Here is a 119,957-nt window from a genome sequence, read left to right as displayed (position 1 = left end):
GAGATAGTCTTGGTACTTTAATTGATGGAAGGAGATTTAGAATCTCAGCTACTTCGGCTCTTCTTGCAGAGGCCTCTGTTATCAGAGAAGCATGCCTCTTCGCCAAGGCCTTGAATCTGCCCTCTGTTTGCATTGAGAATGATAATTCGCAACTTATTTCTTTGAGTGTTTCGGAGCTCGTTCCGCCATGGGAAGTTTTGGCAATTATCTCGGATATTCGCTTGCTGGCAAAGAATGAAGGATTCTCTTTGAGTTGGACTCCTCGGGAGGGAAATGAAGCTGCTCATTGGGTAGCCTCCTCTCAAGCTTCTAATTTAGGTCCAAATTGGATGGTTTATCCACCAGAAATTTTGTACTCAATCCTTTGTAAAGATCTTTCTTAGTCTTCAATGAAAGTCTGTTCAAAAAAAAAAAAAAAAAAGAAACATAATTTTTAAAAGACTAAAATCTAATTATGACAGATTTTTAGAAATACAAAAGGAATTTTTGGAATAAAATTCAAATTTTTAACGAAATTTTTACTTACTAAAAATCAGGGTTGTTACAACGGGGTGGACATATTCAGAGTCAAATGACCAAGGAAGGGTTTTTGCCATCACTTCTGCTATTCCGCCTCCACCACCTCCTATCACTTCTCAAACCTTGGAGACTTCAGTTGTGAGGGATACATTTCTATTGTTTAACTTCTTTGCTAGAGTACTATTTGATTATGGAGCATCACATTCATTCATTGCTGCATCTTTTGCCTGTGCTTTGGAATTGGAAATTGAAAGTATCAATCCTCCGTTGTTCGTTGAGACACCCATAGGGGGTAGATCACCATTAGATCGTATTTGCCAGGATTGTGAGCTTATCATTCGAGATCGTCGCTTTACCTTTGACTTCATCGTGTTGAATATGTCAGGGTTCGATCTTATATTGGGAATGGATTGGTTGTCTACATTTCACGCTACTATTGATTGCTTCAAGTGTCGGGTCCGTATTTGTCCACTTGGGGGTGCTTGTTTTGAGTTCTTTGGGAGCGTTAGGAACCGTTAGAACCGTATCTGTGTGGGTCTCTGGAGCAGGAGTCGGTGTATGCCTTATTGGCGAGTTTGGCCTTAGACGAGGATGTATCTGCGCGTGGGGAGTTACCTCTTATTGTTTGCGACTTTTCGAATGTGTTTCCGAAGGAGTTACCCGGTTTGCCACTCGAGAGAGAAATTGAATTTTCTATTGATTTGCTTCCTAGTTCCGCTCCTATTTCTGTACCTCCATATCGTTTCGCGCCCACTGAATTGAGAAAGTTGAAAATTTAGTTACAAGAATTAGAGAGTTTGGGGTTTATTTGTCTGAGCACATCACCGTGGAGAGCACCGGCCTTGTTTGCTCAAAAGAAAGATGGGTCGCTTCGTCTATGTATCGATTATCGTAAGTTGAATTATGTTACCATTAAGAATAAGTACCCTATGCCTAGAATCGACGACTTGTTTGACCAACTTTGGGGCGCAACTTGTTTCTCCAAAATTGATTTGAGGTCCGGTTATCATCAGTTGAGAGTTCGAAGGGAAGACATTCCTAAAACCGCTTTTCGTACTCGTTATGGCCACTACGAATTTGTTGTTATGCACTTTGGATTGACGAACACACCGACAACTTTCATGGACTTAATGAATTGTATCTTCCGTGCCTATCTTGATCGTTTTTGTAACGCCCCGATTTTCTAAAGAATTTCGGGAGCATTAAAATATTATACTTAGCATAAATAATATTCTTTTTATTACAAAATACGAAACAATATCTCCTTATTACAGCTTAAGGTCGACATTAATATGCTCTACCCCACATGTACGGATGGATGCCTTTGGGTGACATGACGTCACAGAGCAATAACTCAGAGCAACTCTAGTTCTGATATGGATTCCAAGTATAATCTTGCTCAGTCTCTGCCCCTGGTATCTCTTCTGAATAGTACGGGTCTGCTTCGCAAGGCTGACCTTCTATGCCGTCGCTACCTGCAGCTTCTGACAAATTGATCGCCGAAGCAACCAATTTACCAAGATACAAACGTATCCGTGAGTGATAAATCACCCAGTAGATACCTCTAAACCCATTAACCCATAACATACAAGCAATAATATAATAATGAGCATGAATAATAAAGTTACAGCAATTAGGAGCATATTATGAATTATCTTGTCTTTAGGTGATTTCTAGATTTCTCTACCATGAGAAATAATCCTCCTAAACAACCTCTGAACTATGGCGACTCTGCCGATTTACCCTCCCCTTGCTTGCCCAACCTGGGGTCCCAAACGAATAAGACCAAACTACATGTCGGGTCGAACTCGGCTGTACCATCACAAGGAGCAAATGATAACCAACTAACCGCGAGAAATGATACCCATACTTCGGTTTCATCCAATAAATCCACCCCCGGAATATCCGGAAGATAAATCCAACAGTGCCATATTCAGGGTTCGCAAGATAATAATCCACCGGTCTTAAACCATAAGTGCCGATACCGACGACCATTCTTTCAGGAAACCCACGGTCCTCGGCCACTCTGGTTATCTCCTGACCGTAACGTCACAACTGTGACTATAAACAATAATTTCACTTTCCCTAGGGATTTAACGTCTAATCAATTTATTTCAACGTACGAATACCACCCGGGGTACCTATTGTCCAATTTCTACGTTCACGTAGTAACAATAAGGCAATAACAACTTTATTGAAATCCATGAAATTTGTTTCCAAAATTTTATGATCTATAATCACAAATTAATAATTATTACTATTTTAATCTTTAATAACAAATTAATAATTATTACCATTTTAATCTTTAATGATAAATTAATAATTATTACGATTTTAATCTTTAATGACAAATTAATAATTATTACGATTTTATAACATAATCCACATATTACTAAATAGTTTAAAATAAATATCTTTTTACAATAATTATCACAAGGATAGTTATTACTTCTAATAATATTAAGCTAATATTATAAATACTTTTTATCCACTAATTTCCTTTCTAAAATTACTAAATAAAAGTATTATTAATTTAAATACTTTTTTTTTAATCTCAACATATTATTTGTAGTTATCAATTAGTAAGAGGAATTTGAGCATATATATAATCTAAACCCCTTTTTTTTAAGAAAACATTAACAATTATCCACTTAATCTACCAAATAAATTAAACTGATATAATTATCATGTTTTATACTAAACTGATATTATGCCGTCGGAAAATAATATCAAGTCAGTAGTTTTTTATAATAATAATATCATAAAGATTGTAAAATAAATACCAAAAGGGTCCTCTTCTATGTAAATAATATCAAATAGATAGTCGGGACCAGAAATAATATCCAAATGGTGAATCTGACAGAAAACGAACAGTAAGCTTTTTTTTTTTCGTTCGGGCTCATTTCAAGCCCTTTTAACTCATCAAAACCACTCTATTATACTTAGGGAGAGTGGGAGAAGAGGTACATACGTTCGGTTTTGATCAAAACAAGCTTTAAACGAGTTTTTGAATTTTTCGGTTCGCTGGAGAAGATGATCGGAGTATGGCTGTCCGGGATTTGTTTAGGGCCGATGATGGCTGTTTTGGGAAGCTTGAAGTGTTTATGGAAGTTTGAGAAGGTTAATTCGGATTAAGAGGTGGTATAAGTCACAAACCCGCTTTTCTCTCTCTATGGTTTCTCTTCCTATTTCTCCATGGGAGGAGCTTAAGCCCTTTTTTTTTTTTCTACCTATCTACTGGTTTCTTAACTGGACAGAGGTTTGAAAGAGGTGAGGAGTTGTGGCTTTGAATGTGAGGGAGGGATTGTATTTATAGAGAAATTGGAGGGGAAAGGAAAGAGGAGAGGGAGGTTACGGGAGAGGAGGAGGAGTTATCTGGTGGAGGTAATGGGAGGAAAAATATTCTAGTGTGGATGAGTGTAGGAATTGGTACGGGTATACGCCGAAACAAGTTTCGCGGTGATCGATCGTCTGGTTTTCGATTTTGAAAAATTCTAAGAATTTAATCGTAACGTCACAAAATCATTTTGACGCTAACCATGGTCCTTCTTAGTGAAAAAGTAATCTCGATTATCAAAGAAAATATTTTTGTGAATTTCGAAAACTCGATTTGATTTTAAGCGGTCTTAACTAATTAATCGGGATTTAATAAATTAAGACAAGAATTTAAAGAAAAGCTAATATTACGGAATTTTTATTTTATTAAAAATTTTGGAATATTACAGTTTTGATATTTACTCGCCTTCGGAGGAGGAGCACCAAACTCACATTTCTATCATTCTAGAACTCTTGAGAGAACACCGTTTGTATGCCAAGCTTAGCAAGTGTGAATTTTGGTTGTCTGAAATCAAGTTTTTGGGTCACGTTGTATCGAAGGATGGGGTGTCCGTTGATTTGGGAAAGATAGAGTTCGTAATGAATTGGCAACGACTGAAGAGTGTATTCGAGATTCGTAGTTTCTTGGGTTTGGCCGGGTACTATCGTCGTTTTGTCCTTGATTTCTCTCGTCTAGCGGCTCCAATGACTAGATTGACTCGTATGGGGACTTGTTTTGTTTGGAGTGACGCGTGTGAGATGGCCTTTGAGGAATTGAAGAAAAGGTTGACTACCGCGCAGGTTTTAATCGTGCTTGAACGGGGAATTGGTTACTCCGTATATTGTGATGCTTTGAAAGAGGGGTTAGGGTGCGTTTTGATGCAATTGGGGCGAGTGTGGCGTATGGATTGCGGCAATTGAAAACTCACGAGTGGAATTACCCTACTCATAACTTAGAACCTGTGGCCGTCGTTTTTGCTTTGAAAAGTTGGCATCATTATCTTTAGGGTGAGAGGTTCGAAATCTTTTCCGATCACAAGAGTATAAAATACTTGTTTTCTCAAAAGGAGCTTAATTTGGGACAACGCCGTTGGATGAAACACTTAGAAGACTACGATTTTGAGTTGCAATATCACCCAGGAAAGGCAAATGTGGTAGCGGACACGTTAAGTAGAAAATCGATACACCTTGTGAGTTTAGCCATCCATGAGTCAAAAATGATGAACGACTTAGGCTCTTACGCGTTGCATTTTGAAAAGGTTCGAGATCGGGTTACCTTGTGCAACTTGACCGTTCAATCAACCTTGCCAATTCGAGTAATTAAGGCTCAACAACAAGATGAAGAAATGGGGGAGTTTTGCACTTAAGTTTCTTAGTGGAAATGCTCGAGAGGGGTGGATGATATACTCCGATCAAAGTTTGTGATACTAAGGAAAATTGTTCGTACTCATTTCGTGTCGGGAAGAAATTTTGAGGAAATTTCACCATTCACCGTTAGTGTGCATCCTGGGGGAATGAAAATGTATCATGACTTGTGTAGACAATTTTGGTGGCCAGAAATGAAGAGAGATATTGTCATTTTTGTATCCAAATGCCTTACGTGCCAACAAGTGAAATCCGAACATCAACTACCCACGTGGGAGTTACAACCATTACCAATGGCCGAGTGGAAGTGGGAGAACATGACTATGGATTTCGTTACCGGTTTACCGACATCGCCGAGGGGGCATGATGCCATTTAGGCGATAGTCGATCGATTGACCAAGTCAGCACATTTCTTACCGATTCAGGTTACGGATTCAATTGAAACGCTTAGTCATTTGTATATCTGCGAGAATATCTATCTTCATGAAATTTCCGTTTCTATCGTGTCGGATCGAGATCCAAGGTTTACCGTGTGCTTTTGGCAAAGTTTACAGGCCGCTCTTGGCACCAATCTCTTGTTTAGCATAGCGTATCATCCTCAAACGGATGGGCAATCTGAGAGAATGATTCAAATTTTAAAAGATATATGCTTCGGGCTTGTGTTATGGATTTTCGGGGTAATTGGGAAGATCACCTACCGTTAGTCGAATTCGCGTACAACAATAGTTATCAATCTAGCATCGAGATGGCACCATATGAAGCTTTGTATGGGAGACTGTGTCGATCACCCGTTTGTTGGACTGAGTTAGGCGAGGTTACGTTGGTTGGGCTGAATTTGATCAAAGAAACCTCCGAGAGTATGAGAGCGATTCGTCAACGCCTTCTTGAAGCATAAAAGAGAACCATTGAGCAAGTGAAAGTGATTCGCCAACGATTGTTAACCGCACAAAGTAGGCAAAAGAGTTATGCCTATCGTTGTCGCCGACCATTGTCATTTAAGGTGGGGGATCACATGTTCCTTAAAGTGTCACCGCTTCAAGGATTATCTTGTTTTGGGCAAAAGGGCAAGCTTTCATTGCATTTTATTGGACCGTTTCACATTATCGAGAAGATTGGGGAAGTCGCGTATCGATTGGCCTTACCATCGAAGCTATCGGACGTTCATGATGTGTTCCACGTGTCGATGTTGCGAAAGTACGAACCGGATCTGTCACACGTTCTAGAGTGGTTTGAACTAGAGTTAGAGGCCGATGCATCTTTTGGGCAGGAGCCGATACGTATCCTAGATTTGCGCAAGCAAGTTTTGAAGGGGAAGACCATTTCATTAGTGCGAGTTCTATGGGGTAATCTTGGGAAGGAAGAGTCGATGTGGGAAAGGGAAGACAAAGTTAAAGAGAAGTATCTGTAGGGAGGTATTTCCGAACACATACATTTAGTTGCCGAACACGTGATATTCGGGAGCATGTGGTAAGTATGACAGGACTTACCGCCGGGCAATATAGTGAACAACAATATGGACCAATGATATGAGAAGTCATTGATCCATGCTGTTTGTTCGGCAAACTAAGGGCCAAGTTACATGTGAAGTAGATGGTCCAAAGCAGACTATTCGGTTATAAACAGCCAAACAGATGAAGCAAAAGAACCACGCACGTGATACGAGGGATCACGGGTTAAAAAGCAATGCAAATGGTATGTGGGACCATAGTTTGAATATAGGCAGGACAGTCATCATGCTAAACAAATGTTCGACAAGATGGACCAGTGACATGAGAAGTCAATGGTCCAAGCCGTCTGTTCGGCAACGAGATGGCCGAACAAAAGAAAGAACTTCAGTCGAGTATTGGAGCATACAGAACATTCTGGAAGAGTCCAGAAACAATAGTATTCCGTTTAGGAATAAGATCCCAAGAATATAGGATCTGATAAAGATACCCAACGAGTATGGGATGTTCGGCTTGTTATGGAAAAGAGTCCTACAAGGATTAAAGTAATGAACTGATAAAGGAAACGAGAATCCTTGATATCTTGGGATTCCTATACGAGTTAGGAATCCTAGGGCAACACGGATGCTTGGCTAGCAAGCATGTGCAAATCTATAAATAAGAGGTAAACGGTACGCAATACACTGTATTCTTATTGCTTTCCTACTGATAATTAGGGTTCGATTTCTAGTACGTGATACTAACAAAAGCATTGGAGGGCCTTTGCCACGAGAGGCAAAGGTGCACTCACCCCCTGTCTATATTGCAGATTAGGGTTCAGACGACGAGTTAGGGTTTCGGTGAAGAGGCACGAATAAGCCGTTGCGATCCAGTTGATCCGAAGTACCAATTGTTTTCATCCCCCTACAATTGGCGCCGTCTGTGGGAATGAACAAACTTTTCTGAAAAAGTAATCATGACGGAAGAAAATCCAGTCACTCCGTTTAGTCCAAATGACCAGTTGGGTGGGGGAAGGGATAAATCCCCACCAGGCGCTCCGAGAAAGCCCACTGGAAGACATGATAAAGATAACTCCAAAGAAAAAGGAGACAAAACAGCTACTAGCTCCACGAGAAGGAGTAGGTCTCATCGAAGAGAAGAGTCAATTACTCGTTCGAAGAGTATACACAATGATGATGATGTCCTTGATAAAAAGAGAAGAGAAATCGAGGAGTATGCTCATTTAATTAGAAAACGAGAGTACGAGATACGAGAGCTGCAGCAGGTACGAGAGCACCCAGAAGATTCTGGACTCTTACGAAGGAATTCCCAGAGAGACGGACGGGCTCTGGTGGTTCATAAGCAGACTCATTCACGGAGAGGAAGGAGCAGAAGTCCTGTTATAGGGCGTCACGAGGCTTCTCCACGAAAAAGGGGAAGAAGAAGTAGAAGCCGAACGCCTGAGAGAAGGGCTTCTTCACGGAAAAGGAGGAGCAGAGACCGAAGTTCTACTCCCGAGGAAGAGGAAACAAGAAAACATCATCGAGATAGGTACGAGAGACCTGATGCTGATTGGATCAAGGCTTCGGCCCACAAGTCAAAAGAGCAAGAGGATGGGACAGTGACTGCACGAGAAGCAGCACGCAAGGCCCTGAGTAATATTGCAGCCTCCCCCTTTACAAAGAGGCTACAAGAGGCTAGGTTGCCGAGCAGAGTGAAGCACGGTGCGTTCGTACTTTACGAGACAAATACGGATCCCGTGGCTCACATTCAGCATTATCAACAGGCTATGTTTATGCATGAAGGGGATGATTCCATCTTGTGCAAGATGTTTCCCTCCAGTCTTGGCAAGGTGGCTTTATCCTGGTTTCATAAACTGGCCCCACGATCCATACGAGGATGGAGGCAGTTGGCCGAGGAGTTCACTGCTCGGTTCTTGACAAGCAGAAAAGCCCGAAAGACTTTTGAGAGTCTTTCCACCATAAAACAGGAGGAGAACGAGCAGATCAGGGATTATGCAAAGAAGTACTAGGAGACTTTCAACGAGATTGAAAGTTGCAGTGAGGAGTACGCAATTGCTACTTTCAAGACTGGTCTGCCTGTTCGGGGAGAGTTGCGTCGTTCATTGAATAAACATCCGATAGCCACACTGGCTAAATTGATGGAACGGATAGAGCAACACGCCAGAATGGAGGATGACATACTCCGTGAAGATGGCAGGACGGTTGCTGAACAGCCAAAGGCACCTGCCAAAAAAGTAGATAAGCCAGAGCCCAAGACTTATAAAGAGAGAAGGGAATATGGGCAGGCTAAGAAAGAGCCGTACAAAGATAAGCAAGCTCCTGATCCAAAAGCTTTCTTTTCTATCACTACGGTTTGGAAGGAACCAATATACAGGATTCTTTATCGAATAAAGAATCAGCCATATTTCAAGTGGCCCCCGAGTCTAGGCGGAGACAAGGATGCAAAACGTGCTACGAATCAGCACTACAGTTACCACAAAGATTGGGGCCACATGACCGAGGACTGTGAGATATACAAGAGGCACCTTGATGATTTGGTCTCTCGGAGCTATCTCAAGGAGTTTATCCAGGAGGACCCTAAAGAGAAAGGGAAGGCTATGGAGCTGGGTTACGAGCAAAACCCTAAAGGCGTGATCCATATGATACATGGGTTGGCTGCACCTTATACGAGGAGTGAGGTGAGGCTGTTGCAAAGACAGGTCAAACACGATCAGCATGTGATGCGATTGGGAAACAAGAGAGGGCGAGAGACTGATGTATGCAATGAGAGCTTGGCATTCAGTGATGATGACTTGGGGGAGGTCCAAATACCCCACAACGATGCATTGGTCGTAACCCTACGAGTTGGGGAATATGACATCGAAAGAATTCTAGTGGACTCGGGGAGTTGTACAGAGGTATTGTACTATGATGCATTCAAGAAGCTGGGCCTCGCCCAATCAGACTTAGAACAGTCAACAACACCTCTTATTGGGTTCGGTGCAGGAGCAGTCTGGCCCCTTGGAAAGGTAACGTTACCTGTTCGGGCTGGATCAGTGGTGTTGAGAACAGACTTTCTGGTGGTCGATGTCCCATCTTCCTATAACGCGATTATAGGGAGGACGTGGTTGCACAAGATGAGAGCAGTCTCCTCGACTTATCACCAGATGGTGAAATTCCCAGGTTCAAATGGGATTGAAGTCCTTAAAGGCAACCAGAAGGTGGCACAACAATGTTTGATTTCCATCATCAAAACAGCTCCAAAGGCCCTCCATGTTCATACATTAGAAGTACCAGATCAACCAACCATCGAGGATGTTGGAAGAAGCCCGGCTGAAAAAGTGGTTGAAGGATTGGAGAAGATTCAGATCAACGAGACTGATCCTGAAAGATATTTTTTAATTGGGGAATCACTACCAGCAAACGAAAAGGATGAGTCGATAAGATTTCTAAAGGAGTATATTGATGTTTTTGCATGGGTGCTAGAGGAAATGCCCGGAGTGGATGCAAATGTGATCTGTCACCATTTAAACATTGACCCTCAGCACAAGCCGATCATTCAGAAAAAACGAAGGGCAGCCGTGCAGCATGTAGATGCAGTGATTGAGGAGGTCGATCGTTTACTGAAGGCCAAGGCAATACGTGAAGTCTATTACCCAGAGTGGTTATCCAACACTGTTGTGGTAAAGAAGAAGAATGGGAAGTGGCGTGTCTGTGTGGACTTCACAGACCTAAACAAAGCGTGTCCTAAGGACAGTTTTCCTTTGCCCAGGATTGACCAATTGGTTGATGCAACCTCTGGTTACGAGCGAATGAGTTTTCTCGATGCATATCGAGGATATCACCAGATTGCTATGTTTGAACCTGATCAAGAGAAGACTTCGTTCATCACACCACGAGGGTTATACTGCTACAGTGTCATGCCGTTTGGGCTGAAGAATGCTGGGGCTACATACCAAAGACTTGCAACCATTATGTTCAAGAAGCTCATTGGTAAGACTTTGGAAGTTTACATAGATGATATGGTGGTAAAGAGTCGAGAAAAAAGAGGGCATATTACTGATTTAAAAGAAGTGTTCGAAATCCTGAGGAAATACAAGTTAAAACTCAACGCCTCGAAATGTGCGTTTGGAGTTGGTTTGGGAAAGTTCCTGGGCCATTTGGTAACCATGAGAGGGATAGAGGCAAATCCCGATCAAATTGATGCCTTGCAGAGACTACAGAGTCCCAAAACTACCAAGGAAGTCCAGAGGCTGACTGGAATGGTAGCAGCACTTAACAGATTCATCAGCAGGTCAAGTGACAAGTGCAGACCCTTCTTTCAGCTATTAAAAAAGAGAGAGGGATTTGAATGGGGAGCAGAATGTGAGCAAGCTTTCCAGGACCTGAAGAAGTACCTGGCCGAACCCCCACTGTTGTCAACTCCACAACTAGGTGAGTCTTTAATTCTGTACTTAGCTGTTTCCGAGCATGCAGTAAGTGCAGTTCTGTTGAGGGATTTGGGGATCGAGCAAATCCCTATTTATTATGTTAGCAAGACATTGTTGGATGCAGAGACGAGATATCTGCCTTTAGAAAAACTTATCCTGGCACTTAGGACAGCCACAAGGAAATTGCCACACTACTTCCAAAGCCATAAGGTTGTGGTTTATACTGAGTTTCCATTAAAATCGTTGCTACGAAAGGCAGACTTTTCGGGAAGGATCTCGACATGGTCCGTGGAGTTAAGCCAGTACGATCTCGAATATCAGCCACGCACAACAATCAAAGGCCAAGTGTTGGCTGATTTTGTGGCAGAATTTTCACCCACTGTGGCTCCCCTACCTCCTACGAGAAAGGAACAGGTGACTGAGACATCATCCATGAAGGATCAACCTTCAGCCGAACAGGATCCCACGGAGTGGAAGCTATTCGTTGACGGATCAGCATGTAATACTGGTTCAGGAATTGGGGTAGTCCTGTTTCCTCCTCAAGGAGTTCTGATTGAACTATCTGTTCGGCTTGGATTCAGTGCAACGAATAATGTAGCTGAATATGAGGCACTCCTGGCTGGATTGAGGAGTGCAAAAACCCTTAAAGCAAAACGGGTTAGGGTATATTGTGATTCCCAGCTTGTGGTGAATCAGCTGTCCGGCGAGTATGAAACTCGAAATGAAAAGATGGTGGCCTATGTGCAGGCAGCCAAGGACTTGCTTGATACCTTCGAGAGGGTATATATTGAACAAATAAGTTCTGGACAGAATGCTCATGCAGATTCATTACCTTGGTTGGCTGCGGCTGTTCCTACTGAGTTCAAAAGGAAGGTAGCAGTCGAATATCTGAATGAGCCGAGCATTGGGAGGAATGTAGACTTGGTCTTGGACGTGAACCAAGGACCAAGTTGGATGGACCCAATCATGGAGTTCTTACGAGATGAGATACTACCATCTGACAAAAAAAAGGCCCACAAAATAAGGGTCAAATCTGCTAGGTTTTGGCTGTCCCCAGAGGGTAAGTTGTACAGAAAATCCTTTACAGGCCCATATTTACTATGTGTACATCCTGAGATGGTACAAAAGTTCCTTCATGAAATCCACGAGGGAACATGTGGGAGCCATGCTGGAGGCAGATCCATTGCCCACCGAGCAATTACTCAAGGCTCACTACAAGAAAAATGAAAATTGGTGACGAAAAAGTGGTGACGAAATTTAATTTTGTCACTAAATGAGTATATTTGGCGACGAAAAAATAAATTCGTCACCGTTTTGACAAGTTCCGTGACGAAATAATTTTGTTACCAATTATACCTGTTTAGCGACGAAAAAAATATTTTCGTCACAAAAAGTACTCATTTGGAGACGAAATACATTTTTCATCACCAAAAGCTTAAAAAAAGGTGACGAAATTATTTTTTCTCGCTAAAGATAATCATTTGGTGACAAAAAAAAATATTTCGTTGCTAAATAAGACCAATTTAGTAACGAAATATTTTTTTTGTCACCAAATGCTTAACTTTGGTGACGAAAAATAATTTCGTCACTATTTTAACGCTTTCAGCGACGAAAAATATATTTCGTCATCAAATGGGTACCTTTCGTGACGAAATTTATGAATTGCGCTTTGTCACTAAATGTATTTCGAACATAACTCTTTACTAAAAACTCCGATTGAAATAATTCAAATTGGGTTTGAACAATAACTCAATTGCCTACAACTTTCATGTTTATCAAAATTACTAATTTTAATGTTTAAAGGTTCAAAATTACATTTGAAATATATTTTTATGTTAAACATATATGTTATATATTAGAAATTTCAAATATTTACAGAAAAGTGTGTGTGGTGCAGTTGGTTAGAGCTAACGCGAAAAACTCAAGAGACTCGGGTTCGAAACCCAGCAAGAGTAAGAAAGATGGAATTTTTTCCCATATGAAAATGTCTTTTGCAACGAAAATTTTCGTCACCGATGAGACTCATCAGTGACGAATTTTTTCGTTGCCAAAAGGAATAATTTATGACAAAAAATTTCATTGTCAAAAAGCACAATAAGTGAGGAAAAAAATTTCGTCACCAATTATTCAGTTTTTTATGACGAAATATTTCGTCATCAAAAGACACTATAGGTGACGAAAAATAGATTTCGTCACCAGGTAGGAATCCTCGACAACCTTTAGTCGACAAATTTTTTTTCGTCACCTATATTATTTATGACGAAAAACAAGCAATTTGTGACGATATTCATTTGTCACCCAATGTAATTTTTCTTGTAGTGGCTACTGGTAGCTACACATGCAAGAAGATACAAAGGTGTATGTGAAGATTTGTGAGAAGTGTCAAAAATTCTCACCAATGATTCGAACACCCGTCGAGGATCTCGTGCCTTTGACAAGTCCCTGGCCTTTTGCTTAATGGGGGATGGATATTGTGGGACCATTGCACAAAGCAACTGGGAATCGAAAGTTCCTGCTTGTAGCAACTGACTATTTTACAAAGTGGATTGAGGCAGAACCACTGGCCAAAATCACTGAACCTATGATAGAAAGGTTCGTGTGGAAAAGCATCATCACTCGCTTTGGGGTCCCTTACTTATTGATCACAGACAATGGATCCTAATTTCAGAAGAAATTCAAGGCTTTTTGTGCTCAATTTGGAATACGAAATTATTATTCCACCCCAGCCTACCCTCAGAGTAATGGGCAAGCGGAGGCGTCTAATAAAACTATCCTTGATGGAATCAAGAAAAGATTGGACAAAGCTAAGGGAAAGTGGCCTGACGAGTTACCATTAGTTCTGTGGGCTCACCGAACAACGCCTAGGAGGTCTACGGGAGAGACCCCCTATTCATTGGCCTATGGAACAGAGGCTGTCATACCTCTGGAAGTGGGTCTGCCGACCAACAGGACCGTTTTGGTTGAAAGTGGAGGCAATGACAGGGCCCTTCAAATCGAGCTTGACCTTGCCGAGGAGAGGCAAGAAAAAGCCTTGGTACATCTTGCTTCTTACCAAGAACAGCTGATGAAAAGCTACAACAAGCATGTTCACCCTCGAGAGTTTGGTGTTGGGGACCTCGTACTACGAAAAGTGCTCGGCAACACCAAGGTGGCCAATGAAGGCAAGTTGGGGGCAAATTGGGAAGGTCCGTATCGAGTGACTGAGATTGTAGGCATATGGGCCTATAGATTGGTAGATTTGGATGGTAATCCAATTCCGAGGCCTTGGATGTCCATAATCTACGAAAATTCTTTGTTTAAAAGAAGTAGTCAGTTCTGTTTTAGATTTGCACTACGTGATTGTGTGGGAATTACGAATATAATTCCCTTGTTCTATATTTTAGTTGTAAGGGGTACGAATAACGCCCTATTGAGTTTTACTGATTATGAATAAAATCACTTTTTTAGTATAATTGTTATGTTCTAATCTAGAATATTGGTATTTGTTTTAAATACGAACTACGAAATTAGTTTCCCTCATTCGTATTGGGGAGCAGGGTATACAGTTAAGTACGTGAAACTTAAACACAAGTAGTTCTAAGTACGTGATACTTAGAAGTTTTTGTGTGAGTACGTGATACTTAACAAGTATGAAACACTTGTATGGATTTTTAAAGTACGAGAAAACTTAAACGTTATCCAACACACGAGTAGTTCTAAGTACGTGATACTTAGAAGTTTTTGTGTGAGTACGTGAAACTTAACGAATGCAAGTACGATACTCTTGTAAACGTTTATTGGCATGGCTTGAAAACATAACGAGTATATGTTAGCCACATTTATTCAAGTACGAGAAACTTAAAAACGTTAAGTACGTGAAACTTATAAATATCTGTTCTTAAGTATGTGAAACTTAAAAAGAACACCTATATGATTATATAAACCTTACAAGTGTTTGTACCAAAATACTTGAAAGATTTGAAAACGAATACAAGTATGAATACACTTGTATGTACTAAAATTGAAAACAGTACGAGACACTGGGAAACAAATGTTTTTAAGTACGTAAAACTTAGATTCAGTACAAAGAAATCATGTTTGTAGGATCTGCTCGAGTACGAAATACTTATGCAAACAAAACATATATGATTAAACTGGATCAAAAGTACGAAATACTTAGATAAAACTGATTTGCACCTAAAAATGCAAAAAACGAGGGAAGCCGAGCAAAACATAAGGTTATGCCACGAAGGGCCGAATACCTGTGTTAAACAAAGTATTTGATTGTACTGATGCCTCACAGGGCCAAAATATGCTTATGGTCACGCAGGACCGGCAACAGTTTATATACTTACCAGCTTAGTCCACATTCTGGACCTCTGGAGTGTTAGTATTGATCTCAGTATCAGCACCATCTTCAACTACATTCTCTTCCAAGTTTATGGGTTCAAGGGTCGAAGCCCGAGCGGGAGATTGAGTAGGGTGCACGCCTGTGGGTGTGTCTTCTTCAGCATTAGCAAATTCCTCAATTTGCTGTTCGATGTCGTCCTCCGGATGTCTTGCTGGTTCCTGAATATTCTGAGAAAGGGTGCTCGGCAGATCATTGTCAACCCAGAGGGGTGAATCCTCAGCAACCTCTACCTTGGTCAGACATGCCTCCAAGCATGCGGTCCAGATCTGGTCCTGTATAGCTGGCATCTGTTCGACGTAGCTTGTTGTTGTGGCGTCAAAACCCTTCTGGTACCCTTCTTCACAGGAGGCTTTTTTGGTGTTATCGATCTCCAACAATGCCTGATTGAGGCCCTCCTCAACAATCTCCAGCTTGCCTTTCGCTCCTTCAAAGTCAGCTTTAGCTTTATCTCTCTCTCTCTCTAATCTGGTAATGGTACGGAGTAGTCTTGTGTTGTTGTTCAGTAGTGAGATCCTTTCGTTATCTGCATCCTGAAACTTCTGGCCCAGTGTGACCATTTTTTGCATAAACTGGCAAAAACACCGAGTGGTAAGTGACAGGTGTAGCAATATATGATACGTGGTATACGAAATATACATAAAGACTTATATGAAAAGATTAAGTCACATTACCTTGATACCACTGACGAGTCCAGTGGAGACAAGCCGATCAGGAGCAGCCTCAGATTCCTTCTGCATGTCTACAGGAAGCAGTAGACCTTGGGCGAGGGCGAGTGCTGTTTCCGAAGAGCTGGCACTGTCCCCAATGTGAACAGGCCGATCGCCCCTAATGAGATTGGGGGTCCAGCTTTCGGGAAGCACTGGAGTACTCGAAAAAGGGGGTTGTTGGACTAAAGTAGTGGTTTGGGTAAGGGCGTCCCCAGTTTCTTCGCTTCTGGGATGTTTGTCCTGATGAGCATCAGTAGCCTCCACGGGACTATCTTCTTCCTGAGGAGAAGATGACGATCTTGCAGATCCCCCCCTATTGCGACGTGAACGTGGGGGAGGGGCGCCAGTTGATGCTACCCTATTGGTAGCACCACGTCCCCGTGAGGAGAGAGTGAGTAAAGAACTGAGGTTAATGGGTTGGTGCGTCATCGTACCTGAGGTTGGAGGTGATCGAGAATATCCTGATGAGGACGACTTACTGGTAATTTGGAGAGGAACGGGTTGTTGTTCGGCAATGACTTGCCTACGACCAGATCTTCTTAGGACCACCCGTGTTTGAGGTATACCGTCAGGAATAGCAATTTCGCCTGACTGACCGGCAAGAGTGACACTAGCTTGAAGCCTTGAATTGTGCGGTTGGGGAGCCGTGGATGTAGACGCAGCACTAGTGCTAGGGTGGGCAAGTCTTCTGTCGATGACCCCTCTGTACGAAGGATCGTATCCCAGCAGTATATCAGCGTCTCGACCCCGACCAGCTGTTCGGGTACCTGGTTCTCCTGTGTATTTTAGGATCCTTTTTATATCCTCTGTTCGGACGTAGCTCGGCTCACGTCTAGGACGTTTGTTAACGTTCTCAGCTGCAAGATTGGAGTTATAAAACCAAAATTAGGCACATGGAAAGCTACGAGAAAGCAGTAAATGAAGAAATTGCAAAAGATAAAAAGCAAGAGCATACGTGGATAACTCCATATGTGGGGGCAATGGAGCCCTAGCACTTGGCCATCCTCTCCTAGTGGCTCAAAGGCTCCAGTGACATAGAGAAAATCAATCTCATGATCCCGAGCGGAGTCTGGCAGGTTGAGCACGAGACGCTTTTCCGCCCTTCTAACTTTGAAATAGTAGGTATTGTATTCAGGGTTTAGTACAATACTGTACCACCACTGAATATCCCAAATTCCTAACTGGGTCCCCAGAATCCTATTTAAAGCTATTACACCCATTATCAGCCTAAAGACGTTTGTCGATACTTGCATGGGAGTCAGACGATACCAGTTTAGGATCTGGCGGAGTAATGGGTGAAGAGGAAATCGGACTCCACCTTCGACAATGGCCACAATTGGGATACACATTCTATCGCAAGAGCCACCATCCCTATCTGCTCCTAAGGGGGCGAGTTCGAGCCCAACATTATCAGGAATGCTATACTCAGACCTAAATGCCGTCATGGCAGTTGGGGTTTCGCAGAGTCTCCTAAACTTACTGGGTCTAGGAGGGTTTTCGTTGTCATCTGCCATGGATATATTCGAAGAAAAACTTAAAGATGAAAATGGGGGCGACTGAAACCCTAGAAAACGACCCACGAAACTGAGAATGGAGATCTCAGATAGAAACCTAAACAGAAGAAATGGAGTAAGAACGAGGATCTTACAAAGATGTTGTGACGATTTCCTGGAAAGTAATCGGATTTTCAGATGGCAGCGATGGCGGATAGCGGGATGTTTTCGCCTGGTTTCTAGAGAGAGAAGGAGCGAGTTTGAGTTTTGGGTAAAAAACCAAAAAGAGCCCTTTTAGGGGTTTAAGGGTAAGAGACGGAGACGAAACGTCTCCTCTCACGCCGTTGCAGGTTAAAGTAATGGAAAGCAGAAACCGTTCTGACGCCGTTTCATAGAACGTCAGTTCGAAATTAATGCTAGGCATACGAAACGTGCCACGTGGAGTCATTTACCCCGAAATGGTATAATGACAGAGGTGCCAAAAGGCATCAATGAAATATTGAAAATATGACTGCACGGGATCAGAAGTGTCTGGTCTAAATTAAATTCTGTTTCTAAGCATCATATATTGCCCCCGAACAGTGGTAAATAGATGAAGCTGGGGAGCAATTGTAGGGAGGTATTTTCGAACACATACATTTAGTTGCCGAACACGTGATATTCGGGAGCATGTGGTAAGTATGACAGGACTTACCGCCGGGCAATATAGTGAACAGCAATATGGACCAATGATATGAGAAGTCATTGATCCATGCTGTTTGTTCGGCAAACTAAAGGCCAAGTTACATGTGAAGTAGATGGTCCAAAGCAGACTGTTCGATTATAAACAGCCAAACAAATGAAGCAAAAGAACCACGCACGTGATACGAGGGATCACGGGTTAAAAAGCAATGCAAATGGTATGTGGGACCATAGTTTGAATATAGGCAGGACAGTCATCATGCTAAACAAATGTTCGACAAGATGGACCAGTGACATGAGAAGTCAATGGTCCAAGCCATCTGTTCGGCAACGAGATGGCCGAACAAAAGAAAGAACTTCAGTCGAGTATTGGAGCATACAGAACATTCTGGAAGAGTCCAGAAACAATAGTATTCCGTTTAGGAATAAGATCCCGAGAATATAGGATCTGATAAAAATACCCAACGAGTATGGGATGTTCGGCTTGTTATGGAAAAGAGTCCTACAAGGATTAAAGTAATGAACTGATAAAGGAAACGAGAATCCTTGATATCTTGGGATTCCTATACGAGTTAGGAATCCTAGGGCAACACGGATGCTTGGCTAGCAAGCATATGTAAATCTATAAATAAGAGGTAAAAGGTACGCAATACACTGTATTCTTATTGCTTTCCTACTGATAATTAGGGTTCGATTTTTAGTACGTGATACTAACAAAAGCATCGGAGGGCCTTTGCCACGAGAGGCAAAGGTGCACTCACCCCCTGTCTATATTGCAGATTAGGGTTCAGACGACGAGTTAGGGTTCCGGTGAAGAGACACGAATAAGCCGTTGCGATCCAGTTGATCCGAAGTACCAATTGTTTTCATCCCCCTACAGTATCTGCATTTGTTTTCGAGTTAATCAATGTGAGTCTCAAAATTTCAACCTTATGATTGTTAGCTTGTTGTTGGGTACTCCCTCCGTCCCTTTTTAAGTGTCCTGCTTCGTAATTCCAACTTTTTAAAAAAAATCATCATTATACCTTTCACATCAACTTTTTCCTCCACTTTCTCTACTTACCCATCATCATTACACTTTTACTCACTTACTTTTCAAAAAGAAATCTACTTTTAGGGATAAAATAGACAATGCATCAACTTTTACCCACTAACTTTACAAAATGGACACTTATTAAGGGACAGCCCAAAATGAAATACAGGACTATAAAAAAGGGACGGAGGGAGTAATATTTATTGTTGCATGAGCATGATTACTTGATACATGATCTTAATTGCCTTGAGTTGTAAATTTCGGGACGAAATTTCTTTAAAGAGGATAGATTACAAAGACCCGTATATTTTTTAATTATTAAAATGTTTATTAATTGGCTAATTAGAAGAATATGGTTTATTTGGTGGTTATTTGAATTAGGGATTGAAATGAAGGAATTGCGACTTGAGGGAGTGTGTGTGATTTAAAGTTATAGGGGTATATATGGTTGGTGTATGTATTGTAAGGATCATTTTTCATCTTCCCATCTCTCTCTATCGTCCCTCTCTCTCTCTTATCCGAAATTCCTCTCTCTTCTCCTCTCACTCAAAACTCCACTCCATCTCTCAAGAACTTCAAGAATCAACCTCCCTCCGGCCTTCCAATCGTGTTCTTGAGCTCAAAATTTCGTGGGTCAAGCTTGGAGGGAAGCTTTTGTCGATTTTGAAGTTTGTGGCAGCTAGGGCTCGACCAAATCGCTTGAATCTTGGCCATTGTTGCGAGGTAGGGATTTCTTTGCCTTCTTTATGTGTAAATACGTTGATTTGGTGTAAAAATTATGCCTATAGTTGTTGTTGTTGTTGTTGTTGATGTTTCATTGAGCCCTCAAAATTTTGTTAAATCACTGCTCGAAGCCTTGCTGTATCGATACGGGCTTTTTGCCATATCGATACCATAAGAAAATAGAAGCTTCAGAACTTCCTGATTTGGTTGTTGTATCGATACAACCATTTTCGATACCAGAGCCTTATGGACAGTTTTGTTCTCACTGTTCCTACTTCGATTGTTTTGAACTCCGGGCACTTCTAGCACCTCTTGGACATCTCCTAACCTATCCCAATCATGTTCAATTGACTCCATATGATTGATTGATGTTATACTTGTTTCGTTGGCCTCCTGCTAGTAGGAACAAATAAGAGTTTACTTGATTAAAACCGTATTGAAATGCATCTTATCGATGGGTTGACTACTTGGAAATGTTTGTGGCATGATTGTAGCATTGTTGGCATATTGTATGGTGTCTCATGTAAGAATGTGATCATGAGAAAGTCTTGGTTTGTATCTTGAGTGCGAAAGTAGTTATGTGAGTCGGATGTTGGGATAGGGAGTTTCGTAACGCAAGGGCTGATAATATGGAGACTTAAGTGGGTATGTAACACAAGGGGTGGAAATACGATGATCCGAGTTGTTAAGGTTTACTGTAATACAAGGGGTGGCAATACGGTAATTGTCGAGGTATTTTACTGTAACACAAGGGGTGAAAATATAGACAGTGGAGATTGGTGATAGTGAGTCGTATCGGGATTAGTAAAGCTGTTTGTGTCTTATGAACTATGTGGCAAATTACGATATTGGCATACCTTCGAGTTGATTGATATCCATCTATCGAACTATATTCCCTCATCTTCTTTCCTTTGCACTTGTCATCATATTTGCACATAGAATTGATAAAGATTTTCCTACTAGGCTAGTGTAGCTCAACCCAATCTATCTTTTCATGTTCAAACACCAGACAATAGTTTGCTGGCATTGTGTGCTTAGACGTGAACGAATTTTGGAAGCTAATTCATTTAGTTTCACTGTCATCTTTGTAATAACTTTTTTTTGACTAAGATGGGCTTGTAACTAATCCTTCTAGAATTTTCTTTTGACTAAACTGTTTGTAACTTGATAACTTGTTTGTACTTGTATTTAAGTTTATTTGGGGCCAAAGAGCCAAAGTTGTATATCTTTTGACTTGGGGACTTGTTTGTAAAATTAAACAGGTGGGAGCTCTTTTGGGTAATATCTATGATATGCAAGGAGCTTTTATTGAAATGGATTATTTATTTATGTTAAAAATCAATAGCGTGACAATGACAGTCATGGAATGGGACAGGCGCGTTAGGGACGAGCTGGCAGAGATCAAGCATCTCCTCCAAATCTATCCTTTTCATTTCGTCGGAAGCCATGACAAGCGGAGGAGCCACCACAACCCTCCCCGCAGCTGTGGATCGGGCCCCTTGGTGGAACACAGACCTCTGCCCTCAACAAAAGATCGCCTCGACCCTTCAGAGGAGGCAAGCCGCGCTGAAGCGGCTTGAAAGGAATGGACAGCGCGGGGAGCGCTCCAGTTCTCTAACCCAAATCCTAAAGGACACCCGTGAAAGCGATCTGCCTTCGAGAGGCTCGGAGCCTGAAGTGTCTCTGCCCCCTCCACCCATTTTGTTAGAAATGGCAAAGGGCACATTGAGCCCACCCCTAGTTTCATGAAACTCGCAAGGGAGGATAATAGCCTCATGCAGATCCAAATTAAGGGGTACCGCGAATGCCTAAAAAACGGACACGAAAAAAGTTCGATCATCAAGCACCCCAAAAATGGTCGTGATAGAAGGCCGGTCACCAAGCGCCTCAAGTACCACCCTCGAGATAGCTATTAATCCAATAGATGAAAGGATCGGCACGAACACTCCCCCTAGAAATCGGGGAGCGTTCCATTAAAACGAAAAGATTACGAAAGATTAGACCATTTCACCCCAAAGAAGCGTTCCGCGACTGAGCCTTCAGATGGTCCTAACTGTTTGATCTGACGTCATCGCAACGCCCATCTCGAGAGACTCAAGACCTCTCCATTTAAGAAAGTGATCGATTCAGTTACCCCCCCCCCCCGCCCCCCCCCCCCCCCCCCCCCAAGGATTCACCCAACCCAAGTTTGCCAAGTACGACGGCAAGTCTGAAGCTTACACTCACTTGGTACACTACAAGCACGTTATGTCTCTATTCCTTCGGAACGAGCCCTCGGATGATGCTTTCCTATGCAAAGTATTTCCTGCAAGCCTTGGGAACTTGGGTGTTACATGGTTCAACCAACTCCCACTCCAGTCCATCTTCTCATTCGATTCCCTTTGCGATGCCTTCATGGCTCAGTTCGTCACCAGCAATAAGCACGAAAAGGAAATCGACTTTCTCCTCGTATTGCGCAAACGGAATGATGAGACGCTCCGCCAGTATGTCGGTCGCTATTGGGAGCTTTTTAACAAAATTGAGTGATGCGATGAAATTATTTCGGCCTAAGAGTTTAAGCTCAGTCTCACCACACAGGACGAGTAAGTGTATGATGATCTGGCTCGGAACAAACCAGGATCCATGAAAGAGCACATAACCCGTATCGAAGGGTGGTGCCAGCTAATTGAGTCCATGGGTTAACGGGGAATCGGGAAGCTAGCGAGCCTTAAAGTCCCTGTCGTCTTGGCAGTCATCACAGCCGCCGCACACGTCCTGACCCCCCAAAAGCAGGTTGTAGACACCCCAATTTGGCCTAACGATTATTTCAAGTCCCACCTTGGGGACCATCCCGATGATGATATGGATACGTGATAACATGATTGCTTTCTCATGAACCTAAGGACTATTATGAGTGTTTTGAAGCCATTAGAATACCCAATCCAAACCCATTTGGCCTTCTAAGGTAGAAATCGAGTAATTAAGGATAATCGATCCATCGGCCACAAGATCGTTGTCTCGGCCGCAAAATCTTTTTAACGCCCATGGAATATGGTTGTGGAAAATCTCCTAGACAGATCGATTACCCAACCGCGACGTCCATTGAGTGGCTGTGAGATCATTTTAATCTCCGTTCTGTAATGTTATGTCTTCGTTTGATCGAGCACAAACCCTAGCAGCCACAACACGATGCTTAGGGGCTACAAAAGGAGTTTCCATGTAGAGTTCTTGACGCCTTAAACTACCTTTTTGATTCACGCCATTTGATTAGCCGGAGTGAGTCATCAAAAGCCTATATAAAAGGGGCCTTTGCACCCAAAATTGATATACAACCATACGCTTTTGAGCTCATAAACGCTAAAAAAATACTCTCCAATACTCCCTCTTCAAAAGCCCTCAAACCCCGTGAGTAGCCGCAATCTGAGCGATCAAACCCCCAAAACCCTCGTTCTAGTTCTAGGGTTTTGAGAAGCAATCCAATCAATCACTCTCAATCCAAGCAGTCAAGCTGCTGAGGATCAAGGTGGTGAAGCCTAGAAGGCTTTGGTTCGATTTAACTTCTGTTTAATTGTCTTATTAATCGCATTCTGTTCTTGTATTGACTATTCGTATTCTAATGTGAGGAGGAACACTGGCCGGGACTTGGTTCCCACGACCGATATATCAAATCAGTGTGATCCCACGGCAGCCAGATCTATTGGCCGACCGTGGAATCATCTGCTGAGACAGATTCAATTATCGCATCTTCTGTGTATTATTGCATGTTTCTTGCCCCCTATCCCATGTGGTTCAATACTATTCTGGTTCACCTATATTTGTTTAATTAAAGGCTTAATAATTAAACTACTCGCGGAATTAATTAAAAGCAGTTGTTCACTTTACACTGAACAATTACGGGCCGACCTAACAGCCGAGTGGAGAGGGGTGCCTAACACCTTCCTCTTTACCAGACCTTTGGCTCCTGAATCCAGAATCTCTAACTTATTTTCTTAGTTGTCTAAAACTAAGTGGCGACTTTAATCAAAAGCGGTCTTGTCTATGTGGTGATGCTCCTAGGGATGCGTCCATAGTCTTGGTCCCAATCGATGGTGAAAGCAAGTGAAAAACAATCGACAGTGTGGTGACCCTCCCTCTGGGAGATGTCCACAATTTTGGCGATTCTACTGGGGACTTGAGAACCATAACCATTATGTTCAGCATAAAATTAATCATTGCTTTAATTAATTCTTTTCATATGCATCGAGCAGGCAAACCTTGTTGAGTTCACCTAATGCCCCAACATGTCACGGGCTATGTTAGGGGTTCCAACAAACTCCACTGTCCCTTGTACCTCTAAAGTATATCAAAAAAGGATCGCCTGGTTGCTGCCTGTGATGGGTGGCATGAGGGCTTGCACTCTTTGACGTTGGGGCACACTTGACCACTCGAAACCATGCATGAGTTGGAAGCCATAGAGTCTATCAAAATTAGACAGGAATCCGCAGGTTAGGAATTTACTTGCATCCTTTTTAGAAAAGTTCTTCCTCACACCCCTTGTATATTTGTTGTTGTAACCACTCTTTCTGTGCAGGAGGGTTGGGGCCTTAACCAAGGGCCCTAACTCTAGGTTTTTATAAGCTGAGCACTAATTGCAATAGGGCATCTCCTGCAAGGTATTTTTGGTAAGCTGGAAGCACCATAGCTTACCTCCCTCTCCTGCTTTGCTTAAAGCACCATGAAACATAGATTGCTAAAACAACATCAAACAAGGGCTGTGACGTAAAGCCGCTTGTTAGCATTTGATTTGGCATTGCTCTAGCAATCTCTGTGTAGTAAGGCCAAAGCAAAGAAGGAGCATGAAGTAGAGCAAAGTATGGATGATGCCATACAAAGTCGAGGATATGTTAGATAAAAGCACCAGTAGTTATTTTTTAATGGATAATTACCAATTTGGGACTTTGATTCCTATTTCCAAGACAGTCTAGGAACCAGTCTTTCAAAAATTTTGGGCATGATCATTTGTAGGTTTCAGCAAGTTGGTAAGATTTAGGAGTTTGTCAAAGTGCTGACAGTTAATCATATGGATCCCAATTACTTTGATCATATTTTGAGAAGTAAACAAAAAAAAAAAAAACCACCTTGTTGAATGAATTTCTAAAATGCTAGTCCCAAAGTATTTTGGTTAAAACAAGTTTTGACAAACACTTGTTGAAAGGATGATCTAAAAATTGGTAGAAACTTGAATTACTACTTTGACAAGAAGTCTTAGGGGGAATTTTGAAGATTTTTGTCACCACTTCTAAACACCTTTAAATAGGGCTGTCCACGGTGTAGGTGGACAAATTCAAGTAGAGCTTTGATCAGCAATAGATTGTAATGGCTTCTCGTGCCTCTTGACCGGAACCCTAGTTCGTCGTCGGAACCCTAATCTGCAAAACAGACAAGGAGTGAGCGCACCTTTGCCTCTCGTGGCAAAGGCCCTCCGATGCCTAAGTTAGTATCACGTACTGGCAATAAACCCTAAATATCAATAGGAAGTAACGTATGAGTGCAATGTATTGCGTACCTTTTTCTTCTAGGATTACCTCGTATTTATAGATTTATAGATGCTTGCTGCCCAAGCATCCCTGTCGCCCTAGGACTCCTATCTCGTATAGGAGACCCAGGATACCTTGGATTCTCGTTCCCTTATCTATTCACTATTTTAATCCTTTTAGGACTTTTTTCCATAGCTGGCCGAACATCCCATTCCCATTGGGTATCTTTTCTGGATCCTATATTCTTGGGATTCCATTCCTTCACGGAACATTACAGTCTTGGAACCTTCTAGAGTATTCCCTCCGCTTTAACTCTTAACTGGGGTTTTTTCTTTGTTCGGCTATATCATCGCCGAATAGACTGCCTGATCCAGTTTCTCTCTCATGTAACTGGTCATTTATCAACTATTTAGACCAATGTCTTCTCAGGAGTTCTCCTGCTGTTCGGCCCTTTTGCTTCCGATCAAACTACTTGAATAGTGGCTTCACATGTCACTGTCCCTTTATTTGGTCCAATAACTTCTCATGTTTACTGAACCAAGACTCGTACTACTTTCCTGGACCAATGACTTCTCATGTCACTGGTTCACATCGCTGACCATCGTCCTGCTCGGCGACTCTTCCTGTCGTATGGTGCCACGTACCATGTGTTCGGGCCTTATTTCTGCCATTTCAGGAATACCTCCCTATAATTGCTCCCCAGTTTTGCCTTTTGCCATTGTTCGGGGTCAACTGGTAAAACTAAGAATAATCCTTTCAGCTATGCTTTCTACTCTCTTAGATTCTGTTTCAAATACACCATTGATGTTTTTGGCATCTAAATCATCATACCATCTCGAGGCAAGAACTCCACGTGGCATGTTCTGTACACTTCGCATTAAATTTCGACTGACGCTTTTAGCCAAACGGTGTTTGAATGGTACTACTTGCCGTTACTTTTCATGAAACGGCGTAAGAGAGACGTTTCATCTCTTTCTCTCAATTTAAAACCCAAAAAGGTTTCTTTGGGTTTTTTACCCAATTGATCCGTATCTCATTTATCTCTTTCTCTTCAACCAGACAAGAGCTTTCTTCTCTTTCTTCCGCCATCGCCGCCGTCTGCAACTCTATTGTATCTCAAGCAACCGCTGCAACAGTTTCGTAAGATTTTTATCTTCGTTTCTTTATTCTGAGTTTTGCTCCCAGATTAATCCTCGGTTTTAGGGTTTCAAATCGAACCCACTTTCGGATTTATTCATTTCTTCTGTGTCTATGGCGGATGAGAACCCTCCAAAACCTTGTAAGTTTAGGAAACTCTGTGAAACCCCTACCGCCATGGCGGCCTTTAGGGTTGAATATAATGTCCCAGATAACGTGGGGCTTGAACTCGCTCCTTTAGGTGCGGATAGGGACGGCGGTTCGTGGGACAGAATGTGTATCCCTATCGTAGCCATTGTTGAGGGTGGAGTTCATTTCCCCCTTCACCCATTACTTCGCCAAATTCTGAATTGGTACTGCCTTACCCCTATGCAAGTTTCGGCCAACGTCTTTAGGCTGATAATGGGGGTTATAGCCCTGAATAGAATCTTGGGGACTCAACTGGGGATTTGGGACATCCAGTGGTGGTATAGTGTAGTGTTAAACCCCGATTACAACACATTATTTCAAGGTTAGAAGAGCAGAAAAGCGTCTCGTGCTAAACTTGCCAGATTCTGCTCGTGATCACGAGATTGACTTCCTCTACGTTACCGGAGCTTTCGAGCCAATAGGGGAAGATGGCTAAGTGGTGGGCCTCCATTGTCCCCATGTTTGGGGCTACCCACGTATGCTCTTGATATTCTTTGATCTATTCGAATTTTCATTTTGCTTATTTCCTCTGCATTTGTTAACCTTTGTTTTGCCAAATCATTTGGCAGTGGATAACGCTAACAAGCGACCCAGACGAGAGCCAAGTTACGTTCGAACAACGAAGATTAATAGGATTCTGAGATATATAGGTGAACCAGGCACCGCAACAGCTGGTCGGGGTCGCAACGCTGACGTACTGCTGGGATATGAACCTGCCTACATGGGCGTTATAGACAAGAGACTTGCCATCCCAAGTACTAGTGCTGCCTCGACTTCGACCGCTCCCCAGCCAAGGAATTTAAGATCCAACGTTAGAGTGACAATTGCTGGGCAGCCAGGTGTGGTCCTTATCTCAGAGGGCGTCCTATTACCCCGTTTGAGACTCCGAAGATCCTCTCAAAGACAGGTTGTTCCTCAACGTCAGCCGGAACAGCCAGTTTTCAATCATGACACCAGCCAATCATTTTCTTCTGGATACTTTCCATCTCCTCCAAACTCAGGTAGTATGACTCGTCAACCTTTAAATTTAAGCTCTCTCCTTACCGTCTCAGCCAGAGGGCGTGGTGCTAGCCGGGCATCCTCTACTGGGCTTGCTCCCCCACCACCCCGTCGTACCAGGGGGGGTTCTGCTCGATCTTCCTCTTCTCCTCGAGAAGTGGACACTGCTGTAGAGGCTAGTGATGTTCATCGAGATAAAAGTCCTAGGAAAGATGACCAAACTGGTCCTGCCGGGCAAACTGAAGCACCCGAACGCCCCCTCGTGTCTCCCAACCCTCAAACTACTCCTCAGGTCTGGGCCCCTTGACTAATTAGGGGAGATCGTCCTATCAACATTGGGGATAGCGCGAGCTCCTCGGAGACTACTCTGGCTCTTGCTCAAGGCCTTCTGTCGCCTGTTGATATGCAAAAGGAAACAGTTGCCTCTCCTGATTGGCTTGTTTCCATTGGTCTCGTCAGTGGTATCAAGGTAGTGTGACTGTTTTCTTCTAGTTGCGTATGAGTTGTTATGTATAGTTCATATACCATATATCTTGTATTGCTACACCCGTTATTTACTGTTCGGTGTCTGCCAGTTTATCCAAAAAATGGTTGCTATGGGCCAAAAACTCCAAGAGATTAAGCCAGAACGCGACAGGCGGCTTTTGAGGGATAACGCCAGACTACTTTAAACCATAATAAGGCTGGAGAAAGAAAGAGACAAAGCAAAAATGGAAGCAGTAGGGTTGAGGGCAAAGCTTGAAACATCTGAGGAGAGTCTCAACCATGCTTTGGCTGAGATCGATAGTTCCAAAAAGTTAGCCTACAAGGAGGGATATCAGAAAGGCTTTGCCGCTGCCACCTCCAGCTATGTGGAACAGATGCCTGCAATTCAAGATCAAATATGGGGTGCATGCTAGGAGGCGTGCCTGACCAAAGTGGGGGTTGCAGAAGATTCGCCTCTCTGGGAGGACAATGACCTGCCGAGCAGCCGTGCTCGTGGCATTCACGATCCATTGGAGCTTCCAGAGGACGATCTTGAGCAACAGATTGAAGAATTTGCTGATGCTGAAGAGGATACGCCAACTGGCACTCGTGATGCTCATTCAGTTCAATCACCTGTCCGAGATTCAGCCAATGAACCTATTAACTTGGAGCAAAATGCAGTTGGAGGTGATTCTACCACTAAAGTTAATACAGAAGTTCTAGACGAAACTTCCCCAGAGGTCCAAAATTTGGACAAGTAGGTAAGTATTGCGCCATGAACTTTTTAATATTTTGAAAAACTTTGTTGGTCCTATGTGACCGTAAGCATTGGCCCTGCGAGGCACTTAATACATTCAAACGTTTGATAACACAGGTACTGGGCCCCTTCTCAGCACAACAATGTGTTTTAAGTAACTTTGTGGATATTTCGTATACTCTTGCATGTGTCCGTATGAATGTTAAGTGTTTGTCATACTTATCAATCCGTGCATATGTATGTATGCAAAGCTAAGTTTCTTCGTACTTAGTTTAATTTAAGTTTCTCGTACTTATCAATCCGTGCATATGTACGTATGCAAATCTAAGTTTCTTCGTACTTAGTGTAATTTAAGTTTCTCGTACTTATCAATCCATGACCAAGTATATTCGTACTTTGTCAATATTTGAATTGGCCCAATTTAAGTTTCACGTACTGAGCAAACCGTAAAACCGTACAAGTATTTCATACTTGTACCTGCTAAGTTTCACGTATTCACGTACTTAAGTTTCTGTTCCCTGCTCCCCAATACTAATGGGGGAAACCAAGCCCGTAGTTCGTATTCGTAGAACAAATACCAAGAACGCAATATTATACTGCAAAAAGTGATGTTATTCATACTCTTTCAAAACTCAAGGGGGCGTTATTCGTACCCCTTGCAACTAACAAGTAATAAAAACAAAGGAGTTCTACTCGTAACTCCTATACAATCACGATAAGCAGTCCTAAAAGACCGGAGGCCTTTAAACAAAAAACTTCCTTAAATTATGGACATTCCATGGCCTTGGCACTGGGTTTCCTTCCAAATTTGTCAATCTGTAAGACCCTATGCCCACAATCTCTGTTACTCGATACAGGCCTTCCCAATTGGCCCCTAACTTGCCCTCATTGGCCATTTTGGTGTTACCGAGCACCTTTCAAAGTACAAGGTCTCTGACACCAAACTCTCGTGGGTGGATATTTTTGTTGTAGCTTTTTATCAGCTGTTCCTGATATGAGGCTAAATGAACCGGAGCCCTTTCCCTCCTTTCTTCGGCAAGGTCAAGTTCAATCTCAAGCGCCCTGTCATTGCCCTCACTCTCAACCAATGCAGTTCTATTGGTTGGGAGGCCAATTTCTAGGGGTATAACTGCCTCTGTACTATATGCTAATAAATAGGGGGTCTCTCCCGTAGACCTCCTAGGCGTCGTTCGATGCGTCCATAATACCAACGGTAATTCATCTGGCCACTTCCCCTTTGCTTTATCCAACCTTTTCTTGATCCCGTCAAAAATGGTTTTGTTAGAAGCTTCTGCCTGCCCGTTACTCTGAGGGTAGGCTGGAGTTGAATAGTAATTTCGTATCCCGTATTGGGCACAAAAAGCTTTAAACTTTTTCTGAAACTGGGACCCATTATCTGTAATCAATGAATAAGGGACCCAAAATCGAGTAATAATGCTTTTCCACACGAACCTTTCTATCATAGGTTCAGTGATCTTAGCCAACGGTTCTGGCTCAATCCACTTAGTAAAGTAATCCGTTGCCACCAATAGAAACTTCCTATTACCAGTTGCTTTGTGGAGTGGACCCACGATGTCTATACCCCATTGGGCAAATGGCCAAGGAATTGTCAATGGCACCAAGTCTTCTGCTAGTGTTCGAATCATTGGTGAGAATTTCTGACATTTTTCACAGATTTTCACATAAACCTTGGCATCCTCTTGCATGTATGGCCACCAATAACTTTGGGTAATTGCCCGGTGGGCTATGGATCTACCCCTAGCATGGCTTCTACATGTTCCCTCATGAATTTCGCGTAGGAATCTTTGCACCATCTCAGGTTGTACACAAAGCAAATAGGGACCTGTAAAAGACTTCCTGTACAATTTGCCCTCTGGGGACAGCCAAAACCTAGCAGATTTGGTCTTTATCTTGTGAGCCTCTTTTTTGTCAGAAGGGAGTATTTCGTCTTGTAAAAACTCCATAATTGGGTCCATCAAACTTGGTCCTTGATTTACGTCCAAAACCAATTCCACACTTCTCCCAATGCTCGGCTCACTTAGATATTCTATTGCCACCTTCCTTTTAAACTCAGTTGGTACAGCTGCAGCCAACCAAGCTAATGAATCTGCGTGAGAATTCTGTCCAGAGCTTATCTGTTCAATATATACCCTTTCGAAGGTATCAAGCAGATCCTTGGCTGCCTGCACATAAGTCGCCATCTTTTCACTCCGGGTTTCGTATTCCCCAGACAGTTGATTGACCATAAGCTGTGAATCATAATATACCCTAACCTGTTTTACTCTCAATGTTCGTGCATTCCTCAATCCTGCTAGGAGTGCCTCGTACTCCGCCACATTATTTGATGCACTGAACCCTAGCCAAACAGACAGCTCCAACATCACTCCACTAAGGGGAAAGAGCACAACCCCAATTCCTGACCCTGTGTTACATGCTGATCCGTCAACAAACAGCTTCCATTCCAGAGGATCCTGTCGGCTGGGGCCCGGTTCTTCTTTGCTGGTGACTTTGTTACTTGTTCCTTTCTCGTAGGAGGCAAAGGTGCTACTATAGGCGAGAATTCTGCCACAAAATAAGCCAACACTTGGCCTTTGATTGCCGTGCGTGGCTGGTAATCAATATCATATTGGCTTAACTCGACGGACCAAGTTGAGATTCTTCCATGTATGGCCACCAATAACTTTGGGTAATTGCTCGGTGGGCTATGGATCTACCCCCAGCATGGCTTCCACAAGTTCCCTCATGAATTTCGCATAGGAATCTTTGCACCATCTTGGGTGTACACAAAGCAAATAGGGACCTGTAAAAGATTTCCTATACAATTTGCCCTCTGGGGACAGCCAAAACCTAGCAGATTTGGTCATTATCTTGTGAGCCTCTTTTTTGTCAGAAGGGAGTATTTCATCTCGTAAAAACTCCATAATTGGGTCCATCAAACTTGGTCCTTGATTTACGTCCAAAACCAACTCCACACTTCTCCCAATGCTCGGCTCACTTAGATATTCTATTGCCACCTTCCTTTTAAACTCAGTTGGTACAGCTGCAGCCAACCAAGCTAATGAATCTGCGTGAGAATTCTGTCCAGAGCTTATCTGTTCAATATATACCCTTTCGAAGGTATCAAGCAGATCCTTGGCTGCCTGCACATAAGTCGCCATCTTTTCTCTCCGAGTTTCGTATTCCCCGGACAGTTGATTGACCATAAGCTGTGAATCATAATATACCCTAACCTGTTTTACTCTCAATGTTCGTGCATTCCTCAATCTTGCTAGGAGTGCCTCATACTCCGCCACATTATTTGATGCACTGAACCCTAGCCGAACAGACAGCTCCAACATCACTCCACTAGGGGGAAAGAGCATAACCCCAATTCCTGACCCTGTGTTACATGCTGATCTGTCAACAAACAGCTTCTATTCCAGGGGATTCTATTCGGCTGGGGCCCGATTCTTCTTTGCTGGTGACTCTGTCACCTGTTCCTTTCTCGTAGGAGGCAAAGGTGCTACTATAGGCGAGAATTCTGTCACAAAATCAGCCAACACTTGGCCTTTGATTGCCATGCGCGGCTGGTAATCAATATCATATTGGCTTAACTCGACGGACCAAGTTGAGATTCTTCCCGAGAAGTCTGCTTTTCGTAGCAGCGACTTTAATGGGAACTCAGTATAAACCACAACTCTATGGCTCTGGAAATAATGTGGCAACTTTCTAGTCGCTATTCTTAACGCTAGAATCAATTTCTCGAGGGGTAGATATCTCGTTTCTGCATCTAGCAACGTTTTGCTCACATAATATATAGGGATTTGCTCGGATCCCTTATTTCTTAATAGAACTGCACTCACAGCATGCTCAGAAATGGCTAAGTACAAAACTAAGGACTCACCTGGCTCTTGAGTCGAAAGAAGGGGAGGGGGGGGGGGGGGGGGAAGCCAAATATTTATTTAGGTCCTGGAAGGCCTGCTCGCACTCTGCTCCCCATTCAAATCCTTCCCTTTTTTTCAACAATTGGAAAAAGGGTCTGCACTTGTCACTTGACCGGCTGATGAATCTATTGAGGGCCGCTGCCATCCCAGTTAGCCTTTGGACTTTCTTAGTTGTCTTAGGACTCTGCAAACTTCGTAAGGCCATTATTTGGTCAGGGTTTGCCTCAATCCCTCTTATGGTTACAAAGTGACCCAAGAACTTTCCAGAACCGATTCCAAATGCACATTTCGAAGCATTGAGCTTCAGTTTGTATTTCCTCAAGATTTCAAAAGCCTTTTTCAAATTTGCTATATGGCCTTGTCCAGTTTTACTTTTTACCACCATGTCGTCTATGTAAACCTCCATAGTCTTGCCGAGCAATTTTCTGAACATGATCGTTGCCAATCTTTGATATGGTGCCCCTGCATTCTTCAATCCAAAGGGCATGATACTATAACAGTACAATCCTCGTGGTGTAATAAAAGAAGTATTTTCTTGATCAGGCCCAAACATGGCGATCTGATGATATCCTCGATATGCATCGAGAAAACTCATCCGTTCGTATCCAACAGTTGCATCAACCAACTGGTCTATCCTTGGAAGAGGGAAGCTGTCCTTCGGGCATGATTTGTTTAAGTCTGTGAAGTCCACACAGACACGCCATTTTCCATTCTTCTTCTTCACAACAACAGTATTGGATAGCCATTCTGGATAGTAAACTTCCCTTATTGCTTTGGCTTCTAACAAATGATCTACCTGTTCAATTACAGCGTCAACATGCTGTACGGCTGCCCTTCTTTTCTTTTGAATGACTGGTTTATGTTGTGGATCGACATTCAAGTGGTGGCAGATAACATCTGCATCCACCCCAGGCATTTCCTCTGGTGTCCAGGCAAATACATCAACGTATGTGTTTAGGAAACTTATCAATTCAGCCTCTTCCTTTGTTGGCAACGATTCCCCAATTGAAAAATACCTATCAGGATCAGTCTCGTTGATCTTTATTTTCTTCAAACCCCCAATTACCCTCTCAGTTGGGTCCTTTCCGATATCCTCAATAGTCGGTTGATCCGGGACTTCCACCATATGGACATGGTGGGCGTTTTGGATTCTCTTTACGATGGACACCAAGCACTGTTGAGCTGCCTTCTGGTTACCCTTGATCTTTTCAATCCCATTGGATCCCGAGAATTTTACCATCTGATGGAAGGTGGAAGAGACTGCCTTCATCTTGTGTAACCATGTTCTCCCTATAATCACGTTATAGGAGGATGGCACATCCACCACCAGGAAATCAGTTCGTAGTACCACTGTCCCAGCCCAAACAGGCAAAGTTACCTTTCCTAAAGGCCAAACTACTCCTGCTCCGAATCCAACCAAGGGGGTTACTGACTGTACCAAATCTGCTTGAGTCAGTCCCAACTTCTTGAATGCATCGTAATATAGCACCTCGGTGCAACTCTCTGAATCCACCAGGATTCTTTCCATGTCATATTCCCCAACTCGTAGGGTTATGACTAAAGCATCATTGTGAGGTACCTGGACTCCTCCCAGATCCTCATCAGTGAAAACTATGCCCTCGTTGCATGTTTCTTTGTCACGCCCTCTTTTCTTTCCCAACCGCATCACATGGTGGTCATGTTTTGTCTGTCTCTGGAGTAATCTCGCCTCATTCCTTGTATAAGGCTCGGCCAATCCATGTATCATATGGATTATGCCCTTTGGATTCTGCTCGTAATCCAATTCCATTGCTTTTTCTTTATCCTTGGCGTCTTCCTAGATAAATTCCTTGAGATAACCTCGCGAGACCAGATCATCGAGGTGCCACACAATCGCTCCGGACCTTGACTTGGCAGAAGAGGAGCGCAAGAACGCACAGATCAAGCTTGCTTCGTATCAATAAGAGGTTGTTAGAGGCTACAATTGAAGTGTCCACCTCCAATCGTTCAAGCCTGACGACCTTGTCTGGAAAAAGGTGATTGAGAAGTCCAAGAAAAGGAAGCTTATGCCCAACTAAGAGGGTCCATTCCACGTCCTCAAACACTCAGGCTCAGGAAATTACAAGCTCTAAAAACTGGATGGCAGTCCTATTGCGGAATCCTGGAACGTTAATAACCTCAAGAAGTTCTATTGTTAACAATTGCCTCAGTGCAGAGTCCGTTGGCACCCCCTATGTTTCTTTGCTTTCATTATTTTTAAGAAAACCCTCATTGTAATGGCAGTAGTTGGGCAAGTATCAATGAGAAACTATCTTTTCTTTTCTAGCATTTGTTCTTACTTTTGTTATTTATTCTCCATCACTTGGTTTACTCTTGTACAAACCATTTTATCACGACTTCTGGGACTTGGCCCTCCAAAAGGTAAAACCCTTTCGGCGCATTTCCCACCAAGTTGTTCGTTCAGGCTTTCGATGGATTGTCCTAAGGAATACTCGATTTTTTTTTCAAGCCCCTTACCATGATCCATCATAAAGCCACTCACTACTCGGATACGCTGCGTCCCGAACCCTTGGCCGATGCCAACCTTATGCAGGACCTTAGAACTTATCCCCTGACAGACTTGACTTAGTGTGTGATGTTACTTGTCAATCACTGTGCTTTGTGCAGCCCAGTCGGATAACCAAGGCAACCTAACTCGAAGTAGGGGCTCGGAAAATATAGATGGCAATATATACCAAACCAATGGGTACCCGAATTGAAACGAACCGAAATAACCGAACCATAACCGAATTTTTCCCCATGGGTATGGGTATGGGTATGGTTGAGGCATTGGATAACCGAACGAGTATTGATTCGGTTATGGTTTAACTATTACCAGAACTGATACCCAATCTGAACCGAATCGAAATAACAAAATTACAAAAGTACCCTTCATATATAAGCATAGCAGTAGGTGTAAGGGATGTGTAGGGTTCACAGATCTTCCCAAGTCAACCGCACATCCATCCTCTCTCTCTCTCTCTCCAGTCTCTCTCGGTTCCCCCCTCTCTCTCTCTCTCTCTCTCTACCTTTCCCCTGGTTTTGATCTCACACCCCTCCCCCTCTCACTCTTCTCCAGTCTCCATTACACAAACCCACTTCTTCCTCTCCAGCAAACCCATTTCCTCCACTCAACTGCGAAAAGAATAGAGTGGCGCCTCCATTTCATTGTGACTAAAGCCGTCGCCGTCAAATCGTTGATTCAATATGCCAACTGCCGTCGTTCACACCCAGAGAACGACGGTCTTCCTCCATTTTCTCCTTGAGTCTCTCTCTGTGTTTTGAAATGGGTTCATTTTGAAATGTGTTTTCGAACTTCTCATCAACAGATCTGAGACTGATCTGTGAAGTTTGCTTCTTAAATCTCATCATTCAAATGACCAACCTGATACATTTCTGTATAGATGTGTGGTAATCATTCATTTAATTTTATAGAGTGTAGATTGATTTTTTTTATCGGAACAAAGTGTAGATGAAATGTTTTTGCTGCTTGGTTTTCTCTTCTGGTTTTGCTGCTTTTGTTTTCTGCTTTTGGTTACCCATTTGGTTCGGGGAATACCCGAACCCCGTTTGGTTCGGTTATGGGTAAAATCTTCTCTCCCCGTTTGGGTATTGGGGCGGATATGGGTAGCCTTTCGATTTCGGGGATCGGGTACGAAAATCTTCATATCCGCCCCGAATGGCTCGATTGCCATCCTTATTGGGAAATTTAAATTTCTGATCTAAATGCTTCGGCTTACCTCGCTTGGTTCCATACAAACCTACCCGAAGCAGGGGCACCGAAAAATCCCTTTTTCTTCAAAAAACCTCTTATTTTGTTTTGTTTCCAAACTTGCCCATATAAATAGCAAGGTCATCCGAAGCACGGGCACCGGAAATCACTTTTCCAAAACTATCTATGCTTTTGATCCTCCCTTGTTCTTATACTTGGCAAGCCTGCCCGAAGCGGGGGCAGCGAAAAATCACTTTTTTCAAAACTATCCAACTGTTATGCTTTGGTTTCACACTTGCTCATATACCTGACAAGCCCGCCCGAAGCAGGGGGCGCAGGCATAGTCATGCAAAGCTAAGAATACCCACTTAAGCTGGCAATGAATAGAAAACACTAAATAAACTATTCATGCACAAAGACAAAATGTTAAAACCATCCATGTGCAGAGAATCAGAAAGTGTGGTGATTCAGTCTACCGAGGATTTGGCATGGGCCAATTGTTCGGCGCCAGTCCCTCCAAACTATGGAGTATAAGTCATTTGGCTCGGGCCAATTGTTCGACGCCAGTCAAGCAGAGCGAAAACATATTTACAAACCCTCTGGAACGACAAACTCCAATTGTCCGGAGCCATCCAGCCAAATATAAATTGTCCTAAGTTCAAAGCTTGTCTGAGTCAACTCAAGAAAGAAGCGTTTAGGGGTTACTACTGTCTTCGACGCCACCTCGCTTTCAAGCTTATCGTTCAGCTCGGTTCTTTGTTCTCCGGCTATGGGATTGGGCATCTTCAGCAGCTCGGTAGGAGGCTCGGGAAGGGTACGAACGAAAGAACCTGCAGAAGGATTCAAAGTTGCCATCAAATGCTCATGGTACCACTTTGCCCCAGCCTTAAAACGATCGAAGTAGACCTCGGCCATAATATCCTTCACCTGTGCATTATACTCCAACGTCGCCTTATCATATCCTTCATCATAGCCTTTTTGGTTTGCTGCATCCACCTACGACTATACTTGGCCCTTCAAAGTGGCAAGCTCCTCCTCGGCTTTTTGCGCCCTGAGCTCGGTATCCTTCCTTAGTCCTTCAGATTTGTCGAAGTTCTTTTGATGCTTCAAGGCTGCCTCTCGAGCCAGTCGTGCCTGTTCATGCTCAACTGCCATGGCGTCTTTGGCTTCTCTCATGGCACAGTCTGCTTAATCATTTCCCCATGAAGGCAAACGGCACAAACACCAACCTGCCCAAAACAATACATCAGTCATCCCAACAATATAAAGCATAGACAAGTAAAGGCATTATGAAATAAAGGGACGCACTTACCAGGACCAAATACTGGTTATCTCACCAATCAGCGAAGCTGGTTCCTTCGGAGCTTCGTTCACATCCCTCGGGAGAGATCCCGCTCGGAGAATCCCGTACGCCACCGACGAGCTCAGGCTGGCGCAATCCTCGTAGTTGATCTGACGTCCTGAGAAGGTCTCAAATGCTATGGTCCATAGAGCTTTTAACTCTTCGTCTGTGAGACATTCATCGGGCCGGGATCCCTTTGCCCTGACTCCCTCCCTCTGATCCTCCAGATTAATCACGCTCTTGACCAAATTTGCCTCACTCCCCTCCCCACTTGCTGGCACATTGGTCCGGTGCTTCTTGTGCGGTTGATAATCCTCGAAGATGATTGTCGGGCGAGATGAGCTCAGCGAAGTTGTGTGTCCTCCCCTCACTCCCCCAACCACCTGCCTCAGGTTGGCCGACTCTCTCTCTTTCCTCACCATCTTTCCACTCTCGGGCAAAGGCTCCAATGTCGGAAGGTCGATTGGCTCACGGATTCTCCAAAGTGGAGGCGAACTGCTCCCAGTTGCCTCAGAAGATATCACCACTCCCGCTCGTCCTTTTCCTCTGCCCCTTCTCCCTTGGCCTCGTGCCCAAGTGGCATTCTCACAGGCCTGCTTCCTTGGTTTCTTTGTAAAAAACAGGTATATGATGGCTTATAACCGAAGAGATAGGGGGCCCTCCTCCTAACAAGTGGCACGGCGTAGGCCGCTGTTATGACCGAGCAATTGCGTCTCCTCTGGTACCGCTTTACGACATTTTTTCCTGCGAAGTTAAACAAGGAGCGATACTCAGTAACAAGCTCAAATGAGAGCAGCAAGGAAGTAAAAATAAAGACAGATGCAAACCAGGAGAGCCTGTATTCCACTGAACTAGATAGTCACTAGCCTCCTCGGGACTGAACATAAAGTTCCCTGACACAACAACAAATGTGTTCGCCCAGGACTCGTAGTTGGGCAAGCTTTCTATCAATAAATCTTGCACTCGGGCTGTACTGGCAAGGTAGTACCGACCGTAGCCAGGGTTCTTACCGAGCGAGAATGCTCCGAACAACTCCTCGATCTTGAAGTTCAGGACCTCCCTCCTCCGCAGCTCGATGATACTTGTAATAATGCGATAGGAGTTGGTTAAAAGCTGAGACGACGTAAGGGTCAATTCCCGAAGGACGTGCCCGACGAATGGGTGAAGGGGAAACCTAACCCCGCCCTCAGTAATGGCCATTAGAGGAAAGGTTAGCTACCCCTCTCTATACTGGATATCGTCCGGGTGCGACACCTCTCTCCTAACTTAGACATTGGGAGGGATGGAGTAGGTCACAACAAACTCCTCATAAGATCCCACCTTTTCGTCGAAGAAACGGATGAATGAGCAAGGACGCTGCGCCCTCCCTCGTCAAACCTCCACTGGAGCCTTGGCCTCGGCATCTTGGCCCGAGGTGCTCATGGGATCGGTATCAGAGGACGACACCAGAGAGCCCGTCATTAGTTCAGAAGAATGGTCAACGAGCTCGAACAAGTTTACGAAGACATGAGCGGCCCAGCGTGCTTAGGGAGGGCTACAAAGGAAGTCGTCAATGAAATCTTCTTCACTCGGTGTAATTAAGGCCGAAGTACTGCGGGAGCTGTTCGAGGAGATGTCGATGACCATTCGCCCAAACCTAACAAGATGCACATGCAAGAGCTGTCAGCTACATGAATGCTCAAAATCAACGACGCTCAGTCGTTCGGGCATAGTCGGGTCATCAATCCTTGGACGCCTAAGCACTAGGTCGTGAGCCCGAACAAGTCGAATTCCTCCTTGGGAAGAATCTCAAGCTCGGGAAGAATATGGAGCTCAGGAAGAATAATGAACAGTGCCTATTCATCTCCTTCCCGCTTTCCAAGTCAAACCAAGCCTCTCCAAACGGTGGATTCAACTAGAAACATTCTAGAACGCACAGAAAATGCTAGAAAACTTGAGAAAAGCGTTAATCGATCAACATACCTGAAGCTGGGGAGAGATCTCGCTACCAAACAGGCATAGGATTGATCCAAAGCACTGGAAACTCGAGTTTCAGAAAGAGGAGCTTTGATGATATCGGGCAGGAGAGGGAAAGTGAAAGTATTTCTCTCTCCCCCACTCTTCCTTTTATACTTGCGATTCAAAGATCGAGGGGTGTGCGGGAAACGGAGTGACACCTTAGAGGCCGTTAGATGTGTAACACGTGGCAAAGATCGGCGGCTCATGAGAGGACCAGCGGTGTCAGGAGTGGCGCCTCGGTTGCTCGAGCCATTAGGGTTTTGATGCGTGGCAATGATTTGACAAGACGTACCAATCAACTGACACGATAAGTGCTGAGCCAGCTATTGCCATACGATTGACGAAGCAACGCCTGACGCGTGGCTCCTAGGGCTGGGGCTAGGCATTGGACGGTTGCCAAGGGAATCATGAAGGCTCCCAAGGACAGAGATCTCAGTGTCAGCAATCACTACTGTCAATCACCCCCGCGCTGAAAGTAATGCTCGGACGGATTGAAGGGATATTGTAGTGGCTGGTAAGCAGGCTCAGCCCAACCCCGAGGCACCTCGCATCCCAGTTTAGACCCTGGTGCTCGACAGTACATAGGGGCGAGGCGATGTTATTAAAGGCTCGGGCAACCTTTGGGATGTTGTTTAGCTCGATCATAATCAAGGGACCATGTGCGATGCCTTGGTAATAGTCCCCCGTCTTGGCAAACCAGGTCCCTCGAGTAAACGCGTCACCATGACATAGGCTGAGACGGTTTTAGCACGAGGATTATCATTGGAGCTCATCTGGCCATGTGCTCCGTAACTGCCTTATCCCATTCGTCACATATGACGTCACCCGAGCATAGCCTCCACGCGCTAGCTTGGAGGCCAAGCAAATCAAGGTCTATAAATATAAAGGGACTCTAACCTAGAGAGGTATGTCATTCTACCTTAACCCTAGGCCTATATACTTCTCCCTACATCTAACTTGATCGTAGGTGGGTCACTGGGCTTCCACAGCCTTAGTGACTTGTTGCAGGTCAGGCGGCAGAGCAACATAGGAAGGAACCGGAACGGACTCACGGTCAAGATCCCAATAAACCGAACCCCATTCAGCACATCATGACTCTTTTGACACGGAGCCAGGATTTTCACAGAGCGGGAAGAGAAAAGAAAGGCGAAGCTCATTTCAGGACTCCTTCACTAGGCCTTCGGGCAGCTGTTTAGAGCACTTGCACGGGGGCAAATATACATAATCAAAAAGATTTTTAAAAAAAAGAAAAAGACACAATAATGTTAATTTTTACTAACTCAAAATAATAATAATAATAATAATAATAATAATAATAACAACAACAACACCAATAAATGTAAAACTAAACACATTTCTCATATCTAGTGGGAAAAAGAAGAAGCATGTTTCTCCTATCAACTTAGATTGCAAAAGTATTAACATTTTCCTAATCCTATCTACTAAAATCAGGCATTTTGATTTGTGCTTGACACTCTTTCATGTCATTAAAAGCATCTATGATAGAGTCTGTGATCAAGAAACTTGCTAAAAACTCATCCTCCATTCTGTTGCGGAGTCTTATCTTCACTCATTTCATAGCAAAAAATGCGCGATTCGTTGTAGCCGTTGAAACAGGCAAATTTAATATAAGCTGAATCAACCTATCAATAAGCTAGAGGTATTTCTTGGACTTTCCTGTCTTCACCAACACTTGACTCAACTCCGAAATCATTGATAGACTTTGAAACTTAGGATGCTTAGACACATCATATCACAGCCCAAAACCACAGGTTAAAATTTCGTGACCGGCCAGGAATTTAAGAATCACCTCAGGACTTTACTAATTCATGTCTGTAAAATCTTTTTATAAATTACCAGTTTTATGAAATGAAAAATAGAAGCATAAAAAAAATACATATAGAGATATCTAACGTGCAATCGAAATTCATACTCACCTAACGGTGTTAAATTACAATGTTGTGGCCCACAACTATAGCACAACCAAATAACAACAGCTTTTAATTATTATTGTAAAATTCTGACTTTTAAAATCCTAGTCACGTGATCCGAATAGGAACTCGACACTCTAATTTAATTCTAATAGTAAGTTAGGCTATGCGAAGTGTATCGTTATCCGAATGAATGTGTAAATTCTAATTTAATTTTGTAAATACTATAGAACAACTGGGTTACATTTGATACACTTTACAAATTACGCAATATTGGAATCTTTTCTTTATAATCGAACACTGTCATGATATTCCACATATTTTTATTAGTCTACGTTAAATTTGTAAGATTTTTCGAAGACCGAAATTTGAACGCGTTCGGACAAAATTTGCGATGATCGGACGCGTGATGCCATGTGCCGTGACGATGCGCTAGAGGAATAACAGGTGTCACTTAAAAGGGAAAAAGATTGACCTGTTTCACCTATATCCCCACCTATATATATATATATATATTCTTATTGGGATTAGTTAACTAAAAAGACAAAACAAATTTTCAGAAGAGAGAGGCGACCTCCTGTACCCATACTTCCATCCGAGATTCACCGCTGGCCGTACCGCTCAATCTCACCTGGGAAAAATCTACCGCTTTGTTTGGTAATTTCTCACTCACTCACTGATGTACTTCCAATAGGTATTATGATACTCTAGTTAGATATCAGAGGATGTAAAATTGGGGCTAACCACATACAACACCACGCACAGCGCACATAGCATCGAGAAACGGCAGCTATGGTCGCCGGCCAACTCGACACTGGTCCGGTCATTCCCTCTCACTTTATCTTCTCAAGTTCGCAGCACCCTAATCCCTGAAACTTTCACACAAGCGAAACCTCCTTTCGGTAAAGAGTTCGGTTTCGGAACTCGCTGCCATTAATGGATTCAAGCAAATTATTTGTAGATGCTACTACGATTGCTATAAGCCCTAAATTTAAGAGATTGAAATAGGAATTTGATTAAGCTAATTAGGACCCAACTAAAATCCTACGTGCCTATCCTAACAGATTGTAGGAATTCTATTTTGAACTTGTGCGTTTTTGTATCCATAACTTCAGAGGAAATAATAGGTTAAAATATACATTACTTTCATATTAGAACTGTAAAAACTATACCATATGCCGACCCGACAGACTAATTGAGGAAATTAAGATCAAGTAAATACGCCTCTGTATATAAGAATAGGGCCTAAGATTCTAAGTGGATTTAGTAGAACTAATTATTCTTAAGGAATTAAACTACTGGAAGTGTTGTATGAAGTTGGTCATAATTAACCATCAGTTTGGTTAACCCTGTCATAGACTAAAGTTTCTTTTAATAACGTGACGTTCCTTATTGAATTAATTAGTGATGAGATTCACAAATTGACCCTGAGCCGTTTTCAAAGCCGAATAGGCCAACTCACAATCGAGAAGGCCTAAGGATTTTTTGATTGCATTGTTAAATAGGTATTGACACGAAATAATTGGCAAATAGGTCAATCCGAGACTTAAGCAAGAGTACGACCTTGTTTTCATCTTAGCCCTCGACAAGTCAAAGGTGCAAGTACTGTGAATTGAGGTGACGCGTGTAAAGTGACCGCTACTTTTTAAAGGTGAGTTGCGCATACCTTAGTTATATGTCTTTTTAAAATTTTTGGAATAAAATGCCATTGCTTGAATACGCAAAAAAATTGTGGGATTTGAGCTTCTTACTTGGTTGAAATTGATGATGATAAATGGGAAATGCATGCGATGGCTAGTTTATAAATCTTTTGAGTTTCAGTTAAATTAGATCATGGCAATATGTTTTGGAAACTTGAATTTTACTGGTTGCTAGTACATGCTTGTGATAATATGACTCATTCGAACGGTGTCCCGAGTGCTAGGGGACGGGTAAAGATACTAGTGGTGTGAAGTAATAAGGTAGGAGATGCAGTCAGGCATCACCGGGTAATGATATCTTACCACTCTTCAATGGGGTCGCTCCCCAACCGACTGGCAAAAATACAAAAGTTGAAGGAGAAATGAAATGAAAAGGGTCCATTTCTTGGACCGAAGAAATGAGTTTTCGGACAAAAATACATGTACTGGATGGTCAACGAAATATTTGAATTGTTGCTTTGTACTGTTTTATAATGTGGGGTATTTCCATGGTCAAACTTGTAACTTTGGTATACGTTTCTCACCTGAGCTTCGGCTTATGAAAACCTTTTTCCAATTTTTCAGGTTAAGGTAGCTAGCAAGTTGTGGGTGAAGGAAGTGTTAGAATAACCGTGGAGAATCGTGTATTGTCTAATGGTTTGTAACTATTATACTTGTACACTTAGAAGCTCTGGGATTATCTTATTTATTCTACGCTTCCGCATTCTTTGCTTATATGGTTTTAATTGGCAATGATGCGAGAAATCCCTAAACTAGAATATGAGCAGGCCTTCGGCGGCTTAACACCCGCTTGGCCGGTCATGACTTCCAAGGTAGATTTTGGGTCGTGACAATTACAATTTTGAGTCTAGAAACATTAAGTCACAGCGACCCCAATCGCCAACTATTAACCACATGATAACCATATAGCCAACTTTATCCTTGTGTCCTGAAATGGCTTCATAAACACTAAACCATTTCAGTGAGCGTCACGTTATACCAATGTCACATATTTAACATGAGAGATAATATGCTTTTCATAAACAATAATAAAATCTCAACAGAAAATAATCAATAATTAAATGCAAGTTTTCAGGCCCGAAACTACAAACCGTCAAATAACCAATAAATCAAGTTTTCAGGCTCGAAACTGCAAACCGTCAATATCGAATTAAATATCTTTAACGGGTGGAACACCGACAATTATTTCGGGGAGCAACCCCGCCTTTTGAAACATGATATCAAGTCCATAGGATACTCAGCTATATCCTTTATCACTTTGGGCATCAAATCATCACCCAGATGTTTCAATACAATAAATCATTTCATTCTCTTTCTTTTAAAATTCATCCCATGCTCATCTTTGAAATATCATCTTCTCAAACTATGCTCATTATGCATTATGATGCTTATGTACAAGATGTCTATTTTCGTAAACTCATCCTTTTATGATTGATACATTTAATAAACGCAATTACAAAACATTTCATAAGATTTATGTAACCAGGGTATATTCATAATTCACCTTTGAAATGTGAACCGCGAAAATACGTAAACGGTCAACCAATCGACATTGAAATATTGGGAAAGTCTTCAATACACACCTCTTTAAGGTGTGTACTATATGTACCTATTGTGTGATTCATTGCCACCTCATAAAAAATTACTGTAGGACCGGTCGTTCATAATATTTTATTTCGTATCATAATTTTTATACTAAAATTCGTAACTTTTCGCCAATATGGTTCATAACTTTTTAACAATAGATTCATAACATTTTTGAAATCATAAATTTTGGTGTGTTTTCAATGAGGGTGCATATGATACATATCCAAATAAGGAATGTGTATTGTAGCACTTCTTTGAAATCTTTATCATTATTAGAGGTAACCATGGGCATGAGTAACCAGCAAAGTCAGCAACAGCATGTAGCTGCAGGCTGCAGCCGAAGGTCGACCGACTGTTTTGGGCGAGCAAATAAAGAGAAGAGAGGAGGATAGGGGAAAAGAGAAGCTGAAAACGTAAGGGGGGCAGAGGTGAATGAGAGGGAGATGCTGAGAGTGAAACTGATCACTTTGAGATAGAGTTTATAGATAGAAATAGTGACATAATGAGAGAAACACTTAGTAGTGGCAAAATTTAATAGAAATGCCCCACTTCAAAATTATACAAGTCCCCAACTAAACTTCTGTCTATTGGAAGAAAACAAAATCCCATCGACGAAATTTCATGGGAAAATGACCAAAGAAATAGGGGAGGGCCAACTCATTTATTTCCTCCAACTACATTTTTGTCTTAGAAAAGTAATGCCTCCGACTAAGTAGCCCACGAAAATTATCCATGCCAACAGACAGTTTGGAATCACTCCTCGTTTGGTTGTGTTGTTCGGACTTCGTTCTTAGAAAAATTCCAAAAATAATAATAATAATTAACCGTTGGCTAGAAATTATTCTAACATTAATTAACTGGAGATGGAACTTTTAAAAATAAGCTTCGAAAAATACAATTCAAATTTAAAGGGTCAAATTAATTTGGGTCATCACACGTCAAGCTTATAATTTTGCAATTGCAATTTCAAATGGTATTTTTCTTGCTCAGTGAAATCCATTGAATAATACTTCTCTGCCAGCTTGCAAGTATCTTTAGTCTTGAATTATTTGTAGCCGTCGCGAGGATCTAAAGATGTGCTGAGAACAAGCAACTCCATTGTGTATATCTTCTTTAAACCGATTGTTCAATTCTTCCAATTGAGAATTGACTGTACATGTAAAAACTTCTGGAGGACGGCAAGCTACATTTTTAAAGGGGAGATGAGACTATATATTTTGATGATAATTTATTTTTCAATGTAATAGTAGTGTTTTTTAATTAGAATCGTAGCGGGGGCAACCGCCCCTACTACTCACCTCGGCTCCATCCTTGCATTTGAGCTGGCATCTCCTAACTGTCCAAACTACATTTCTGTTAACTTGACTCGCGAGATGATTAATTGGAATCCTTTACAGAATACCTTAATTTTGAAAAGGTCTTCGTTGTCACTTTCCCCTTATAACCTAGGAAGAAAGGGCCCTTGCATGTCTTTAAAATAAGAGGAATGTTACATACACTACACACTTTCATTACACCATCCACTACATTCTTTATGAGATTCATTTCGGATCCAACAAAAAATACAAAAAAATATCCATAAATTTTAAAATAATATTTTAGGGGGCCCTGCAAAAAATCAGTTTTAACCGGTATCGGTAAGTATTATTTCTAAATTTATAGGAGTGAAAATGCTCAACTGCGCAGTTTCGAACATACAAACCCAGAAATAATATTTATTGATACCTGTTAGAGCTGATTTTTTACAGGGCCCCCTAAAATATTATTTTAAAATTTATGGATATTTTTCTGTATTTTATGTTGGACCCAAAATGAGTCTCATAAAAAATGTAGTGGATGATATAATGAAAGTGTGTAGTGTATGTAGCATTCCTGCTTTTTTTTAGTCAAAGCCGTGGGCCACCACTGCCGAGAATTTGGCTAGGCCTTCTGCTCCTTTTTCTTTCCTTGGTCAGTGTAACTAATTAATATTCCTTAGAAAACCACTTTGGGCCCACCAAGACAATGTTTTATTTTTCCACTTTCATGACTACGTGCACACAGTAGAGCAAAAGTAATATGGCCCAATCCATGATCTGCCAACGTAAATAATTTACGACTTTAATGCATTAAGCTTCCAAACTCCAACAATATAAAAATAAAGCATTAACTCCGTGTAATAATATAAATGGACTTAACAAAGATAAATTAAAGGACGCTAATGTAAACATTTATGTGCTTATCATACTTCTTTCAAAACAGATTTGAAAGAAGCCAAAGTGAACCATCCCTATATGTCAAAAAAGGAGGTACGCAAGATTTTCTTATTGTTTTCCTTTATATTGATGATTAAATCTACACAAGCACCAATACAGCAATGCTCGAAGAATTTAAAAAATCTATGATGAAGGAGTATGAGATGACGGATCTAGGCCTTATAAGATATTTTCTCAACATTCAAGTAAGGCAATCCAAAGGAGAGATTTTTATCTCACAAGAAAAATATCTTGACGATTTGATGCAAATTTTTCACATGAACAACTTCAAACCAGTCTCTGCTCCACTCTCTTTAAATGAGAAGTTGCAGTTGAATGACGAAGGGGAGAAAATCAATGCAACGGCCAAGATTGGTTGGAGCTAATCTATTTCACTCATACAAGGCCAGATATTGTGTATTCTGTAAATCTTATCTCGAGATTTATGTACGAGCCGAGCAAGCTACACTATGCAACAGCCAAGTGGATCCTTCATTATCTCCCAGGGATGAAGAAATTCGGTATCAGGTAGACAAAAGAAAATGACTGCAAGCTTATTGGCTATACCGATAGTAATTGGGTTGGATCAATCGTTGATCGAAATAGCACATCTGGCCAAGTATTTTGCTTGGGAACTAAAATTATATCTTGGAGTTCCAAAAAGCAAAGGACAATTGCCTTGTCCTCAGCAGAAGCACAATATATTGCAGCAACAGATGCATCATGTGAAGCTGTATGGCTTAGAAGAATACTTTTGATATGGAGCATAAAAAAGAAGGCCCTACAGTCATCTACTGCGATAATATGTTAGCCATAGCAATGAGCAAAAATCTCGTCTTTCATGGCAAGACAAAGCACATTGAGCTCCGACATCACTTTTTCAGAGACTTAGTGCAGAATGGAGAAATTCACCTTGAATTTGTCAATACGAAAGAGCAGCTAGCTGACATAATGACCAAAGCAGTGGCAACAGATAAATTCTTTCAGTTTCATGAAGTCATGAAGATTACAAATTAAGGAGGAGTGTTAAAAAAGTAATTTGTAATCTTCTAATTTCTAGAAACATGTAGACTTTTGTACTAAAACATCTAATATAAAAAAATATTTAGAATAATGTGGAATGTAATAAGATATTTGTAATTTAGACACATGGGTTAAAACTATTCAAGTCTAGAAGTTTTGAGAGTTTTGTGTAATTAGGAAGATTATTCTAGAAAAGCAAAATCGGTGGACCTAGCTCTATAAATAAAGGGCGCTGCTATTCGCAGTCTTTTATTTTTTCTCATAGCCCACTACATTTCGGTAAATAGTTGTGGAAAATCATACATAACATTTTGGTAAATAGCTGTTGAAAACAAGATTATATTTTGGTAACTATATGTTGAAAATATGTTCAACTTTCGGTAAACAACTGCCAAACATACATTTTCGGTAAATAGCTGTTGAAAAAAATATTATATTTCGGTAATTGGATGCTGAAAATATATCTCAATTTCGATAACTAGCTGTCGAGTATAATTGAAAATTTTTAACGGGCTATGGAAGAAAATAAAAGGCTGCGAATAGCAACGCCCTAAATAAAGCTTCATTGTACCTTTCCTGGTGTACAATTTGAAAGCAATACAAAAGTCTCCCTTATTACAACACTCATCCCTCATCTTCTAAACATCAACCACCTTATACATATAACTTTTTTCCTTTATTTAATCCAGCACCCTAACAATTGTCTACTGCATTAATTTTCTGATGGTCTAATATGCTTTATTCCAGATGGCGTCGCTATTACTCTTAAATATGGGCATGGTTCATTGGTTTTATTTTGTACTCCTATATATCTATTCTATAATACATTGAAGTGGTCCATAATATGCTTAATCTAGATCTTGATTGTTAACGTAATTAAATTCAAAGTTCTATCAATTTTCATCTTCTTACTAATACTCCTCTGAAGTTCGTTCAAGCATTGACATTTCCTTTTTTCCCCTTCTGGGTTTTCGGTTCTGACTTCCTGTTATAAACAAAAGCCAAACTTATTTTCTTTGGTGTACTAATTTTAGTGTACAAATTTTCTCTGCATAATTTAGTGTACTAATTTTTCTCTCATTGTTTTTGTAGTTTTTAATCTATGCTTCATTTTTTGGAAACAGTCTAGTATTTTATTTTTTGCCATTGTGAGTGTGAGAAATGCATAAATGAACACCAAATCAATTTCCACGCTTCAGTTACAGGCTTACAGCTTCTAAATACTGACAATCTCGTTCTTCCAAACTGAAGTGGTTCAATGAATGTTTGGAAAAGTTTAGATTCACCAATGGATACACTCCTTCCAAACCAACTCATAATGTGAACGAGCACGGCACAACACGACACAAAGCACGGTTGGCACGAAGCTAAACGGCACGGCATGACACGACGCGACATATTTGACACCTCTATCCCGTCCCGACACGATTAAGTAAATGGGCCGGCATTGCTTGACACGATTGAAAATGGCATGGCACGATACGATTTAAGAAAACGGGCTGGTATGGGACGACACGATTAGCAAACGGCATGTCACGACACGACATGATTGGCAAAAGCTATGAAGCACAGATACTCTATTTTAGCCTACGTATCACGTACCGTACGAGTATCAGACACGGATACGCTCCGGATACATGTCCGATACATTTTTTAGAGTATCCGATTTTAACATTAATTTTTGGTACCCCGATACGTTTTGGATACGTTTTGAATACAAGTGGGGTTAAAATTGTTACTACTTAAAATGAAAGGGTGAAAACTACAATTAGGTGTATCTATATATGTTTTGAACATACTGTACATATTGAAACAAAGGGATTACAGAGAAGGAAAAGGCAGGAGTCGATCTGCTCACCTCGTCATCTGTAACTATAAGTCTCTCTCTCGTCTCTTTTCTTCTTCTTCTTCTTCTTCTTCTCTCTCTCTCTCTCTCTCTCTCTCTTTCTCTCTCTCTCTCTCTGAGTTAGGGTTTTTTTTATAACTCTGAGGTAGGGTTTTTTTTATTTTATTTTAATACCTATACCTATACCTATCATCTCTCATCTCTCTCTAGTCTAATTTAAGTTTTTTAGGGGGTTTTTTTTTTATACCTATACCTATCATCTCTCATCTCTTTCTAGTCTAATTTAGGTTTATTTGGTTTTTTTTTTTTGGGTATATATTTTATTTTTATATTCAACGTATTCCCAACGTATCATAGCCTATTTTTTTTAAAAATCACGTATTCGCATATCCGTATTGTATTGTATCCGTATTCCGTATCCGTGCTTCTTAGGGCAAAAGGCACAGTACGACACGACACGATTTAAGTAAACGGGCCGGCATGGCACAACACCATTGACAAACGACACATCACAATTTGAGTAAATACTATAAACGGACCGGCATGATACAACACGAAGTACGATTAATATGGAGTTAAACGGGCCGAGCCAACACGGGACGACACGTTTGACACCTCTAACCATCATTCTCGATTAAATGAAAATTTAGAGAGAGAGAGAGACCAAGACTTTTTGAATACTCCATATAGTACCCACATGTACTTGTCAAAGGAGTTCCTAGGTCATCATCAAGGATTAAATCTTCCAATGGTACCTTCCGATCTGCTTCTTAATTCTCGATTAGGTTCGAATATTATATCCCATCCGTCTCAAATTCTTGATCCTATATAGTTTTACGTGCAATTTTTAATTGTTTATATCTCTCAATTAATTCTATTTTTTTATGTTTTTGAAAATATTATTTTATAGAAATAATTTAAATCTATCAAATAAGATACATGTTGCATATTTTAAACAATATACATTAAGAAATATGTATCATTGAAAATTACACGTAAAATCGCAGAGGATCAAGAATTTGAAAAGAATGGAGTACATTTCTTAAATGGCCTGGGCCTAAGCTACGTACAGAGCCTCACATGCATATATATATGTGTTTACTTTATTGTAATGTTGTGTGCATTTTTTTTTATACTTATTTTGCTACAATCGTCTTCTGCACTCAAACAGATTTCGATCGAATTGTGAGTTATCAGCCGGTGAGACAGAAAAAGGGGAGCTTATTAGGGGCTATAATAATAATGGCCACCCAAGACAGAAGTTTCAACTCCTCAAGACCATTATACCTGACCGCTGTTGATTGGTAAGACCAACTCAGCTATATATATATATATATATAGTCCCCTTCTCCTAAGGACCACCTTAACTTAATAAAATAAGGACTTCCCTTTCCCGATTGAATTTCGATGATCCGAGCCGCTCAATGTGTTCAGAGTGTGATCGATTTTAGGAGTACACGCGAGAAATCAGCAAAAAAAAATCGGAAAGGACTTCATCCGAGCAGTTTTTGTTTATTTTTTATCAAACGGTTCAAATTAAAACTGCTCGGATGAAGACCTTCCCGGTCTTTTTTTTTTGCCGATTCCTCGCGGATACTTTTAAAATCACGTTCTGAACACATTGAGCGGCTTGGATCATCAAAATTCAAACGGAAAATGGGAGAAATGGAGAGGTCCTTATTTTAACTAAAATAAGGACCACCTTATTTGAAAATGAATATATATATCGGGGCGGTTCCAGGGACCATTAAAAAAACCTCTAAAAAAACCTCCCAAGTTTCTGATCGAATTTTGATGATCCGAGCTGCTCAATATAATCAGAACGTGATTTTAAATATAGTAGCAAGAAATCAGCAAAAAAAAATGACCGGGAAGGACTTCATCCGAACAGTTTTTTATTGAACGGTTTAATAAAAAACTGCTCAAATCAAGCCCTTCCCCGTTAATTTTTTTGGCCATTCCTTGTGGGCACCCTTAAAATCGCATTCTGAACACATTGAGCGGCTTGGATCATCAAAATTTGATCGGTAACTATGAGATTAAAATTTGGAGGATTTTTTTTAGAGGTTTTTTTTAAGGGTCCTAGGAACCGACCCGTATATATATATATATATACACACACACACCTACATTTTGGTACACATGCATTTCTTCCGCATCCTTTATTATCATCATCATTCAATAAGCTCTTAACAGCTCCTTCAGCTCCAATTCTTTCAAACAAAAAAAAAAAAGAGATTGCAACACAAGCACAAAACCCGTTTCTACTACTCTTTTGTCATGTTAATGTGTTGGGAAGTCATGTCAAACGATGGATAGTCGATCAACTTGATTTTAATTTGGCATGCTTTATGCTCTCAATGACTTAAAAAAAATATGAAGGGATTGGAGAAGAACAGGACTCGCTAAAAGGTTATCGAATCGCTGATTTAGAAATCCTTCTGAAAGGACGGACGAGGCCATCGCTAGAAGGAATAGGGTTTGATCCATTTTAAAATTTAACTAGGCAAAAAAAAAAAAAAACCAAAATGATTAGCTGGCTCTAGTAGTTATCAGAATCGCACGATTTGCGATTCAATTCGTGATTCATCACACAAATTAATAACAATACGAATCAATAGGTGAATCAAGGTATATATAAAATCGATGGTGAATCGTACGATCCATGGTTCAATTCATTGACACAAAAACTATACGAATCTATGAGTGAATCAAAGTTCACAATTGTTGTGTTCGACTATTTTAAAACCACTTCTGCGGTTTGGCACTTCTGCGGTTTGGCCTTATTTTTCTTATACAAAAGCAAATATATAAGATCATGTGCCCTTAAGTACAAAAAATCTTATTCCCAATCAAAATTTGTTAATCATTTGTCGATTGGTATTTATTCCGATTCGGAGTATGTTTGTTAACCCTTTTTCCCCTCATTCTTCTTAGAAAATAAAATAGTCATTCTAAAAACGTTGACAACTAAGATACCTTATACTCATGAGTTATCTATTTTCATGTTAAATTTTAATTCGGAGTATGAGAATTACTCGTTTGGCTTAATGGCTTTTTTCTTCTTTTTTATACAAAAAAAAAAAATCTCATTAAATAGTTTTGCATTAAGTTTTTGTAAATTATTTATTCATCTCAACGAGAGAAATAAAAAAAGTATAAAAGCTTGCTCCAAACTTAAGATTTTGTGAATAAAAATGAAAAATAAGCCAAAATCCATTTTTTTGGCTTTTTTTTGTCTTTATTAAAAAAATTAAATTTCAATCTTAATTTTTTTAATTTTCCAATTTCTCTTATTGAGATGGACCAATATTAATCCACAAAACATTGATGCAAAACTAACAAATGCAAAAAAAAATAAAAAATTAATAAGGACGGAAAAAAAAACCAAACTAGATTATTAAGCCAAACAAGCTTTCAATAAATATGCTCAGCATTCTTAGTATAAAATAATTTTAATTTTCTTGATGGTAACTATACAAGCAGTTGTGAATATTAATGTTGAGAATAGTATCTTACATAGATGCACAATTTAACAAATCAATCTTTTTTTTTTTTTTTGATCGGCAAAGCAAACTTTTATAAAACTCGACCAAGGTACTTCGAGGGGAAGGCATGGAGCACAAAAAAGCTACACTGCCAAAGAAAGCTACAACAGAAAAACCACCAACCGAGAGTTGGAGGACAAACAAAGCTCCTAAACAAAGCTCCTCAAAGATACGACTAGATTTTCAACTTTCGAATGCCATCCAAGAATCCCTTAAATTCCTCCACCGTATTAGATGTTGATATCGAATTTGGTTTTCATCCACATTGCCACTTTCGTTTTAATAGCATCCCCAACCTTTTTAATTATTGTATCCTCTAAATCATTGTCCTGAGCAGGGTTCAAAGTCTCGGACCAACCTACATATGTGGCCATATAAGCTAGTTTTGTATCTATTAGGGTACAAACTTTTACTGTGTTAAGGCTAAGCTTTCTATTGAACTATTTAACCATGTGATAATTGAAATAATCTAATGCACTACAAAGTCCTAGAGGGGGGGTGAATAGGACGACCAATTTAAATTAACTCAACCACCAACTTAAACAATTCAAGCTACCACCCAAACTCCATGCCAATGCTATCCAAATTAATAATATAAGTTAAGAGCAATTAATCTAAAGAACGCAAACACCGAGATATACGTGGAAACTACTTAGGGTCAATCACACCCTAAGCATAAAACCACGGCCTAGCTACCAAAATTGCTATAGATCAAAAGGTTTACAAAGTGCTAAGAGTGGAATAACAACTTTACCCCAAATGCTTATCCTAACTCCACCACTTTGATGTAGCTCCCCGAACTCCTTCTTGATCCCATAGCCACCACGAGTCCAACGCCTCGATCTCCGTTCACCACGGCTCCGGTATCATCCGGCCAAGTAGCATCATTGGCATGAAAGTATGGATTTTGTAAAGTGAAGATTTTTATGCAAAAGAATCAACCTAGAGAGAATACATGGATCAAGAAAGTATTTCTCTAGATTGAACAAAGATGATTGAATGCTAGATTCAAATCATCCAAAAGCAAATGAAGGCACAAGAGTGAAGAAGACAATGCTTTCTCTCTCTAAAGTGGGCTCTTGTATCTCTTCTTGCCCTAGAAAAATGAAAAACAAGCTTATATATGGCCAAGCAAGAAAAATCCTGGAGAGCCCTCTAAAGGCGCTCTTAGCACGCGTACAAGGGCCTTACTCGGCTAAGGCACTACTAAGGCTCTCTTAACACGCGTGCAAGGGCCTTAGTCTGGTAAGGCGCTGCTAAGGCGCTACTAAGGCGCAAGCACTTAAAAAGGCCTTAGACAAAATTTCCCTTCAAATAAAACAAGGCCAATAATATAAGGTTAGTGCATAAATGATATTTCATAAAAGATTAAGACACCGAATAGCTTTAATGATGTATGGAAAAATATTAAGCTAAATGCACATGAGATGCATATACCTTTCCAAGCAAAATGCACGGCACGGCCTTCGTGATCAACTCTTGAACCAACGGGCGGAGTATCTAATCTAGACAAAATAAAATCACCTCCCAACCAAAATGGAAAAAGAATAAATACAGACTCCAACGGTTTGTCGCATCCGGAAATCGCCAATTACATTAACAATCTCCCCCTTTGGCATTTCCGGGACAAAACCGTTCCAACAAAAACTCATTACAAGGAAACAAATTCTAAAATGCTAGAGAACCTTCTAAAAACTCTAACAACCTAGAAACCAAAAGCTTCCATATAAATCAAAATGATCCTGCAAAAGACAACTCAACCAAGAAACAAGCATGCATAGATAGAATATGATAGCAATAAAAGGTTAGTGCAACGGAAATCAAATGATAAGAGAAGCTATCATATTTGAAGCAATGCTAATGGAAGAGAAAGAGCAAGGCATGCATATAAAGCATAGATAAAGTGACCCTAGACACGGACGCACAAATTAGCATAAAGTATAAGCCCTAACCACGAGCTCCAACAAGCAACATAGCAAACGCCCTAGTAACTCTAACTAACCTCTCCCCCTTTTTGTCACGGGAAGGCAAAAGGGCACACAAAAACAGAGAAGAGCCAATAAAGCACTCAAACAACAGCACGATAGAGTATAGATAAAAAGCAAGAGGATGGTTTCAAGCCTCCAATGAAGACTAAAAGAAGAAAACTATCCAATTACGATACTCTCCCTTTTTCTTTTTCTTTTTCTTTATTTTTTTTTTTTATTTTATAAAACCAACACACAAGAAAGGACCCCGAAGGCCCAACATTCTCCGTGTCACCAAATATTAACTCCCCCTCACTAAATGCCTACACAAAATGAACACACACGCATTCACAAGGCATTATAAATCGGGCACGCACAAAATACAAATTCCCAAAATATCAAACCCAAGCATAAGGTGAGAAATTGCTCCATAAATGGACATTTAAACTCGAAGTCACCAATGAGAACAAAGAGCAAAACATACTCATGACCGGAGCACAAATCATCCCAACCACAAGCAATAAACCAATTATAAATACCCATGGAAACAAGGTCCAACGGAAAAACATGTTGCTCACACAAATTTTCAGCTTTTTGAAAAAAAATCCCAATATAAGATGCACGAGCTACAGCATTAATAAAGAACTTGTAGCCGACTCGGGACTCGGAGGGTCGGGTCCACGGTTTCGGAGCAGCATGAGATGAGGAACCACCAGCCATGGCAGAAAAAGACTGTGATTTCTAAGAGAATGGGAAGAAATTACGTACCGGAGAGTGAATAAATCACTCAAAGCCGAAAGGAGGCCCTAGATGAGGAACCCAGAGGAAGAACGGCAGCTGCCGTGCTCAAGTAGGAAAAGCCATCTCAAAAAAAATGTGAGAATTGGATAAGGGTCGAAGGAATGAAAAAAGATTTGGCTGGGAGTATATATATCCAGGCAATGAACGAGCGCTACAGAAGCGCTGTAAACACGCGAGAAAGGGCACTAAGGAGATGTTATCCGCTACAAGCGCGCGAGAGAGGAACACGGACAGATGTTGCACGATCGACGGCTGGGATTAGCTGGGGATGGCGCGCCACTAGAGCACCGAAAACACGCGACCAAGGGCGCTAATCTGAACCAAAGAAAAATGGACGCGTGTAGGAGATTCCCGCTAATGGTCCGTACGAGAGCGTTAAAGGAACATCCACTGATAAAGCTCCCAAACCGCCCCAACTCTCTGAATCTCGTCCAAACATTTTCTCCTGCTAAAAAGGGCAAGCGCCCCACTAACGCACAATTGAAGCCCATAGCTTCAGAATCTCCCAAAATTTTTAAAGAGGCAAAACCTGCTAGGATGGGCGCCCGCACTGCTAAAACCCTCTTAAGGCCCTTAATCTCTGAAACGTAAATAAAACAGGTAAAGGAATAGAAGCCTATACCAAGATTAAACTAAGGCATAAAGAGTAAAAATAACTGGAAATACTTTGACTCATTACTCCCCCTTACTGAAATGCCCAAATAAAATATGATCATACAAGCATCCAAAAGCATTCTAAAAATCAAGCACACAGAAAATAAAATTCTCAAATATCATGCTCAAGCATAAAATATGGAATTTCATTGAAATTGAGAGAAGTAGTAATGACATCAAAATGATAACATAAAGCTTAAACATAACATGAATATATTTTAAAGAGAATCATGTTTTTCAATAGAATTTCATGCTCTATGCTATCAAAGTGATCAAGTGAACTCTGTGAGGGTGGTGCGAGGCCCTTAAAAATGCCAAGGAATACTCAATATAATTCTCAAGGAGAATTCACTCAAGGTTGATGAAAGAAGTCAAACCATAAGTCGTTTGGACCTAAAGACTTCACGCTCAAACCCCATATCGCATTCTTGTGGACCCAAGTGACTCACACACCTAGGATGGTGCAATGATTAGGTAGCCATTTGCCCGAGGTGCGAGATCTCATAAAGAAAAGGAGGTGCACTAGAGCAACAACCCCAAGTCTAGAATTGCATAAATAACGGAGGTGCACTAGAGCAACAACCCCAAGACTAGAGCTGCATCAATTTTTCTTTTTCTTTTTTTTCTTTTTTTTTTCTTTTTTTTTCTTTTTCTATTGTTTTTGTATTTTTTTTTTAATACAACTAAAAGACAATAAGCAAGGATCTCACTTTTTTATACACCAAGGGAAGCTTTCACACTAATCCCTAGGCGGTCACTCGAGTAGAATCAATGGGGGAAAGCATCTAAAGGTAAACCTCAAACATTTGGTCAATCTAAGATCAAGACGACAAGTAAAATTCAACCAAGAATCAAATTGAGAACCCTTAGACACCAAAAGGACCAAGCCCCAAGAGAGTGTGTACAAATAGTAAAGAGCATGAGATTCAAATGACACTATGATACTCTTCACGATATAGGCAATTATGCATAATTCCATGGACTCATGAAGTGTCATCAAAGTTCAAAGCTCAATACGCATGAAAAGCCAAGCTCATCCTTAAGCATGATACAAGGAGAATATTTAACACATGCATGCAACCATACGGACAAGCAAGCACACTCAACGGCAAAATGGAAAGTGATGCAATCTAAAATCTAATGCAAGAAAAAGAGAGAAAAGAGAAATAGACACAAAAATAAAAGTGAAAATGACACATGCACACTCTAAATACAATCAAGACATGAAGCACACAAGAGTGACATGCAAACTACAACCAAACTTAAGCAAGAGGAGTAGAACCCTTAAACTCCTTAGGAGTATCTAAAGGTTGAACAACACTGGAACCACAATCAACTTTCTTCCACACTTGATTAAGTTTGTTATGAACAAGAGATGTACCATTCATGTCCTTAGCAAGCAAAGTCAACTTATTGATCTCTTCTATAATATATGAGGATTGAGTAGCAAGACGATTTAATTGAGTAAGAAAGCTACTATTCGGAGCCTTAGGTTGCACGAGAGTGGTATTTCGAGGTCTTCCCACATTGGGTTGACCAAGGACTACGCTCCGAGGAATAAAACGCTTTTGAGGTCTTTGAGTTTGACCTTTCTTTTGAAGCTCTCTCCTCAAACGATGACAATTAGGACGAATGTGACCGTCAACACCACAATGGTGACACGTAAGCACTCTCTTCTTAAGAAACTCATTTATTATAGGTTTTGAGTTGATAGAAGAATGTGAATTTGCTACGACTTTAGTACTCACGAGTGTTTCATTCACACAAGACTTAGCTTTTTCAATTTCTCTCAAGGCTTCTAACCTCTCGTTCTCTATGATGGAAAATTTATCGGCTAATTTGGCATTATACTTTTTAAGCTCATCTAATTCTTGAGAGATATTGATCAAATCTTCCCTAAGAGACATTTTCTCCTTCTCCGCTACTTTAAGGCTAATTTCCAACTCCTTCTTTTTTCCTTGTTTCATATAGTCTTGATACATTAGGTCATAGGCCTCATGAATAGATTCTATCTCAAATTCCTCTCCTTCATTATCAACACTTCTAGCTATCTTCACTTCAGCACTAGAATTCTCACTCTCAATGCTCTCAAGACTAGAAGAGGAGGAAATGGACAAGAGTTTAGGAGAAATGGGTGAGTCAACGGTAGCCACTAGCACGGAGGCACTAGAATTCCATTCACCTCCTATTTGAAAACCACTCTCGCTATCATCATCTCCACTATCATCATCCCACGTGACTTTAAGACCCTTTTTCATCTTTTTCTTGAGGGTGTTAGCGCACTCGGATTGAATATGCCCAAAACCATGACATTCATGACATTGGATTCCTTGTGGCTTTCTAGACTTGTCAAACGATGGCCTCTTATCATCATTTCCTAGAGTGTTTTTCATAAGATTAGACGAAGGTTTATGGGACTTACCTAGGTCGTTTCTTCTCTTAAAAAACTTCTTAAATTTTTTAGCAAATTTAGTAATCTCTTCATCACTCAAATCATCATCATCTTCACAAGTCTCCGAGGTGTCCTCATGGGCGGACTTAAAAGCTATACCGGTACTAGACTTAGAGGGTTTGAAATCGGAGAGGTGGTTAATCTCAAAGATTTGAAGTTTTCCTACAAGCTCGGCAAAGGTCAAATTGTCAACATCTGGACGCTCTTCTATGGCAGTGACCTTAACCCTAAACCTCTCGGGAAGAGACCTAAGGATTTTGCGACACACTTTGAGATCGGAGAGAGGTTCACCAAGACTATGAAAAGTGTTAACAATTTCGGTTAGCCTAGAGATGAAACTATCAAAGTTTTCCTCGTCATGCATTTTAAGTTGCTCAAATTTCGTGGTGCACATTTGAAGCTTAGACACTCTAACTGTCTCTATTCCCTCATGAGATGTACGAAGAATTTCCCAAGCCTCTTTGGCCGTGACACAAGAGGAAATACGTGTGACTTCGTTTCTAGACATAGCACCAAAGATGGCACCTAAAGCACGGGCATTAGCCTCACAACTCGTATTATCACTGGAATTCCACTCGGACTCCTTTTTCGCTCTAATCACCTTAGTGGTGGCATCCTCGATTGTAGGTTCTTCGTAACCATACAAAACAGACCTCCAAACCCTAATGCCTTGAGATATTAAATGATTTTTCATTTTTGTTTTCCAAAGAGCATAGTCACTTCCATCAAAATAAGGTGGTCGAAAATTAGAAGCACCGTCCATCAAGGAATCTCTATCCATAGTGCAAAAACAGGATCTACTCAGGCAATTATGCCAACAAAGAGCAGCCCGCTCTGATACCAATTGAAATAATCTAATGCACTACAAAGTCCTAGAGGGGGGGTGAATAGGACGACCAATTTAAATTAACTCAACCACCAACTTAAACAATTCAAGCTACCACCCAAACTCCATGCCAATGCTATCCAAATTAATAATATAAGTTAAGAGCAATTAATCTAAAGAACGCAAACACCGAGATATACGTGGAAACTACTTAGGGTCAATCACACCCTAAGCATAAAACCACGGCCTAGCTACCAAAATTGCTATAGATCAAAAGGTTTACAAAGTGCTAAGAGTGGAATAACAACTTTACCCCAAATGCTTATCCTAACTCCACCACTTTGATGTAGCTCCCCGAACTCCTTCTTGATCCCATAGCCACCACGAGTCCAACGCCTCGATCTCCGTTCACCACGGCTCCGGTATCATCCGGCCAAGTAGCATCATTGGCATGAAAGTATGGATTTTGTAAAGTGAAGATTTTTATGCAAAAGAATCAACCTAGAGAGAATACATGGATCAAGAAAGTATTTCTCTAGATTGAACAAAGATGATTGAATGCTAGATTCAAATCATCCAAAAGCAAATGAAGGCACAAGAGTGAAGAAGACAATGCTTTCTCTCTCTAAAGTGGGCTCTTGTATCTCTTCTTGCCCTAGAAAAATGAAAAACAAGCTTATATATGGCCAAGCAAGAAAAATCCTGGAGAGCCCTCTAAAGGCGCTCTTAGCACGCGTACAAGGGCCTTACTCGGCTAAGGCACTACTAAGGCTCTCTTAACACGCGTGCAAGGGCCTTAGTCTGGTAAGGCGCTGCTAAGGCGCTACTAAGGCGCAAGCACTTAAAAAGGCCTTAGACAAAATTTCCCTTCAAATAAAACAAGGCCAATAATATAAGGTTAGTGCATAAATGATATTTCATAAAAGATTAAGACACCGAATAGCTTTAATGATGTATGGAAAAATATTAAGCTAAATGCACATGAGATGCATATACCTTTCCAAGCAAAATGCACGGCACGGCCTTCGTGATCAACTCTTGAACCAACGGGCGGAGTATCTAATCTAGACAAAATAAAATCACCTCCCAACCCAAATGGAAAAAGAATAAATACAGACTCCAACGGTTTGTCGCATCCGGAAATCGCCAATTACATTAACAATAATAATCAATAATAAAAAACAAACTTCAATATTAACTTAATATCGTTGATTTTACAATCTCACTTTATTATGTAGGTGCATAAATACATTTTTTGATCTATTTCCAAAATTTGGACCGAATATGTACGATTAATGATTCAATTCGAGCCACGTTTCGTCCAATTTTTTTTTCTTCATTCTTGATTCACGATTCGATGACCTTGAGTTCTGCTCTACCCTGTTATGCATTTCTCATATGATGATTTAAAATCTCTCTCCTCATGGTTTTTATGATTGCATACATACATCGAATGGTTTTGAGAGGCATTTTCAATTTCGCATTATCGTAGGAGAAACCCACACCACCGTAAATCCGTTGTTGCTAGCTTGGTTCAGGGAGTGTACAGTCAAGAACACGACCGCCAAGGCCATCAAGCACTTGCCCCTCCCTGGTGGGAATTCTTCAATTTTCAGTTATCTGACGTGTTGGTTGACAACAATGATCGCTCGATCTTTGGTGCCATTTACGAGTTCAAATCCCCACCTCCCTACGGTCACCACAATCCACTCCACATCCCTCCAAGATACGTGGTTGCCTTCCGTGGCCCGATGATCAGATGGGAGACCATATTACAGGACCTCACGTTGGATTTCAAGGTCATTCGAAATACGCTGAAACAGAGCACCCGCTTTCAGCAAGCAATGGAAGCTGTGGAATACACAGTTTCCATAGCCGGAGCCGCAAACGTGTGCTTTGCCGGACATTCCTTGGGTTCGGCCATGGCACTGCTAGCTGGAAAGAACATGGCTAAAATGGAATGTTTACTGGAAACATACCTCTTCAACCCTCCGTTCATTCGGATCATGCGCAGTGTTATGACAGCTGGAGTTACAATTGCTCTAAGTCAAAGGCCTCAAAGGGGTGACTGGTTTGCTGCATTATCGCAGTGGATTCCGCACCTTTTTGTGAATCCGTCCGATCCTATTTCTGCAGAGTATGTTAGGTATTTTGAACAAAGGGAGTGGATGGAGGCGATTGGACTCGGAGCTATTGAACCATTGCATCTCCTTCCTTCGGCGTATCTGATTATTAATGGGAGCCCCGTTCAGGGTCTTAGACAGGCGCATGGGCTAGAGCAATGGTGGAAGCCGAATATTCAATACTGGTCCCAGCTTTACCACCCGATGGGTAAGTGATGAATATAGACTTATTCACGGAATCGCTGTAGACAGGTTCTATGAAAAAGTTTTTCTTTCTACATGTTATACTTTTGTTTCGGCCTAGCTTATTTATTTATTTAATCAGTTATATTGCCGTTATTAATTGGTGTAATGATTGGGCCCCAACTAATTATTTTGTGCGCGCTATGGATATTGTTGACACGATTTTAATATTTAGGGTATGAGATTGATTTTGAGTAAAATAGTGATAGCGGATGGTAATTTTATAAATAGTGTTATATTCTATCTAATTCTAATTAACTAATTAGCTATAATATAGGGAGTAGTGGGTACTCTTACAAAATCAGGAAATATTTTCACAGTGTAGGGTTTTATTTGGAAAAAGGAATTGAGAGAACTTGATTATGTTAAAAGAAATTCTGACTTTTGAGAAAGAGCAACAGCCGAATTTGGAAGGAGGGTTTTCTTGGAGTTCTCTCTCGTTATCGCAGTGGATTCCGTACCTTTTTATGAATCCGTCCGATCCTATTTCTGCAGAGTATGTTAGGTATTTTGAACAAAGGGAGTGGATGGAGGCGATTGGACTCGGAGCTATTGAAAGGCTTTCTACAAGGAGTTCAATATCAGGTGCAATTGAACCAATGCATGTCCTTCCTTCAGCGTATCTGACTACTAATTGGAGCCCCGTTCAGGATCCTTGGGAGGCGCATGGGCTAGACCAATGGTGGAATCCGAATATTCAATGCTGTTCCAAGCTTCACCAGCTGATAGGTAATTAATGATTATAGACTTATACATGGAGCCGCTGTAGATAGGCTCTGTGAAAAAGGTTTTCTTTTTGTACGTGATACTTTTGTTACGGCCTAGCTTTTTTATTTATTTAATCAGTTATATTGCCGTTATTAATAGGTGTTATGATTGGATCCCAACTAATTATTTTGTGTGTGCTATATATGGATATTGTTGACACGATTATAATATCTGGGGTATGAGATTAATTTTGGGTAAAATAGTGATACCGGATGGTAATTTTATAAATAGTGTTACGTTCTATCTAATTCTAATTAACTAATTAGCTAGTATAATATAGAGTAGTGGGTAGTTTTAAAAAGTTAGGAGATATTTTCACAGTGTAGGATTTTATTTGTAAAAAGAAGTTGACAGAACTTGATTATGTTAAAAGAACTTCTGACTTTTGAGAAAGAGCAACAGCCGAACTTGGAAGGAGGGTTTTCTTGCAGTTCTTTTGAGGTAATAGTACACTCCATCTCTCTCGTTATGTTCATCTACCTGTTCACATAGCAATGGGGTGCATGGATTAGATACTGATATTGAGTTAATTTAATTATTTAGTTTGTATTTTGGAGAGAGAGAGAGAGCGCGAGCACGGGAGCTAGATGAGGGTGTGCAGGTGCTGTCGTAGGTTGTGTATAATGAGTGGCTCCGTGTGTAGATCGAGTTGTGTGCATGGTGGTTGTGGCGTGAATAATATTGGCCATGGTATGGGGCTGTAACTTTGCTAACAACAGTGGTGAAAGGAATCATGACAATGGGCCTTGATTTTATATTGTAACTTGTACGTACATGTGTTGTTTACATAGGTTATGTGTGGACAAGTGGATTTTGGAAGGGAAACAGGTGGTTACATGGGAGAAATATTGTTGCAATTGAAAATCAATTTGGGTTTTGTAGTTTCGGGTTGGTACTGAGTATTAGTTATCTAGATTGGGGTTTGGGTAGTCTATTGATACATTGTTCCCTAATTATTTTGTATTTATTCTTTTGTTCAGGTTAGCTTCCTTTCTGCGTGTTCGATCGTATTTGCTTTGGATCCAGGTGAGTGGTTAAGCATGTTATGTACTTTCAAACTTTCCCGCATCCTTTAAATTGTTGTTTTGAAAAATTTATGATTGAAATTGTAAACACATTGTTATATTGGATTATATTAAAATGGCATGCGGTATCGGTGAAAACATTTGTTGTTCGAATAATCTTTTGGTGAGAACTTTGTGGAATTCGTTGGGAACTTATTTTGGAAGTCCAAGGAAATTAATTAATCATCTGTGTGCGGGTTACTCTGGCCATTAGGAAAGAGACCGGATCAGTCCGGTGACCCTAATGCTCAACGGTTGTTATTGACCAGATCATTCTTAGGGAAAAGTTCCATGAGCTGCCTATTCGTGGTGACTCTAAGTTTCGATATTAGATCCAATTTTTGAGAGATTTATTCACTAGCACTTGGTACTATTGATTTTGGTTGTGGTTTTCCATTGTTGTTGGAGGTTGTATTGTGATCACCATTGAGACTTATTTCAGATGAATCGTTAATTGGATTAATTGATTATTTTGTTGTTCACCTGTATGCCAAATTTATATTGACATGGTAAATTATTTTGATCCCTGTTTCAGAACTTTATTCTAATATACATGTTTTGCCATTCACTGAGCTCGTCAACTGACGAATTTATTCCAACTTCTTTTTTAGGCAAGTTGGGGGAGTTAGACAAAGACTCTGGTGGCATCTTGGGGATTTCTTGTTGACCTCCTTAAGGTGTCTGATCTTAGTTTTATTTTAATAATCGCTTCCGCATTTGAAACATTTGTCAGATATTAAGTTTTTTTATAATTGTTGGATCACTGGATATTATTTGGTTTATGAGATGTTTGTGCCCCATACTTTTTTGTGGTGGAACTTAATTGTTGGAGTTGTTCTGAATAAAAAATGATTGGCTATTTGGTAGTTCATTGTTTTAGTATTTTATTAAATTTTTTTTTGGCTGCATGTTCTATGAGCTTTGGTCTTGTGGTTCATTGTTAGTCACTTCTCATTTTGGAGTGTGAAAACTTTCTTCCAGGGGGAATGTTGTCTTGAGCACATTGCGTAGTTTGGTGCATGTATTCTTTGGTAAAATTTTATATTTCTTTGTCCCGAACTGTATTTTGAACATGGAAAATCTTGACAGATCGTTAACCGGGATGTTCATGAAACAGTAAAAATCTATTGTTTAAGGTGATGCGCTTGGACGTTCTCTCCTGATTTCTACATGTTCTGGTGCAACCCACTTTGGCACTAGTACTGTTATCGTAGGACATTTTTGATGTATTAAATTTCGCCACAATGTCCGGTGATTACAAAGTGAGGTGTGGAGGTCCGTGTTCTTATGGGGTGTGCTTACGTGTGAATTTAGGTGAGCTGAAGAGGTGCAATTGATTGATGATTAGAAAGGTAAATAAAGGAGGTATAAAACGTGACCGATCCCGAGTCATCAGGGCTGTTTACGTATCCCAACGTATAGGGAATCAGGTCAAACGTAGTTCCATCTTTTCTATGGGAGATGTTCTCTCATGTTATGTCACGGGACCCTTGCGGGCCTATCTGCCCTCACGATGGCTCTCATGGGCCTCTACACCCCACGAGCTTGTTCAGCTGCGCGGGGCCCATCCCGCGTCTTCGGACTCTTGGTCGGGACTTGTGCCCTTTGGCTTTCGTTGGTTTGACTGCTCTCGTCGGACCGTCTAGCTCACAGGATGAACTCTGGTTCTTTGTTGGGCAAATTCTACATAATTTGAAGTCTTGCGACATCGGGACCCTAGCGATGGCTCTCGCTGGTCAATCAATCCTCGCGATGACTCTTGCGAGCCTCTCTATTTTCACAAGCTTGTTCAGTTGTGTGAGGCCCCTTCTCGTGCCACATGGCACCAAACCTCTCTTTGCGTGGCAGTTGCTAGCCACATGTGAATCTCACAACCCCTCCACATGCCGTCATGTGAGTGGTAGGTCAAACTTCCTCTGGGATCAATGGTCATAATTTTCCGTTTGAGTGAATCTGATAAGGATGCGTACCACTGCTCTCTCTCTCTCTCTCTCTCTCTCTCTCGTCCATCTTACCAGCATGGCACACGACTCTATAGATATGGCTGATGTGAGCACTCTATGGTTTCTACCAACTTGGCCTTCTTCTTTCCTTGAGCACTTTACCGCTATTGCGCCAGTTCTGGCGCAGGGGTGACTACATTATTCGGATCGAGAGATAGTCAAATGTATTTGATAGGTCATTAGGGATTGACCATTGTGATTGCGAGAGCAACTTCCTCCCGCGCCTGTACTCTGTTCGAACTGTTAAGATTATTAAGAATGATGACTTCCTTTTCTCTGCTTGCACGCGACCCTCTGCCGCGAGGCCTCTGATGTTATCGTGACGACGGTGATCAACTCTTATTGCGTCTCTACCGGGCCAACTCCTCATTCTCAGTTCAGATAGTCCGCGGGTGGCTGCATACCGGGCGACCTCATTTTCTCAATCTTCCAAGGCAAGTCAAAGTCGCTTCTTGCGTACATCTATGGGTGACTAGATCCGCGTCAGGAACAACGTAGTCTTGCAAGTATTATCTTCCCTTGTCTTTCTATACTTCACTTTATCTTGTCGGGATTTACCGCTTGGGTTTGACCTCGTGTTGCTTGCCCTGTATCAGGACTCGCGCAAACTTTGGCACTTGTCTGTTCGTGGCCCTGCCGCTGACCTTGTTAATCCGCAACCTTGTCAGTCTGCTAACTTTGGGACTTGTTCGGTGCATCTCGCATTAACTCTGGTACCTGTTCGGTCCATCTCGCGTTGCTCGCCCTTTAAGAGGACTTGCGCTAACTCTGGTGTCTTTTCAGGCTACGGGATGTGCTCCCCTCCAGACACATTAAAGCGTCTGAGGCAGGGCCTGCAAAAGCCCTGACGGGCTTGCTGCAGCCGCTGGGGGGCCTGTTGCGGCCCTGTCTACTTAGGCACCTGTTTGGTACGTGTTGCGCTACTCGCCCTTGAATAGGACTCGCGCTAACTCTAGCACCTATTCGGTGCATCTCGCGTGTAGAGACCTGGGCCAAACTTCTATTTTTTTTTTTTGGTAATGTGATTACGTGTTATTATAATTAATTATGTTGTGAAAAAGAACATTTATTTTTTTATGTGTACGTGTGTTTGGTTGATCGGGATTGAGTTTGTGTGCCTTGGGCCGGGTATCGCCGTATCGGGATTGTTGTAAACCTTTAAGTTTATTACTCCATATTTTTTTATTGGTATCTTTAAGACCCATAGTATACATGCTTATAACATATTAGAAGATTGAGCAATAACAACATTTGTAGAGGGGCTATAGTGCAATTTCTACTCATAAAATTAGGGGTGTACACGGTCCGGATTGGTCCGGTTCTCTAGAAAACCAGTAACCGGACCATTTCCAACGGTTCTAGGAAATTGAGAACCAAAACCTAACCAATATATGCGTAGAACCTAACCAGAACCAAACCGCAAAACCGGTCCGGTTTTGGTTCGGTTCCGGTTCTATCCAATTAGCATCCAAACACTTACTCACAAAATATAAACTCATAAAATTTAAAATTTAAAATATCAAATAACTCATAAAATAATAATAGATATTTTATTAAGAATCAAAACCCAATATGATTCACGAAATACTTGACACTCGACCGAAAAACATTGACGAAAACCACCAATAAAGTAGTCAAAACCACTTATGGAATAATTAAATTTAGCGACATAAAACAATAATGACCAATTATATTTAGGACTAAAATTAACCTATATTATAAACTATAAAATATAGTAGCAAGTCTTGAAGTAAAGAACAGCAGCTCAAATGTCCAAAACATCACTTAAATCAGCAGTACTAACTTTTTCCATGTTCAAAAAGTAGACCAATCTCTACACATATATTTATTTTTATATAATTATATATATTAGTTTTAAACGGCTTGGTCCGGTTCTAACCACGGTTCTTTAATTGAAAACCAGTAACCGAACCAAAATTAACGGTTCTTATTTTTTTGGAACCATAACCTGATCACAGAACTGTAGAACCGGACCAAATAGGATGGTTCGGTCCGGATCGGACCGGTTTTACGGTTCGGGCGGTTTTCTTGAACACCCCTACATAAAATGGGAATTGATTAGAGAACTCAATGAGTTCCCTGTTCCTTCTTCTTTTTTTTCGTTCTTCTCTCTTTCTCTCTCATAAGCTCCACAAACCCTCATGCTTAACACCAAAATTGAAGGTCAAAGCTTGTGAATCTCGCAAAAAGGCAAGAAGAAAATGTGATCTACGGACAGAGGGCTACACAGCGATTCGAACGAAATCTCAATTAGCCAACTTTGGTGTTCGTAGTATTTCAGAATTTCAACATTTTGGAGGTTTCTCTCTCTTTTGAAGTAGGATTTATGCTAAGAGATTAAATATGGGTGTGTATATGCCTTGGTGTGCACTTAATTTGAGCTTTGGTTAGAGTTAATCAAATGATAGAGTAAGACCTAGTTTATGTATTTGGATATATTCACTAATCACGAGGTTAGGTCAGAGATTGGTAATGTTATTCGTGGCTATGATCGGAATTATACTAGTTTTCGTATTTTTGATCTTGATATGGGGTTTTCTTTTAAAGTGGAAATTCATGCATTTTAAGTGGTGCTTGAACATGGGCTAGTTATGTACACGCACACCATGTGTTTGATGAAAAGATAGTAATTTAAATGGGCAATTTTTTATTTATAATAGGTGGATTATTTTTACCCTATGCAATTAGTAGGCTGAGGAAAGGGACTTGTTGATATATGATTTTGTATACTTGTTGCATATGTGAGTTGTTTTGAATAATTTTTGTGTTTGTGAAGACTAGATTGAGTATATTTTACATTAGTTGAAGTTGATGGATTTGGGTGAGTATTCGAGGTATTTTAGTTGATTTGGGCTTTAAGGCCAAATATTTGAGATATTTTGGAATATGATAATTTTGTGATTTTGAGGTAGGTCACCGGGAAACTTGGGTCAATTGTGACGCCATCGGTAAAATCTGTAAACCTATTTGGGTCAATTGTGACGCTGTTGGTGAAAGTCCGTAAATCTACTTGGGTCAATTGTGACGCTGTCGGTGAAAGTCCGTAAACCCGCGTGGGGTAGGTTGCTTCGTCCTTCGGGTTAGTAGCCCGTAAAGTGCATGTGCTAAAGACGTCTAGCACGGCTGTCGGTTGGTTGCATCGGTGAGCAACTCATATAACTTGATGTTTCAGTGTTGAGTAAATTTGATAATTGATTTGGTTGGACATTATATTGTCGGTTTTCGTTATTTTCCCGTATTGAATTTTATGGGTTATTTGCTCTATTCGGGATTAGATTTGATTTGATGGCCTAATAGCATTCTTTAGATTATTAAGAAAGAAAAAAAAAAGGAATGGAAACAGTTAACATTATGCATGGATTATTTTCGCTTATTTGTACTTGACATTGTATTGGGAGATTTAATAATTTCATTTAGAACATCGGACGAAAGGAAGCACGGAAAACTTTTCAATATTTATATATAAAAAGAGTATATTTTGTGTATCAAGCTTTGCATGTTCATATCTTTTCATTTAGTGTATTTCTTGCTCGAGCTATGGCTCATGTTGTTGCAACCCAAATTTTTCAGGTTTAGAGATGGATCTGAAGGCTAAGAATCATGGACATGTTCTAGTTCTTTTTTTTAGAACTTAATAAGATACTTGTACATTTTTATTTGTAAGATCATCGAGGCATGTAAACTTTTACTTTATTTTGGTAATGTAAATTGTAGATTGAGAGAACGGGGCTTGGATGTGTATAAAAAGTAGTCTATTTTGGAGTTTATGTGTAATAAAAGGCGGGTCGTGACATCGCGCTACTCGCCCTCTAATTGTACTCGCACAAACTCTAGTACATGTTCGGTGCATCTCGCCCTCTAATTGGACTCGAGCAAACTCTTGCACCTCCTCGGTGCATCTCACCCTCTAATTGGACTCGTGCAAACTCTGGCGGTGCATCTCATGCTACTCACTAGGGCTGTTACGAACCCGACCGGACCGGAAAAGACCGAAAAAACCGACCGATCGGTTCGGTCTTCGGTCGGTCCAAGGGAGTTTTTTTTCGGTTCGGGGTGGACCGAACCGAACCGAACCTAGGTCGGTTCGGTCTCGGTTATCTGGAAATCTATACCGACTGAACCGAACCGAACCGAATGCGGACCGAACCGACCGAACCATATATATTATATATATTTATATAAATTGTTTTAATCTTCTGGCTCTTATTGTTTTGAATGGTTAACTTTTGGCCCTTACTTTTTTTTTTTGGAATTTCATTTCTTGATTTATTTACGTTTTTGCAAAATTTTTCAATCGATTACTCTCTCTGTTCTAAATTACTTTAACTCCTCCAAGTTATATACACTAGTGTAGAAAATATTTCCAATCGATTGAAAAAAAAAAAAAGATGGTGGAAGAGTACTTGTAAAAGTTGTAATTGTTTGAGCATACTTGTATGTTTTTTTTTTTTTTCAATTGGTGTTTGAAAAAAAAAAAATAGGTACAAATTACAATGGCCCAAATATGAAAAAATGGCCCAAACATGGGTGATTGACTTAAGGTTGAAAATTGCCCAAATATGGGTGAGAAACATGTGAAAATGGCCCAAATATGGGTGAAAAAATGATCCAAACATAGCCCGTAGTCTATTGTTAGTTTTTAAAAACGGCCCAAATGGCCCAACTAAGGCCCATTTCGGGCGGACTGAACGCCCCGAAATCCCCGATCGAACCGAACTCACCCCGAACCGAACCGAACCGAACCGAAATTAATACCGGTCGGGATCGGTCTCCGGATTATATACCCCGAACCCGATCGGAGTGCGGCAAATCCACCCCGAACCGAACCGAACTGACCGAATAACACCCCTACTACTCACCCTCTAATTGCACTCGCGGAAACTCTTGCACCTGTTTGGTGCATCTCGCGCTACTCGCACTCTAATTGGAGTAGCGAAAACACTGGCTCCTGTTTGGTGCATCTCATGCTACTCACCCTTGAACAGCACTCGCGCAAACTCTGGTGTCTTTTCGGGTTACGGGATGTTCTCTCCCCTGGACACGTTAAACTGTCTATTGGCCATGCGATGGCTCTCACGGGTTACTTTCGTGAAGCCTCTGTGATGTGATGGTTCTCGCGATTTGCTACCCTGAAGCCTCTATTAATGATGCGATGGTTCTTGTGGTTTGGGAATCTGTTCTCTGATCCTGGCCTATGGACAATGTTGACCTCTGGATGACGCTTCATGAGCCGCCGAAATGTTGTTTTATACGGCGTGAATGTCGGTCTTTAGATGGGAGCGAAAATGTTCTTTTCATTTCTATTATTTAGATGACAGCTGGACCACTCCAACCTACTTGGGCCGCAGCCCATCCTGCCGCGTGCCACCTGCCTCGGAACCCTCCGCGCGGGTTGCAGATGCGGAACCATCTGCGTGGGTTGAGGACCACTACTGCAGAACTCTGTTGTTGAAAGTTGTCTACAAAAAATGTTCTTTTCGTTTTCATTATCTAAATGGAGTGAAAATGTTCTTTTCACCTCTCTCATTTGTCCTCGCGAGCTTGTTCAGTTCACGGGGATTTCTGTCCTCGCAGGCTTGTTCAGTCCACAGGCCTTGTCTCTCCTTGCAAGCTTGTTTAGCCCTTGCGCGGACGTTGGTTCTATCTTCGAGTCTACCCCTTCGGTTTTGTAGGATCAAAAGTTTTGAATCCCCCACAATTTCTAGGCATTTAATCTTCCTTTCGTTTGCCTTTCTTCTAGATTCAAAAGTACGTGATCTTGCGCCACCATGACTTCCTCCCGCGGCCCCGTAGGAGCTAAGCGACCAGCGTGTGTTGTCAGAGCTGGCCCTAAGAGCTTCAAAACCATCTTCTGGTGGCGCTTCCTCTGAGGGTTCACATTCCCACTCGGGCAGCCAGGGAATCTGCTAGCGTTAAAAATCATCTTGCTGCCCTCCCTATGAGGGTCGCAGCAGCAAATCTCTCTGGATCACTCTTGGGAACAATCTCTTCGGCCCCTTGTATCTTTGTACTAATGTAGTAGACTGGGCAATCTGTCCCATCGACTTCTTGCATTAATAAGGCCCCGATAGGTCTCGAGGTGAGCAATTTTAGAATCATTTTGCATTCATTCTGGTGTAGGCTGTAGTTTTTGTATAATCTGTTGTCTTTCGCGCTAGGTGCTTCGTTGGGGCCAGCGGTCCCGCGAACTTTTAATGCCTTGGCGCGTTATCACTAACAGCGTAACACTTTAGGCGCGATCTCTTTCTCATCTCTAATATCTTCCCACTATGGGATCTTTACACTTCAGGGCTTGGCAAAAATCTTCGTGACACTCCTCTGGTCACGGGACCCTCACGGGTCATATGTCTCTCTAGTCCCCCGCATTCTCTTGATTTCTGTGATTTGGATAGGGATCTCCGCAGTCATCACACTGAGGGTGACCGAGCGCGGGCCCGAAAACATCTCTATCTTCTCTTCTTTTCGCTGCCCCTAAGCTGCTTCTGCGCGGTAAAAGCAGTAGCAGCTGTAGGTTGCATATTTGGGCTTGGGAGGGCGGGTAATGCAGCTTTTGTTGGCTCTGAGGTGTTCCCTAAGGTAGAGCCATCTATGGTGGATCGTCTCTAGCAAAGATCTGCTGGGGATCCTCTGACATGTGATGTACCGGGGATCTAGGCAAGACATTGAAATCTTTATCATTATTAGAGGTAACCATGGGCATGAGTAACCAGCAAGGTCAGCAACAGCATGTAGTAGTAGCTGCAGCCGAAGGACGACCGACTGTTTTTGGCGGGCAAATAAAGAGGAGAGGAGGATAGGGGAAAAGAGAAGCAGAAAACGTAAAGAGGGCAGAGGTGAGTGAGGGGGAGATGCTGAGAGTGAAACTGATCACTTTGAGATAGAGTTTATAGATAGAAATAGTGACATAATGAGAGAAACACTTAGTAGAGGCAAAATTTAATAGAAATGCCCCACTTCAAAATTATACAAGTCCCCACTTCTGTCTATTGGAAGAAAACAAAATCCCTCCGACGAAATTTCATGGGAAAATGACCAAAGAAATAGGGGAGGGCCAACTTGTTGTAACGAACGCTATGAATGCAAGCTAAGAACGAGAAATTGAAAACTAAACAAGAAATCACAAAGACACAAGATATACGTGGTTCCCCAAATTGGGTACGTCCACGGGCGAGGAGAGAGAGGATTCACTAACCAACGTGAAGAAGAGATACAAAGAGCCGGCTATGATCCGTAACTCGTCTAGAAAGGCCACCAATATGACAGCCCCAAAAAGATGATTCTTTAGGAGTTCCCCAAAAGCCCTATTTATAATAGGCTACATAAATAGGAACAACATAGATAACCAATGTGGGACTAAAGAATACAAGGCATATACAAGGCATTCCCAACAATTCTCCACCTTGACTTGAATTCCACCGAACCAAATCACCAAATATAGCTATCCCCTTCTAACCTCTCACTCGCCAAATGCCCCCGAGGGGCGATCAACTGCAAATACCAAGCAAGCCCAAGCAATGCTTGAACTTGGCAACCGGAACCGGTTTAGTCAACATATCTGCTGGGTTATCTGCCGTACCCACTTTCTTCACCTCAACTTGCTTCTGTGAGATGATATCCCGAACGAAGTGATACCTGACATCGATATGCTTGGTCCTCTCATGATACATCAGATTTTTAGTCAAATGTATAGCACTCTGCGAATCACAAAATACTGAACTCACACCCTGTGTAAGACCAAGCTCACAAAGCAAACCTCTCATCCACAATGCCTCCTTCACAGCTTCAGCAATGGCCATATACTCCGCTTCTGTTGTAGACAGCGCAACTGTAGCCTGTAAAGTAGCTTTCCAACTAATGGCACTTCCGGACAGAGTAAAAACATAACCTGTCAGAGACCTCCTCTTATCGTGGTCACCGGCAAAATCCGAATCAACATAACCAACAGCATGATCACCAGAATTGACAATCCCAAACAATAGACCAACACCTGCAGTTCCGCACAAATACCGTAGTATCCATTTCACAGCCTCCCAATGTGCCTTTCCTGGACGCCCCATATAACGACTAACGACACTAACTGCATGTGAAATATCAGGACGAGTACATACCATGGCGTACATAAGGCTCCCAACTGCGCATGAATATGGAACCTGAGACATATACTTCTCCTCATCCTCCGACTGTGGTGACAACTCAGCTGAAAGTCGAAAGTGTGCTGCCAAAGGGGTACTGACTGGCTTCGAGTTCTGCATGGCAAAGCGCTCAAGCACTTTAAGAACATAAGACTTCTGATTCAAAAATAGTTTGCCAGCTACTCGATCTCTGCAAATCTCCATACCCAAAATACGTTTTGCTGCACCCAAATCTTTCATCTCAAATTCACCACCTAACTGTTGTTTCAACCTGTTGATTTCTGATACACTCTTGGCAGCAATAAGCATATCATCAACATACAACAGTAGATAAACAAATGAACCATCTGGAAGTTTTCGAAAATACACACAACTGTCATACTCACTCCTAGAATATGACTGGCTTATCATAAAAGTATCAAACCGCTTATACCACTGCCTAGGGGATTGTTTGAGGCCATACAAAGACTTACGAAGTAAACAAACGTGATCCTCCTTACCAGAAACAACAAATCCCTCAGGCTGACGCATATAAATCTGTTCTTCAAGCTCGCCATGCAAAAACGCAGTTTTGACATCAAGTTGCTCTAACTCAAGATCATAACATGCAACAATAGCAAGTAAAGTGCGAATGGAACTATGTTTTACAACTGGTGAAAATACCTCATTGTAGTCAACACCCTCCTTCTGGCTGTATCCTTTCGCCACTAGCCGAGCTTTAAACCGAGCGTCTTCTACCCCTGGAATACCTGGTTTGCGCTTGAAGATCCACTTGCATCCAACAATCCTCTTCCCTTTCAGTGGTTCTACTAACTCCCATGTCTGATTCTTCTGAAGAGACTCAATCTCCTCATTCATAGCAACAAACCACTGTGCAGACTCAGTGCTCGAAATAGCTTCCGTATAGCTGGAAGGCTCTTCATACTCAACTGTCTCAGCAACTGATAAAGCATAGGCCACCATCTCAGAATAAGCCGAATACCTTTCAGGAGGCCGAATCTCCCTCCTTGGCCTATCTTTAGCAATAGTGCGTGGTTGCTCAACTAACGCATCAACCTCTGTGTCTGAACTCTTGAACTCCTCTTCAATTGGCTTCTCAATATGCTTCTTCCCTGAGTCGAAAGATTCACCCATAAACTCCACCTGCTTTGGAACACTATGTTCCTGAACTGTATCATCAACCTGCTTAGACCCCTTAATCAGATAATTTTCATCAAAAGTCACATCCCTACTGATCAAAAACTTCAAATCATCAGAGCACCACAACCTGTACCCTTTGACACCTGCTGCATAACCCAAGAAAATACACTTCTTGGCCCGTGGCTCCAATTTACCCTCATTGACATGAGCGTAAGCTGGACACCCAAAAACACGCAACACAGAATAATCAGCCGGATGACCTGACCATACCTCAAACGGAGTCTTACACTCAATAGCAGTCGACGGAGACCTGTTCACCAAATAGCATGTTGTGGAAACGGCTTCAGCCCAAAATTCTTTGCCCAATCCGGAATTGGACAACATACAACGTGCCTTCTCCAAAAGAGTCCTGTTCATTCGTTCAGCCACACCATTTTGCTGAGGGGTTTTTCTCACTGTGTGATGCCTCACAATGCCCTCATCACTGCAAAATTTATCAAACTCGCCAAGACAAAACTCCATACCATTATCAGTTCTCAAACGTTTTATTTTCTTACCAGTCTGATTCTCAATCAAAGTTTTAAACTGTTTGAATGTATTAAAGGCGTCACTCTTATGTTTCAACATATACACCCAAACTTTACGAGAGAAATCATCGATAATACTCATAAAATATCGAAAACCACCTTTAGAAGTTACCTCTGCGGGACCCCAAAGATCCGAGTGAAAATAATCCACCGTGCCTTTGGTGCGATGAACAGCTGTACTGAATTTTACCCTGCACTGCTTGCCGTAGACACAATGCTCACAGAAATCCAGCTTCTCAATTTTCTGGCCACATAGCAAACCCTGTTTGCTCAAAACTGTCATCCCCCTCTCGCTCATATGCCCAAGGCGCATATGCCACAATCGAGTCAAGTCTGAATCTGAAACCTTGGATGAAGCAACCGTTGCTGCAGCACCTATAACTGTACTGCCCTGGAGTGTATAGAGGTTACCACGCTTCTGACCCTTCATCAGTACTAATGCACCCCTTGAGACTTTCAAAACTCCACCTTCACCGAGAAATTTGCAACCATGAGAATCAAGAGCACCCAGGGATATAAGATTTTTCCTCAAATCCGGAACATGTCGAACCTCAGATAAAGTCCTAACAATACCGTCATGCATCCTAAGCTGAATCGTTCCAGAACCAACAGTCTTACAGGCCATGTTGTTGCCCATCAAAACTGTACCACCATTGACCGCCTCATAAGTAGAAAACCACTCTCTATGCGGACACATATGGTATGAACATCCAGAATCTAGAACCCACTCGGTATTAGAGCGAGAATCGCCCTCTGTAACTGATAACACATTATCTGACTCATCTGAACTTTCAGCAATTCCAGCAATTACTTTACCCCCTTTCTGGTCTTCTTTTTCCTTCTCCTTGAGTTTTAAACAGTCACTTTTCCAGTGCCCGGGTTTCTTGCAATAATTACACTTTCCCTTCTTCTTACCTGATGACCTGGATCTTCCCCTATTACTCGACTCCTCCCTTCCTGTTGTTCTTCCCCTAACAAACAAACCCTCCGCATGTGCATCACCCTCACCTGACACTTTTTTCCTCAATTCTTTCGAATATAGGCTGGCCTTAACATCCTCCATGGATATCGTGTCTTTACCATACAATAGGGTTGTAACAAAGTGCTCATACGAAAGTGGTAAAGAACATAGCAAAATTAGGGCTTGGTCCTCATCCTCAATTTTACTATCAATATTTTTCAGATCCATAATAATACGGTTGAACTCGTCTAAATGATCTTTAACAGGTATACCTTCTCGCATACGAAACGTATAAAGACGTTGTTTGAGATATAACCTGTTGGTGAGCGACTTCGTCATATATATGCCTTCCAACTTCAGCCAAATTCCTGCTGCTGAAGTTTCTTCTTCCACCTCGCGAAGAACGTCATCTGCCAGACTCAACTGAATAGAACTCAGAGCTTTGGCATCCGTATCATCCCAATCTTCCTCTTTGATTCCAGAACTAGTCTTGCCTAACAAAACCTTGTGCAATCCTTGTTGGGTTAGCAGAGCCTTCATCTTTACTCTCCAAAGACTGAAACTGCTGCTCTGCCCATCAAACTTCGCAATCTCAAATTTAGCCGCCATAGCCACAATCGGAAACGAAACCCTAGTTTTTGCAACCTAAGGCTCTGATACCAGTTTGTTGTAACGAACGCTATGAATGCAAGCTAAGAACGAGAAATTGAAAACTAAACAAGAAATCACAAAGACACAAGATATACGTGGTTCCCCAAATTGGGTACGTCCACGGGCGAGGAGAGAGAGGATTCACTAACCAACGTGAAGAAGAGATACAAAGAGCCGGCTATGATCCGTAACTCGTCTAGAAAGGCCACCAATATGACAGCCCCAAAAAGATGATTCTTTAGGAGTTCCCCAAAAGCCCTATTTATAATAGGCTACATAAATAGGAACAACATAGATAACCAATGTGGGACTAAAGAATACAAGGCATATACAAGGCATTCCCAACACAACTCATTTATTTCCTCCAACTACATTTTTGTCTTAGAAAAATAATGCCTCCGATTAAGTTGCCCACGAAAATTATCCATGCCAACCGACAGTTTGGAATCACTCCTCATTTGGTTGTGTTGTTCAGACTTCGTTCTTAGAAAAATTCCAAAATATATATATATATATATATATTAACCGTTGGCTAGAAATTATTCTAAGATTAACTGGAGTTGGAACTTTTTAAAATAAGCCTTGAAAAATACAATTCAAATTTAAAGGGTCAAAATTAATTTGGGTCATCACTCGTCAAGCTTATAATTTTGCAATTGCAATTTCAAATGGTATTTTTGTTGCTCAGTGAAATCCATTGAATAATATTTCTCTACCAGCTTGCAAGTATCTTTAATCTTGAATTATCTGTAGCCATCGCGAGGATCTAAAGATGTGTTGAGAACAAGCAACTCCATTGTATATGTCTTCCTTAAACCGATTGTTCAATTCTTGCAATTGAGAATCGATTGTACATGTGAAAACTTCTGGAGGGGGGATGAGACTATATATTTTGACGATAATTTATTTTTCAATGTAATAGTAGTGTTTTTTAATCAGAATCGTATCGGGAGCGACCACCCCTACTACCCACCCTGACCCCATCCTTGCATTTGAGCTGGCATCTCCTAACTGTCCAAACTACATTTCTGTTAACTTGACTCGCGAGCTGATTAATTGGAATCCTTTACAGAATACCTTAATTTTGAAAAGGTCTTCGTTGTCACTTTCCCCTTATAACCTAGGAGAAAGGGCCCTTGCATGTCTTTAAAATAACATAGGATATTCTAAATTCTCTCTCTTCTAAATCGTGTAAGAACCGAGTCTTACATGTCATATAATTTGCAATTTGAAGTTGTAATTTGCAAGTTGAAGTTGTTATATACTCTCTGTACTAGACGCCAAATCATCATTCTCGATTTAAAATGAAAACAAAAGGTTGTTGATTTTGTCACTCTTTTTTTTGTTAACGCCACTCTTCTGTAAGAGTATTTTTGCACAAAAATACTCTTGTAGGGAAGTGGCATTAACAAAAAAAAAGAGTAACAAAATTATTTTCCAAACAAAAAGAGAGACCAAGACTTTTTGAATACTCCATATGGTACCCACAAGTACTTGTCAAGGTAGTTCCTAGGTCATCATCAAGAATTAAATCTTCCAATGGTACCTTCCGATCTGCTTCTTAATTCTCGATTAGTTTCGAATATTATACCTCCTCCGTCTCAAATTCTTAATCCTCTACGGTTTTACGTACAATTTTCAATTGCCTATATTTCTCAATTAATATTATTTTTTATGTTTTTGAAAATATTGTTTTACAGAAATAATTGAAATACAATAAAATAAGATACACATTGCATATTTTAAACAATATACATTAAGAGATATGTGTCATTGAAAATTACACGTAAAATCGTAGAGGACCAAGAATTTGAAACGAAGGGAGTACATTTCTTAAATATATGTGATTACTTTATTGTAATGTTGTGTGCATTTTTTTTACTTATTTTGCTACAATCGTCTTCTGCACTCGAAGAGATTTCGATCGATTTGTGAGTTATCAGCTGGGGAGACAGAAAAAGGGGAGCTTATTAAGGGCTATAATAAAAATGGCCACCCGATACAGAAGTTTCAACCCCTCAGGGCCATTGTACCTGACCGCTGTTGATTGGTAAGACCAGCTCAGCTATATATATACACACACAAACATTTTGGTACACATGCATTTCTTCCGCATCCATTATTATCATCATCATTCAATAAGCTCTAACAGCTCCTCTAGCTCCAATTCTTTCAAAAAAATGAGATTGCAACACTAGCACAAAACCCGTTTCTACTACTTTTTTGTCATGTTAATGTGTTGGGGAAATCATGTCAAACGATCAATAGTCGATCAACTTGATTTTAATTTGGCATGCTTTATGCTCTCAATGAGTGTTATATATATATGAAGGGATTGGGGAAGAGCTGGACTCGCTAAGAGTTTATCGAATCACTGATTTGGAAATCCTTCTGAAGGGACGGACTAGGCCATTGCTAAAAGGGATAGGGTTTGATCCATTTTAAAATTAAACAAGGCCAAAAAAAAAAAACCCAAAATGGTTAGCTAGCTCTAGTAGTTATCAAAATTGCACGATTTGCAATTCAATTCGTGATTCATCACACAAATTAATAACAATACGAATCAATAGGTGAATCAAGGTATATATAAAATCGATATACGATCCATGGTTCGATTCATTAACACAAAAACTATACGAATCTATGAGTGAATCAAAGTTTATCACAATTGTTGCATTCAACTATTTTGAAACCACTTCTGCGGTTTGGCCTTATTTTTCTTATACAAAAGCAAATATATAAGATCATGTGCCCTTAAGTACAAAAATTCTTATTCCCAATCAAAATTTATTAATCATTTGTTGATTGGTATTTATTCCGATTCGGAGCATGTTGTTAACCCTTTTTCCCCTCATTCTTCTTAGAAAATAAAATAGTCATTCTAAAAATGTTTACAACTAAGATACCTTATACTCATGAGTTATATATTTTATTCCAGTTAAATTTTCATGTTACTATAATGTGAGTATGAGAACTCGTTTGGCTTAATGGCTTTTTACTTCGTTTTTATACCAAAAAAAAAAAATCGCATTAAATAGTACTTTTGCGTTAAGTTTTTGTAAATTATTTATTCATCTCGACGAGAGAAATCAGAAAAGTATAAAAGCTTGCTCCAAACTCAACATTTTGTGAAAAAAAACGAAAAATAAGCCGATAGCCAGTTTTTTGGCCCTTTTTTTTTGTCTTTATTCAAAAAAAATTAAATTTCAATCTTAATTTTTTTTTTTAATTTTCCAATTTCTCTCGTTGAGACAGACCAATATTAATCCACAAAACATTGATGCAAAATTGAATAAGGACGAACCAAAAAACCAAATTGGATTATTCAGCCAAACGAGCTTTCAATAAATATGCTCAGCATTCTTAGTATAAAATAATTTTAATTTTCTTGATGGTAACTATACAAGCAGTTGTGAATATTGTTGAGAATAGTATCTTATATGGATGCACAATTTTACAAATCAATCTTTTTAATTATTGTATCCTCTAAATCATTGTCCTAAGCAGGGTTCAAAGTCTTTGTTAGAACAATGGCTTATATGTTAAGTATGAAGAGATACTAATGACTTTTAGAAAGAAGGCCAGATGCCGGAGCGTAGTGGAGCAGAACGAGTGGAGCGAATGCAGTGAAAGTAGACTGGGCCGAAGGCCCAAGTGTTCCATAATTGGGGGGTGTGGTACGGTACGGTTCGTACATGGGTATTTTTGGAATACAGACCAAATACCTAGGGTTAGAATAGAGTAGTTATAAATACTCTATGTTGTAAACCCTAATTCATACTGTGATAATAAAGAGAACAGCAGCCACTCTCGCTCCCGTGGACGTACTCGATTTTGGAAAACCACGTATATCTCTAAGTTGATTATTTACTGTTTTATACTCGTAAATCGTGTGCGTGTGTGTAACGATCCTAACAGTCTTGGACCAACCTACATATGTTGCCATATAAGCTAGTTTCATATCTATTAGGGAACAAACTTTTACTGTGTTAAGGCTAAGCTTTCTACTGAACTATTTAACCATGTGATAATAATCAATAATAAAAAACAAACTTCAATATTGGTTAAACTTAATATCATTGATTTTGCAATCTCACTTTATTACGTAGGTGCATAAATACATTTTTCGATCTATTTTCTAAAATTTGGACCAAATATGTACGATTAATGATTCAATTCGAGCCACATTTCGAAAAAGAGTCAAAAAAAATATTTTTTTGATTCTTGATTCACGATTTGACGACCTTGAGTTCTGCTCTACCCTAGCATGCATTTCTAATATGGTGATTTAAAATCTCTCTCCTCATGGTTTTTATGATTGCATACGTACATCGAATGGTTTTGAGAGGCATTTTCAATTTCTCATTATCGTAGGAGAAACCCAGACCACCGTAGATCCGCTGCTGCTAGCTTGGTTCAGGGAGTGTACAGTCAAGAACATGACCGCCAAGGCCATCAAGCACTTGCTCCTCCCTGGTGGGACTTCTTCAATTTTCGGTTATTCCGCGTGTTGGTTGACAACGATGATCGCTCGATCTTTGGTGCCATTTACGAGTTCAAATCCCCACCTCCCAGCGGTCACCACAATCCACTCCACATCCCTCCAAGATACGTGGTTGCCTTCCGTGGCACGATGACCGGATGGGAGACCATGTCACAGGACCTCACGTTGGATCTCAAGGTCATTCGGAATACGCTGGAAGACTTCAACCCTCCGTTCATATCCGTCCCAATAGAGATGATGACCAAAACCGAAATATTGAAGAAGGGGATTCGGATCTTGCGCAGTGTTACGACAGCTGGAGTTACAACTGCTCTAAACACTCTACGTCAAAGGCCTCAAACAGGTGACTGGTTTGCTGCATTATCGCGGTGGATTCCGTACCTTTTTGTGAATCTGTCCGATCCTATTTCTGCAGAGTATGTTGGGTATTTTAAACACAGGGAGTGGATGGAGGCGAATGGAGCCGGAGCTATTGAAAGGATTTCTACAAGGAATACAATATCAGGTGCAATTGAATCATTGCATCTCCTTCCTTCAGCGTATGTGACTATTTATGGGAGCCCCGTTCAGGGTCTTGGGCAGGCGCATGGGCTAGACCAATGGTGGAATCCGAATATTCAATGCTGGTCCAAGCTTCACCGGCTGATAGGTAATTGATGATTATAGACTTATTCACGAAGCTGCTGTAGACAGGCTCTGTGAAAAAAAATTTCTTTTTGTATGTGATAATTTCTTCCGGGGGCGTAGTTTGGTGTATTCCTGTTTCTTCTGAAAAATGTAAAAATCGAATTGGCTTGGAATGCGGGCGTGCAAGGACAGGATTGCTGTCCGAGTTGTTTTCAAGGCCTGGAAGCCTCAATCTAACTTCTTACTGGACAAAAGTGCACGGCCTAAAGATGGAGACCGTGAGGAGGTTCATGGTTTGCTTTTGCGGGATAAGGACTTAATATTTTCTAACCGTGTGAAAAATGGAAAGAAAAGTAGAATAAGGCCTAAAACAGAATTAAAAGGACTTTATTAACGGTTTAACAAAGTCTGGTTACAAGGAAATAAAATAAAGTCTATACTTGACTAGATTAAATGGGAAAGTAAAGATAATTAAAAAATAAATTTGCATAAGCCGGGGGCTTGATGGTCGGGGACCATTGCCAAGGCCTTCAATTCTGATATTTATAAGCAATGCTTCCATGCCTTAAGCTGCTTCCACAGGCCTTCATGCATGGCTACCATGTGGCCTTCTAGCACAGGCTTAGGCTTGAGCAGCTTCGAAATGCTCCAATGAGGGGTTGTTCTTTGACCAAAATGTGCTCTTCACTCCAAGAAAAATGGCCAAAGCCTGAAAAATCCTCATTTTCTGCATAAAACTTTGTAAAAGAGCAAAAGAAATTTCAGCATCCAGGCCTTTGAGCTGCTTCAACACTCAAGCTACTGCTTGATTAGACATCCTCTGGGCCCACCACTGCTGAAGACCAATACTTCTCCAGGCCTTCCTACCATTTTATTGGTCCTCTATAAGGGTGATACCGGTCCGGTTTCGACCGGTTTGGGTGTATTTTTCGGTCGAAACCGGATATCCAGTTTGAGATTTTTAGAAACCAGAAGCGGTTGAAATAAAACCGGTCCGGTTTCGACCGGCTCAACCGGTTTCGGTCCGGTTTATCCGGTTTTCATTCATGGACCATATTTTTTGCTCAACACATCAAAAAATTTACAATTCAACCCATAAAATATCAACCAAAAATCTATAATTCAACCCTTTTTTTGGGCCCAACAAAAAAGGATCAATTTTGAGCCCAATACATTAAAAAAAACCCATAAAAACATAATTAAGCCCATAAAAATAGTTTTTATATAATAAATATATTTATTAGACCAATATACACCACAAAATATCAACCAAAAACCCATAATTCAACCCTTCATCTATGTTTATATGTATAGATATATATATAGGAATTTTCAAGTGAGGGATCTCTCATTTTGTTAAAATGAGGGACTTTTATTTTCCGATCAAATTTTGAAAATCCGAACCGTTCAATGTGTGCAGAACGTAATTTTAAGGGTCCCAGCGAGAAATCAGCAAAAAAAATGACCGGGAAGGGCGTCATCCGGGCAGTTTTTTTTGAACCGTTCAATAAAAACTGCTCGGATGAAGCCCTTCCCGGTCATTTTTTTTGCTGATTTCACACAAGGACCCTTAAAATCACGTTCTGATCACTTTGAGCGGCTCGGATCATCGAAATTCAATCGGAAAGGGGAGTCCCGCATTTTAATAAAATAAGGGATCCCTCACCGGAACCTAACTCTATATATATATATATATATGTATATATATATATACACATATATATATGTATATATTATACATATATATAACCGGTCTGGTTTCAACCGGTTTTTAAAACACATAAACCGGATCGAAATTATTTTTCCGATTTATAAAATTTTATAAACCGGAACCAGATCGAAATTATTCAACCGGTTTAAAAAATCCGGTCCGGTCAGGTTTTTCCGGTTTCGATCGATTTTCCAGTTTCGAGTAACAGTCCTAGTCCTCTATCTCTTGTGGGCCCTTAAATCCTCTAATCTTGATTCCTTATGAAAGAAGAATCGAGAAACAAAAGATTAACCAGACCTGAGTGAGCTGCTTGTGTGCAGCTTGCTTAAGTCTGCATGAGTCATTCACCAACAACTCCAAGGGCTGAATGTACGCCACCTATCCCTGGCCTTGCATCATGCTAAAGAATGGGGTCCCACCAGTTCAGACCTTGAGCTGCTTGTAAGCAACTTACCTAGATCTGCCAAACAAGAACATTCTAGGCCTTTGAGCTGCTTGTGAGCATGGATGTTTATAAAAAATGGATATTTGGGCCCACCAAGGCCAAAAACGCAGGCCTGGTTGAGCTGCTTGTGAGCAGCTTATGTGATGTTAGATAGAGGCCTTTGAGCTACTTGTCCAGGCCTAAGCTGCTTGTGAGCTGCTTGGGATGTCTCCATGTATGGTTGCCACGTGTCCCACGCCTTGCTTCATGCTAAAGAATAGTAAAGACTCAGACCTTGAGCTGCTTGTAAGCAGCTTACCTAGATCTGCCCAGCAAGAACATTCTAGGCATTTGAGCTGCTTGTGAGCAGCTTAAGACCTTTTCCCTGCCAACTGAAGGCCATAGGTGACGTTTTCTTTAAGAAGTAGGCCCATCTTTTACTTGGGCCTGAACTTCAGGAGCATCATAGGCCTCTTCTCTTTTTAAGCCACGCGAGCCTAAGTTTGGAAAGAAAACTTGGGTTTTAACTAATTTAGGCCCACTTAGAAGGCCTTATTATTTATAAAAACTGATCTAGGCCTGGATAAAACACTCAGATTTAGTGGGTCAACCCAAGTCTTCGGCCAATCTTGGGCTTAGGCTTGTGATAACGAAATCTTAGGCATAATTTGGCCCAGGCCTTTGAAAACTCAACTCGATCAGTGGCGTTCTAATCGGCCCGATTTCGTGGATGACCGATCATGAGGCTTTTTAGCACCTGAGACTTCATTCAAGGCCTTCTTCTAACCACAAATTGATTTTCTGAATTTTGGCTAAAAATGGGTGTAAACAATTCCTTGGTGAACTTTTATGTTTCTTTGTCCTGAACTGTATTTTGGACATAGAAAATATTAGGGCTGTCCAAAAAATCCACCCGACCCGACCCGAAAATTCAGCATCGGACGGTTTAAAACAAGGCAGTCGGTCGGGTTCGGGTTTCGAATGGTCTTGTTTCGGGTCACCCGACCCGACCGAATTCTTTAGGTACTATAAAAGCAAAAAAATTGGGATTTCTCTTCACTTAGGGCTTCTGCCTTCTCCTTCTGGTCTCAGTCTCGATCTCACTCTCTGCCAACGCCCACGGGCCACCCCACCCCCACCCCACTCTCTCCGACCGGCAACCAAATCTCCGATTCTTCGGCCTGTCCTCTCCTCTCCTGCTCTCCAGTCTCTAGACTCTCCATAGTCCACTCCACCCGATCCTGCAGCCGATCGACACTCTGCCACTCTGGTACCGTTGTAACTGGTACGTCTCTCTCTCTCTCTCTCTCTCTCTCTCTCTCTCTCTCTCTCTCCTGCTCTCCAGTCTGAGCAGTCTCCACAGTTTTGAAGATTTTATATGATTTCATTTTTTAACTGTTAAGTTTTTTCTAGATCTCCAGATTCTCCAATCTCCAATCTCCACAGTCCACTCTCTTGTTCTCATTCGCAGCCGATCGACGCCTAAATCAGTAAATTTGGTACGTCTCTCTCTCAGACTCTCTGATCCTTTTAATTTAACTGCTTGTGTTTTCGTTTCTTTTTCTTTTAGTTGTAGACTTGCAGTCGATGGAACTTTTTGTCGTGAGGCTGTAGATTTTCAACCACTCGGACAGAGGACCAATTAAAGGTGCAAAATCTCGTATAAACTGACCCCAGAAGTATTGATATATAGGAGTAGCACCTAAGTAAGATATTTGGAAGTTGAAACATGACTCAATTAAAGCTCGTTTGAGATTAGTTTGCCTCATTGTTATGAAGCCAACTTTAGATTTATTTTTCAAACTCGCTCGTTAGATTTTCAGCTAAACTTGAACAAGTAACTGCGCGGCTAGTTCGGCTCAAATAATTCAGTCCGAAGAAAACGATGGTCAAAATTTTCTAACAAGAAAGATGAATAATCCATGTCCTTGGGACACGTGTGTCACAGTACTCTCTCTTTAGAAAACTTGCACCTTTTGAATACCCAACAATTTTTGTGTGTTGAAGGTCCCCTACTGCATGCCCTCTTTGCAACAATTAATGTAATCTACTCCCTTAAATTGCCCTGCATTATTAGTTGGTCCTTCCATCGAGGAAGAATCTCTCTCTATGGAATCCTCTTTCATTTTACATTTTACATGTCTCATGACTAGAGGCGGTGTGTGAGGTGGTGGAGCCAGCTTCTCCATTCCTCCTCTGGCCATGGTCACCCATTACTAATAGTCTACGGACAGTTTAATTGGATTGCAACTTGATACAATCTGATAGTATTGTAGTGCCCGTATAGATCGAAATACTGTTATGGTCATTGTTATAATCCAATTCAGTTATAGATGATGTGCTTTGGTTTGAGTTACACATTTCTTTGGATATTAGAGTCATTGTTTTAAAACTCTGTATATGCATATATGTGTGTTTGTGCAGATATGGCTGGTAAATGAACCAAGCTACTCAAGTTCGTGTTTGTTTGTTAAAAACTCGTTGCAGTTGATATATTCTAAATACCATAATATACTTTGACCAAAAAGATGCGGCCTATGCTTTTGATCCTTTTTAATATATACTATTTTGCAAGGCAAAGTAATGACAAAGATGAAGGTTACTTTGAAAGTTTAAATTAATCAAGCGATGAATAAAGTTTGAACTTCTACATCCCACTGAAATTAAGGGGGCCTGTTGTGCTGCATTGTGGCACCACAGGCTTCTATGCCTCACGTTCGTGTCTTGTCTGGAGCTCGAAAATATGATTTAAACTGTTCACTGCCTTGTGCATATCAGACTGCTAAGCCTTGGACCCCTGATTCCTTGGCAACTGGATGCTTAATTAGTCTGAAACTGCATTTTGATCGAAGTCCAAAACATAATTTCTCAGTTAATTAAACACCTGATTAAGTTCGTTCATAAAATATGAAAAATAATGGCACGGACTCACGAATGGGCAGGTCATCGAGATTTGCTCAAAGTGTGCCTAATCACGTAAAGATTCTCTCAAAGTGTGCGTGGATCAAGTTTAAGAGCAATGTTGAAAGTTATTGTTTTCTTCCTGGTAGTCAATTACAGATATGTGAAAGTATTGACTATTGACTAGCTTATACATTTCATAACCTTTAATGTTCTATTTGTAGTCAGACATGCATTAGTAACCACTTTGTTCATGTATCTTCTAATTTTTCTCAAAGTGCCAGTTAGGGTAGAACTTTTTGGATTAGACATGCAAAGTTGCAAATACTATATATACATAGATTTTTGCTTTTCAAATGCTATGTTTCCCTTTTTTAAATTTAACTGATAAAACCATCTGATCATCACTTTTGTTTGTTTTAGGTGATGGAGCCAGTTTTTGATTTCCATCCCGGTGGGGAACTTGAGGATGATGTTGTTGATATCGAAGAACTTGAACTTCAAGGTAATCCTAATCCTGCTGTGACTACCCTTGCCGATGTTGTCAATGTTGAAGATGATACGGTACAAAAAGTAAATCAAGTTGGGAGAAAAACCAATAAAAGAAAGCTTCCACCACAAATTCCTAAAGGCCCTAAGCCAAAAAAAGAACGACATCGATCTCCTGCCTGGGATCACTTCGAAAAAATAATAGAGGGCGATGATACATGGGGTGAGTGTAACTATTGCAAGAAACGATATGCGGCTGATAGTAAAAAACATGGCATTAGTAATTTGAAAGCTCACATCCCCCTTTGCCCGTTATATCCTCTTAAAGACCAACATGGACAACAAAACCTTTCATTCAAAGTCAACGAGGGGGGCGGTGTTGACGTTGTGACGAGTGTATTTTCTTTTAAAGAGTGTAAGAGAGCTCTTGCAGAAATGGTGATTATTGATGAACTACCGTTTAGGTTCGTTGAGGGGATTGGGTTCAGAAAATTTTGTAAGGTCATGCAACCGAAGTTCACACCGGTCCCTTCTCGCCAAACGATTACTAGAGAGGTGGTTGCAATTAAAGACTACGAGAGGGGAAAATTGAAAAAATTATTAAAGGGCCGTATGATTTGCCTCACGACTGATACATGGACATCAATTCAAAACCTTAACTATATGTGTTTGACTGCACACTTCATTGATGATGATTGGAAGTTGCAAAAGAGAAACTTTTGTCAAATTGAAGATCATAAGGGAGCTACAATAGGCAAGAAAATTGATTCATTATTGCTTGAGTGGAATGTTGATGGTATTTTTACAATGACGGTAGATAATGCTAGTTCGAATGGCACGGCTATTGAGTACTTGAAAAGGAAAACAATGGATTGGAAAAGGACTGTCTTGGGGCATGAATATATGCATATGCGATGTTGTGCACACATTTTGAATCTTATTGTCGTTGAGGGGTTGAAAGATATGAGTGAATCTATTTTGCATGTTCGTGATGTTGTGAGGTATGTGAGATCTTCTCCACAAAGAATGGAGACTTTCAAGAAGTGTGTGGAGAAGGAGAAAATTAAATCGAAACAAACTGTGTGTCTTGATGTGTGTACGCGATGGAATTCCACTTAGTTAATGTTAGAAGTAGCCATCAAGTTTGAGAAGGCATTCCAAAGAATGGGGGAGGAAGGCAGTAGTTTCATAAAATTCTTTGGCATAAAAGAAGGCAATGAGGATTTGTCATTGGAGGGTGAGGGTGACCAAAGTGGGAGCCATAGCCATAGGGTTTCAACTCCAAGACAATCAACTGTCCCAAACAAGCTTGATTGGAAGAATTGTGGGTTGTTTGTTACATTCTTGAAACTTTTCTATGATGCAACCAAAAAAATTTCAGCTTCTCTTTTTGTCACATCCAATGTGTTCTTTCATGAGTTGTTTGAGGTTGATACCCGTATAAATGAATCAATCCTCAACCGAGATTCTTTTATGTCTAAGATGGCAATTGGCATGAAGAGAAAATTTGAGACGTATTGAGGGGATGTAGAGAAATTCAATCCCTTACTTTATGTGGCGGTGGCACTTGATCCCCAGTATAAGTTAAGGTTGGTGAAATTTTGCTATACAAGATCCAAAGGGAAGGCGGTGGGTGAGAAAATGGAGAAACAAGTGAAGGATGTTTTGAACAAGTTGTATGATTTTTATGAAAAACAGGGTGAAGTTAGACAAAATGTGTCTAGTTCAAGTTCAATGCCGAGAGTAATGGAGGAGAATGAGGATTGTGATCGTCGCTTGAATTTAGCTAGCGAATTTGACACTTACTTGGAGGAGGAGTATTCTAGTGTTTGTTCCTCGGAAGTAGACAAGTACTTGGGGGATTTGTGCGAACATAGGGACAATCCAGATTTTGATATCTTGGTATGGTGGAAGAACAATTCCAACAAATATCCAATCTTGTCAAAAATGGCGCGTGATGTATTAGCTATGCCCATGTCTACCGTTGCTTCCGAATCGGCCTTTAGTACGGGTGGTCGCGTACTTGATCAATTTTGAAGTTCACTCTCACCGTCAATGGTCGAGACTCTTGTATGCACCCAAAATTGGCTTTTAAGCACGGTTCCAATCTCTCTTCGACAGTCTATGGATAAAGTTGAAGATCTTGAACGAGGTAATTTAATTCAATTGATCTAGTCTACTTACTATTTCGTTTTTTTCTTAATATTGAATTGAATTAAGTGTTTTTTGTTTTTGTTTTTCAGAACTCTTACAAACTGAATCAATTGATGATGCAACGCAAGTTCCTAGGGATTGAGTGATGGGCCTTTGGACATTGGACCTTGGTAAAACATTTAACATTATGTTATTTTGTAATCTTCGAAGTTTTCAATTTAATTGTATGATTTTTCTTTCTATGTCACAGGTTTGGTCAGTTTACATGGGATTGGGGAGCACTTTGGACATTCAACTACTGGACTAGTTTATTTAATTATGGACTTGTGTGTTTGGTTGCTTTTAATTATTATGGACTTGTAGTTTTTCAATCACTTTGGACTTGTAATTTGGACTTGTAATTGCTTGCCTAGTAGACAGTAGTGAACTGGAAACATTAGGACTGGTTGTATGGCTGTTGAAAAAATAGGGGAGGAAAGACTAGAGAGGCTGGTCACTGGTGTGTGGCTGTGTGCTGTGTGTTTGGTTTGTTTTTTTTTTTGCTATGTGGTTGTGTTTGGTTTCTTCTTTCTTTTTTTCCCACTTAATCTTGCTGGAAATCTCTTGCTGGGAATGTAGTAGTGGACTGGAAACTGGAAAGACAGGGAAATCTCTTGCTGAAAATGTCTAATTTTTTTTGAACTTTTTTTGACGGGAAATCTCTTGCTGGAAAATGGAAATGTCCAATTCCAATTAATGAACTTTTTTTGATATGGCTTGGTGGAAGTCGACTGGAAATGTGTAAATTTTTTTTGCTAATTAATGAAATTAATGAATGATGATTGCTAGAAAATTGTGTATTGAGCCAATCGGCCCAATATAATTAATGAAATTTTTTTTATATGGCTTTGGTGGAAGCCCAAACCCAAAGGTTAATAAGGGCATTGGGCCTTGTGGCCTGCTATGAAATTTGCAAATTTAGGAGATTAACAGCCCAAAATATTTAAGGAAATGGGAAAAAATAGCCCAGAAAATTGAATACCGCCCAAAAATAATAGGCCCACTGAAATGGCCCAATCCGAAGCCCCGACCGAACCCACCCGACCACAAACCCGTCCGAACCCGACAAGAAGTTCGGTCGGTTGCGGGTTGATGTTTAACCAACCCGAAAAATGTCGGGTCGGGCCTGACCCGACCCGAATCCGGCCAAACCCACCCGATGGACAGCCCTAGAAAATATGCCGGAATATCTTGACAGATCGTTAACATGGATGGTGGACACAGTTTGAACTGGCACACAAAGCCATGTTGTAAAAGTATAGACAGTCCTTCTCAAATACGAGAATCATGACTTTGTGCGGGGATATGCTAGCTCGTTCAATTAATGTGCAATTGAGATAGTATATATTTCGTTTGTTTATAGCAGACTAGTTTCCAGTAAAGACCCTACAGGCTACAGCTAGCTAGAATCACAACACATGATATGATAGAGGCCCTTCCTTGTTTGCAACCAAAAAAAGTGGGACCTAATTCAGTGGGAAAAGAATTTCATTTTAGTCTTTTATGATTCCCGCGTTTCCACAATGAGAGAGAGTTGATATGTATACTTCTCAATTCTCACTCACTAGATGCCAAACCATCTTTCTCGATTTAAATGAAAACAAAAAGAGAGACCAAGACTTTTTGAATACTCCATATACTACCCACACGTACTTGTCAGGGTAGTTCCCACCTAGCTCAAGAATTACTATAAATTAAACCATTTGTTCGGTTCTCATTTTTAAAAAATATTTTTGATATAATGAGTGGCAATGAGTCGAAAGAGATAGAAAAAGTTATTGAGAAACATGCAGAGAGAAAAATGAGTTTCCTAAATATGGGGACCAACCAAAGGTACCTTCTGATCTGGTTCCTAATTCTCGAACCAAACAAAGTGACTTTTGCTGTTAAAAAATGACTATTTTTCAAAATACTTGGGTAAAAGTAAAAAAAATTTACTTTTCCAATTTCTCTAGTCGAACGAATCAATAACCCACAAAAGTTTGGCGCAAAACTATCAAATGCGAAAAAAAATTAAATAAGGACAAAATTCTCAAATTTAAATTCATAAGAATGTAGCCTAATTCTAGATCTCATGAATAGTAAGCATTATAGTTGGAAATGGTCTCAAAAGAAAATTTAAGGAATCCGTCTCAAACCAAATTATAAAACCGACACTGACATCAATCTATATAACAACGGAGAGCAGTTTGACAAAATGTTTGTCTCACAACACACACATTATCACCATTCCTTTCAATTCTCTCCACCCTCCCTTGCCTCTCCTTTTCCACGCCATTTCCACCTCCTTTATGACAATCACTCCAAATCCGAAATCCAAGGTGTTTTCCACAAAAGGTGTCAAAAACCAAATCGGCTTGGAATCGCGAGCATGCCAGGACTGAATTGCAGTCCAAGTTTGAATTAAGGCCAGGAAGCCTCAATTTGACTTCTAATAGAACGAAAGTGCATGGCCTAAGGGTAAGACCATGAGGAGATTCGTAGTTTGCCTTAACGAAAAGGGCTTAAATTTCCTAACCGTTGTTAGAAAATGGAAACAAAGATAGATCAAGGCCTAAAACGGAATTAAAGAGACTTTATTAAGGTTTAACAAAGCTTGGTTACAAGGAAATAAAATAAAATCTAGGCTTGGCTAGATTGAGTACAAATTTTGCTAGAAAGTAAAGATAATTGAAAGATGGTGTAACGACCCTGAATTTTGGTCTATAAAAATTTCGTTAAAAATTTGAATTTTATTTAATTTACTTATTTTCTTTTGAGTGGCTATATGTTTTCTTGTAAAATTCGTTGTAGTTAGATTTTGGTCTCAACTAGAAACCCTACTTGGCCAATTTGGTTAATTTCCAACCGACTACTTGGAGGAACCGAGCAACCAACTTACCTAGTTACTAGTTGGACCTTTTGAAACCCTTGGACCTTTTGAACCTTTTGCTTTATCCATTGGTCCATAATGGTTAGGGTAATTTTTACCCATTGGACAATAGTCTTTCCTTTATTATATTTTTGGTAAGTACAAGATATAATATTTTTATGGTTTATAAAAACATGTGCAAAGTACATTTATTTTTTGTTTATTGGGGATTTTCCCACCCCTCCATTATCCATTGGTTAATAACCACAATGGTAATTTTTGTCCATTGGATAATAAACTTTTTATTATAAAAGTACATGTAGTCTTTTCAAAATTTTATTTTTTATAAAAGGTACTTGTACTCTTTTGTTCAATGGTTATTAACCGCAAGGGAAATCATTATCCATTGGGTAATAACCATTAGGGAAGTTAGTAACCATTGGGTAATAACTCTTTTGACCAAAATAAAGTACCGATGTGACTAGGAAATCTTCCAATAAAGTTGATGTGACTAGTCAAACTTTTCAAACCCTAGAAATTTCTTATTTATTTCTTTTTATTAATTTGGTTTTATTCTTTGTCCATTGGACAATAAATGTTAGGAGAACTATTATCCATTGGATAATAGAAACCCAATTCTTTATATTAAAAGGGTTTTTGAAAGATTTGACAAGTACTTTGATCTTTTAAAAGAAATGACATTTATAATTATTTTGAAAAGTACTTTTGATTATTTTTTCTAATAAAAATACCATAGTAACTATTGTCCATTGGACAAAGATTGTTAGGGAAATCTTTACCCATTGGTCAAAAGCCTTTTCTTTATTTTATTTGGTAAGTACATATATATAAACACATGGGTAAAATTCAAAAGGACATGTAGTCTTTTAAAAGACTTAAATTATGATTTAAAGTACTCGTACCTTATTATCCATTGGACGATAACCGTTAGGGTATTTATTATCCATTGGGTAATAGAGTTATTCTTTCACCAAGTACATGGGCTTATTAAACTAGTCTTTTTTCTTAAAACCCATGTGATGAAGTACCAAAATTTTATTTTGAAAGTACTTAGTAGTCTTGTAGCCTTTAAAGGCCTAAGATTTTCCAAAGTACCCCTTTTATTATTTTGTATTGGGGTTTTTACCCAATTGGATTTATTTATTGGGGACTTGATCTTTCTAGATTACAAAGTACCCTAGTTTATTTTATTTAAAGGGGCATGTGCCTAATTGGATTTTTGTTTATTGGTTTTAGATTTGTAAGAATCTTGTACTTTCTTATTCTTTCTTACATAAGTGTGTATATATATATATATATATATATATATATATATATATATATATATATATATATATGTACCTTTGCAAGAGAGAGAGAGAGAGAGAGAGAGAGAGAGAGGGAGAGAGAGAGAGAGAGAAGGAAGAAAGGAGGAAGATGGGTTGTACCTTGACTTGACCTTTCTTATCTTTTCAATCCTTGGTGAATCTTCCTTCCTAGCTAAAAAACTAGCCCTCCATTAACCTCCATTGTACTTCTATATTTGTTTAGCACAAAATCTTGTACCCTTGTCTCCTTTCCTTGCAACAAATCTTCCATAATCCCATCCAAGGACAATCTTAGCCATGCAAACCTAGGGTTTAGCCTTTGATCTTCCATAAGTGCATGACATGTGTCAAAATTTGAGGTAGAGAGAGAGAGAGGGGGGCCGGCCATGAGAGGGAGGAGAGGGCCAAGATTTTTCCTATAAATAGGACCCCATTCCAAGCATTGAACTCACACCTCCCATTCTACAACTTCTCTCTCTAGAATTTCCTTGTTCTTTCTTTGTTCTTCCTTTTGTTCTTCTTGTTCTTGAGTCCTTCTTGAGTTCTTCAAGAAACTCAACTTAGGCCGCCACTAAGCCGCCACTCGACCACCCTCTCGATCCAAAAGTAGTAGTAGTAATAGTCAAGTAGAAGTTTCGAGAGAAACCTTTCTCTTTCGAAGCTACCGGAGGCCTACCGTAGGAAGTTACTCCGCCCGACCACCGACGTACTTTCCGTAGCCGACTACCGCCAAGAAGAACGGTAGATTATCCCTATCTACTACTCCTAATTATATGTAGTTCATCCTTACGTACTTATCGTTTGATTAGAAGTAATCGTATTTTGATCTTTAAGATAGTTATGAACATGCGTATATGAGTTGCTTGTATTACTTGTGGTATGTGATAAAGCATAAGTGATTTCACTCCAAAGACGTCCGTACATGTGGCGTTGTGCTTTGAATAAAGCATAAGTGATACACTCCAAAGGCGTCCGTATATGTGGCGTTATGCTATAAGTAGTGATTGAGCGTGTTAAAGTAATATAGAATTGGATGATCTTGTTAGAAAGATACGTGTCCTACCACGGAGTCTTTGAATGTAAATGAGACGCGAGAACCAAGAAAGTAGAAACATGACACCTAGGGTATGGTTAATTAAAAGAAATGTTTTCCGAGGAAGGAAATATTTTTGAAACAACATAATGACCGGTTTTGGGTGGCATTATGTGAATTGTGTGCGTGTGTAAAAGAAACATTTGAAAAGGTTGAAATGTTTTGGAAACCACGATGTGGCCGGACGTGGTAGCCCATCGTGTGGATTGTGAAAACCGCAACGTGGCCAGACTTGGTAGCCCGTTGTGTGTATGAAAACTCGTAATGTGGCCGGACTTGGTAGCCCATTGCGTGGATTGTGAAAACCGCAATGTGGCCGGACGTGGTAGCCCATTGTGTGGTGTGTGTTGAAAAACCCAATGAGAACCCGGAGCGACGGAATCATTGTGGATACTCGGGAAACCGGAGCGGCGGAACCGAGGTTTTGTGTGTGTTGAAAAACCCAATGAGAACCCGGAGCGGCGGAATCATTGTGGGGATACTCGGGAACCCGGAGCGGCGGAACCGATGTTTTTAGATTTCGAAAACCCCAATTGGGAACCCGGAGCGGCGGAACCATTGTGGGATTACTCGGGAACCCGGAGCGGCGGAACCGAGGGTTTTGAAATGTGTGCATTCCCATGGGAACCCGGAGCGGCGGAACCATGGTGAGGTATGCTTGGTTATCCGTGGTACGGAGCCAATGCAAATATTTTTGTGTACCAATGGGAACCCGGCGCGGCGGAACCATTGTGAGGATACTTGGGAATCCGGCGCGGCGGAACCAAGGTTGGGTGTGTAGCTTGGTTATCCGCGGTACGGAGCCAATGCAAATGATTTTAAAAGGTTGGGTGTGTAGCTTGGTTATCCGCGGTACGGAGCCAATGCAAATGTTTTGTGTTAAACAAATGGTTTTTGAAAGATTGTTTTATAAATGAAAATGTTGACACGGTCTACGACGAGTCGCGTAGGAGAAACTCTGAAACTTTTGGACACCAACGTTAGTTGATTAACGAATGTGGGTGTGTCATTGATTAAACTATGTATATACTTATCATGTGGAAATTGATGTTGTATTATAGTTTTGTTTATAAGTTATGGGTTAGCGGGTATGGGATTACTCTGCTGAGCTTTGTAGCTCACGGTGTTGCCTTTTGGTAACCCTGGCATATTATATGGGTGGCGACGCCGGTATAATGTGTCAGATTTTGTAGATAATCAGGATAAGCAGTTCACCGTGGAGGCTTTTGGAGCTGAGGAGCTGGCAAGAATGGAGGAGCTGAGGAGCTGTAGTTAGGAACCGTAGAACCCCCTTCATTTTTGTAAATATTGAACTCTTGTAGGAGTATTTGTTGTAATAAGAGCCAGACTCTATTTTGAGGTTATCAATAAAATGTCTTCTTAACGTACCCAAAATTCAGGGCGTTACAGATTTTATCAATAAATTGTCTTCTTAACGTATCCAAAATTCGGGGCGTTACAGATGGGGAATTTAGAGGCCAGCCCCAAAAGTAGGTTTGGACTTAATTTAGTCCTGACAAAAATATTTCTTCTTTATTTTAGTCCTTTTTCTTGACTGTTCATACTTTTTTACTATTTTACCCATTCTTCTTAACTTTTTGTGTACATGTCCATTTTTAGTAAAAATTATATTTTTAAAATCAACTCTTGATCCATATTATTTCGGACAAAAATACCCTTGGCTATGTGAATTGCCAATTCTCATAACCAGTAAACATAATATTTCGGACAAAAATATCCCTGCCAATTCACATAGCCCGAGTTAATATATTATTTTGGACAAAAATACCCTTGAATTATGACTATGAGAACTGAGGCTATGAGAGGTATATTTTTAGAATCAATTTCTGAATCATATTATTTCAAACAAAAATACCATTAGCTATGTGAATTTGCTATGAGAACTATCAAGTCTCATAGTTAGTTTTATGAAAACTACTCAGTTCTCATAGAGAATTGGTTATGTAAACTGAGTTATGAGAACTAGTTATGTGAACTGTCAATTCTCATAGTCAGTTTTATAAGAACTACTAGTTTTCATAATCAATTCTATGAGAATTGGTTATGAGAAGTGACTGTTCTCATAGAGAACTAGCTTTATGAACTGGTTATGAGAACTAGACTATGTGAACGAAAAAATACACAATTCACATAGTTTTACCACATACTAAAATGCACAATTCTCTTAAAAAATATATAGTTCTCATAAAAAATACACAGTTCTAATAGACAGTTCTCATGGACAATATACAGTTCTCATAAAAAAAATACGCAGTTCTCATAAACATTTCTCATGAATAACACACAGTTCTTATAGAAAAATACACAGTTCTCAGAAAATACACATACGAATAAAAATTGAACAAAAACAAAAATGTAATCAAAATCAAATATAATTATAAATGTTCTCACCTCCACCTCCATGTCTTAAAAAAGTAATCAACGTAAAAAAATAATAGTTCACATAGCAAATAAATTGATTTATAATTGATTTAACTGCCAGGTCTCATAATCAGTTCTATGAGAACTGCTAAGTTTTCGTAGAGAACTGGCTGTGTGAACTTAGTTAATAAGAACTGTCAATTCTCATAGTCAGTTCTATGAGAAGTTTTCATAGTCAATTCTATGAGAATTGGCTATAAGAACTGACTGTTCTCATAGAGAACCAGCTTTGTGAACTGGTTATAAGAACTGAACTATGTGAACTAAAAAATATACAATTCACAGTCTTACGACACACTAAAATACACAGTTCTCATTAAAAATATATAGTTCTCATAGAAAATACACTGTTCTAATAGATAGTTCTCATAGAAAATACACAGTTCTCATAAAAAAATACACAATTCTCTTAGAAAATACACACACGAACAAAATTGAACAAAACAAAAAGGTAATCAAAATCAAATATAATTATAAATGTTTTCACCTCCATGTCTTAAAAAAGTAATCAACGTAAAAAAGTAATAGTTCACATAGGAAATAAATTGATTTAGAATTAAATTTTTAACTGTCAAATCTCATAATCAGTTCTGTGAGAACTGCTCAGTTTTCATAGAGAACTGGTTATATGAACTGAGTTATGAGAACTTTCAATTCTCATAGTCACTTCTATGAGAACTGCCAGTTTTCATAGTCAATTCTATGAGAATTGACTGTTCTCATAGAGAACCAGCTTTGTGAACTGGAGTATGTGAACTGAAAATACACAGTTCACATAGTCTTACCACATACTAAAATACACAGTTCTCATAAAAAATATATAATTCTCATAGAAAATACACGATTCTAATAGACAGTTCTTATGGACAATATACCGTTCTTACAGAAAAATACGCAGTTCTCATAAAAAAATACACAGTTTCTCATAGACAATACATAGTTCTCATAGAATAATACACAGTTCTCATAGAAAATACACACACGAACAAAAATTAAACAAAAATAAAAAAAAGTAATCAAAATCAAATATAGTTATAAATGTTCTTACCATCATGTCTTAAAAACTTGGTACATTAACAACATATAAAAAATGAAAAGAGATTATAATGATAATGAATCGTCAATAAATCTCCACTCAGTCAATGGCATTTGGTCGGGTGATTTTGACTCGTATTGCTAGGTTCTTTTCCCACTTATGAGGCCTATTTGAGAACCAATACTGCCATCAATTAAGCCTTCTTCCAGAACTACTTCCCTTGAGCTCTCATTTTTTATTTGCTACGTTAACTAGAACAAACTATTCAACACCACATCTTTTCTGCTCTAGGTATCTTCAAAACATATCTTAACAACCCAATCCAATCTACCTCATCAACTACTATAATCAATCAAGGAAGAAAATACCTAGATTCAACCAAAACCATAACAAACAAACTATACACACAAACAGACACAGAGATTCAAACTTGTATCTATCAGTCCTACCAATCGTAGTAGATCCATCCAACTCGAGCAGGAAAAAACAAATTCAAAAGCATCAGATCTTCAAACGAATCACCATGGTGTTTGTGGGAGGCCACATTAAGAGGACGCTATCACCATGGTGTTCCAGCAAGCACGGGCCAGTGGATCCGATGTCGGTGTTGGTGTCGACGATGTTGGTGACATGGATGAAGTGGATGATGTCATCAAGGAATGGGCCAGTGGATCTAATGTCGGTGTCGGCGAGAAGGTTGAAAGCCGAGAGAGAGAGTATACCAAGGTGGAGCTCCTCCTCGTCGTCGGATGGTCGGAGAGAGTGATGACAGAGGTGGTGATCCCGTCGGAGAAGAAAGGTACAATTGGTGATCTGATACACTGATCGCAGTCATCGTCGGAGAAAACGACTGCCATGGCTGTGGACATGCCGTCGATCGGGAAGTTGCTGGGAGTGGTTTAAAGAGAGAGTGTGTGTGTGTTGACGGTGCCGTCCTCGTCCATCAGATCGTCGTCCGACTCGTCCTCCATTTTGAAGTCCACTGCTTTCACGTCTCTCTCTCTCTCTCTCTCTCTCTCTCTCTCTCTCTCTCTCTCTCTCTCTACAAGGTGGGTTGAAAGGAGCAGAATAAAGAGAGGGTGAGGGTGAGGGGCACAAAAGTCAGTATGCAATATATCCGAGCCTTTCAGCTTCGGTAAAATATTCAGGGTTGGGTTCAAACCAAACTTAAAAAACAGGGGTGGCCTCTAATTTTCTATTGAAAGATAAGCCGTGGGCTTTGATGGTCGTGGACCCTTCATAAGGCCTTCAAAACTGTGATTTATAGGCAGGAACTACAAGCCTTCAGCTACTTCAAATGCCTCAATGCATGACTGCCATGTGGCCCTCTTGAGCTGCTTCAAAATGCTCCAATGAGAAACTGCTTCCTGACCAAACCTTACTCTCCACTCTAAGAAATTTGCGAAGGCCTGAAAAATCCTTCTTTTTTTGCATAAAACTTTGTAAAATGAGCAAAAGGAATTTTGTCTACTTTAGCATCCAGGCCTTTTGAGCTGCTTCAACACTCAAGCCATTGCTTGAATGGACGTCTTTTGGGCCCACCAAGGCTGAAGACCAACGCTTTTCCAGGCCTTCCAACCATTACATTGGTCCTGGCATCTCTTGTGGGCCCCTTAACTCTTCTTGGGCTTGATTTCTTATGGAATAAGACTCAACGAAACAAAGGATTTTTGGGAACTTGCGCCCTCTTTTGCTTGTGTAACAAAGGATCAACCAGACCTGGGTGAGCTGCTTGTGAGCAGCTTGCCTAGGTCTCCATGAGTCATTTGCCAGCAGTTCCAAGGGCTGCATGTACGCCACCTATCCCTGGCCTTGCTTCATGTTGAAGGGCGGTGTCCACTCAAACCTTGAGCTGTTTGTAAGCAGCTTATCCAGACATTTCCAATAAGAACATCTAGGCCTTTTGAACTGCTAGTGAGCAGCTTAAGGCATTTTCTTGTCAATTGAAGGCCATATATGATGTTTTTTTAAAAAAGTAGGCCCATCTGTCACTTGGGCCTGAACTTAAGGTGAATCATAGGCCTGCATCCTTTGTAAGCCTTGTGAGCCCAAGCTTGGAGAGAAAGGCCAGACTTTAACTGATTTGGACCTATTTGAGAAAGGCCAGGCCTTAACTGATTTGGACCTATTTGAAGGTCTTATCATTCCTAAGAACTGGACTATGCCTGGATAAAGTGCTCAGGCCTAGTGGGTCAACCCAAGACCTTGGCCAGTCCTAGAAGTGATATTTTGGGCCTTAATTTGTCCCAAATCTTTGCAGACTCAATTACCTCTTTTACATTCAAACTGGCCCAATTCAGTACGTGTCCGATTTATAAGGCCTTTCAAGGCCTGATACTAATCATTCAAGGCCTCCTTTTAACCAACAAATTAATTTTCTAAATTTTGGCCAAAAATGGGTGTAAACATTGTCCCCCCGTGCCTTGATCTTGTTCAAAAATTAAGGTATGTACCAGTTCCATTTTGGCCTCCCTGTAATTGCAAAGCCCAAAAAATCTGTATATATAAGTGGTGCTTTTGGTGTTCTTTTTGCACCTAATTTAAATTCAAGAAGACTTGAAACTTCCAAAATTTCAAATCAGCTGCCATTTTCAATTGTAAGGACACTTGTCCACTACAGGCATACTCTTTTGCCTAGAAACAAGAGGAGAGAGGTGTATTCTAGAAAAGGGATGATGATTACCCCACATGGGCTTTCTTCTTTTCCCAAAAATGAAGGGGCAAGGGGCGGTTATGATCTCCTCCCCACTAACTCTTTCCATAACTCCTCTCTTTAATTCCAAAAAAAAAAATTAAAAAAAATAAAACAAAACCCACTCCTCTTTTTCCTTTTCTCTTCTTCGGCAGAAAAGGGTCAGACCCCATCTTTAACTCCCACTCCTTCTTCGTTCCAGACAGAAAACAAGAACCCTAGCTTTTGGTTTCCTGCTCCTATCATGGCTCCCAAGAAAACTCGACAAAAAGCAGCAAGCTTAGCAAGCCAAGTTATGCAAGTGATTGAAAGCGAGGAAACCCCAATCCACACGGAGATCATGATCCCGCAGACCATAGCAAAATCAGGAATGGCGCTTGGCCCGGCCTTCGATGGTGAGTTCCCCTCTTCTCTCTTCGCGTATTATCCCCTGGCCGAGGATATACTTTACTGTTTGATTTGGTCAACCCTGATTGGAGCTTTTACCACAAACCGAACCCTAATCGATTATGGCCTCAGCCTGATAAGGAGTACCTTACTTGGTTGGACCAAGTGTCCAAGGCTAAAGGTCAACTGTGGGAGCCAGTCGGTATCCACGACGCCATCATGCTCAGTAGATCACCCATAAACTTGGATAATGCCCTCTTTTTTGTTACGGCCCAATTTTGGTCTACGATCACTAATAGCTTTCATTTTAAGGTCGGGATGATGGGGCCAACACTACAGGACATAGGTTTTCTTACCAGCCTCTGCGCCCATGGCATTGAGGCCAACTGCTTTTTGAGCCAAAAGACCCCTGTCTTTGAATACCCTGCTTCTAAGTTTTTGGCTCATACCCATTTTATCCCCTTCTTTAATAGAGAAGGGGATGTAACCGAAGAAGAACATCTGGCTTTGTTACTCTACTGGTTGAACAAGTATATTTTTTTGCATTTCCTCGAGCTGGGTTACCAAGGACTTTACGGATTTGGCCACGGCTTTAGCTTCGGGTAAAAAACCAGCCATGGCCCCTCTGGTTTTGGCCTATTTGTACAGGGGTATGCATGATCTTCTGGAAAATCGTTATGTGTTTGTTGCTGGTCCTCTATGGATCTTGATCTTGTGGCTCTGAGCCTACTTCCCATCCTGGGGCCCGAACTTGAATAAAACCTCAGAGAACACCTGCTATGGTCTCCACTTCCGTGACTTATCCCCCCGAGAACACACATTTGAAGCTTGCTTTCGTTACCTTTATTCTGACCTGGTTTCAATTGGCACGGGTTGGATGTCCTTTGAGAGGGACACGGTCCCCATCTGGCTCAAGTCTAACCCGGCTAAGTTTGAGGAAGATGATGATGACCAAAAGGAAATTTGGGCAAGCTTCCTGATTTCCCAACCTGCTATATGGTCTGAGTGCCCAATCTAAAAATGAGAAATTCGGAGTTGAGTTTTACAATGCTGCTCAATTTGCTCAACAATTTGGTCTGCTTCAACTCATTCAACTCCTTCCATATGCCTCACTGAATGTTAACTTCACACCAAAGCCTGTCGTAGAACAAAAATCCTTGGAAAGGGTCGGGGATGATTTTGACAAAGCCAAGGCTGACTTTGAACCCCTGCCCTACTTTGAATTCCCCGAAAAATCTGATGAATTCGCCACTTGGTGGTAAGGCTATATTAAACCTCTGTTTTCTACGTCTGTGAAAGAAATTCTGAAGGCAATAACCCCTCCGCCTCCTCCCAAGCCAAAGAAAGGCAGTTCCAAGGCTAAGATAACCTCCGCAACCTCTTCAAAAAGGAAGGGTAAGCTTTTACTCGTCGGCTTTTCTTTATCTTGTTGCCACATTTCTTCGTTTTGATAATTTTGACTGACACAGGCCTTGAAGAAGAGGAAGTTGAACAGCAGAAACAAGCCACCAAAAAGGCTAAGACGCTTTCTGGATAAGCCTCAAAAGCCATGACTGGGAAAGGTCATCCTCCAAAGGTATCTCAATTCTTATGCCTTTACTATTGTTAACTTGTAGATTCTAAGTTTTTATGCCTCTCAAACCTTGTCCAAGTTACCGAGGCAGCCATTGCTGGGCGTACAAGGGGAAGTACCACCAAAGCCCTAGACAAAGAGGGATCTCCCCCAATGCCCGTACCCATCCATTCACTTTTGTCTTTCCCTTTTATTTTTCACTTACTCAGCTTAATCCACTTTCTCTTTTTCGGAATCAAGCCACTGGAAAGAGTACTGACAGCAAGTCCGCCAAACCTACCCTTGTCAAGACAAAAAGGTCACAGGTAACTGTAAAAAGAAAGGCAAAAGGTGTCACCTCTATTGAGGAATCAGATTCTAGTGCCCCCATTGTTCTAGAAACTGTTGACACTGATTCCATATTGATCTTGGCAGGAACTTGATGATCCTGACTCTTCAAAAAAACTTGAGGGTTCTAAAGGAGACCCTTAGGCCACCTCCTCTTTTCTGGAGCCGCCAAAAGTGTATTCATCCGTTGAGAAGAAACCCATCCTCATTGACCTTGATGATGAGTCTTTTGATAAATTTTTCCAAACCGTGGAAGAGTTGGTCAAGCCCACAGTTTTGGGGACCTCTGGTAGTAGAATTAGGTCACCAACCCCAGCTTCATATACTCTCGAAGAGATCAACCAAGCCAAGGAAGTTTTGAAAGTAGCCCTAGGCCTAGGCATCAATTCTGCCTTCCATCAGGACCAACACTCTTCAATCCAGAAATCGATGAATGTTCTAGTTAAATCCCAGGCCTTAGGTGGCAACGCTGAACCTACCTTGCAATCCTTCCTTAGGGATTTCCCTAACCTGAAGAGGTCTTATGGGTCGGTCACGGAGAGGTGTACCCTTGCCACCTCCAAGCTTACCAAGATTGATGACCTGCAATAAGAACTGAAACAAGGGTTTGGGGCGCGAGACCAGCTCAAAACGGAGATTGGAGAGGCCAAAGCAAAGCGTAAAGACCTTCTTTCAACCATCCAAGCGTTAGAGAAACAGTTGAGTGAAGCTTGACAGCAACTAGCAGATCATGAACAACATGAGGCACTGTTGGCTCAAAGGAGATAGGAACTTCTTGATGATGCTCAAAGTCCTTTAGATGCTCTCCTGTCCTTGGTGGTTGAAAAACCGACAGCAGAGGCCTCGAGAGACCAAGCAGAGGTGGTGATTAATGATGCTGTGATGGCCTGGGAGAACCTCAAGGCTAGTTTGGAGAATGAGCTCTGAACTTCAGGGAGCATGTAATAACCTTAGCTATGTATTTCTTTTGTCTTGTTTTGAATCGCCTAGCCTAAAACTTTCTTTCTCAGACTTAAGGCTTGTTTATTCAACTGTGAAGTGCCCCACTAGTATTCAGGCCTTTTGACTATGCTCGGCCTGAAAATTTCCTTTTTAGGCCTTTTGTTTGTTGCTTTATATGACCTCAAAACTTAATCTCAGGCCTTAGTTTTTTCTGCAGATGTGTTATGTTTGTGATGGTTGTTTTTCACTAAAATCCCCCATTTCCCACATGGTAGGATAATACTGTTTCAAAAACTTGCCATTAGTAGTATGCTTGTGCACCTCACCATCTAATCCATAAGGAGATAAACGTTGCCTCTAAAGACTTGACAGATTTAGTAAAGCCCCTCCCATGTTAGGGACCATTTCCCATACTTAGGGGTTTTTGCACCTAAAGGCAAAACAATCTTCCAGACCAAATCCCCTTTCGAGAAGCTCTTCCTTCTGACCCTTTTGTCATAGGCCTTGGCCACCCGTTGTTTTTGGACTACCATATGATCAAAGGCCGCTAGCCTCACTTCATCTAGGTCCTCCAATTCCATGAGCATGGCCTAGGAATACTTTGCTAGAGTAAGGCCATTCTGGTAGGCCCACCTCGTCGACCTAATGGTGACCTCCATTGGTAACACTGCATCATGGCCATACACCAACATATAGGGAGTAATGTTAGTGGCTTCCTTCTTAGATCTCCTATAGGCCCACAAGGCCTCAGATAGAAGTTCATGCCAAACCCTTGGATTATCCTCAACCATCTTTTCCATAATCCCAATCAAGGTCTTGTTCGTAGACTCCATTTGCCCATTCCCTTAAGCGTAATAAGGGGTGGAATGGGATAGGGAAATGTTGCACTGGCTGCAAAAGGCCTGAACCTCCCTCCCAAGAAGGTCGATCCTCTATCCGCCACCAAGTGTTGGAGAAAACCAAATCTATGGATAATCCTCTTTCTTATGGCCTTGATTACATCTTGCTAGTTCACAGATTTCAATGGGACGGGCTCGGCCCATTTAGTGAAGTAATCCATGGCCACTAAAATAAAGGTAAAGTTTTTAGACGAAGGAGGGTGGATCATCCTGATTAAATCCATAGCCTAGCCCCTAAAAGGCCATGGCTTAATCATAGCCTGGAAGTTGGCAGCTGGTATGTGTTGAACCTGGCCATGGGCTTGGCAGGCCTGGCATCCTTTAGCATATCGGATGCATGCAATCCTCAAGGATCCTAGGCCAATAATATCCATATCTTCTAATTAACCACCTCATTTTGATACCTAATTGATGGGCACCACAAACACCTTCATGAACCTCGCCCATGACCCTCAAAGTTGCACTCCATCAAGGCATTTAAGGAGTAAGTCATCTTCTAGGCTTTTCTTGTATAGCTCATCTCCTATCAAAAGATAACTAATAGCCATTCTCCTAGTTTTCTTTGTTACCTTGGTACATGGATTTTTAAGGAATGAAATAATGGGGTCACGCCAATCATTCCGCTGTTGATTGTTTTCCCCTTAAGCACCCTCCACCGCGAGCTCAAGAGGTTCGACTGTAAATGCTGGTAAGCCTAAACCTTTCCTTCAAACCAAGGGCAACAGTCTTTTCTAGACCGTTATAGCCTTAGAAAAGGTGCCTGGAGAAAGCTTTAGACCTGTTGAGGCCTGAGCTAAACTATTAGCCTCCTCGTTCATTCTCCTTAGTACGTGCTTCAGTGTGACGTCATCAAAGTCTTGAACGAGTTGCATCGCGGCCATATAGTAGGGTGCCAAATCTTCACTGTAACATTTGAACGTGTCTACCAAGTGGTTTATTACAAGGCTTGAATCTCCTACTACTTCAACAGTTCTGCCCCCCAATTCCCTCAAAATTTCAAGGCCTATCACCACTGCCTCGTACTCGGCCTGATTATTTGTGCATTGAAAATCAAATTGGAAAGATAACTCAGTTTTCAGGCCTTCCAGGGAAACTAGGATAATCCCACAGCCTGATACTTCTTGCATTTTAGATCCATCAAAGAGCAACCTCCAAGGTTTTATAGATATTTCAAACGTGTCCAGGCCTGGGCTAACTTCATCACTGACCTCCAAACATGGGTAGATCAACCAAGAAATCTATCAAGGCCTGGCCTTTTACTGCTCTTTAAGGGACATAACGAAAACTGAATTCCATTAAGGCCAAAGACCATTTGCCAATTCGGCCTCTTAAGATAGGCCGAGTTATCAAGTATTTGATTAATTCCATTTTACTCATGATATAAACAGAAATGGGAAGCATGTAGTGCCTGAATTTTATTGCTGAAAAGTACAAGGCAATACATAATTTTTCAATAGGAGAATATCTTTTTTCACAAGGAGTTAACAATACTTAAATAGTAAACCACCTGCTCCATGCCTTGCTCATTGTCTTGGGCCAGCAAACTTCCAATTGAGTCTTCAGCCACAGAGATATATAACTTCAATGGCTTGCTCTTAATTAGAGGCATCAAGACCAAGGTTCGTGCTAAATATCCTTTGATTGCTTCAAAGGCCTCCTGATGACAGGCCTCCCAAACAAAGTCCTCCCGGTCTTTTATCTTTAACAAAGGGGAGAAGGCCTTGACTTTTCCTGCCAAGTTTGAGATAAATCTCCTTAAATAATTGAGGGAATCAAGGAGCTGCCGCAATTCCTTCTTTGTTGAGGGAGGCTTTGCTTCCATCAAGGCCTTCGCCTTGTTCTTGTTGACCTTAATCCCCCCGTTGATGAACCAAAAATCCTAGGAAATTCCCCGCGGACACCCCGAAGGCACATTTCAAAGGATTCATCTTCAAATCAACTCTTTCATCCTCTGAAAGGCCTTCCGAAGATGCTCCAAGTGTCCGTCATAAGATTGAGACTTCACCACCACGTCATCAATGTAGACCTCTATGAAACGGCCAATAAAGTCATGAAAGATGGCGTTCATGGACCATTGATACGTGGCTCCTGCATTTTTCAGGCCGAATGCCATCACAACCCACTCAAATGTCCCTAAAGCACCTGGACATCTAAATGTTATTTTGGTGGTATCGGCCTTGGCGATGAAGATCTGGTTGTAACCCGAATGCCCATCCATAAAAGACAAGACTTTATACTTTACTGCTCCATCTACCATCAAGTCTACTAGTGGCATTGGGTATTCATCCTTTGGTGAAGCAACGTTCAAGTTTCTAAAATCTATGCAAACTTGAATCTTGCCATTCTTTTTGACTACCGGGACAATATTAGAGAGCCAAGTCACGTACCTTGTCATTTGAATGAAGCCAGCCTTAAGAAACCTTTCAATTTCGTCCTTAACCTTAAGCTCTACCTCACTCAACATCCTTCCTGGAGGCTGCTTGAATGGCATGAATCCCGGCTGTATTGGCAGCTTGTGTTCAACCAAATCCATTGGGAAGCCTGGCATCTGGTCATAATCTCAAGTGAAACAACTCTTGAATTCTGACAAGAGCTGAATGAACTTCTCTTTTATCTCATCGGGCAAGAGCTGGTTATTGTATACAGGTATTGGATGCTCGGAGTTCCCCAAATTGACTTCTTCCAAAGGATCCTGAACATCAGCCTTCAAATCATCCATCTTGGCCGGTGTTGCGTCCAAGTCTTCTAGCTGTTTCAAATCGGGACCTTCTACAAGGCCTTCATCCTTCATCTTCGTAGATGAACTCTGCCACTCCAACCGATGAGGATCCTTCGTCCTCATACAACCCTAACATCCTTTCCTCCATCAAGTATGAGCTAAACCTAGCAATCATCGCCAGAAGGGCCATGTCCTTCTCTTGCTCAATCGGTTGTATTGACATTGGAAATGGCTTGAGTTGTAGGATTGATCAACCTGTGGTTTTCTAGGCCAACAACTCTTGAAAAAGCATCTTTAATTCCTCCACAGAGGCTTGTGGTGAGAGAGAGAGAGACTGTTTTGTGACAGCTATATTTGTCCAAGCCCGCCACTTTCATTGGGCCAACATCTGGATTATACAACATTGTTTTCATATGGTTCGTAGAAGCGAGGAAAGGCCTATGACCTACCCATACTACCTCCACCTCATCTTGATTCCAAAACACTATGCATTGATGAATGGTTAAAGGAATCGCCATGCAAGCATGGATCCAATCTCTCCCCAACAAAACGTGGTGAGATGCCTGAGAATTGATCATTAAGAAAGGAGTGGTGAGCGTCTTGGACCCAACTGTCAACTTCATGATCAAGATGCCTTGGTAGGCTATGACACCTCCCGTTAAGTCAGTCAGGCTTGCACTGGAAGCGATAAGATCTTGATCGGTTTTCCCCAACTTATGCATCATAGACTTGGGGATTAGGTTAGCAGCCAAACCATTATCTACCAGCAAACAGTTGATAGGCACTCCATCCAAATAGCTTGAGATATACAAAGGCTTAATATGGTTGGCAACCTTTGAAGTTGATTTTTAAAAAATTGCACAAGCGGCCTTCTCGGCCTGGTCCTTCTCAGCCTTCTCCTTCAGGATGATCACCGAAAAGATAGCTTCAACAGGCCTGGATGATTGTCCCAAAATCTGTGTTGTCTACCCCACCTCCTCTACATCGCCTTCCATGACAGAAAGTTGGTCCTCCTTAGACATGGCCTCCTCTGGCAGAATAAAAACCATGTTGCAAGGTTTTGAAAAGTCTTGAGCGGGCCTGAATTCCTTGGCCAGAGATTCAGGCCTTTCTTACCCCCCCCAGACTGACTCACCGCCCAAGCTTGGGCCAGAAGTAGTGGCCACCGGATTAGACCTTTGAAGGATTCTTACCTATCGTGGAGGCTCAGTCAGAGCCTCCTTCACCACTCTCTCTTTGGGCTTACGTTCTCTTCTAGGCTTGGAAACCTTGTCTTCCTTTGAGCACGAAGGGCTCCTTTGCACAGGCATCTTCTCCTTGCCCTTTCTATTGCTCATGAACTTCACCGCCTCATGAAAGTTCATTTCCATGTTACCTTGCTTCAAAGGTTCCAGGTCTCCTAAGGGACTCTCCTTTGGCACATTTTCCAGGCCTGTTTCCTCTTGAGTCCTCCCAGTAGCCTGCCTAAACCTTTGGTAATGCCGCTGTGATTTGGATAAAGGCGGCCTTTCTGAAGGGAACTTAGGATGTTCTACCCTGAACCACTCATTTGGTGGAGTGTTTCTACGCTTCACAGTCTTAGGCCTTCTATCGGCCGAGGAAGAGGCCTCAAATTCACAGTTGCGTTTTGTATCATTGGCTTGGCATGACTAGAGGCGAGAGAAAATGGATGGACGTTTGTGAGTTTCTTGCCTCTAATTAGGCCTAACCTCTGGAGGCCTTACAACAACGCTCTTCAGCTGCAGTCTAGTTGGCTCGACTGTTTGCCTACATTCGTTACAAACCAAAGAGCACCTTGGTATGAAGAACTTCTTAATCTCTTACACAGGCCTACACCGTTGTTCAGTCTTATTCAAGTGATGAGGCCTTCTGCTCTCTTCTTCAGAACGTGGGTCTTCATAGAAAGGCCTTCGTGCTTGCCTAGATGGTTCTTTATAGACAGGCCTTCGTGTTTGCCTAGATGGTTCTCTTAGGCTGATTTTAGGCCTTGGAGAACTCTTAGGCATGTCCCTCATATTAAAGGAAACCATGTTGGTACTCAAGCCTATTGGAAATGGATTTGCATCCACTCCTATGGCCTTCTTGTCCTTGGACTCGAACTTGAACTCTCCACGTTCGATCTTATCCTCAATATCATTTCGGAAGACCATGCAATTTTTTGTGACGTGACTCCACGAGTTGTGATACTTGCAATATTCTTTGCCTTTCATTTCTTCCAGTGAAGCGAACTTATGGCCTAGATGGAGCTTTACAAGCTTGTTCACCATGAGCTGATTGACTTGCCCGATGATGCCGTAAACTCTGCCTTCTCCAACCTACCAGTCTTTAAGAAATAAGGTTTCTTGTTGATCAACTCCGTGACAGCTACCTCTGCTTCATATCTAGGTTCCATCGTGGCCACCGCATAGTTTGAGTCCTTACAATAGGTTCCCTTCGAGGCGGCCATATGGTCTTGCTCCAGCCTCAAAATTTGCTCATATCTTGCTGCCTTGGCTGATAACTCGAAGAGATCCCTAAACTCCGCCTTGTGGAACTTTTTCTTCAACTCGAACCTCAAGCCATTCAACGCCAAACACACATATTCCCTTTTAAGCAGGGAGACCTTGCACTTAAATCTAGTCTTCTTGAACTTGGCCGATAAGTCTCCACTCCTTCGTCTGGTAGCTGGCAAAGGCCTGAAAGGTCTACCATCGTGACCTCTGGCTCCACCCTGTAGAATTGTTGATGGAAGGTCTCTTCCATTTGTCGCTAGGTCTGAATGAAGTTAGGAGGCAGATTAATGTACCAGGTTAAGACAGTGGTAGTCGAGTTGGGAAGCAACCTCAACTTCCACTCGTCCTTAGTCCCTGCCTCCCCACATTGGACTTGAAATCGAGCCACATGCTCCACAGTTAATTCTTTGGCGTCTACACTAGAAAAGGTATGGAATTCATGTACTCAAAAGTCCTTCGGGAACTGCAATCGATCAACCTAGTCTGAATGGGGTTTGGTGTACATAGGCCTTCCCATAGGCTTAAATTCTGGTCCCAGCTGCTCTTGAAGTAGTGCTATGATCTGGTCTCTACTAGAGACTGTGGGCACACGCCCCTGAAATCTCAAATTAGGTGCGCCCCTTTTTAGAAAGCGTGGCGAAATGCTTCGATTCAGAGTCGCCACTTGAGTTTTTGCGATAAACCACCCAAGGAACTGAACTTGAAACACTTGCTACGTTTTTTATTGGAAAATGTTTTGTAGACTCGACCGTCGTCACCTTAAAATCTGAGGTTCAAGAGCCAGGTTACGATAGGGGAAGGGTTTCAAGGCACCCCTCTCGCCCAATCCAGAGATCGGTCTCTACTCGGGTATTTTGTAAAACATTTAATTCTCTCTTTTAATCATTTTTAGCCAATTAGGACAGGGGAACAGTTAAAGGGGATTAAAACTGTAACATGTTGGCAAGATGTGATAAAATGGCATGCTTGTTTTATTAAAACAATTAGTATAGATTGAAAGCAAACTCCTGTGGGAGTTTTAAACAGACTAGAATACATTGACCCAAAGTGACTTGCGCAGGAAGAAACCAACATGTATTGACCAAGTCACTGTATGCTAATTGTACTTGCGTACGCCACTACCAGACACACATGCGCCAGTAAGTTCGCCCACAGTTCTTATTCTCAACCCTATAAGATTTAGAAATGACCAGTGCACACCCAAGACAAACCAAGCAGTTTATATAGTAGTTTATATAGTTATTAGCACTTTGAAAGGGGCTTTAGAGCCATAAAAATGAACAGAATACCCCATAAACAGTGTGGGGATAAAACAAAGGCCAAAGTCTAGTTGTCATGCAAAGGCCAGCCACTAGATTGGGATAAATTGGCGCACGCAGGTAGACGATTACCGTACGCTAGTTGTAACCACCTATCCAGTGCTTGGCTTTGCATTTTCTGAGTTCTGGAACATGACTAGAAGGACCCCAGAGGCATTCCATACAAGCAAAAATGAGTATTGACAATTAAAATTAGCAGTTCTAACCAAGGGAGATAGTAAATTGGTTCTTAGCATACGTCACAGTGATAATATAGAAAGAAAGATAGAAAACAGTTAGACACTGATCGCCACGCCAGTACTGCGCATATTACCTGGACTGGTGTACACATATATATGACTGGCGTGTGCCAGTTCTAACCACACATGGCTTTGAAGCCTTACAAGCTTTAGGGTTAGGACTGGTATTGATTACCAGCCTTGATCCTGCCAACCACCCTCAGGGATCAGAATAGAGCATTTTCAAAGGTAGTATACCTTTGGACTTGAGCTTGTAGGAGTGTTTAAACTTGAGTAATAGCTTGGAATAGAAGGGGTATATGGGTGGATGGATGAGTGAAGCTTGTTGATCACTTCCCTTGGTAAGGAAATAATGAACAAAAGGTTTGAATGTATTAATGCTCTTCAAAGTGGTAAAGTCTTGCATGTGAATGCAAGGGTGGTATTTATAGAGGGAGTGGGAAGAGTAACCAGCTAAAGGAGGGCTGCTTTTAGGTGGAGTGTACATGAGACAAGGTGATGGGGTGGTTGTATGAGAGAGGGGAACATCCTCCTCTCTAAAGCCACTCATCAGACGACTGCACAATGTCCTGGCATGGCCCACAAGTCTTGTGAACGTGGCTGAATAAAGGTGATGGGACTACCATTGACTGGCGTACGCCAGTAATGTACCTGCCTGCGCCGGTCAAATGGCCAAAGTTGACCGATGACTAACCCATGACAATGGTCTAGCGCACGCCAATAGGGTACCAACGTACTCAGGTAGGGTTTTGCTATGGCTTTTTGGCTTTGGTTTTGAAAGGGCTTTTCGAACGCTCAAAGCTCAAACATACTAACATTTTTGGGGTGTTTTTGATCTTATTCATCATCAGAGAATTAAAGACCGTAAGTTAACTAATCTGGGAAGTCCAAAATAGGGTGCCTACAGTAGCCCCGCTTTGATAGGACTTGGAGCACCATCGACTTGTTACAAATAACGTCAAGGATTTCTAGACACCCCTTTAGGCTATCCAAAACAAAGCATACTAGCAAAGTAGACTTGTAAACTTAAGGAACCTGACTAATGGATTGAATTTGAATGGGTGGGCCGTTGCAGGAGATGGATGACGAGCAAATCCCCGCTTGTTGGTCGAATTGGATAGAAGAGGTTGTCACTACAAAGTTGAACGAGATAGGCCGTCGTTGAATGTGGACGGGATATGTCGTCGTTGCTGGGGATCAAACAATCCTCGGCACAAAGAATTCCAACAACCACGGGTAGGTCATGTCAGGTAGGTTGAATTCCATCCATTGGAAATCAGAGCCAATCTCCTTATCAAAGACCATCCAAGACAAAGCAATAAAGCTGTTCGAAGATGCGCTTGAAGCTAGATTGAAGTAGAGGTATCTGTTCGGGGAAGGCCGAGGCGGACTCTTCTGGGGAGCAGTTAGTTACGGACGGATAGACAGTCGAACGATATTCTGATCGTCATTGATGGATTGAGCCGGATGATATTCTAATCGCTGTTGAGGGAGTGAACACAAACGATATTCTGATCGCCGTTGTCGGATTGAACACAGATGATATTCTGATCGCCGCTGATTTGGACAGAACCGACGGATCATTCTTCAGGATGAACGTGCCGTTTGTGGATTGGACAAGACCGGCTGTCATTGAAGAGAATGTGTGGACCATCGTTGAATTGGGATGATGGGTCATCATTGAGGATAACACGGACCATCGTTAAGTCGGGACGGTGGGTCATCATTGAGGATGACGGGGACCATCGCTGAGTTAGGATGGTGAGTCATCATTGAGGATAACGTGGACCATCGTCGAGTTAGGACGCTGGGTCATCATTGAGGATGACTTGGAGACCATTGTTGAGTTAGGACGCTGGGTCATCATTGAGGATGAGGCGGAGACCATCGTTGAGTTGGGACAGTGGGTCATCATTGAGGATGACGTGGAGACCCTCGTTGAGTTGAGACGGTGGGACATCATTGAGGATGACGCGGAGACCATCGTTGAGTTGGGATGGTGGGACATCATTGTGATAGCCTACTCGCCGGTTGAGGGAGGGGGGGGGGGGGGGGCGCCAGGTCACAATTTGTAAGGAATGATCCATCTTACTTGTACAAGGCCTTTTAAAGCCGTGAGGGTGGGCCAAAGAACGTAGGGACTTCACAGTTAAGCGTGCTCATCTTAGGGTAGTCCAGGGATGGGTGACCCTACTGGGAAGTCTACAATCTTTGGGCGCCTAAAGCGGACAATATTGTACAAAGATGGATGGGATCGTCGTGAGCAAGCGGCCGCACCGGCTCGGGCTCGCATAGGGCGCCATGCGCGGGGCGGGGCGTGACAATCATTGAGGATGACGCGGAGACCATCGTTGAGTTGGGACGGTGGGTCATCATTGAGGATGATGCGGACCATCGTTGAGTTGGACAGATTGGCTGTTGTTGATTTAAGGTGGATGGGACAGACCGTCATTGATTTGAGGTGGACGGGCAGACCGTTGTAGAATGTGAACGCGGACAATATTCTGATCGTTGTTGTGAATGGAATGGATGACATGGCTGATTGTCGTTGATGATGATATGGCTGATCATTGTTGAATGATTGAAACAGACGACATGGCTGACCATCGTTGATGATGATATGGCTGATCATCATTGAATGATTGAAACGGACGACATGGCTGATCGTCATTGATGATGATATGGCTGATAAGGGACGACATGGCTGATCGTCGTTGATGATGATATGACTGATCATCGTTGAATGATTGAAACGGACGACATGGCTGATCGTCGTTGATGATGATATGGCTAATCATCATTGAATGATTGAAACGGACGACATGGCTGATCATTGTTGATGATGATATGGCTAATCATCGTTGAATGATTGGAACGGACGACATGGCTGATCGTCATTGATGATGATATGGCGGATCATCGTTGAATGATTGAAAGGGACGACATGGTTGATCGTCGTTGATGATGATTTGACTAATCATCGTTGAATGATTGAGATGGACGACATGGCTGATCGTCGTTGAGTTGAATAGGACCAACTATCGTTGAGAAAAGATCATTCTTCAGGATGATCGTGTCGTCGGTGAATTCGAATTTGGGTAGCACAAGCCATTGCTGCTTTGAATTGTATTCTAACCCTCAAAGTGTGCTTCAGGTGCTAGCAGAGTGGGACAGAGAGGCTATGTGCTTGACATTTGTCATGGAGAAATGGATAGGGAGAACGGCATGTGGCCCCCCCCCCCCCCCCCCCCCCCATCCTTTAAAATTGCACAACCTAGAGCAACGGCTCCTGCTCCAGTTCCAGTAGTGACTAGATCCCAGGTATGAACCCTCAAAATCCTTATTACTTGCTGTTTTTTATGCTAGATAGGCGTGCTTTGGCACTTGATAGACTTTTCCTGTTTTCAACATTTGATAGACAGTATGCAATGATATGTACCAAAGTGAATGCACAAATTGAAAATGCAGACGCAAGCTAAGAGCGACCCTAAGAGAACGACGATGCCTAAGGACTACCACTGAGCCTCATTACTATACTACCTTTTGCTTCTGAGTTTCGGGCTTGCCTGCCAAAATAGAGGGATGTTGAGCGGGTCGGCGTGCCCCTCCTTGATGCTTGGGCGGACATGCCCCATAGATATGATTTGTTTGGCCTTGGGCTGACGTACCCTATCGTTCACAAGATTCCACTGCTTGGATAGAAGATAGAAGCTAGGGTAGTAATGTAAAAACAAATTGCATTTTTCAGTTTAATAACTCCCTTTTGAGAAAGTTTAAAAGAGTGCATAAACCAACCACTAATATCTAATTTACATTGACAAGTTAACTGAATCAACACATAGACATGTGTATATACTGCCTAGCTCGAACAAAAAGGAAGAAGAGCCCCTGGATACGGCACGGACTCTTAGACACATGAAAAAGATGAAATTTTGGGCATTAGTGAGCCAAAATCTAGAATATTCACTTGATAGGTGAAACTGACACTTGCAAAAGGTCAAAAAGATGTACAATAACTCGTACGAATCGACAAAATCGAGAAAAGCATTCCGATACGAGAAGTAGACCGAAAGACTTGAAAAATGTCACAAAGATGGAAATAGGACGCAAATGATAACTCTATGACCAGCACGGCATGACAAAACTTGGCAAAAGCCCCTTGATTGACATTTGAGGTGCTTTGAACTTGAGATGGAAAATGATGAGTTGGAGGCAATAGCTGACTGTTTCTGACTGCTACTGGAATTGAAGAAGCGCGCGCAGGTTTGAGACCAACATGCATCACTTTGAACAAATGTGCGTGAACTTCAAACTAGCACCCGTGACCAACAAGTCTGCTGCAGCTGCTCATACTAGACTTCGCTGAACTTAGAATAAACTGTGAGCCGTTAGGCCTCGCAAGCGTTTCGTTCTATTTTTGATGCTTCAAATATTTTAAAGCTTTTGCTCAAATTTGAAATCGAAGTATTAGATTGAAAAATGAAAGGTTTTCCCCCTTCTGATTCTCCAACGAAGCTTGTCTTGTTCTCGACCCTTCTTGACCCTCGGTTCGTACCAAAACGTCAACCATGGATCCAATTGATAGACCGTTTCTGAATCTCAATGAGAGATTGCCTACATATCCCTTTTCGAGGAATCAGGTCAGAACATAGTTCAGGCCATGATTCACTCGTGTGTTTTACCTCTCCTTTTACGCTCTAACTTTTGCCTAGTACTGTCTTTTCAGGTTTTCGATCTAGCGAGCTTTTGACTATTACCTATTCATTTTTGCCTAAACCTCCTTCATAGGTTGCTGGTGTAGCAGGCTTACTCTAACTTTTGCTTAGAACTGCCCACCTTGGGGTTTTCAGCCCAACGAGCTTCTCTCAAGGAAAAGTAGCACTTGAATTTATCCAAGTTGACCAAGGTATTGAATTTGTTGCCGTCGAGGTCGATGGTCTTTGGCTGTAGCTCTCGATAAAATGGCTTTAATGACGAAGGATCCAAAGTGCTTCGGTTGACATGCCTTGCTCCAGGCCATTCTTACGTTTTCTGATTTGTGCTTAGCGGAACACCACTATTGCTGCTTTGAGCATGATACGAGGTTTAGAGCAAGGGGATTTGATGCTTCCTCATTTTAGGATCAACACCGGGCATGCCTTTTGTGAGACTATGCCAAGTCGTCAATGAACTCTTCAAGCCTATCTGACCGAGCGCAATGCTCCTCTAGGGACAGTGTTGAACCAATTTGAACCATCTGTGGGTCTACCTCATCTTTAAAGTTTATTCAAACTACTTCTTCTTTTAATAGGCTAAGCATGCCTTTTGTCTTCCCTTTCAGCGAGGGAACATATTTCCTTTGGGATGATCCCATCGAAATCTATCCCTTCGTCGTCAAGGTCGACACAGTTTATATAAAAGTCAGCAAAGTACTGTAGAAGCAAGATAGTGCATATCATAACGAAAGCACCTTGGGGTTGCCAAGTATAGCAAAAGACTCGAATTGAGAATAGAAGCTACGACATGGAGGGCCAAGAGGCATGAACTCTGACTTAGAGCTAGACTTGGACAACTTGACAGACACTGTGTCAGACTCAGACTCAAAAGTGTCAATGCAAAATAGACATGACTTGAAAATGTAACTTTTATAGCTACCCTTGGCTTCTTCACAAAGAGGTAGGATCTAGAGAATGTCTGGCCCAAGTAACAGCACTTCGGCTTCTTCAGCTTCTTCGGCCAAACCCACTTGAGAGCACTCCTTGAGCAGCAGCCCCAAGCTCTCATGATCGACGGACCTCAACCAGTTAGTCCTCTTCTTTACAAGCTCCTCATTACTGCAAATCCAGGTGTTGCACCTATGGCCATCAGGTTAACCTCGGGTTCAGATGGGATGAATACAATCGGTTTGGGTTGATTTGCTAGGACGATGTAGCGGCTAAGGCTGAATATGGTGGAGCTAGCTTTGATTTAAGTAAAGGTGAGGGCTATCTGGCTACCATGTGGGTTGAGATTATGTTGAGCCATGGGGTTGGATATGACATTGGGCTTTGATGGGAGTGGGGCTGTTGATGAGATCTTGAATGGCATGTCGAAGGTAGTAGCAAGCATTGGTGGAATGGTCAAGCATTTTATGATAGGTGCAGAAGTGGTTAGGGTTGTGGCTGACAGGGAGAACCGTAGGCAATGGAGTTGGGGTTAGAAGCCTGATGGAAGCTGCATCGAAGAGCTTCTCATAAACTGAGGCCAAAGGTGCAGGGAAGCATGAGAAAGTCCTTGGTTGGTTCCAACGACCGGATTGAGGGTTCAAGGTGGAACCTTTGCTTGCTTTGCAGCTGCACAACACAGTGCCATCAACTAGATGCACTCCTTTGCCTTCAAGGCTGATTTCATTGCCGTGCATGTCTTCTTTTG

At 41.2% G+C, this 119,957-nt stretch overlaps 3 protein-coding genes and 2 long non-coding RNA genes across 5 annotated transcripts; all 5 read left to right on the top strand.

The window, feature by feature from the left end:
* The first annotated feature begins 6,211 nt into the window (after window positions 1–6,211).
* Window positions 6,212–6,607, top strand: LOC131317253 (uncharacterized). The gene has a single exon (XM_058346816.1). The coding sequence runs from the start codon at window positions 6,212–6,214 to the stop codon at window positions 6,605–6,607; it is 396 nt and encodes a 131-aa protein (XP_058202799.1).
* Window positions 6,608–51,605: 44,998 nt separating this feature from the next.
* On the top strand, window positions 51,606–63,025 carry LOC131317252 (GDSL esterase/lipase At4g10955-like). The gene is made up of 2 exons (XM_058346815.1): window positions 51,606–51,742; window positions 62,179–63,025. Exons 1-2 carry the CDS (start codon window positions 51,681–51,683, stop codon window positions 63,023–63,025), a joined length of 909 nt encoding a protein of 302 aa, XP_058202798.1. The 5' UTR covers window positions 51,606–51,680.
* A 5,955-nt stretch (window positions 63,026–68,980) lies between these two features.
* LOC131312015 (uncharacterized) lies at window positions 68,981–70,673 on the top strand. The gene is made up of 2 exons (XR_009195686.1): window positions 68,981–69,225; window positions 70,479–70,673. It is a non-coding gene; the product is annotated as an uncharacterized LOC131312015 (long non-coding RNA).
* A 9,576-nt stretch (window positions 70,674–80,249) lies between these two features.
* On the top strand, window positions 80,250–83,619 carry LOC131317250 (GDSL esterase/lipase At4g10955-like). Its single transcript, XM_058346814.1, has 2 exons — window positions 80,250–80,429; window positions 82,754–83,619. Exons 1-2 carry the CDS (start codon window positions 80,368–80,370, stop codon window positions 83,538–83,540), a joined length of 849 nt encoding a protein of 282 aa, XP_058202797.1. The 5' UTR covers window positions 80,250–80,367; the 3' UTR covers window positions 83,541–83,619.
* Window positions 83,620–90,527: 6,908 nt separating this feature from the next.
* Window positions 90,528–91,551, top strand: LOC131312013 (uncharacterized). Its single transcript, XR_009195685.1, has 3 exons — window positions 90,528–91,187; window positions 91,279–91,359; window positions 91,440–91,551. It is a non-coding gene; the product is annotated as an uncharacterized LOC131312013 (long non-coding RNA).
* The last annotated feature ends 28,406 nt before the right edge of the window (window positions 91,552–119,957 follow it).

This window comes from Rhododendron vialii, chromosome 2a (assembly GCF_030253575.1).
Source record: "Rhododendron vialii isolate Sample 1 chromosome 2a, ASM3025357v1".
Classification (NCBI taxonomy): Eukaryota; Viridiplantae; Streptophyta; class Magnoliopsida; order Ericales; family Ericaceae; genus Rhododendron; species Rhododendron vialii.
Note: the sequence above shows the minus strand (reverse complement) of the source record. Positions and strands in the feature narration are given on the sequence as shown.

Coding starts and splice junctions, on each gene's coding strand:
- LOC131317253 (XM_058346816.1), top strand. CDS start 6,212: ATGTTCCTTAAAGTGTCACCGCTTCAAGGATTATCTTGTTTTGGGCAA.
- LOC131317252 (XM_058346815.1), top strand. CDS start 51,681: ATGGCCACCCAAGACAGAAGTTTCAACTCCTCAAGACCATTATACCTG. Junction 51,743..62,178: donor TACCTGACCGCTGTTGATTG/GTAAGACCAACT, acceptor GCATTATCGTAG/GAGAAACCCACACCACCGTA.
- LOC131317250 (XM_058346814.1), top strand. CDS start 80,368: ATGGCCACCCGATACAGAAGTTTCAACCCCTCAGGGCCATTGTACCTG. Junction 80,430..82,753: donor TACCTGACCGCTGTTGATTG/GTAAGACCAGCT, acceptor TCATTATCGTAG/GAGAAACCCAGACCACCGTA.